Source organism: Epinephelus moara, chromosome 2, assembly GCF_006386435.1.
Source record: "Epinephelus moara isolate mb chromosome 2, YSFRI_EMoa_1.0, whole genome shotgun sequence".
Lineage (NCBI taxonomy): Eukaryota > Metazoa > Chordata > Actinopteri > Perciformes > Serranidae > Epinephelus > Epinephelus moara.
Genome location: NC_065507.1, coordinates 26,789,987 through 26,908,902, shown reverse-complemented (window position 1 = coordinate 26,908,902; position 118,916 = coordinate 26,789,987). Strand labels below are relative to the sequence as shown.

Here is a 118,916-nt window from a genome sequence, read left to right as displayed (position 1 = left end):
GGTCTGCCAAACTACCAAACTGAGCGCGCCTTGGGTTGCGCTGCTCGAAACTAGCTCTGCGCGGGGTTCGCCACCGTGCGCTGCGCTGCGCCGGAAAACTAGAGCCCTTTGACTTATTTCCACCCAGCCGACAGTGGAACTTATATTCATTGTGCCGATAGTGGCTTGGAAAACCGCCCATAACCGTGTCACACAGGGAAGAGGGAAGAAGGAAGGCGGCTGGAGTTCCTCCAACATTTGCGGTTAGATTATCATATTTTTTTATTGACAAAAACATAGGCTGCTTCGGCTGATTTTTTTTATGCGCACATGTGCCCCTAAATATTTTTTACAGTTCGCACACACATATTTTTAGTCGAGTGAAACGCTCGCACTGTCGAGCGCTGGATCTGACAGCCTGAGCACATCGGCACAAAACGCTACGGTGTTTGAGATATTATTTATATCATGAGAAGTCAATACTTTCGGCAGCCTAAATTTTTCATTTAGAAACTATGGCGGGTCAAATTAAACTATGGCGGGCCGCCATAGTTTCGTTAATTAATGGGAAACACTGAAATGTAGTTTCCTTGTCCGTCCAGAAGTGAATCTTCTGCTTCTCGTCGCCATGGTGTTTGTTTTTCCGGGATTACTGCACTGCTGCTACGTCATCTCCTTCTTCCGGGTGAAAGCCCGCGAAAGAAATAGTGGTGTATGTGTAGAACGCCAAGTCTGACTCCAGTCGTACTAAGTGGATACATGCAGCAATAGTTTAGCAATTATCTAGGTGTGTTAGTTGAGCTATGGATAGTCCAATTTCAGTCGGACTAAGCTGTTTACATGCATTTAAAAGTCCGGTTTCAGTTGGACTAAGCCAATAATTCGATTTTCTCAAGCTGCATGTAAACGTACTTAGTACAGTCAAACAGTCAAAACATGGCTAGTATCGCTATAGGAATTTTTCATATCATATTAAAAAGTATGCCAGTATTATCGTGAACAGTATGATATGGAACACCCCTAATGAATTGTTGTCGAAAAAATATCAAAGGACAAACATCCATTTTCCACCAAAATTAGTGCACATATGCAGGTTTTAAATGCAGAAAAGCCCATTAAAAATAAGCGATAGATGCCCTTTCCATTACCAGAGCTGGCAATGCAGTGGACAAGTACGCCTTTCTGTTTCTTATTTTCTCTGGTCTGTCACATTCAACAACATGGATGATGCAGAACACAGGTTAACAAAGTGTAGAGAGCAGCATGAAGGTCAATGAAAATGTTACGGTGGTTATTCATTTTTTTTAACCTCTTTCTGTCTCTTTCTATTGCTATATTTCTTATTCAGTCTCTTTCTCAAGCTTGATATCGACATAATTTCGAATGATGTTCGAGTGCATTTTGGACCGAGATGCACTGTATTTTGTGGTGAGTGTCATTGCGTCATGCAGAAAAAAGGGCTAAAATTAGTGCTTCCACCCGGGGGTTCGGTTTCCATCACTACCAATTGTAGCTGGAGCGGATAAATACTTGTGACTACTGCAGGGTCATTTGTCTGGGGAGTGAATGCCGACCGTAACCTTTCCCATTAAATACAAATGCCAGATGTTAGTGGGTGTTTGTGGGTGTTATGTCCAATGGGAAAGAGGCTATACATGCATACAGACAGAGACTACTTCCATTTTGGTAAGATGAGGCCAGTATATAAACGCAGCCGAGGTGCCAACGCAAAAGAGGCCGTGTAGCAAAAAAGTTGAATAGCCTCAGCATTTGTCACAACGCAACACAACATCCGCTGCATTAGCCAATCAAATGTGTGCATGCAAACTTTCCTGGCTGTGTACTTGTAACATGAACATCATACATGTACTGTTTACCTCGCAATTGTCGCAATGGAAGGTTAAATAGTTGCTGCTGTGATAAATACCCAGAGTTGTGAAAAATTGTCTGAAATTATAAACAGCTGTGCAACATTTTGGCATTGGATAAGCCTTTCAACGCATTCATCTTTTACTCAAACTGGACTTCCTGGATCGTGGCCATTATGTCACTACTTGTAGCAATATGCCCCCCACAACGCTGCCCATGCAATTTTTAAACGCTTTTTTCGTCCCCCTATCTCTAAATGAGGTGGTTTAGATCCGCCTAAACTTTTGGCGTCTTTACAGAGTGCTTGATCATGGTGTGTTTCTTGCCTCGTAGGACTTCATTGGAGTGATGCTGCGATGTTCCTAGATCTCAGCAATAAATTCAGTGAGCACAATGTTCTCATAACCGATAGAAAAGATCATGACAAGTTAATTCCTGACCTTGGAAACGCTTGCTAGCTTGAAAGCTCTGGAAAAAGTTTGTAAGTGGACTTTGAGTGTTGATAATAGATACAGTGTGAAGGCCACAACTATGATAATAAAGCCCACTTTGTAATAAACTGGAATTTTCCTTTAACTCAGAGAAAACCGTGCCTGCGCGCTCCAGGTTTAGGAACCAGAATGAACTGAGACATGTGATGAATATCACGCTGTTCCTTTTATTTTCACCTACTGTTCAAGCAGCATAAAGCGGATGATGTCTTTCATTACACCTGGTGAATATGATCTCTCAGGAAGCACCTCTAGTTCATGAATGTTGATGATTTACAGCACCTGAGAGAAGAAATGCTAATTTGTTTAATGTCAAGACGTAATTTGTGGCAAGTTGCTTGATTCATATCAAACATCTGGAAGGCACTATGATTTCTTATGTGCTGATGATAATAAGGTGATTTTCACACAGTGGAAAAGGATGTGTGTGTGTGTGTGTGTGTGTGTGTGTGTGTGTGTGTGTGTGTGTGTGTGTGTGTGTGTGTGAGCGTGTGTGTGCCTGCCTGGCTGGTTTTGCTCCTGCTGACAGAGTAATGGATCTGTTCATTGTTGCATGTGGACTGTGTGTGATGTATGAGATTCATTTGAAATTCTCTGTCTTAAATGAGGCACTCACATGTCTCCATATGGGAGAATATGGAGTCGAAGGCGAGTGTATTATAGGAAAATGAACAGAAGTCGCTCATTTTTGCGGTCATCATCGCTGTGAAATGGTCTTGATCGTGGTCTTTTGTCTCATATTTTGCTTTTAAATGTGAAACCCATATCATGCACAATAAATGTCTCGAAAACACAAATGGTTGCTACACTGGTCTAATACTTACGGTTTGATGTGGAAGATTTAAAAAGGGGGTAAATGTAGTGAAAATATCAATTTAATAGGGTTGGAAATCACCAGAGGCTGCACCGTACGATATTATCACTTTCACACAATACAACGTTATTGCGTTTTTTAACATTTTGCGATACGCTGAGTATTGTGATAACATATTATATAACATAGATTGCGATATTTTGTGATTTATTAACTTCTTTTAATCGCAAATTATGTCCCTAATGGAAAACTTTGTCAACATCTGCTTTATGTAATAAGATAAAAAGCAAAATGTATTTAGTAGACTAATAAAGCAATTGATTTTATTATTCTAGTAGGCTACCAAAAGTTGAACTTGTATTTGCAGTAATAATAATTTATAATTAAAAAAAAAATGGTACTCAGCCTCTGTGTAATATTGCGATACTGCTATATACATTTTTTCAACAATTTAATCATATCTGAAAAAATAGTTTAATGGAATGTTTGTCAAATAGAAATGTGTATTTATGTATTATTATGTCTAATTATTTGTATTTGATATAGACATGAAAAATAAATCAATAAATTAAATAATTTGACATACATCCGTTATGCAATTCACTTTATTGCCAAGTTGATTTGGAGTATAGTAACAAACAAAACAAACATGACATTTTTCACATTGGCTTTTAAAAAAAATAAAAGCCTTATCAACATGATTGTATCAAGACACCATAATTAAATGAAATTATTATAAAAACCCACAATTGAAATTTACACAAATTAACTATAAAACATTTTGACATGCAATAAATACATTCATTTCACTAAAGCAAAGTAAGATCAATACTGACATTAAAATGCAGAAAATGCAAAAAAAAAAAGAAAAAAAAAAGAAAGAAATACTGTTTGGTTTTATGTATTGCTTTTGATTGTTTTTGTAACCACAAAACAAAGCACTGGGTTTTATTGATGGACGTCTGCTTCATGCCTGCTGAAATAAGATCCCGTCTTCCACTGAAAAATCTCATTTCCATTGTAAATTTGTGATGTATGTATTCTGTCATGTTTTTTTTTTTTCATCTATCCGCAGCTACTACTGTCTGCGTGGCAGTCTGCTGAACTTTCTTATCCGTGAACCACAACCACTCGGGTACAACCACCTCGAAACGTCACAGCAATCTTCATTAGATCTTAATCCATCATTTCTACACATAGCCGTTTTCCAAAACCAGGATAGATGTTTTTGCGTGTGTGCGTCTTTGAGTGCATGTGTGTGTGAGTGAGGACCCTGAGGCTCTGTAACATTTTGGCACAGGTTTTAGTGTGTGTTGGGTGGAATCACCTTTTTTTTTTTAATAATGGCTTTTTCTACAAGAAGCGACACTCCAAACGGAGCAGGGAAACCTAATTAAATCTGACCTAATCTGGAGCAGCGGTCTGCCATCCAGCTGTGTGTGTGTAAGTGTGTGTCCGCATCTGTGTGTGTGTATGTGTGAGATATACAATCGAATCTCCTTGACCAACTTTCGCTCTTCCAAATTCCTGCTTGTTTTGTCCTTGCTCTTTGTTTGTCTTTGCATTTAAACTTCTGGAGCAGAGGTTGTACACTGTAAACGAAAAGATTCAAGCCAAAGTCCACTTAGTCTGTCTTGTATGTGTTCAAGGTAGAGGCAGAAGCAGAGAGCCAAGCTAAACAGATGGAGGACGACACGAGCAGCCAGAACCCCCTTCCCCTATTCAACTACAAAGAGCCTACTGTGGGTCGTGTGCTGATTGGGTGATAATTGTTAGGTCTGGAAAAAGGATGACATCTTAGAGGGCACACTGACATCAAAATTAACATTAAAAAAAAAAAAACCTTGACAATGACCTGCAGCAACCAACAATGAGAAATCAAAAAACGTCATTTCCTCACAAGATAATTTCCTTAAAAAAAAAAAGGGAAATGAAATGAACAAAGTGGGGAAAAAAGGTGAAGAGACTCTCAAAGCAACCAGCTTTTCTTTGTAATTTACTGAAGGTTATGGCTATCAAGCACAAGCTATTTTTCTCTCTGCTTCTTTCCTCCCTTACTGGTTCTCTCCATCTCAGTGCATGACTTGGCTGGTGCAGCCGAGGCCCGGCTCAATTGTGCAATTTCATACATGTTTACTTTACTGGCATCTTTCTGAGCATATTTTCCCCTGAACATTTCCCCTCACATTATTCTGCATTTCCTCTACAACGATATGCTGTCTTTAATCTCCCTTTGTAAGCCGTTTCTTGGCTTGAGGATCAGAATACAATAACGATGTCAGACTTTTTTTATTTGGCCCGTCATCTGCTGTATTTTAACACATGCCACAAAGTTCATTTTGGAAATTGATCAGGGCTTAAAGAAAAAGAAAGTAGCTCTTCACATAAACATTTAGACAACTGTCTTCTTCAGCATGAAAAACAGCTGGAAGTAAGTGGATCACGGGAGAGGAGGGGAGGCAGCGGGCGCTGTGGGTCAGCGGTTTGTGTTGAGTGTAAGGAGAGAGAAGGGACAGAGAGAGGTGAGCAGGGAAGTTGTGCTGCGAGGTAACAAGGAGCAGTGAGCGAGCGTGGCCAAGCTCTGCACTGGAGGGAGGAAGAGGAGGAAAGCGAAGTGCCAGAGGAAAGGCAATTGTGGGACTTCTAGGGGATCATAAGAGTAATAAAAAATCACAATAGAATGATTTTTCCAGAAAAGTGCAGTTCGGGGAAATAAATCTAAAGCAGCTGCTTGTAATAAAGACTCTTGAAAGTGTCAAATCTCTGTCTTGTACTTCACCCTGCGACACTGTGGGAAAGGCGTTCAGACACATAGATGGACAGGTGCACCATGTACACACCTACACACACACACGCATACAAGTTATTGCAGAGTTATCAATGCTTATATTGAAGGCACATTTGTATTGGTTGACTTAAGAGTCAGTTTTAGGTTTCAGCGCCAAAACAAGGCTTGATTATTGATATTATTTGGCTCTAGCTTACATTTAAACACAAGTCCTCATAAAAAGAAATATGTACACAGGACAATAGTGGCATGTCTGCTCTGTGCTCTCAAGATCAGCCACACAGATAATGGCTTTCATAACAAGGCAAAGTCAAAGTTGGTCAGAAGCTTAGCTCGACAGTGCAACCCGTGGAAACTACAAAGATTTGTCGCTGAGTTTTGTTTTGAGCATCTGCGATGTCTGCTAAGTGCTTCAGTCCTTTTGGCACACATCGCGAAATACAATAAATGTCAGACAGCGGTACGATCGCAGATCAGGACTGTGCAGCCTGTCAGAGTCACATAGGTGACCTCGGCCTGCTACCGCTGGTAGAAAGCTTAAAGGCATACTTTGCATTTTTTAACATTAAACCTAAACCCTTTTTTGGTCTCCAAGGGGCCACTGGAACTCATCCAGACAGTTTTTACTTCTATATTGTTAGTGTTATAAAAGTTACGGGCCTGGGATGGTTGCCATAACAACATTAGAAAGGAATGAAGAGGCCTAAAAAATAAAATAAAATCAAATGATCAATCCACATCTCATAGCTGGCGGTGTATCTTACTGCACTTGTTAAAATTTGCATTCAGTCAATTCCATTACATCAATTAGTGTAACTAATAAATTGTTTTAAATGCCCTTCAAAACATCTTCATCTAAACCACTTTGGTGGCAGTGAGAGGTTTTCTGGGTTGGTGTGTCGTATAAATAACATTAACAAAGACATATGGCATGAAACCCCATGGGGCGAGTGGCTACACCAGTAAATTGAAACAAGACTTTTGTAATTTTACTAATTGAATCGACCACAGAGCAATAAAAATACTGCCAGTTTTTTTAATTGTGATTTACATTACAGTTTCTAGGCCCTTCACTTCGATCAGCCCTGCCCTAATTTATTTTAAAAAGTTAAAACTATGACATAATGTGGAAAAAAATATCCCAGTGAATTCCTGTGACCAAAATGATGCCCAAAAATGTATCCACAACATTCTCAAATTGTAACAAAATGTCTGAATGGCTTCCTCGCCACGCAGCCCTTGAAAGCCCATGATATCATATGGCCATGATACTGAGCAGGGGTCTATTCCCAAAGAGCAAAAACGGGAAGGAAAAGAGAAGATACAGTCTACTTGTTTTCTGAATGGAGAGTTTTAGAAGTACGAACAGGCTTTCATACTGAGACAATGGCTTGCATCCACCCTGCTGCGCTCTCCCTGCTCCTCTCCCTCCCCATTCTCCGTCTCTCTATCTGCCCCTGAGCAGAAACACACGGCACATCCTGCTCCACACAACACACCAGCCAAAAGTTCACTTCCTGCTCCTCAGCTCTTCTCCTTCACACCGACCCTATTCCCAGGACATGCATTAACGGCCCTTCATACGCTCAAATGGCAGGGGGACATACAAACAGACAAGCAAGCGCTTCCCCTCTCTATAGAAACGCGGCCCTCCCCCTCTGTCTGTCATACACATTAATGCAATCAAGCAAATTTCAAACAGTGCACAGCCGACAGAAATGTTCAGCCATTATCTTGCTCTTCCCTCCTGCACAGATTTGGAGTGACAGTGGAAACACTTTGTGTTATTTTAATGGTGTAAGGCAGAGAAAAGGAGGATGCAGATTTTTATTTAAGCTAGTGAACGAGAAGGAGTAAAGGGACTAAAATTCCCACGACTGACATCCGCCTGTTCCTACATTTTTAACACGTATGCACATGCCTGTGGACCGCTGCTTGTAATGTTTCATGTAAGCTTACTTTTTCGTAACAGAGTCCCAAAACTTGAAGCATCATCCAAAGCAAGCTGTGTTTGTGTGCATGTACGACCTCAGTCTGACTCTCGTCATTGAAAGTTCACTGACCTCTGGAGAAAAGGGGTCAAACAATATGAGGCAAGTTTTCCTACTTGCCCTGCACAGCCACTGCTCATCTGTTTAGGGAAATACTGTGAATACATCAAGTCTTGTGGAGGCATTTCAAAACGCTGCACTCGTCACCTAGGCCTCTATGTGTGGTTGAAACCAGAGATCTATGCAATGATGCTCGCTAAAGTGTGGTTCAGAAATTCACAAACAGCCAGTTAAGATACTACCAAAATGACTTTGCCTCATGTTACAACAATGGAATTGGTCAGACCTACACAAGCCTCTTTGAGGACAACAATAGAAAATGTATACCGCATAGTAAAAAATAAAAACAAACAAAAAGAAAATGTTAATATCACATGTTATCTCTCCACCATAAAACTGTAACAAGAAATGTATAAACAGAAATAACCACAGGTTTAACACAGGACAACTGCCCTGTTAATAAGAAAATAAAAAAAGTATGTGTAAGTGTATGTGTGTGTGTGTGTGTGAGTGATGTAATCCGAAGGTTTAGTAAAGCTTAGCGTCCCCATGCTGGGTTCAGTCCTGAGGTAAGCACCAGTTTCACGTGCGCTGCTTTCAGTTCAAATCAAAATAAAGAAAAGTTAAGTGACAGAAAACAACATGTTTGATATGATCATATGCTACAGAGAAGAAGCCCTTAAATTATTGTTACATTAAAGAAAAAAAAAAAACAATCCCAAAAGTCAGGCACATTGTCTCTGTTTTTTAAGCCTTTAAGATTCACTACGTCTATCACAGTGTATTTATGGCTTTAGTATTCACATTCACCCACTGAGGTTGGCATTGGCACTATAGTGGTCAGACATGTCTAATCTGAAGGACCAGTAAAAGTGGAAAAGGAAAAAAAAAGAGAGAAGGCCAGCATGTTCTTTGGAATAAACATTTTTTAAGACAAAAATGTGCCGTCAACCCGCAACCTTTAAGTGCTCTTTTGTTTTCAAGCTGGAGGAACTGCTGGTCAGCCAACACAGAAAAATGTCATTCTTTGTTTCCGCCTTTGATACCAGCGGGGAAAGGGAGGCGACGCCGGGAGACATTTGCTAGGCTGATGTTAATAAGTGGATCAGAGGGGTAAGATGGCAGGCATGAAATGGGACATCATGCCGGCGAGCAGTGGGAATTGTCCAGGAGAAAGTGAGATTTCACAGGGATTACTGAGGCACAGCAGCTGGGTTGTGCTGTTCACCCGCTGGCTCCCAGGGAAGACCCACAAACCCCTTCTTGTGTTCATATCACAGACAGATTAGCAGCTCGCTATGTGTGTGTGGAAGGGGGGGGGCTGTGTATATGTGTGTGGTGAGTGGAGTGGAGCACTTTTAAGGCAAAGGGCTGAGACTCTCTTTTGGCCTGTCAACAGTAGCAGGGCTCCCAGACAACAGACTACAGGGGAGGGAGGTCAAATGAAAGGTCGGACAGTGGAGCGTCTACGCGGGGGTCTGACTACTGCGGCTTCACGTTTCATCATTACGCTGCTGTGAATGGAGTAATTTCTCTTGACAGTAAATGACAGATTTCTGTGCCATTAATTGTGACCTGGTCCCTGCCTTTCTGCTCGGCTGCATCCATAATTGTAAATATTACACAATGTCAGAGGCAACGCCCATGCTGCGTCTACACCATGAGCTGAAGCTTATGCTCATCATGAGCAGGGATTAGTGTGTCATCAGTTGGGTATGTGCAATCATGTCCCAGTTCTGAGATCACAGGGCTGTGCTTACTGCATCTCAATAACAACTGAAAGCTAAGGGATGTTAGTCAAAATGCAAAGGAAGTTTTAGCTCAAGAAGGGTTACACACTGAGTGTAAGGCTGATTAGGCTATCATTACTGTCACATAGCATGAGTCTTCATCCACACAAATATGCAGGGGAGTGGGTTACTTTTTAAAAATGTGGAGAAAATAAAACAGAGGAGACTTTACCAAAATGCTGAGGCATTTGCTCTTATTGTTCAGTCATTTCCTTGCAACTTGGGAAGCAGGAACATGACTTGGAGAAGCTGGAGTGTGAGATACATAAATTGTCCAGTACCCCCAAAAAAAGAAGAAGAAAAAAAAATCCTCCCATCACTTTAAAGTCCAGAAGAGTTGGCTTATTCATTTGGTAAAAGTTCCGCTCAGGTCTGGACCGAAACCCTGAATCTTGTCCTTATGTGCTTTTTCATTTTTTTTTGTACACAGATATTTAAAAGTACACAGGTTTAGGGTCAGATTGCAACGTTTCCTTGCAACAGTTTCTCTTTGGATTTCACCATAATACAAAAATAAATAAAACGATTTCATTTTGGTTTTCAATTTGTCACTTTGGCTCAATGGCTGTAATTTTTTTTTGTTTGCATTCACTGTACATAAATACTGTACTTCTTTGAATGAGTGTCTCTTGGTCATGGTATAGCACATTGCTCCTTTATAAAGGAGGACTGTATGATACATTACATGCATAGGAAGGCACTTACAGTCGACACATTTTGGTGTGCATGAGCAGACCAATTCCTCTTGGCCTGTGTCTGAGGTGCAGAGGAGATATTGAGTTGAGGTGAATGGCTTTAGAATACTGCAAGTTGTGTGTGTGCACACAGACCTATTGGTGATTGCCATTTATACAGGTCCTGTGGTCTTAGCTGGGTGAGTAGCGGTCAATGGTACGGCCTTCAGAGAGGGTCTGTTGGGGAGGGGGGAGGGCTTGGCCCAGGACATCCATCTTGTCGTGGGAGAGGCCCAAGTGCTCCGAGGCCAGTTTGGACAGCGGGTAGAGGCTCTCCATGACTTTTGCATCAGCTACCAGTTGCTGCTGGGCTTGGATGAGAAGCTCATTGGCCTTCTCCTGCTTCAGCCCCAGATGCTCTGCTGCATATTTACTCAGAGGATAGATGCCCTCAGCAAAGTCCAGCTTCAGTTTCCCGTCTGTGGTCAGGCCCCCTGCAGTCCCTCCGCTGCTGTGCATCTTCATGTGGCTGATGAGGTTGCGCTGCTGAGCGAACTTTCCTCCGCACACCTGACATTCATAGGGCTTTTCTCCTGAGTGGATGCGCATGTGCTCAGTGAGGCGATACTGACGAGTGAAGCGCATGCCACAGGAGTCGCAGGCAAAAGGTTTGAGGCCCAGGTGGCTACGCATGTGGCGCGTCATGGTGCCCCGCTGTGTGAACTTCTTGCCACAGATGCTGCAGGGGTAAGGTCGGGTCAGCCAGTGGGTCTTTTCATGCTGTCGCAAGGTGGCTGGATCTTTGTAGGACTTCTCGCAGGAGGAACAGCGGTAGGGTCGGATCATTTCCGCAATGCCACCTGAACCCAGCCCCTGGCTGGACTTGGTCTCCAGGTGGGACAGACTGTTCAAACTGTTGCTGCTGTTCAGGCTCCCATAACCATTTGTAGTACTGCTCAGGTTTTTGGTGCTGCTGTTATTGCTGTTTCCCATCTCCCCACCAGAGTTGCCGTACAGCTCTTCTTCTGTGTGTGTCTCCACATGTGCATTGAGCTGCTCTGAGCTCGGGAAGCCTTTGTCACAGGGAATGCAGACATACAGATTGTCCCCGAAGCTCTCTGGCTCATACGGCATATGGAACCTCCCCATTGGTCCAGAAGGGGACGGGCGTCCCTCGCTGCTGCCCGTCTCCTCTGTGCCTGACCCGCTCTTATCGTCTGCTCCTTCACTCTCCTCCCCGGCCTTGTGGTTATGATGCTGCTCACCATTTTCACCCCCTTCCTCCTCATCCTCATCTTCATCTTCATCTTCAGCTGTGTATGACAGTGGCTCATGTTTTACCCAGCGGTAGATGTTGCCCATATCTCTGCCTGCCTCTCCACCTTCCGTGGGGGTGTCAGGGCTGGGGGGGCACGGGTAGCGATCTCTGCCCTGGGAGCCCGAGCGATGAAGGTGGGGGAGGTGTGGGCCAAGGGGCTGGTTGAGATGGGGGAAAGGTGGAGGAGTGAGGGAGCTTGCCTGGTCATTCGTCTCCATTTTGTCTGAGGGGAAGGCCCTTCCATTCGCCCCCTGCATGGGACTGTTGCGTCCACTCAGAGTCCCGTCTCGCTCCTCATCATTGTGATTGTTGGCCAGATGGGACTGAGAGGGTGTGTGCTGAGACTGGGAGTTGGGGCTTTTCTTGGAGAGATCAAGGCCGTAGCTGGGGGAGCAGTTCCTCTCAGAGTGGCCTGGGCGCCCAAGCTGGGCAGGCAGAGCTGACTGCAGGGACGGGAACACCTGAGAGCCCTGGGTGGAGGTGGGAGCATACAGCTCTCCAGCATGGATGGCTAGTCGATGGGGAACTAGCTCATCTAGTGGTGATGCCCGGGGTGCATGGCTATTCAAAATTCCTCCTGGAGGACAGGACTGAATGACAGGAGTAGAAATCCTATACCTGCCACCACTCCCTAAACCCATACTGTTGGGCCCCATCTTTGGGTACGGCAGAAATGCAGGACCTGGGCGGGGAGGGTACTTGCCATTTCTTTTCAGCTTCTTTTTGCACAAAGCAACTAAGTCAAGTAGCTGAAGGTAGCTGGCTGCTGCCAAGACAGCCCCTAGATTGGGTTCAGTGGGAGAAGTGGGGTCCCCCTCACTAAGGCGGCCGGTATAGATGTAGTCCAGAATGACCCTGAAGACCCCTGGACTCACCATCTCGTGGTCGAGGTTGATGAGATTGTCATGGACCACCAACGATTTCAAGTAGAGGCTGCTGGCAGCCAGAATGTTCTTGTGAGCTCTGAAGAGGGCGTTCTGCACCACAATGATAACATCACACAGGAAGCCTTTGGTTCGTTGGCTGTTGAGCTGCAGGAGGAGATCCCTAGCATGACTTGGAACTTCCATGGCACCCAGCATCGTCTTCAGTCCGCCACCTGCAACAACAGATATCTGTAAAACATCATGCAGCAGTCAGCACTTTGACACACAGAAAAAACACCATTAATGTGTCATTTTCTGCACCACAAGAATTATTATTGATGCATTTTACAGAGGGAGTCAATGAAAAGTTATGATTTAAACATCAGACTGTATTAAAATATATTTAAGATGTTCAAGTGCCAAAAGGCTTGATTGCCAACATAAGAGTAAATAGTCTTTAAAGGAAATTTTAGGAGTATTACGGACATTTAAGTAAGCGTATGACTATACACAAATTTATGAGTATTGATATAAATTAATTTATTAACATTTTATTTTAAAACACACTAGTTTTAAATTAAATGGCATTTTTTTTGCAAACTCCTTATAAAAGTTACAGTTTACATAATCATGTTTAATTCATAGATTTAACTTGATGGAACAGGCTGAGTGCAGAAGTTATGTGTGGGAAGTGCACATGAAGGCCACTTACTAGAAGTGAACTTTTGCTAAAGGTGAGCGGTTGCAATGGTTTTCTCATTATCAGAAATTCAAGTCTACGCATTCACTTCCTCTGCACTGAGCATAAAGAAAGAAAGAACCAAATTCAGAGAAGAGCAGATATATGTTTTGTAACCACTGGCTTCCTGATAAAGTATTCCAGAAGTGCTGTGCAGACTTTTAAACAAAGCGAGGGATGAATGTTTCACAAGTGTGATAAACAGCAGGTATAAACCTGTGGGGGGACGACGGACACATCCAAAAAAAGATAGGTCTTTCGGCTCCCCTTTCTGCCCAGTCATATAAGGAACACTGAGCGTACATGATGTAAATCAACATAACATGGTTCAATACTTTATGTTGAGATGAGCTCTAGGGATCTAATGCGCGCGCACATACACACACACACACACACACACATGCGTACGTGCTCACACATTCACACACACTCAAATATCAACACTAATTGTTCTATCAAGCCTAAAATAAGCCATATCAGCTGCACGCATGAAACACCATGTATTGTTCAATCAGTGGCATCTGAGGATAGTTTACATATGAGATTAAACGTCTCAAACTGTCCCTAAGGGCTTAGTCTCACTGATGGGAAACAAGCTGCTAAATAAATATCATGTCATCCGTCTGATCATGGTCTTCCTGACACCAGCTCATTCACTTCTTGTTTATTTCATTCACTGTACAAGCTCAGCACGAGAATAGGGAAGTATGAATTTAAGTAAAATAAACCTTGACAAATGAGTTAGAGGAATTCTGAGCAGAAAGTCATGTGACTGTTTTGGTCTCTCGCACTGATAAAACAGTGTACGCCTAAAACCTGAGGTCACTCCGGTGTATTGTTGTAAATGCGTGTTCAGCGTCAGGCCTTTCAACATCAGAAGGAAATGTCACCGCTGATGAAATGAAAAAGCCCAAATAAGTATGACGTCCAGCTGGTGATCACACGGTGAATGGTCATTCGTATGACAGGAAATTATATGTCTTGATAAAAAGAATCTTTATTTATTATCTCAAAAGGTCCTGTCCTCATATCTACACATATGACCTGTAGGCTATTTTTTTCTTATTATCTGGTCATGGGTATCTAAAAAAAACAAAAAGGCTATGAATAAAAGGTGAGTAAGACAGGTTAAGGTGGGTTTACGCTCCATCATGTCCCCAGTTGTCATCTAAAGTGTTTCCACTTCTGGTTTCTGTCTGGCTTTGATTACTCAACGGTCATATTTTACTATAAATTACAACGTCGGTCAGATCAAACGTGTTTAGAAATGAGGGTGATATGAGGAATCGGCCAAGTACTTTCCACAGCGTGCTGAACTTTTGCAGTCTCTGCTGCATTAAGGGGGGGTTTAGTTTACTGTTACTGGTTTGCGGAGCTTGGTGACACGTTGTGTATTCACACACACACAATCGGTGTACATTCTCGTCAGTATGTGGTCTGCAGCGCCGTATTACGTGATACAGTTCAACTGCATCACAAAGCATAGCGGAAAATAAAACCTGCTTTATATCCTGATTTATAGACAGATTTTTTTTACAGAGCGTAGAGGACATTTAAATCCACATTTAACATATTCTTGCAAATTTTTATAAAATCTTTTGTGATAGAAGAAAAAAAAATCTCATGTGCAAAGCAAACCGCACCTGCAATGTGCTGTGCAGTGTGCATTATTTTTGGTCTTGTGGTAACAACAGTCAGGGTGGCTGTGGGTTTCCCATCAAGACAATAACAGCCTCTTTTCTGTCACTGCCATCAGAATGAGCCTTTGAGAGGTTACAACTTGCCTTTTAAAAATATCTGAGCTCACCGTGTGATGTGCTGACAAAAAGTGAGAGATCACAATTAAACGTGTTTTCTAAAACCCTTGATCTGGAGGGCATGTGTAAGCTTACAGCATCCTGTGAGGAAGCCATCTATGATTGCAGTGATATTTGTCAGAGCTCAGAGCAAGCCTGCAACATAAAAAAAAATCTTGTTAACACATCCAAAGCCTGAACTACAGCTATTTTTGTAAGTGTGTTGTGTTAAACAGGCTGAATTAAATCATTTTTCTACGTTGCACATAGAAAGAAGGTTACTTGAGTCCTACTGGGATACACGACTGTTTCCATCTTACAGCATTGTTTTTAATGACCCGTCAACATGCTGAGGAAACTTAGACGATGCTGATGTAGTTTACGGCGATGGCATTCAGTTATTTGTATTAGATTAATATTCATTCTCCCTGTGTTTTGTCTGTTTTGTCACTTTTGTGGTTTGGGGGGTGAAGCGGGAGAGTAAACCTCCTACCTCTCCATGCAGCTTCAGTCACATAAACACTCCAGACATCTGCTTAAAACGTTGTGTTGACATTTTATTTTCTTTCAATTCAATTTGCTGCCCATGCTCACGTCCTCTTGTTTATTTTAGAACCCGTTTGACCATGCTCATATGCAGCCCCATGTTCAATTTACGAGGCAACGCTGCAGCAACAACGTCAGTGTAAATTTGCAAGCAGATATTTTACTGTAGTTTTATATTACTGTAATCCAACTCATTTATTTTTTGTCATTTTTGTGAGTCACCAGAGGCACACACATGTGCATTAAATAACAGGCCGAGCTTCACACACAAGTTGGAAAAACTGAGCTCTCATGATGAGCAAGTTGAGTTATTGTCAGATCAGAAACATGATGAAGAGTCAGGGTCGGTTTCCTGTGTGATTGCTGTAATCGCGCATCTAAAAATCATCTCACATTTATAAAATACTGTCGGAAGCAAAACAGCTTCTTAATGAGTTTATTTAAACAGCAGACCACTAATAATCAAATTAAGTATTAAACGAGGTGCGTTCACAGACATTTAAATCATGCAGGCTTTGCAGCAGATTGAATAATTTACATCTCTTATTTCTAATTTCTTCTCCAAAGCATTGATTATCGACACATTTATGTGGAAATTAAATAAAACCTACTGTGTGCATGGTTTACCGAGGAGCAAGGTTTTAAGCTGTGCCTAACATCTGGGTACTCCACGTCCCGTTTTGCAAGCGATGCATTAAGTTCTCTGCTGACTGTGTGTGTGTCGCCGAGAGGACGCGTCTTCTCGGCGTCTCTAATCTGTTTTACTTTTCACATATTGTACCGTTAAACCGAATCACGAGTGGATCCATCTCTGTGAGCTGCAGCGCCTCATCCTTTAAACCTTTATCTCCGCCGAAAGAGCCTTAAATCACCTCCAGAGGCAGACCTGTTTTCAGCTCATTGTACTTTAAGGTGCATCAGACAGCTGTTTCTTCTTCACAGCTGTCAACAGCACTGAGAAGCTTCTCTTTCATACGTCGTATATAAAATATCAGGTTTTTATAAAGGGAAACCAGAAATGTATGCATTAAAAAAATCCACTCAAAATATCCCCATAATATTCTTTACTGTGTCCGCTTGAACTGAGGAGGAACACTTTCACGCACAGTGAAAGGCCTGTTTTATAATGTCAAATAGAGACCTGTTGCTTCCTTATTAAATTTATTACAGGATTACTGAAGAAGCTGAAGTTCCCTTTTAACAGAGGTCGATGTCCTCTTTAAGTTTTGCATTAAATTTGAGTTCAAAGAAAATATTTTAAAAATATATAAACTGAAAGATCTTTAAAAAGAAATCAAAATTTGAATTTTTAGCAGTGACACAAACTTTTAATCTCGAAACTTTTACATCATTTCGCAGATTTTTCCTGATCCTAAATGATTTTACAAATTATCTGAGTGCTCTGTGTTTAATTAATTATTTGAGAATAATAATACTAATTTCAACCGACTCAAATTAAATGCGTAAAACAGAACAAGCGGACTAGTTTGGTCAAAGTGGAATACAAACAAGGTAAGACGTCGCCTGATATAAAACACTAACATTTCAATAATTCGATTTTAAAAAAGCACATTTCCTCCCTGACAGCATGCACTGCACATTTTACTGAATAATAAAAAAGCCAAATGTCACCCTAACCCCTGTTCTTGTTTGGGTGCCTGTGCGCGTGCAGCAGCACATCAGCTCTTACCTGCATGCCCGATGTCTTCTGCCATCCGATCTAAGTCTCCCTTAATGATCATCTCAGCAGTCTCCAGGAGTCATATCTGACGTTTCAGCTTTGAACTGCCAGCCTCCAAAAAACCATGCCAGTTTTCCGAGCGCGTCTGCCAGCTCTTTTTTTATGATTATTAATTGATATGAATTTCTTGTCGCTCCTTTAGGTCCGTCCTCCCACCCACTTTCCTCCCTCTTTCTCTGTGTGTCTCTGCCCCTCCTCTCCCCTCTTTCTCATCCCCTCCTATAAAAAAATACGTGCTTAGACCAGCATCAGTTTCCTCCTATTTTTTTTCTAGTAATTTCCTTAGCTATTTTTGAGTCGGAGCAATAACGCGCACCGGGATGATAATGGAGCCTCTATGCGCCTTAAGTGTTTTAGCGCCCCGTGTGATGTCAGTCTATAATAAAACTAAAAGGTAAAATCGAGGGCAGGAACTTCAAGTGACCCCGACTTGAACTTCTCAACACATCGTCTTAAAGAGACAGGCAGCCATTGTATACGCACGTATATATGTTGCATATTTATGACCAGGCAGCTCCACTTAAAACTTTGGAGAGATGAAAATAACTGCTTACATCAAGAGCTGTTAAAGCTTCTCATGTCAAGGACCTTCAAGGAATTACTCCCCCCCCATTTAAAATTTGATCTTGTCCCTGAAGCCAACATTAGAACCAAATCAATCTCAAGTCCTGTTTGCTTTTTTGTGTCATTTGGAAAATAAATCCACATCTATTAGTATTCTGTAGTGGTGCAGTTTTAATAAAGTAAAATCAATGAAACTGTTTAAATGAAGGTGTCTCTCAGCCTCCCTCAGACCTCCTCTGAGAAAATTTGGAGGCTTAATGGCCCCCCTGGCTTCACTTAAAGAACACAATTAGCTAAGTGGAAACTAAAAGGAGGTTTAATGAACCACTTTAAAACACATCTCTCTCTCTCTCTCTCTCTCTCTCTCTCTCTCTCTCACTCTCTCACACACACTCTCTCTCTCTCTCAGGTAAAACACCTGCTGTGACTTTAATAAATGGACCTAACCTGTATATTGAAGTGGACAGCACCACTGACAGTCTAATTAGAGGGCTGATAAAGTCCACTGAAAACTGGCAGCACAAGGGCATGAAGACATGTTTCCTTTTTTATGATGGATAATAAAAACACAGCTGTGTGCCATAACATGAAGCCCACTGTGGGCACTGTTTTGTCTTTTTTTTTTTTCTCAAATTAAATATTTCTGTAGTGAACCTGTACAGTCATCTTATCCAGTATCAAAATGAATCATTAAAATATTTTCTTTTACGTGGCTTTAATAAATCACCACTTTACGCCATCTCGTGCTTATAAAATCCTCCCCTGAACACATCTGGCTTCTTGGATGATTTAATTACGCATGCATAAAGATTAACAATAGTAAAAATTAACAGGATATTCTAAGTGTCTCAGATCAGCTTTAGGCCGGACGTGCCCATTATGATCCAGATGCTGAAGCTTTGTCTGCGTCTCAGGCTCCATCAGGACCATCGGCTCAAAACGAAAACCCGCAAAGTTCATTAAAAACTTCGATAAAGTCATCACAGCAGGTCATTAAGGAGCTGCTCATTGTGTCACCGTGTCACACGTCAGCATGGATGCCATCCCTGCCTCTCTGCCGTATCACAGTCTTACCTCGGACTCATGTCTGGTGCTCTGGCCGTATGTCTGCTCTCCTTTTCGGCATTCCCTCATTAGGACCTCCGCAGATTCCTCCGAGTCCGGCTCACTCTCACAAACCCTCTTCCGCGTAATTTTGCAGCCCTCTGTCTCCCGGTTTCCCCCGCTTTCACACTCTTCTATACACTGAATATCTCACGTGTTAACAAGAGTATCTGACACTTCAGACTGTGTCGGGGTCCGGTCGGACCAGACCTGCCGGCGGAGACTTTACGCGCACAGCGACACCCAATGGTGCAGTCGGCGGCAGTGTGTCCCATTGCCGTTATCCAGGAGGACATGCTGTGCAGTGATTTAATGGGAGATTAAAAAGTAGGATAGCTATGACCTGTTTTCTCAGTACTATATAAAAACAAAAAAAAGAAGCGGCCTTTTTGAATCATTGTTGATTACGTGTTTATGCAGGACAGCAGACTCATGTTGATTTAATGTCAGCATGAAAAGGTTGACCAACTTATGGCAAATTAAAATGAGTGCAGGTGAGTTATCCTTTAGTGATGAATACCTTTTATATTTAAAATGGGGGAGGAAGTATTCAGATATTAAATAAAAGTAGCAGCACACTGTAAGATACTCAATTATAAGTAGAAGTCCTGCATTTAAAAAGTACAAAAGCAACAAAATGTGCTTTAAAAGTACCTTTATTGTTGATGCTTTTACTCCTGCCAGTGTTATAATATATCACTTGATCATTATTATCAATGTATTTACATGTAAACTGTGTTTAATGTTGTGGTTTTTAACTACTGCACTGCATAACAGTTCAGTTTATTACAATGCATCTGATCATATGTTTTGCTTTGTGTGTAGAATTGTCATATCAAAGTAACTGTAGCTGTCAGATTAATGTAGTGGAGCACAATAGTTCCCGTAGACCTGCGGCTCGAGAGCCACAAGTGGCTCTTTGGCCCCTCTCCAGTGGCTCCCTGTGGCTTTGACAAAAAACTGTATGGAAATGACTGATTTAAATTTTATAGGTCAATGTTGTAGGCCTAAAAAAATCTGACATTCTCTGATTGTAAAAATGCAAAGCCTCTGTACTATTTTTTAAAAAAAATATTTCAACAACTAAAATATGCATAATACACCTACTGCCTGGCACCTTTTCCTTGAAATTTTGCCGAACCTCGATAGCAGTGACTAGTCTTAAGTCTTCCTAGCTGGTCAGCTATGGATGCCCAATCCAAAAATGTAAAAGTCTTGGAATGTAATAGAGAATTTAGTGATGCATGGACAGATTTGTTTGCTTTCACTGCCAGCTCTGCAAAGTTAAAGTGCCAAATAATCATGAATAGTGCTCTGCAGAGTGGCTACCTTGTGGTAAAACATCAATGAATGCTCATTTAGACGATTAGTACAGGCTAATTTAGACTTAATAGGCTGTTTCATCTTCATTAAACGCCTCAAATATGTTTTACAGCACATAGATTTTTGTTTTTATTATTATTTTTGGTCAAAATTGCCCCTGCCTTTGACACAAGGACATAGTTTCAACACTAGGGGTGACAGATATGAAATGGGGGTTTGGGGGTCCTTCGCAAGCATCAAACACTTCCTACATTTTTGGTGAATTTTTATGCAACAGTTTGTACCTTTTCTGCTTTAATTTTATGGTGTAAACGTCCTCAATTTAGTTAAAATAAAAGGCCTCTTCTACTTTAATGTTGTTGTTATGGGAGATAAATGCAGATGTTCTTAGTATAAAGGGGGGCGTGTCCTCTGCATCCTCTCCAAAATGTACACCAATACTCTGACCTGTAGTGGAGTGGTTGTATGAAGTAGCATAAAATGTTAAATTACATGTACCTCAAGTACAGTCATTGGGCTACAGTGAGAAGGTCTTGCAATGTTGTAGGATCTGTCTCAAAAATAAGTTGCTCTCTAACCATCCCCCAAACGATTATTATTGGATTATTTCAATTTATATGATAAAAGTGATGGAGAACACACGGAGCTGGCTGATATGGAGAAAATCAAATATCATGATATTTTTAACAATATACCTCATATTGTTATTGTGACGATATTGTAGGGCTGACTTTTGGTGCTTTCAGGAAACATTTACGCATTGAGAATTTTGATAAATGATCATCACTAATGTGGATATAATGACTACGTGGGTAGAGGCAAATAATAGAGCAGCTAGAACAGTCTGGTATGTTCAGGAAATGACATCAATTTACTGTAATGCAGCTTCTAAAACCAGGAAAAGACAACACACAATATTATGGCGACATCTAGTCTCATATCATGATATTGATATAATATCGATATACTGACCAGTCCTACTGACACGTGTTTAACCTACTGTATTTAGACTGATTATGTGAGACAGGTCTGACTGTTGTTATCCCTTCAAGCCTTTCAGCAGTCAACCTGAGGTGTTTGAAAAAACATGAAACTACTTATTTTACTAAGGTCGTCAATAGACGGCCCATGTGACCCAGCGAAACACCAACCAGCCTGAGCCCTATTCATGTTTATTTTGATCACAACAGCAGCTGACAATCTCATAAAGCATGCAGGGTCTCTTCCTCTTGAAATTATCCGATGTTCAAGGTGCTGGCGTTTCATTGATGTGATCCGAGCCACCCTGTGAGCCTGTTGGAGTGGAGGAAGGTATTGTCTCTCACTTCCATGTTCCCTTGATGAACTGTTGATAACCTCCCAGACAGAGGTAGGCAGAGCTGTGCAGGAGAATAGAGATGTTCTATCAAGGATGTGACAGCAGGTTTCGATTCATGGTCCAAAATAGTTTATTTCCACTGAAGGAAACACATAGTGATGTCACATGCTGCATGCCAGGTAGGCTTTGTCGTTTACGTAGCTTGGTTTCTCGGTTCTTGAGTTATGCGCCGTTACAAACAATAACAATAAGAACAGTCATTATGGGTGGTGGTGTTGTTGAACAGCCCTGTGTAAACTGCACTTCTGTGCTACTTGTATTTATCTGATTATTGGCTCTAAATATTGATATATTGCACATTTCCTGTTTCAGGATAACTACAACTATTTGAAAATGAAGAAATATTTTATCCGAATAATTTCATCCAAGATATATGATGCAGACATTTCTGTCACAAAAAGCTCAAAAAGCTCATTACAGAACAACAATCCAACTAATCAGTGAAACCTGTGGGTGTGTTTTAAGTGTTATTGGCAGTAACAACGTGTCTACAATAGCCTTGTAATCAGTAAATAACAGGCAAAACGTTAAGTGCAACAACATGCCTTGAATCAGGTTTTACTAAAGTCAAACTGCGTCACGCGGCTCTCTGACTACATGGAGGTCGAGGGTCACAGCACAGATTGTGAATAGTTTACAAGAGCATCATAACCAATAAATAACAAGCTTGCCACATGTTGCTTGGACCTTGGTAACAACACAAAAGGAGGGTTTACAGCCAAGAATGGGAGCTCGTTTTGCTCTTAAGGAGCAGACATATTGATAAACTAGCACATGGCAAGGATAGATAGGCATTGTATAGAAGGAACAGAAGGACAGAGCTGTTCACAAAGTGTTCACAAAATCCATATTTTTCCTCATACCTGTAGTGCTATTTATCAGTCTAGGTTGTTTTGGTGTGAGTTGCCGAGTGTTGGAGATATCGGCCGTAGAGATGTCTGCCCTCTCTCCAATATAAGAGAACAAAATGGCACTCGGCTTGTGGTTGTTAAGGTGCCAAAAACTACTTTAAAAAAACTCAACAGCAATGTCTCTCTAGAAATCGTGATCCTGCGACTCAAGATAATCCACAGACCTTGTTGTGAGCAGTTTCATGAAGGAACTATTGCAATCACCATGCAGAAGGAAGCGTGCATCTACTCATGGACAAGAGACTCGTTCTCGTGACAGTACAAGGTGAGATGCACACTTCCTTCCGCACAGTAATACAGTTGGCGGATGTAGTTTGGTACAAAGAAAATAGTTCCTACACGACGCTGCTCATAAGGTCTGCTGATTATCTTGAGTAACCAGGTCATGATTTCTAGAATTAGACATTGCTGTTGAGTTTTTCAAATGTATTTTTTGGCACTTTGAGCACCACAAGCCAAATGCCATCTAGTTCCATTATGTTCAAGAGAGGGCAGACATCTCTACGGCCAGTATCGCCAAGATTCCGCAACTCATACCAAAACAATCTAGACTAGGATAGCGTAAAAACTTATTTTTGATTTTTGGGGGTGTACTGTCCCCTTAAAGGCAAATAAAGTGGCATGTAAATCGTATTTTAAATTGTATATATTACTATATTTGAGAGAAGGAGAGACTTCAGTTCCTTTGTGTTTCTCTGGGTACAGCTGTTGTCTTCCCAGACAAACTTTATCTCACTAATCAATCAGCCTCCAGAGGCCTGCGCTGGACATTCAACTTCAGCCTGTCAAAACACAATTTAACATACCGTAATCTGCAGCGCAGCAAACCTGAAACGCTGAACTCTTAATGAACTGAAAAAGCCTCCAAATTGCTGGTTGTAAGCAATGATTCAATTAAAGCTGTGAGAGCCGAGCGCCAAGCACAGCCCAGGGAGCCCATCCCAAAGACCGTGCATGTCTGCTTCCCCAAAGACCAATACTCAGTGAAGGAACCAGAGCTGCAGATAAGGCAGGCTGGACAGCTTAAATCCCTTAACAGTCTGCTGTCACCCTCTAAATCACACACCTTTCCCACCATTTCTCCAAGTGTGAGCATTGCAGGTTTTACATGTGATATATATCTTGCGGGGATTTTGTGGGCTGGATATGGAAACACGATGAGGAGGTGAATACTCTGACTGACTGTGACTGACTTTTTCAGACATCTGTGAGCAGATACGCGGCAGGGTCACCGTGTCTCTAAGGCCCACACCACCTCATTCCAATTTAAGTTTTGAGTGACGTATATTGCAATCGCTTTAATATTGCTCCATCTCTGTCTACCAGCACAGAGATAGAGTGAGGCTGGACAATAGACAGGACAGTTCAAAAGTAATCCTAACACCTCGAAACAGACCATCAGTGTAATGCCCCACACTTTTCTCAACCGCTCACACAAGGCCTCCTGCTCTCTCCTCTTCCTTTCACTCTCATCAATCATCTCTCTCCTTTCTTTCTTTCCTTCCAGTGGACATCGCCACACATATCTCCAGATGCTCTCTGTGACCGCCCCACCATACCAGACACACCCCCCTCCAGCTTCGGATTCCCTTCACCACCAAAAATTGAACGGTAGGCTCAACATTTACACACAGACCTCTCTTAATTCATTGTAATGAGCAGTTTTGCGACAGCTTTAGAGCACAGGCGTGCAAGGCATGTCATTTGAATGAGCAGAGCTGTTGTGTGCGTTCGCTCGCTATTCTAGTTCGCCCAACTGCTGGTGACGGACAATTATCATGCCATGATTAGAGCCAGATCAGAATTTTCTTTTCTTTTTTATAGAGAAAAACATGTATGAATGCAAAATAGTTTATGGTTTTGAGAATGCTCATCTCATACCATGTTTTATTCCCCAAATAGTTTGGGTATATATCTTACTCTCATCAGGGTGGTATATGAGGTTGTTTACAGTTCCAGTGTATGCAGGCCAACAGTTAGATGAGAACATCACTACCTCTCTGAGTGGTATCAATCTTCTATCTAGCTCAGCAAAAAAATGTGCAAGCATATTTTTTTAAAATATTGAACTATTCCTTTAAACCAACATTTGGAACTACGGGTAGAGTCTACTGATATGAATGTAAGATAGCTGAAAACAACTGAGGAGTACAGCATTGTAGTTTGAAGTTATGCAACATGTTTAATTTTGATGATATTGAATGCAAAATAGTAGAGGTCACATCAAGTCACTGTTTTGCAAGTAAGTCTTAGGTCTTTGTCCCAAGTCCCAAGTGCTAAAGTTATGAGTCATAAACAAGTCATAATGCCCCCTTCACCAAATGTAATACAATTTTAACAACAGAATAATAATATATTAAATGTATTTGCATTATTAGTTAAAGCAATCTTGTTATAAGAAGTGCAACTGAACATACTGGTTAAAAAAAAATAGTGCCGACATTGCATTTTCATAGCATATAGCACTAACCAGTGGCCCTTCGCAACTGAATGATTTATATATATTTTGTCCCGTCTTTGCTGTATTTAAATCATCTCATACAAAAAATGTCTATCACTGTTTCTTCACAAATTTGTAAGACATTCTTTCTAAGGTTATTCTTCCTTTAAAGTCCTATTGTATGTTGTTGCATTTTCTTTGTCTAGAGTAAATAAAAAGATTCACATTAACGTTAGTTGATTCAGAAAATGAAGGAAAATAAATTGATTTATTGTACACTTTTTAAATATACCATGTAATCTTTGGGCTTGGGGGGAAGCTATCAAGTATTTTAAAGTCAAGTGCAGACATGAGTCATTGGTGTTAAAGTCTAAAGGCCCGAACATACTCCGGCGGAACGTACGCGGAGCGGACTCCTCGGATTTTCCGCTTATAGTACGCCCGAGTATGTTCGGGCCTTAAGTTGCAAGTCTTTTTTTGATTTTGCCATGTCGAGTCTAAAGGCCCGAACATACTCGCACGTACTATAAGCGGAGCGGACTCCGCAAGGAATGTCCGCAGTCATTCGGGCTTCCATAGTCGAGCGCACTTCCGCGTTGTAGTTTCCTGTACAAATGTCCGTGAAACACACTACATTACCCACAATTCTTGCGCGTCGATGTGAAAAATACATGCCGAGCAGTCACTGGTGCGCGGAGCGGAGTCCACGCAGTCGTAAAAATCTGAGCTTTGCGTGCACAGGGCTTGCGGACGTCCACTTTTGGTCCGGGCGGACCTCCGCGGAGTCCGCTCCGCGTACGTTCCGCCTGAGTATGTTCGGGCCTTAGAGTCATCAGATTTGTGACTCATATCTGACTTGAGTCCAAGCCTTGTAGCTTAAGTCCTCGCCTCTGCAAATAGTGTCATATCTAAGACAGAAGTGAAATAAATAGTTTGACCTGTCAGAACAGAGGCATAAGGACTCACTCTTTGGGCTACAGTACATATAAATAAAGAGTGTAAGAAGCTGACAAACAGTCTGTCATGGTCCAATTAGTGGCTGTTTTGGAGCCTTTGATGTGTCACAGAACCTTCTTCAGCTGATGGAGTTTACCCAGTGGTCTATTTTTCTGAGCACTTTAGGGAAAACAAGGAAATTAAGAATGAAGGAAGACTGTGTGATACAACCTAAAGCCTACAACAGCTACTAAATGAACCTTGTTGAATCAACAGTTGTTTCCAAGGTCAAGAATGAACTTGACTAATAGACATATTATCTTACACACATATCATCATGTTTTTTAGTTGATTTAGTTTGCAAGTTGTGTTTCTGGCCCCCTGTTGACTGTGAGTCCAATATTCACTCTTCTTTTAGCTATGGTTTGGTCTCCACCATCACCTCCTGAGGCAAATATCTGTCTCTTTAGCAGCTCAATGCTCCACTATGTCCAGAAGCTAGTCGTCAACTTTGTCTCTCTACTGTTAAGTAGGTGAGTAGGTGGTGTTGTTTTTATTTCTTCTTGTTGTGTCCAAAAGTGATGCTGGTGAGAGCAGTAAGACTGAATCAAAACAGTAAAGTTGCAGCCAGAAAAGCAAAAAAAATGAGCTGAAAAGTACTAAAATGCTTCGTAAAACTGAGGAACTGCAGAGTCGGGTTATAATTCTCTGTCAGTTTATTACTACCAGCAAGCCCTTTCACTTACAAGTAGTTATTATGGTACAGTGCTGATATAAAAATGTTGATTATAAGTTTTTTAGTGGCTTATCACAGCTTAAATACCTGCACTAATATGAACATGAAACATCACTAACATGAAACAACAAAATAACTCTTTACCTTATGAAACATTTTATTGAAATTGAATCACAGAGGGTCAAGCAGCGCACACATCAGCCTTATTTACCAGCATGGCCTTGTTAGCTACGTCCTGCCTACAGTGTGGGTATGACTCTGTTTCAATGTGTGTATCACTGCGTAGGCCAGTCCAACGGGCGTCTGTGCAGCACATGGCTGTCCGATGCATGGTCTCTGCTCCCTGGTCTCTCCTCATTAGCCTCACACAGTGCAGCCATTCCCCATCTCGCCCCCTCACCTCCCTACCCCCCTCCTCTCCCTCTCCACCTTCCCCTCACAGCACACACAAGGGGAAGAGCGAACCTTTTGTTTTCTGTGTCCGACCTGCGCCCCGTTCCAGCCCTCCTCCTTTTCTCTCCTTCTCCTCTCCACTGACTAAATCTCTTTTCCGGCTTGATACTGCTGAAAACCATATGGTGTGTGACATCATCAGGGCAGGAAGCAGGGAGAGGGGAATGGTAGAGCAGGGGAGAGATTGGCTTGCCAGGTCTCTGTGCAGTGATGTCAGCAGAAAAGCACTCTGGGAGGCCCGTTGGGGGGTGAGAGCAGAGCAGGTTGGAAATTTTTATCTACTTTTTTTTAGATTTCACTCCCACCTGGATAATCAGGGGCTAAAGGGGGGCGAGTAGAGAGGCAGCGTACACCTTGAAGGAAACCTTGATGTAATTTGTTAACACGTCAGGTCATGAACTTTCCCTGTTGTGCTGTATTTACATTTGTGTGCAGGTGCTGTTGCAGCACTTTCCTCCAGAAATGTCAGAATTTCAGTAAGTTAAAAATAAGGTTTTGGCCATCTTTAGACGTCTTGGTCTCATCCTGTGATGCTGAAAAACTTCTGCAGATCATCTGTCTACCTCTTCCTCTTAGTCACTGGCAGTCCCAATCTGCTCACCAGGCTTTATGTCTGTCAACCTCCCTCCCTCCCGCTTTTGTTCTCTGGGTGAACTCTGCAGCTTTGTGTGAGATCCTGGTCTCCATACCATCACTGCCGACCCATCCAGCTCTCTATCAGCACACACGGAGATACGCATAAACACTCAGTTAGCCACTCACATAGTCAGCATCTCTCTCTGTCACACACGAAAACACATGCAGCAAAATACCCATCCGCTCTGATTAATGGCAGAGCTGGGGAGGGTGCCAGGCAAGGAGGGAAGGCATTAGAGGAGGAGTGAGGAGAAGAGAGGAGGAAGGAGAGGCTGCTGCAGCTGTGGTTTTGGAGTCGGTCTCTTCACCCCCTTGCTGCCCCCTCTCTCCATCTCCTCTCTGGCTCCTCCAGGGACACACGCCTTGGCCAGGCCCCAGGAACCAGGGAGTCAGGACCAGGCTAAGGGGGAGAAAAAGGGGAACAAGAGAGGGAAGGAAGGATATCACAAAAGAAAGAGAAAAACAGAGCTGACCTAATACAAAAGTATTGTCAGGCAGCACCTACATAAACAGGAGAGTGTATGGGATGTTCCTCAAAGGTTTTTACAGGAAAAATGGTACAAAGCCTGGTATTTCCAAAAGTGCTTGAGCCTGTTTAAGTTGGTTTTATTATGATTTGATACTGGTGCTGTCATTTGGTTTTATGTTGCAACAAAATCAGTACTTTCTTAGTTCCAGACTTAAAGGAGCAGTGTGTAGGATTTTAACTGTATTTTTTGAGATAATACCAATTTACTGAAGTATTTCTATTTTTTATCAGTTAATGTTTAGTCACCTAAATACAATAAGAGAATTGTATCTGACTTTTTATGCAGAGTATCACATGGAACTGACTCGTGACCCACTAACAAACTCACTCCTACAGATTACAGAATCTCCACAAGGGGAGCTGTTTAGTTGTTGTCAGACAAGTACTGCCTCTATGAGTACATGCCGATATGTGCCACCTATGGGACAAGAAACTCATCACAGCAGAGGTTTAGATGTGCACATGTGGATAAAGTCTTTTGTCATCAATCTATTTTGTGCCCCCTTGACTCCTGATTACTCCGTCCTCCAGCCTGAAATCCATAAATCGATCTCAGTGCACCATCTTGAAGGATGTCTCCATTTCTAAAATGTATTTTTAGAAAAGAGGCTTGCAGGAGGAGCTATGAGCGAGAATGTACAGGTGCACCCTTTGCAGAGGCCTTTTTGGCCCTTGTGTCAAAATAAAAGAGGCTTGACACACAGCTGGTGATGCAGCTGTGCCACACATCATACTTGATTGGCATTGCTTTCAAATTATGACTCAGAAGCATGGATGTCTCATTTTATCAAATGTTACCTTGACTCCTTTCTCCTTGTATCTCTTGTTTGCCACCTCCTCTGAGGAGGCAGTAAGTTTGGAGGAGAGAAGGCAAGGAAAGGAATTGAGGATGCAGAAACTGTGAAATGAGAAAAGCCTCATGTCAGTGTTGCTTCCGACAGGTTAGGAGAATAGAAACTGCTGCAATTTTTACACTCTCGTCACCTGTGGGAGAGACTTTTACAATTGTAGGGTTTTTGCGGGGACTTTAGTGGCATCTAGTGGTGGAGATTGCAAATTGCAACCAACTGAAACTTCTCACGGTTAGAATTTCTTCAGTGTTCATTGTTCAGGAGGTTTTTACTGGGAGCTGAATTACCTGCAGAGGTCACTTCCTCTCCAAAACAAACAAAACTGGTGATTAAAACCGGGAAAAACATTGAATAAAGCAGTTACAAATCAGTGTGTCTGTGACACTGTTTGGCACTTCAGAGATGGGCTGCTACCCCAGCACCTGCTAATGTGTGCTCATCTTTGTCCATTGATAACTTAAGATAAAAAACACAGTTTTATGTTAAAAAATCAGTGGTTTTCAGACTCTTTTTGGCTCATTGCAGAGGTGCTTCTTACTGAGGTGGCTGACGTGAAAATTTAAATGACCCTATCTAGAGCCAGTGTTTGGTTTATCTGCTCTGGGCTACTGGAGAAAGATGTAACATGGTGAACTCTGTGGACAAGGGTCACCTCCTTGTGTAGATATAAACCGTAACACTTTCAACTCTGTCAACAATCAAACACTGAACAGTGGACTGCATATTGCTGCTTTGCTGGGCTTCAAATGGGATGGAAAGAGAGGTGAAGAAGGAGGAAATCTGTCAGTTTGCCAAGAGCATTTCTGCTAACTTTATTCGCCAGTCTGCTGTTACTTCTCAATGAAGATGTGGATTGATGAGGATGGAAAGAGAAATGGCAGAATTTGTAGGGTAAGTGGGTGGATGAACCTACGAGAGCAGACACTAGATGAAAACTTTTGCTCTCCACGTGGCTGGCTCGCTTCTCTTTTGTAATCTTGTCAAAAGCACTTGTAATAAATTCAGCATTAATGCGTGCAGAGGTGGAAAATTTCCTTTAAACAGAAAGGATGGTGTGATTTTTCATGCTCGGGGGAGGGCTCATCCTTTTTAAATTTGAGATAAGCTTATCAGCTCTCCACTTCACTCTGACTCTTATGCATTAACCTATGGCTTTATTGGTAGCCTGACTCAACATATGCGGGGTGTTTTGGTATGCCTGTGCGTGCTCGAACCCAAAGTGTGATCTGCTCACCCCCACTGCCCTGCAGTCCTGGGCCCAGTGTGTATTTGAGGCCTATTCTCTGTCTCCTCTCCCCCACTACTCTCAGTGTTTTATGGGCTGTGTGCTGCGGTGCAGTGACCTGCCTCTCACCCCGGTGCCACCCAGCCGGTGCAGGATTCAGGCGCGCATGGCCCCTGCCAAAACCCCATAGCGCCACATCTGCAATCCATAAACGCCAGCCACTCTCGCTCTCCTACTCCCTCGCCCACACCGCCTTCGACTCTCACACTCCTCCATTTCACTCTCTCTCTCTCTCTTTCTCTCTCACCCACTAACTTTTTATTTTAATTTCCAAATTCTATGCATCCCCCTTTTTTTGCATTCCTTTGACTGCTTCCTCCCACCACTTCTGGTTTTATTCATGCTGAACATCAACTGGCTCTTCCCTTATCTCTCACTCCCTCACTGCCCCATCTCTCTCCTTCCGTTTCTTTATCCACATCCAACGGAAAAATCTCTCACCCATTATATCTTCAGTGGGAGCCAACTAAGTGTGGTGGCAGTGAACTGGGAACCACAAGACATTCCTGATCCAAACAGCACTAAGTCACCAGCGTTCATGTCTTCTGACGGTGGCCTGTGCCAAACACACACTTCACTTATGGGCTGGATTCAGCCTTACCACGTCGCAGTTGGTCCCCAAACAGCTAAATGTTTATCTGTTTCAAATTGATAGTGTCAGGGAAAAATGTAGTGTGCGCATCTAACCCAGGACCATTTTTGTACATGTGTTACTTTAAGAGCATTCTCCATCAAGGGGGTATTGAATTCCCTCTCCCCTCGCCATGAACTGTTGGCCAGCAGAGCACCCCTCCCCTCAGCCTTAACAAGATGTGTTCAACACATCACTGTTACTGTGCCCTTGCCTTCATACAAAAAAAGCAAGTAAAGTAAGAAATAAATTGAGTGTTACCACAAAACTGTCCAGAGCTTCGAGCATGCCCCCCATGGGCAATAGAGCCATTAGTCTTTCTCGATTGTATTATCTTTTTTCTGCAGCTTTTTGCACACAGTGAACTTTTGTTCCCCTTCGTTTTCTGGGATCATGTTCTCCTCTCCATCCCAAAGTCTTCACCTTCTGGTTTCCCAGACATATTGGCATGCCTCTGCGGTGCAGTCCCAACACAGCCCAAGGATGAATCATGTTGCTGCAAGCATGCAAGAGCTTAGTTTTATGATAAATGCTGCAATTCATAAATCGGTGTTTTCCTAAGCAAGAGAGCACGGGGCAGGGAAGGACACAAAGCATTTCAGCTTCAGTTTGAAAACAACAGGTCACGATCCCAGTCTGTGTATGTGTGTGTTGACGAGGGCAGAAGAGGAGGCTTCAGGTCAGGGCCAGACCACCATGGAGAGAGAGAGAGAGAGAGAGAGCAGGGTGTGTAATGCTGTTTGTGAGCAAAGTACTATAAATACTTTTAGATTTTCATACAAGTTTAAGCACACTTGTAAATTCTATCAATGAATCACACAAGTAGTTTTTAAAGCTGCTGTCCCGCACTCACACTGATGTAATGTTTGTGTTGCCATGTAGTTGAAAAAGTTCATTAAAAGTCTTGTATTTAGTGCTTGATGTTGTTTTACACGGCATTAAATTCATTCCAAGACTGGTGATTGATTATATCTTGGTAGCCTGTTTTTTGTAAAGTCCACTGAGGCATGTTTGAGATAAAACATTGTTTAAATAAATGAACCTGACAGCTGCTATTTGTCAAAATCTCTAAGGCCACAAGTCATTCATAGATATTACTGACATGGATTTTTGCTTAAAAGTGCAACTTGGGAGTTCGTTTTTTCCACAATGACAGTTCCTCAGATGTCACAAACATTATCTATATAATGATTTTGTCCCACTTAGTGCATTACAGTGTGGCTGCAGGCATACAGCCACATCTGCATGACTTCAAAGGGTTGCCAGTGTAATGGGCTGGATACATGACTAATGTAAAAACTATTAGTGACCTGCCAGTTGCTGCGGTAACGGCCCTCATTTAATCATAATAAAGTACTCAACACACACACACACAGCTATTTGTTCAGTGGCAGTTACTCATTTTTGACCCATTTTGAACTAAGTTGCTTCTCAAAGTAGTGAAGAAGCCTCGTGAATACTTATTCATCGCTGCCATCTAGTGGCCAAAACGAGACGCAGCAGCTGGTTCAAGGCTTGATAGCAAAATGGAACAAGATGGTTAACAATAAACAACAATTACAAGGGAGATGCTTTGAATCAAAATAATTATATTTAATACATTTTTTGAAATGTGATGTGATCACACTGAAGTAGAGTATTTCTGTTATTACATGTCCTGCATCCTTATTGTGTTGTTCCTCCACTACTCCATGTCTGAGTCATGCATCTCCATGGTGATCTCTCTCTTGACCCAGGGTAAAGACGAGGGCACATAGGGGTCATATGTCCAGCGAGGATACACTCTCTTGTACAAATTCATCAGGACAGTGTCTTGTGAACGCAGCTGATTATCAAATACACACTTCATGTGACCGTGTGTTCCTGAAAAAATGAAACACAGCAGTCAGAATTTTACAGATAACAGATATTGCTTAAAGAGGCTGTCGACACTGAGATTTGTTTTTTAATTTTCTCACCTAAAGCCTCCTTGATGTGGCCTCTCCGACCCCACTTTGTTCGCAGCTCCACTGGCTTGAACCACATGATGTCATCTGTCACAGAACGAAACCAAAGAAGAGGCTTAAAATCACAGAGACATCAAACATTTTTCTGTAGTGACAGTAATAAAAATATGTCGACATCCTCTTACCCCTGTTGAAGAACATGTAACGGACAACCGCAGAGCGCCGGTTAATTTTGAATGGGTGTCCGCTCAGTACAATCCTCTTCAGCATGATGCGCTGAGGGTCACAGCTGAGCAGACTGCCTGTAGCAACCAGGTCCTGGATTCCTAGAGAGACACAATAACAAGAACACAATGCAGCACAGAATTAGCTTAAGTGGATTATCGAATAAAACAGACAAACACAAACAGATGGTCAAAAGTTTAAAATCAAGGCAGCCAGACCACAAATGAAATCTACTTATTTTCAAGTATACACAGAACTTTTCCTCTCACCGTCATTCCTTTGTTTGAAGAGCAGGACTCCCGCAGGGGGGAAGGTAATGGGAGCGTACACCGACACCACGGTGGGGGCATCTGGCCTCAGGAAGCGCTCCATCTTATGCTTGTCAGCTAGAGAAGAGCAGAGCAGGGTCCAGCACTCAATAATTCTTTCACTACTGTATTTCCAGCAGCTAAATCACTTTCGGACCACCTACGTCTACAGTCATTCAGCCAATATATTTTTGAATAGAAGTAGCAGCAAATATGTTTCGCTATCGAACGATGACTGATTGGCTTTGCATCAGGACGCTGGTCTATAACCAGAAAATCAAGCAAGACACTGGACCTACTGTCTGCTTAGTGACTGTACGCTGCTTTGGATAAGGGCATCACTAAACTCATAGAATACCAAATCATGTTCATCAGCTTTTTGGGGATTTGATGTTCCGTCAAAGTTGCAATCATTGCAATTAAATGTTAGACTTTGTTACTGGTTGTTTATTAAGAAGAGATTAAGTTTAAAACAGGAGGATGCTTGACTGCTTAAATAACAAGTGCTCTACCTGAAGTGTGCTGAGAGAAGATCGGAGATGCTCTGAATCTCCGAAATCCGCAGTGGAACACCAGCTCCTCTTTGGACTTGATGGGCTCTGTATTGCTGGGGTGTCTCCTCACCAAGAGGTGCATCACTGACATCTGCGCACAGAGGGAAAAAACGATGAGGTCAGAGAAGTCAATAACAATAATAGCGCACTGTCAGTGTGACTCTGTGTCAAACTGACGGTTATACATTCAGACAGAAAAGCTTTCGGGTGTCAAAAACACTGCTCTTACCTTCTGTTCATGGGGCATAAGAGACACCATAATCAGAGGTCTGCCCGACTGGACACTCTCCATCACGGAGAAAGGCACATCGATTATGTGCAGCGTAACGTACCAGCCCACCTGAAACAGGAAGGGCAGCAGAGTCAGTGAAGCCACAAATCTAACAACTAACAAAAGTGCACAGACAAATGAAGACGGACACTCTTTTTTTTGTCTCTTTCTTTACCATGGCTCCCTCTTCCTCTGCTGCAGCCTCTGCCAGTATGCGGCGGCGAGTGCGTTCAAAGCTCTGGAACTGGAAAATGCGTGAGTAGTTGAGGGGCAAGTTCTCCATGGGGTCCCAGGGCGAGGAGCGGAAACTCTTCAGGCCTCTGTAGCGCTGGAACCTGAACACACAGGACAGCAACAGAATGTGGCAATGATCAGACTGTATAAAGAAATTTTGTCTCAAATTCACAACACCTGCATATTCACTCAACACGACAGACCCAGAACTGACCTGATTCTAGCTGCCGTGTCGAGGGGTGTGTCCACTTCATCAGGAAACATCTCATTGGCCCGAGCCTCACGGTAGCGTTTAAGGCCTTCTTCTTCTGCAGCCTCATCAATGTGCTCATCGTAGCGTTGATCTGCTCCAGTTCGTTCTGTGGAGCACACCTCTTCTTCTTCTTCCTCCTCTTCTTCTGAGGCACAGCCTGAACCCGGCTCCTGAGCAGACAGCATACAGTACAATTACTCTAATTACCTGCAATATCTTCCCTGTCCCCCCACGTTACTATAACATTTTTTCCTTCCTGATAACAATTCCGATACCTGATCTTACGTACTGGCCAATACAGAGAACCAGATACCATTGCGTCAACAAATAAAGAAAAAATAACGGAAGTTAACAACTAACCCTGAATGGATGGGAAATGATTGCTATCATTGTTGTATGGCATGGCTCAAGTTAAACCCTTTGTTTAATGACTGCCAGTCTTAAAAAAACAGCCACAATTTAGTAGCAAGCAACACTAGTGCCAACACTGGAAACTAAAGTCTTGCATACTGTACATGTTGCTTTTTACAGCTGGGACTTTCCAGTGTAAGATATTGCCAAATTACTGACAATTTTTCTCTCTAAGGTTCTGTTAGAACAGCAAAAAACAAATATTTGATTTCTGGGAAAAGTGCTGTTTTATTTGGGTGTAAAATACTTAAAAGGTTATTATTAAATGACATAGCAACGGATCGGTGTCTTGACTCACAGGCTCACCAATACCCAATCCAGCATTTATGGCAGTACCGGAGGCAATTCCAGTACTGGTGTCAGTGTTGGAACAACAGATGTGACCATTACCAAAGTTAAAAAGTTGCTAGGTCAAAATTATTCAATTAGTGACATTGTGAGATACATTGTAGTTCCTGATTTAACCCTTTGAAACCTGAGCTAATTGGCTTGATGTCTTTTAAAAACATGGGAAGAAAGCAATGAGCAATTTAAGAGGAAACGACCCAAAATAAAAGCAAGAAACAAAAAAAATAAAGTTAAAAACAAAACAAGGAAAGAGTGCTTAAAAATATAATAATTCTGTCACACAAATTTAAATGTAATAATAACAATAATTATAAACACAATTTTCCCCTAAATTTTTTTTTGTCCTTATTTATTTTTTATAATTTTCTAAATGTATTTTTTTTGGTAATTTGTGGGACATTTCTTACCAAGTTCCATGTTTCTGAAAGAAATCCCAACAGTGTGCTCAGGGTTTTAAAAAGTTATTTACAACACTTGCAAAAGGCCTCTATAAGCAGCACAAGAAAAGTGATGTCGCTCCAGGTTACAAGGGGTTAAAACAACACCCTTTGAGTCAGCCCCCTGACTACATGCTATCAATTAAAATTGCCAGAAAAGGGTGTTTTAGATCAGATAGCATGGTCACAGCCTCTCGTATCAAAGAGGAGGCAGCCATCTCAGAGTTGTTTTATGTATCACAAAATCTGGAAAATATAAAAGCATTTGAATCACCAGAGAGATTTCATTTTTGTAAACCATTTGAACTGACCCTTTACTTTACCAACACAGCTGGTGGCTTGCCACGTTCAAACTATGAGCTGTGACCTCACAGACTGCAGTGTTCAATCTTTTTGAGCATACAATATCAAATGACAAACAGGTTTGTCTTGCTGTTCTGTTTAAGTATCATGTTGTTTCACAAAGCTACTTTCATACACACCTTTTTCTAATTCATCAGTGCAGCTTTCTGCCTCCCCTTTTTCCAAACTGCAGCCTCATTTTTAACAAACAATGACCAGACACACATGTTGGGAACACGAGTGCAGTCAAAGAGATTCTAAGTATAGAAACTGTATCGGAGCCAAACATAAACAAGACCACGCCAGCCACAATAACAACAGTCTGTATGTGTGAATGTGATAAGGAGCTGCCAGAATTCAAACTATGGGGAACTCCTGGTTTGCATATATTCAAATGCTGTGCTGTTCCCAGTGCGTCTACAAATGACTGTCTACAGTGTTTCCAGACATTCACTCTTACACTATCTAGAAATTGAACTTCCTTAGGCAATATATTTGTATGAGGAAATGATTCATCAAAGAGGACACGCTTAAGAGTGCTCCCTCAGCTGGCAGATGACATGCAGAGCCAGACACATGAGGGGGAAGCACTCAGCATGGGGCTGATTCACAACCTTTCCAACATCCCCGCTGCAATAATAATAATAATCATTATCATTTGAAGTACCCTTTTCCCTATTGTTACCGTCTCCGAAATACGTATTCCTGTGCGTTCACCTTGACATCAAACACATGCTAATAACAATCACAAATCGTAATGAACCCATTGCATAAGGAGAGTTTCCCCAACCTCTTTTCAAGCAGAGCTGGAAATAAATAAATGGTCGACCTCTCCCTCCGTCCAGACAGGAAGTTCTGTTCACAGGACAGGAAGACAGGAGGCTTCTCTCGGGACTCTTGCTCCAAACACTATTGTTGTGGTGAGCAGCCTGGCACTACAGGCCAGAGACAGACACTGAGAAAACAAACAGTGCCTCCCCGCTACAAGGTGCACTGACCGTGGGTCACGTATGCACTGCTCCCGCCCCGGAAGCGCTGACACACCGCAGATTACTGTCCTCATCATCCTCCGTAACACTGACTGTCTGACTGCAGGCACATTGTTGCTATGGCAACAAGAAACAGCTGAACAAACCAATGCCGGCCTTGTACCAAATTACTTTTCAAGCGATTTCAGTGTTGCAGACAAATTTCCAGTGTCGGAATGAAATCATGAGAGTTTTACCTCAGTTTGTGTGTAGGATCTCGATTGTTTGGTGTAAGGTGGTCATAAAACTCAGTCTGTTGTTTTCTCATTTTGACGTTTAGACGAAATCAAACTTTTAATATTATCAGAAGTCTTGGCTCATGCAAACACAGAAGAAAAGCTGCGCTCTCTCCAGCACCAGACGAGAAGCAGCAAACTGGGAGACAGTTAACATGGAGGGGACTCAGGCGAGTTCTCTTGCACTGTGGAAACGGAGGAGAAACTGATGGAGTCATGGTGTGAGCAAGAGTCAGTGTTTAATTCTGCGTATGTCTGATCCACCAACTAGAACTTATTTAAGTGAGAAATCTTAATTTTTGAAATAGTTCGCCTTTCATTCCCTGTACCTCTTCCTATTAAAATAGTGCAGCTAACTAGTGGTTGGAATCTCCAGGCACCTCATGATTCGATTATGATTCAGAAGGCAACGGTTCGATAATAAAACAATTATCGATGCATCAAAATGTTTGCTTTCAACACATGGTTTATGTCTCTCTTTCTTTTAAAATATAGCAGACTGTATTTTTGGTGATCCATAATTAAATAAACAGATTATTTTTACTTGGATACAGTGATTGTCCAGGTCCCTTTCCCCTTCAACCTGCCTCCATACCCTCACTTTTGTACCTTGGGGTGCGATTGTATCCATTTGCAGATGCTCAAGCTTGTCCATTATGGGATATACATATATATGGGATATACACAGGCCTGCATAGGTAATATTTCCCCTGAAAGAGCATGCAGTTCACTGTCTATTCAATAACATATGGTCCGCATCCTTTTTATTTTAGAAAGTTAGTTGCACTGATGAATGAATTAATTAGTTTAAAAGCACCTTATAGTCTACTGTGTGTGTGTATGAAAATAACATGAGGGGGAGGTGGAGTGCTCCATTGCAGCCGCTGTGTTGTTATTTACGTTATGCCAGCAGAGGAGCAGCCTCTCTCTCCGTTAGCGCCGGTGAAAGCCAAGACACTGGGCAGGCCAGGCACAGGGGTTTTTAAGGTAAAACAGACTGAGCAGAGAGTGTTTTATTTGGTTAATGCTGCAGCGTGTGATGGTCAGCCGGTTTACAGGCTGATCGCTGCTCCTCTCGTTTTAGTGTTCGTCTCTGGGTGATGGTGTTGGTAAGTATTCACAATATACTTCATGTTCGCCTTGCAAATGTGATTATTTAGACATTAAATTAAAACAAGCTTGCAACTGCTGTCTTTTGTGAAGATGAATAAGCACGAGTTAACTTTAGTCTGTCCGTGCTACACTGACATGTTATAAACAAACATTTACATAATCGATTATTGACATTTGTGAATCGATGCATTTGTGGATTTGACCTTATTTTTGACTTTAAATGTATTGACAAAGCAATAAACATAAATTTTAAGGTAGTTGATGCCCTGAATTGAACACAAAAATTTCATCTTGCTTTGTTCAAGCGTATGTGAGCTCAGGAGTCTTTCCCTTGACCCTCTATGCAAACATGCTGCCTCTTGAATTATTCTACCTATTGAGATATATGACGATGACAAGCATTAAGTTTCCTTTTGTCGTGAGTGTACCTGTGAAGGGCCCCGTGGCTTAGAGGTTAAGATAGCAAGCATTGACTTCACATCCACAGTTCAAGTGTGACCATGAACCTTTGTCACACCTCTGCCTTTCATATCCACTCGTCTCTCTCCACTCTGGTTATAAAGCCTTCAAATGATCAAAAGCACTTTAAATATGTACCTGAGAGTTATTGTCCTCATCCTCTCCATCCATGGCCTCGTCCAACATGTCGTCATCATCGTCATCCTCATCGCTGCTTTCTTCATCCATCTCTCCGTTCTCCTCCTCGTATTCGTCGACGATCCACGAGGCCTGGTAGTCGGATGTTCCTTTGGGGACTTTCATCACACGTTTGTTCTTCCTGGCCTCTAAACAACAGAGAGAAATGTCACAGGGACATTTAGAGTCCTGTCTTACTGTGGCAGGTTTAATGTTTACAGACAATTTTAAAATAGATCTAGATTTTAATCAAGAAAAGCATGTCATGCTCTGATAGAAATGAAGCCTCAACCCCTACACCGACTAATATTTTATCCTCATCTTACTAAATATTATTATGTGTACATTCTGTTTCTGCACCTTCAGCTTCCTGCAGCTCGCTTTCTGTTGGCCATGTCTGCTCTCCATCCATGGGGTCCACCTCGGCCTCTGCCTGCAGGCTCTCCCTGCGGGACGGGTCTGCTTTCATGAGGATCCGCACTGGAGCCTCCTCTTCACCTCCATCCTGCAGGAGACACAGATGACCGAGGTACATGGGAAATGTTAAAGGTAAAGGGCGGCTCCATTGTTTATTTATTTTGTAGGTCTTTATATCAGTATCAGGGCCAATTATACAGCAGTAATAAATGCAACAAAGTCAAATGTACATTTGTAATATTAAGTATTATAATTACACAAAATTTGGTTCAGTTGTAATTACCCGACATGCTTGGCCTCCATAGTCAATATGTGGAACATTTGATACTCCGTCTGTACCCATACGTTCACCTTTGGGGGTACCCCGCCCATAAAGGGATGTCTCCTGCCTTTCCTCACCTCTTTTGCTACTCCACTTGCTCTTGTAGTAACTTCCTTGTTTTAGCGCAGTTAAGCTATGTTAATTAGTTCATTTTTCAGCCTACACATATTGTATAATATACTAATATTCCTGTATCGCTTAATTTGTGTAGGGGCTCAAGTTATATGGTCGTAATTGACGGAGGATTTGTTTTTACATCTTGCTGTCAGTTGTCAGGACTAAATAGAGATCGCCTCCAAAGATATCCGTGGTCTGGGCCTCTTCATATCAACACAACACAGACAACACTAGAGGCCACTGGTTACAATTCACTCTGCAGCTTTCCAGTAGCGTCCCTGATGTATTCCAACCTGAAAATTCAAACTTTGGTTGAAATACGTCTGTTTTAGCCTCAAAATGATATTTCCCCAAGCTCTTCTAAAAAAAATTCCCATGTGACGTGATGCAGATTTCTGCACGATGTTGTTGCTACATACAAACCCACATACTGCTGTAGACGCTAAATGAGTTTGGTACTGAAAGTCACACAATAACAAACTGACTAAACAACTGAGGTAGTGAATAAACCAGCAACTTCCATGTGCTGTGAGGTAAAACGACAGTTTCTGTCAATGGATTCTGGTGTCTTTGAAGCATAGATAACAGCTTCAGTTCCCTATCCAAAAGAGCTGCCTGATGCCAAGGTTAAGCAGTACAATAATCTAAATATAGCGTACACTTAAACTGATGTTGATTTTTTTTCAGGTGGTCCTTTTTTTAAAAAGCTAGAATGTTTTGCTGCCTCCCGTCAGCCCCTCTTTTCATTCATTAAACAACAATATGAAAATCTGACACTTGAATTTGCTCAAGTACCTTGCTTGCTTGGGTTATTTATTATAATAAATATCACGACAGCTTTAAATGTTGTCGAAGTTAATGCCGCATAGTAAATAGTGCACTCTATTATGAAACAGAAGCATGACGTTGTCAAAAATACTGGCTGACACGATTATTTACTGAGATGTTTCAAGTCTCTTCACCTACCTGCATGTCAACATCACCCTTGCCAGGCTTCGCTGGTCTGGCTGTTGTTAAGTTGAGGGGAAGAGGGTCTGATGGAGCATCAATCTGACTGATCTGAAAGTCTCCATGTCCACTGATGTGCACCAGTCTGTCAACTTGCAGAGGACGGCCACGCACGTATCCGGAGACACACAGGGTGCCCAGACCAGTTGGTCCACCACCTGTCCCCTCAGCAGGGCTGTTAGGTGTAAAAGTGACATGCTGAGCCAAAAGATGGGAACGTCTGGAGCGGAAGCCGAGCTTTCTCTGTCTCTGAGTGCCCAGGTGTCTGAGAAGAAGAGTGGCATCCTGCTCTGAATCCAGAGGGAAGAGACGGGTGTCGGGGAAACGGATCTCTGTGATCTTTGACAGAGCTCTCCGGGACTCGACCCTCTTCTTCACAGGAAGATCGGACACACCCTGACACACCAGCGCTGCGTGGGGTGAAGTTAGGGACAGAGAGATAAGCGCTTAGAAAATGTACACCATAAACATCTGAAATTAAGCATACAGTTTTTTGCAACAAGTCCGTCCCAGTGTCAAGGGAGGAGTCTAAAAGCTCTAGCAGTGTGTTCAGGTTTAAACCCACCATGGCTGGGGAGGCCCTGGGCAAAGAGGCAGGACAGACAGTAGTCTCCATAGCTGTCCCAACCCTCAGTGGAGTCCAGCACAAACACAAGGCTATCTGCAATCTTTGCCACATCCAACAGGGAGTGCATGTCAGCTGTCCAAAGAAACCATCAGAGATGCTTCAGATTGGGGCAACACAATGCCCAAATACAGACAAAATAGTACAATGCAACAATTAACTTCAAATTAACTTCATACAGTTGAGTTTTTTGCAGCAACTGTTCCATATCACTCAGTGCTTACCCGTACTATGACTTAGAAAGGTGAACCTTTGTTTAAAACGAGGCAGAATCAGCCCAAAACTGTCACTGATGCCACTGATGCACTGCTCCTGATGTACAACACCCCCAGCATCCTCCCCACGCAGCAGTTTGGTAATGGCACCAGCGTCCACTCCAGCATGGAGGGACACCACGGCAACCAAATGAGGAGGACCGTCCCTCGTGCCGAGACGTCGCTTTTCTGTCAGGACCTGAAGAGAAGAAACATTTCAACTCTGCACAAATACAAAGAATACTAATCCATGTGTGATTTTTTTAAATTTTTTTTTTAAGTTACCATGTCTTTCTTATTCCTGCGTAGCTGGCTGGCTTTGTGCCGTCTGTCCATCCTCTTCTGCTCTTTCCTCTGTTTTTTGGTGAGGGCTGTCACTGACACTCTCCCTGAGGAACAAGTCAACACAAGATCATGCAATATATATGTAGGTGCAAACTTTCAAAGGCTGATTTGGATGCTTTTGTGTGCATATCTCATCGTATTTGCACTTTATGAAAAACAAAGCCCCAAAGGATGTCTCAGCTTTTCACAGTAAAAACAAAACACAACCTTGCTGCTTAAAAAGAACTTCCTGCCTCTTGTTATCCCGCATCATGCACCACCCCGCAGTAACTTGTTACTGCATGCAAGTAAACAGAGGTTTTGGTTTGCATGCATTCTGCTTGTGTCAATCACTCACTATTACAAACAGTAAAAGTTTATTATAACTCCACATTTTCACTGTAGTCGGGTTTGAACTCGTCCTTTAGGTAAAACATGGGCTATAACTATTAGCTGTCAATAAATCTGCAGTTAATATGTAGTCGTTGTGTGAACAGGATATTCACATAGCTTTCTGAAGGCTATTGAGGTTATGATTGATGTCTACAATATCTGTGCTGCCAGAGAACAATATATTTAAAACACCTGTCAAGGTCAGCACAATCCAACACAGCAGCCGCACAGCAGGGACTGCCTTGACTTTGTGAGGCTTATCATGTTATTTTTTTTTCTTAAATTCTTACTTAAGTGTTGATCTGATGGAACATTTTGCCATGCTTTGTTTCATCTTTGCAACTATAACATTGACATTAACACAACTACACCACAATTTACTGTCTCAAAAATTAGCACAAAGTTTGACAAACACCTCTCTCAACTTAACTGAGCCTGCGAAGGGATAGTTCATATTTAGGTGACAAACAAGTCTATTATAAATACTGGAGATTTAGACACATTAACATTGGATCAGATTCTGTGGATGGGATATGAAGTTGAACCAGCAGTTTGTCTGACAATTTAAAATGTTTCTATGTCCAGTGTGTAACTCAATCAGAATCACCTTGAGTGTACGCATACTGGGGCTGCAGCTAAAATTTTTGTCAGTGTTGATTAATGTGTTGATTAATGTGTTGATTATTTTCTCAATTAATCATTTGATTGGTTAATAAAATGTCAGAAAATGATGAAAAATGTGGATCAGTGTTTCCCAAAGCCCAAGATGATGTCCTCAAATGTCTTGTTTTGTCCACAATCCAATTAAATTTAGTTTACTCTCACAACAGAGTAAAGAAACCAGGGGACATTCAAATTAAGAAACTGGAATCAGATTTTTTTTTTTACTTTTTTCTTCAAAAAATTACTCAAAGCAATGAATCAATTTCAGAATTAGATGTTGATTAATTTAATAGCTGACAACTTATCAATTAAACTAGCTAAATAGCTGCAGCTCTAACACATACAAGGAAGTTTACTCTGCTATTTTGCATTGCTGCCATGTACCCACACAGAAATAGACATAACAGCTAGGAACCATGACAACAAGGTAGACAAACAAGGTTAAGAACAGACAGGACTATTATGTACACAATTATGTGGAAAGAATAGATGCATGTAAATAACAAACCCCTCCATGCCAAAAATAGTTGACTATTCCTAACTTTGCATTAGCTTCTCAATTTAATATCTGTGTGTTGTTGTATGATGGGCTCCTGTACACTTTAATGGTAGTTCATTTACTGAATGGCATTGTATTTATAGTCTAAGCTGTAGTGCAATTTTAATTTAATTATGTGGTGATAAAATGAATGCATGTAATGTTGTGATGTATTAAAAACTCAAACATTTGAGAATAACAAAAAGAAAGACAACAAAGTCGCCCAGGTTGTATGACAACTCCTCTACTCCTGGGATATCTGGGAGCTCTGATTGGCTCCACCATGCTTTAAATGGTCATAAGTCAACTGGACAAAGATGTAGTCCAGACCATCAGGTTAGTTACAAACACAAAGCGAGACGGGGAGCAGGGTCGGGTGTTATCAAGCAGCTTCTTACAAAGAAATGTATAGAGTTCATTTATATGTACCACATTTTCTCCTGAACTGATATTAGCCTCAAATTCACTAGAAATCTCAACACGTGTGTTTGCAGAGCCGTGACCGCAGCCACGAGCTAACAGCAGCTGTTACGTCAACACTTTCAGACCGAACACAGCTTACCTTTGTTTTCTCTCTCAATTTCACCTTTCGTCCGGTGCTTGCCATGTTTGTGTCCTTTATTTTTCTGTTTATAAACGCCGGGTCTGTGGCCCTGTTGTTTTTCCCCTAACGCAGCCATTTTCACCATGTGGGAAAGGCAGGCAGTTTACTTCCGTATTCGCGTTGGCGTCATGACAGGGGCGTGTCTTCAGGGTTTCCGGGGAGGTTTCTCTTCAAAATAAAAGCTTAGCCATGATCATGTGAACATTGTATTTGTGGGATACATTATTTTCCACATTAATTTGCATGAATGAACCTCCCGAGACCCGAACTTTTTTTGGGGGGGGGTATGCATTTTTAATTTCTCCTAGCTATTTGGGATCAGTAGGACCCCATAAGTATTAAAAAACTAATCACTGTCAATGATAATTGACTGAGTAGGCTTCCTAATTGACAGTGTCTTATCTTGTTACTGTTACTAAAATTAGGCACATTTGTATTCCATATCAAACTACAAACATTAGTTAGAGTTTTGTCCACTTTTGTATTGGGATCAGCTGCAGACTGACTTTTCAGAGATGGCTGCCATCTTGTTTTTACATGGATTAGTGTATGGTGCAAATTGTCTTTTTGCATGTTCACCTACGGAAACCTTCTCAGCACTCCGCAAGGGCCACTAGATAGCACAAAAAAGTGTCCACGAACTATGCCACAGGTCCAAGTTAAGGTGAATGATGTATAAGGTTAGGTAAACCCAAAATGAGATGTCCTCATATGAGGACACAGGGTCTCAGGAGGTTAATACTGAAATTATATTACTGTGTTTACTGCATAAGATTTAAGCACAAGCCAAGGAAAACAAGACCCTAAGATATTCTTTATATGCACTACCTGTAGATTACAGTATCCTACAGAAAGGAAAAAAATAATAAAGTTTTCTTTCTACAGTATATGCAAATATGAATTAATGTGATAACAAATAATAAAGTATGTGATGTGTGAGCTCAAATCCACCTCTGAAAAGCTGCATTTCTCTTTCATCATCCATCCATCCTGAAGTTCAACCTTCTCTTTCTCATCACTACAACAATTCAGCTTCTTTTCCAATTACCCAGTTCAAATTATCCAGGAGGTACAGAGATGGAGGCAAGAGAAGAAAAATGAGGACCCTCCTCAAGGACCTCAGTCAAAACTGAGCATGCAGCTTGTACATCTGCTCATTCAACGAACAGGTTCCTGACAGAGCATCATCTGTAAGTTAGTGGGTCCCTTTGTTTAACACTCATGCAGTGGAACTGAGCTTAAATGCTTTCTCTAACATCACAACATTCACGAACATTGCCATGGCTACTGTCCTCAACTCCAAATATAAAGTGTAACGAATGATCGATTATTGGCTTTATCTCGTTCAGTAACTTTACCAGCATGGCTCTGTGTATCCTCTGTACCCTGTGCTACTGCAGAACACAAAAACATAATTCAACAACAACAACAAAAAACCATCAGCGATTTCAGTGAAAATGCAGAGGTTTTTATATTCAGAAAACACTGTGGCCTTGAGGAGGGCTTTGGAAATAAGAACAGGTGAAAAGAGAAAGAACAAAAAAAAAGAAGATGACGATGTAATTACATTGCTGGTAGATTAGTAATGTGTCCTATGACACACAAAAAAATCTTCTTTTACATGCAGTTTATTTAAAGGTCACCATCAACATCATAATTGTTGTTATTAGATAACTTTATTTAACATTAAAATTAGATTGGCTGCATGTTACAGTGTACAGATTTGTAGGATAAAGTGTCAACTCAGTGGTTTGCAGTATATGCCTTATATGGCCAACCCTATTTTCTTTCTGTTTCAGTTGATCAGGGCTATTATGAGCTCAAAATGGGCACTTAAGCCTACTGTCACCTCGAGGATCTCCTCTTCTCATGTAGAAGCTCCAAGTTGTGCAACACACATGTGGCAGGAAGCACGTCAAAGTATTTCACCCTCCTCCACTCACATCTAAGCAAATCCGAAGGCCCTTTAAGAGCCAACTTTAGTAGAACTTTGCCATTTGTTGGCTTTGGAACAGGCGGGTTATTGTACGAGCTGAGTTACCATGCAGATAGTGACGGTTAAAGGGGGGGGGGGGGTGAACTAGAGGAAGAGGCTGCAGGGGTTTCTTCTTTACACTGTTACATCATGCACACCAAATTCAGAGAATAAATTAGTAAACAAAAGCTGACTATCATGCACTGCCTGAAGAGGAAAAAATGCATACTCCCAGTTTGCTGATGAAGGACTCCATAAGTATGATGTAAGTACCATCTGTGTACACAGTCACACTCGGAAATCCAGTTTTGAGGAAGCCAGGATTTATGTTTTCAATTATCATAAACTTTACAGAAATTAAAAAACAATTCAGTAATAATTTTAATATATCCCTGTCTTAAGATGATCAGCTATGCTTATGGAGCTTGGGATGTCTGCGATGAATCTGGTTTAAATCTTCAGGAAAAGCACAGTAGACGTCCTTGACACGCACTCTGACCTTTCAACAACAAGCCTGCTGCTGAGGATCCCCACAGAAGCTGCTTAGTAGCTAAAAGTAGAATACATGCATTTGTACAGGTTAACTCCTTGGTGTGGACCATGAAAGTATCATCCTCTGAATGTGTGTGTGTGTTTTGAATCGTGTTGTTATTGGCCGTATGCTGAGATAGTGTGAATAAACTGGTATCTTAACTGCCGATATTGGTTCAATCACAAAAGCTTAAAATAGCATATACTTACACAAGCACAGTTAGAGCATACAACATACATGACAGCAGTGTTGAGGAAGCTAATTTGAAAGCATGGCTTTGCAAGTTAAACTACAGCAAAGGACAATGTATATGCTATACAAAAGGAGCCTATACCAAAGTGCCCACTTGTTACACAAACCACAATAAAATAAATAGAAATAAAATAAAATACCCCACTATACACAGTATTGGAGGGTTACTTTTGAAATGTAATCGATTACAGATTAATAGTTACCCTGTTAAAAATGTAATTAGTAATGGTATAATTTTAATTACTTCGTCAAAGTAATTTAAATTATTACATTTGATTACTTTTCTAAAAAAAAAAAAAAAAGAAATAGCAATAAAGCTGAAAAATCCTAAAAACATAAACTGAAACCAGGCAGTGTAAGCCTCACAGCAGTACTTAACAGTAATTGCTGCATTATTGACAAACTTTTATTAGCCTAAAAGTTTGTCAATATAATGAAGACTATATACGGTTATATTCTACATAAAAGCAACATTTTGATCAGTAACAGTAACTTAATTACATTTTTTTTAATTGTTCATGTCATATTTGTAACTAGTTAGGCTACTCCCCGACACTGACTATTAATAGGAAGGTGGAAGGAATGTATGCAGAACTTCTAAGATCTCACAAAAGTATTGCAAAAGATCTCGCAAAACTTCTGTTGGATCTTTGCTTCTTTTTTTTTCTTTTTGCTATTTTTTTCCCCCTACATGTCCTCCTATATATGCCTTATATAGCCAACCTTATCTGCTCTCTGTTTCAGTTCAGTAAGGGCTATTATGGGCTCAAATTGGGCAATTTTAGCGCACTACTGTCACTTCGAGGATCTCCTCTTCTCATGAAGAAGCTCAAAGTTGTGCAACACAGTTGTGGCACCCTCTGAAGAGGAAGTATTACAGCCTCCTCCACTCACATCTACGCAAATCCAAAAGCCCTTTAAGAGCCAACTTGAGTAGAACTTTGTCATCGCCACAAAGTTGTTTGTAGTTTGAGTGGTTAGCTACACAAAAATGTAAAAAAAAAAAAAAATCATTTAACTCCCCAACACTGCATTACAGTACTTGAAAAATTATGTGTTTTAGAAAACCTGTTTAAGAAAATGGAATGAAGTCATGAAGTCCCCAAATTATCATGGAGTTTCAGTCAATGCTTTTTCATATGTTTCTGTGCCTAAGATGGTTTTGATTATTGATCAGTAGGCCTACTAATTTGGTGTGTTTTGAAATTTGGCATAGGCTATATATTCTATGCTTAGTCCCAATTGCTAAATCGCCTGTCCCTCTTTTTTGCCAATACAAGGTAAAAAAAAGAAAAGAAAATTAAAAAATATATTTATAAACCAAAATGTACGGACATTGCTTAAAGACAATTTGCTATTGAATGAGAATGAAACAGCCTGTTAGGCCATGTTTTTCATGACCCCTTGACCTTCTCTCTCGTGCCACCATCCAGCCAAAAATGTCCACTTGTACATAGGAAATAAATAGCCAATACAGTGACGATAATATGAAATAATTCAATTGGCAGAATATCATGAAATATGCTACTTATCATGTCCATGCTCTCAAGAAAGCCAGATGGGGAAAAAATTGGACTGGCTATGAACTTTACTCTTATGTAACCTTCAACAGACTCACCAGGTCTCTAACTATGAATACTATACAATATGATTAAGTATAACCTGACAATTAGAATTAATTCTACTCTTCAGATATGAGCATGTTTTACTGAAACATAACCTAATATATTTTGTATCTCCATAGTGGAGTCATTTAAATCAGAAATAAATATGGGAAAATAAAATGCCATTAATGAATAAAAGGTTTTGTAAGAGTGGAGTATGTATTTACTGCAATATGTATGATAGATTGGATGTTTTTTAATGGTGTCTCCGCCTCTGGATGTTTTTGGGTCAGACAGAGTTTACTGCAACTCCAACAGGCAGGGCGGAACTGCTGTTTGCAATATGTCGAAGGAAGACGGACAGTCGGGCACAGTCACAGCTTAACTACACAGCTAAATGATTAGTTAACATGCCAGTGTGCTAGGTTAAAATATCCAGTTCTTGTAACGACATCGCGGATACCGTCGCGACTTGTTTCTGCGTGTTTTGGAAGTGTTTGAACTTCCCTCACATTCTCGCCACCGTATTTTCACGAAGGGAGGCGGCGGTGGAGCGCTCGGCAGCCATCTTTGGACCTGCCTGGGAGTGGGATTCGACTATTCTGGCACCCCAGTTACTTCGAGGGTGGGGATTTTAACCTACAGTAATTCACAAATCTGCGTGTTTTAACCGACTGACAGCGTCAAGAATCACCAGGATTCAGCGGAGGAAGTCACCGCGCCGGGGATGAAACAGGAAGAAGACTTTTATAATCCCAAACTGTTTTGAATTACACGACATTCTCGACAGTGCTGAAACCTGGCCTGTCAGGAGACGGTGAGTTCAGCTAACTGGCTAAGCTAACTTAGCAAACATCACACAGGTTAGCTTGCTAATTTAGCAATTTCTGGTTAGTGACTCTTAAAGTTAGTTTAATTTTATATCAGTCGCGTAGTTTATCCGCTAGTCCTGTTGTAAATACGTCACGTATGTTGCTTGTATTGTTATGTCATATGACACGTAACTTAGCCTAGCTAACGTTAAGTTTGGTGTGTAGCTAACATCACAGCCAACGTTGGCTAGTTTGGGAGCTCCTGAAACCTCTGATTTGTTTGCGCACACATGATAGTGTTGTTGGGTTTTTACATTTCGGACTCAGTCGGTTTGATTTACTTGTTTGACAGTAGAAACAGCTGTTGGAGATTGACAACTTTAAGAAAATCCCTCTTTAGTGCTTTCTCTAATTCCACTTGTGTTGCAACTCCAGTGAGGCATTACCTAGCCACAGGTAACATAGGATATAACGCAGCAGGTAAGGCTGGGCTGCTCCTTTACCCCAGACACGACAGTGTTGGGCAAACATTGGTCATTTGATGGTGGTTTATTTTTTAGAGCATTAAAGCTACTGTACAAGTGTCAACCTCCCACACAGATTAACTCTTATTAGGCCCATTTGCTGTCTTACTCTATAAATGTACTGTAATATAGGCCTGTACACAATCATACGTCTTTGGTTTTTGTTCCCTTGACATGGGTGGTACAGATAAAAGAAACACTGGTGGTTGACACTGTGTGACTGTGTTTTTGTGCAATGGATTGGGCTGCCAAAAGGAAATGACTTAACTGACCACCATTACTGATAAGTGTAAACTGCGTACTTGCCTCTAAAAGTGAAGGCATTTCGTAAAGATAAATGAACTGTATTGCATGAAAGCTTCATAAACTTCCTTTCTCTGTGTCTAGACTAAAATTGCAATACTTGCCTATAGGCATGTCATTGCTGTTAAGTCAAGAAAGATAATCACTACTCAAAATGCTCACCAGGGCCTCCTCCTACCTCCCTATAGCTCTGCGAACAGGAAATGCTGAGAAATGCAGTGCAGTGAGGGCATACATTGGGAATTCCAGCCCTCCAGCTTTGTTGTCCTGTCCTGCTGCATTCTTGTGCATATGTGTGTGCTAGTTAGAACGTAAGGATGTTTTATGGAGGTATCAGTTATCATCACTCACTTTTGTGCTCACGTGTCCCCTGTTGAAAATGCCATCATGAGATATGACAACAAAGCTCATTCATGAGCAACAATGTAGTAAAGAACAATGGCAATAAAGAGGCACAGTCTCACATGGTAATGAGGCTTTATTTCAGGGCCGTGGCTGCATCTGTGTGGAATAGTGAGTTGTTCAGTGTTGTTGTGAGACAAAAGATGTCTGCTTGAACTGGGGGCTGTTTCTCCCAGGCTTGGAAAGAAGTCTTGTGACTCTAGCGTCAGCTCTGCATCTGTTTGCAGCTGATCATCTGAGCCGCATGGACTCAGTAAACTTTCCTCAGTGATCTTTTACAGTCTACATCTGTATTACAGCAGTGTAGCTGTGTAACAAACAATGTAATAGGCTGAAAATCGTTAAAAGTTTAGGTCTGGCAGTGGAGTTGTCGACCTGGGCTATATTCTGTCAGTTTCTTTAATAGTAAAACGTTAAAAGAGCCTTTGAGATAGCCTAAGGCCAGTTCACACACTGTTCTGTGGATATTTTCAGTATTTTCACTGTCAGACGAAAATGTGTTTACAACCTTACCCTGTCCAGTAAGGTTGATGGGTATCCTGCATACCCAGGATGTTATGTTTTTGGGAAGGCACACTACTTTTTCAGTTTTTTAACAGAGCAGGCACCACAAACAAATTATTTATCTGGTTGTATTGTCATGTTACAGCTGTGGATATCTCAAAACTATGACAAATTAAACCAGAACCAAACACATGGCTAAAAAACAACTATAAATAATTGGGAGTAGGTGTTTTGTGATTTTTGGTGTACTGATCCTTTAATCACTTGTGGGAAGGTTATGTGGATAATGTTTGGTATGTTTGAGAACGTGTGTTTACCGAGTACTTACAGGTTTAACAAGTAGTCCTATCACTGGAATGCTTTGTTTCAGTTCAGGCATCTGTCTTGCAGTGAAGCAGCGCGTTGTTAGTTTGGTTTCTTTGTTCGAGCTAGAAATTGACAGCTGCGAGACGGTTCTTTGTGTCCTCCTCACATCTGTCTGTCTGCATGCCCGTCAGTGAAGGTGTGAGGGGAGTTTGTCAGGACACAGCCCACTGATTTCCTTACCATGGTTTCTGTTACTATGGAAACAGGAGACTTATCTCTTGCTACCTCAGGATTTCCGACTGGCCATTCTCCACATTTGCACCTGACATCATGGTTCAGTTCATGTTTTGCCTAGCCTTCCTCAATCTGGTTAATAGGCTCTGCTACACACATATGTACAACAAGAGAGCTGTGTGAATATAGCATAATATCACCAGTGTGAAGGAACTTAATATCAATGTAGAGAATTGTTTATATTTCCTCAAAACATCCACATTAACTTGTACTACTCTGCTACTGTTGTGTTTTTTTCCAGTCTTCTAATTCTTGTCTTTCCTTGTTCTTTTAGTTCTGAACACATATGAGACCACTGTCCTGCAGATGAGCCATCGGTGGGGGCTTTCAAGTCGCTGTCGCAGACCCAGATAGTTCCTGGCGGCAGCGGCATTGCCCCCCATCTCCCCAGTATGCCCACCAGCAGTCGGGCGGGGAGCCTGAAGGACCCCGAAATTGCTGAGCTCTTCTTCAAGGAAGACCCAGAGAAGCTCTACTCAGATCTTCGTGAGATCGGACATGGCAGCTTTGGTGCTGTATATTTTGTAAGTGTTTTACAATATAAGGTTATGGGCCAGGCTTGAGCAACTGTTCTTTTAACCATAAAGCTCTTTAGATCCTTATAACATTTCAGAATATCTCAGGAGGACACAGTCACACCAATGTGTTATGTACTTGTCATTCAGGCACGGGATGTGCGGACAAATGAGGTGGTGGCCATCAAGAAGATGTCTTACAGTGGAAAGCAGTCCACTGAGGTATGATAGCTTTCACTCACCTATATCAAGTTAACAGGCAGTCGTTACTGCAAGTTTTGTTTTGTTAGTCGTTACTGACGTCTAATTTGTGTGATTTTAACAGAAATGGCAAGACATCATCAAGGAGGTGAAATTCCTGCAGAGGATACAACATCCAAACAGCATAGAGTACAAAGGATGTTACCTGCGAGAGCACACTGCTTGGGTAAGATTGAGCATGATATCTAAAATGTATTAATCACTGATTGATAAACACAAACAAAGCCAGACAACATACTCTATTTCATTACAGCTGGTAATGGAGTACTGTCTGGGCTCTGCTTCAGATTTGTTAGAAGGTGAGTTGAAAACCTTTGCACTCCTGATCATTGCACAAGGCTGCATGGCTACAAGCAGAGAAGATAGTCTCCCCCTTTCAAGTTTATCCTTATCACTTCTCTCTTGATTCACATTGCTGTTGGTGAATGTATCCCTTCCAGTTCACAAGAAACCTCTGCAAGAAGTGGAAATAGCTGCAATTACCCATGGTGCTCTTCAAGGGTTGGCTTACCTTCACTCCCACAACATGATTCACCGGTGAGTGTTTCAAGTGTTTGGGAGCATACTGGGCTGATGCCCTCTGGCGTTTTGTCTTCTGCGCGGAGCTGTAATCATTTGCTCTTATGTGTTTCGACAGAGATATCAAGGCAGGAAACGTCTTGCTGACAGAGCCAGGGCAGGTAAAACTAGCAGATTTTGGTTCCGCCTCCATCGCCTGTCCCGCCAACTCCTTTGTTGGGACTCCATATTGGTACGTAACAAAACATGCATGTTATCTGTTATTGCAGATTTGTCGTTAAATTGCCATTTACGTATATTTATTTTGCTGACTGTGGTTTGTTTTTTTTTAGGATGGCCCCAGAAGTCATTTTAGCCATGGATGAGGGCCAGTATGATGGAAAGGTGGACATTTGGTCTTTGGGAATAACCTGCATTGAATTAGGTACGATCACTGTAGCGTATGGCAAGATACACATCTAAGATTTCATTTGTTGTTGTATGGCTTGCATCCACATCTATCTCATTTTACACTTTTGTAAACATGTCATTGCCAGCATTCGTTTTACTCACTGTTAATAACTGAGTAATGTTGCTCTTTCTTCCGCTCATAATTTAATTATTTTTTTCTGACTCCTTGATGTGACCCGCTACTTGGGCTGCAGCTGAGAGGAAGCCTCCACTGTTCAACATGAATGCAATGAGTGCCTTATACCATATAGCACAGAATGAGAGCCCCACGCTGCAGTCCAGTGAATGGTGAGTTAAGCATTAAATTTCTAAGAGCTGGTTTGGGGCTGGGCAGTGTAATGGTATTATTTTGACATCATGATATGAGACAAGATACTGTCTTAGATTTTGGATATTGTGACATTGTTAGGGCTGTCTTGTCATGGTTTGAAAGGCTGCGTAACAGTAAAGTGATGTTATTTTCTGAATTTACCAGATTGTTGTAGTTGTTTTATTCTTTTCCCTGTAGTCATTATATCCACATTGCTGATGATGATATATCAAAAATCTCACTGTATAAATATTTTGTGAAACCACCAATTATTGACCCTTAAATTTTGTCGCAATATCGATATCGAGGCATTTATTAAAAACAATTGTGATATTTAATTTTATGTATTATTTCTTGAGTCCATAAAATAACTAAAATTACCTCCTTTTTCTATGTTTCAATTCTCAACTTTAGGACGGACTATTTCCGAAACTTTGTAGATTCTTGCCTTCAGAAAATTCCCCAGGATAGGCCAAACTCTGAGGAGCTCTTAAAGGTAAGATTAAAAAAAATGGCTATGACAGATTATGTTTCAGAAATCGGGCTTTTAATACAAGACGTCTTTTCATGTGTTCATCCCCCAGCATGCATTTGTCCAGCGTGAGCGACCAGAATCAGTTCTTATAGACCTGATAAGTCGGACTAAGGATGCAGTGCGAGAGCTTGACAATCTGCAGTATCGCAAGATGAAGAAGATCTTGTTTCAGGAAGCCCACAACGGCCCCACAACAGAGGCACAAGATGAAGAGGAGGTCTGTCATGTTCTCTGTCGTTTACAGCTCAGCTGTGTTGTTTTTTATAGTATTGTGTCATCCTATGTTATAAGAGAGCTGTGTTATAACTGTGTTACTATCTGCTGTGTGTGTGTTACTTTTAGGAGCCAGAACACAGTGTGGGTAGGACGGGTACAGTGAACAGCGTGGGGAGCAACCAATCTATACCCAGTATGTCAATCAGTGCCAGTTCTCAGAGCAGCTCCGTCAACAGTCTAACAGATGCAGGCGATGACAAGAGCGAGGTGGACATGGAGGGAGACCACACAGTCATGTCCAATAGCTCTGTGATACACCTCAAACCAGTAAGATGTTCAGGTTCCAGTCTGACCTGCAGCCTTGTCCTGTTATATTTTGTTGAGACATGAGACATAATTTTCATCTCTGCAGTATGTTGTTCTGCTGTTCACATGTTCTGTGTATTTTTTGCCTGCCCTCCAGGAGGAAGAGACATATAATAAAGAGACAGAGCCTAACACCCGACCAACTGAGCCACAGTCTCCGCCTGCACACACTCCACGGCCAAAACGGAACCGCGAACACTTTGCTACTATACGCACAGCCTCAGTGGTAATAATACAGTCATTATACTTGCAGATCAAATAAGAAAATGGCTAAATGACTCTTTGTATAGCTGCTAGAAATTTCCCACATCTGTGTGTTGTTCAAAGGCAAAAATCTCTTGACATATGTTCTTTTTGATCATTGAAGGCTTTTGCTTTAAGGTCAGAAAGTAGTCATTTTGAGTATTTATGCACTTTAAAAAATAGTTGTCCATTTTTTCCCACAGTGTTGTTAGCGCACGTACATGTAGTACGTGAAAACCATGTTCTTTTCTCCCACAACAGTATTAAGAGAACCTTGTTTTTGCCAGCTCACTCGCCAGATTAAGGAGCACGAGCAGGATTCGGAGTTAAGAGAGCAAATATTAGGCTACAAGCGCATGAGGCGACAGCACCAGAAGCAGCTGATGGCTCTGGAAAACAAGCTGAAGGCTGAGATGGATGAGCACAGACTTCGCCTGGACAAGGAGCTGGAGAACCAGAGGAACAGCTTTGCCCAGGAGATGGAGAAATTGATCAAGAAGCACCAGGGGTCCATGGAGAAAGATGTACGCTTTCAACTCATTAAGTGTTCACTGAAGATTTACAAAGCACTGGCTATCATTTTATGTAAACTGATTATGATGTGCATCTCTCTATCAGGCAAAAACCTTTACCAATGACGAAAAGAAGTTCCAGCAACATATTCAGAGTCAGCAGAAGAAGGAGCTCAGTAGCTTCCTGGAGTCCCAGAAACGGGAATACAAACTTCGGAAGGAACAACTCAAAGAGGTAGGGGGATCCAGGCATTCCTGCTCCATACGTTTATCAGCAAATAGCTGTCTGTCAGTGCTATAAAGTCTGTTCTACTAATGATCTGCAATCTTTCTTCTGTTTAGGAGTTGAATGAAAACCAGTCAACACCCAAGAAAGAAAAGCAGGAGTGGTTGTCCAAGCAGAAGGAGAACTTCCAACACTTCCAAGCAGAGGAAGAGGCCAACTTACAGCGCAGACAGAGGCAGTATCTGGAGCTGGAGTGCCGCAGGTTCAAACGGAGGATCTTGATTGCTCGCCACAATATTGAACAGGACTTAGTGCGTGAGGTCAGTGCTCTGTCTCCTACTTTGTACTGCTGAGTCTCAAATGTTAAATGTTACAAATATTAAAGGTGTGTAGGATTTAGGGATGAAGTTGCAGATGTGAAACTTCTCCTATTTGGCCCAGCATGTAGGAGAAATACTGTGGCCGACACAAAAATGCAAATGGCTATATCTGGAGCCAGTGTTTAGTTTTTTAAGGTAACAACATCACAATTCCTAGTTTCAGGTCATTATACACTATAAGCCATTTCTGCCAATATTTCCACCTAAAACCTACACACTTGACCTTTAATTAATCGATTAACAACCTGAAATTGAGCTATCTTTGATTCGTGACAGTCTCATCTCTTTTGTCGTTTGTCCCTCCATGTGCACGTAATTAGGAGCTAAACAAGCGTCAGACCCAGAAGGACTTGGAACATGCCATGCTTCTCCGGCACCATGAGTCCATGCAAGAACTGGAGTTCCGCCAGCTCAACACCATCCAAAAGACGAGGGCTGAGCTCATCCGCCTGCAGCACCAGACGGAGCTCACCAATCAGCAGGAGTACAACAAGAGGAGGGAGAGGGAACTTCGACGCAAACACGTTATGGAAGTTCGCCAGCAGCCCAAGAGCCTCAAGGTGAGAACTCGGCCTGTGAGCGTGCATGTCCGTTGAATATTCAGCGGATACTTCTTATTTTACTGATAATGAATGGATGCTCTTGGCACTTGTATGATAGGCCATTTGACAGGTGGACGTGTTTTTCTTTTTGAATAAGCCGAGATGTGAGTGTGAAATACATTATTTTCTAATTATAATTTTCCCTGTAACATAGTCCAAAGAGCTACAGATCAAGAAGCAGTTCCAGGACACATGTAAGATCCAGACAAGGCAGTACAAAGCTTTGAGGAACCATCTGTTGGAGACCACACCAAAGTCAGAGCACAAGGCTGTCCTTAAACGGCTGAAGCAGGAGCAGCACCGCAAACTTGCCATCTTGGCAGAGCAGTATGACCACTCCATCAATGAGATGCTTTCCACACAGGCGGTGAGTCTGGGAATTCCAGGAATGCAGAATCCTTAAGTTGAGAAATAAAACCATAAAGGTGCCACCCAATTTACATTTTACCACATTTAAAGGATGTGTCCAAGTCAGTTATGGTTGTTTATGTCTTTTTTTTACTTGCTGGATCCTGATCTTCTCTCTGTTCCTGTAGCTCCGTCTGGATGAGACTCAGGAGGCTCAGTGCCAAGGCCTACGAATGCAGCTACAGCAGGAGCTGGAGCTTCTCAACGCCTACCAGAGCAAGATCAAGATGCAGACAGATGCCCAGCACGACCGTGAGAGGAAGGACCTGGAGCAGAGGGTTTCACTCCGAAGGGCCCTGCTGGAACAGAAGGTTCTCCTCCTATAAATCATTCTTTTGTGGAGATTTACATCAGTCTGGCTTTATGATTATTGGCAAGATTTGAGATTTGGCAGTACTTCCATCCTAAAAGCCCAGTGCACTCACACAGGTTGTCAGTTACTCTAATTTATTAGACTTGCTCTGGTTAAAGGGGGGCAAAACTTTACCAGGATTTATGTGCGGTCAGCGGAGTGTGTATGCACCAGTGCAAATGATATAGATGTATTTTTTTAACCCTAACAGGTGCAACAGCATTAACAGAACAACGTTTAACTCATTCCTGGAGAGGTTTATTAAGGGAAGATAGGTGAAAACCCTGAAACTAAGGCAGCTAAATGGAATTTAGCATTCATTAGTTTTATTATTTACACATTTGTGTTCCCTTAACAGGGTTGACAGATTAACAGTGGGTGTGAAAATGTTTTTTTTAACCTTTTACATTATGGTATTTATTTGCTACATATGCACTGTAGATGGATGCCAGTATAGCGCAGTGCATTTAAATGGATCTGCCAACTATAAAGCACTAAGATTTGTAAAGATTGTCAATTACTAATTCTCTTTTTTTTTTTTTTACTTTGTGCTGTAGATTGAGGAGGAGATGATGTCCTTGCAAAATGAACGCTTGGAGCGAATCCGCAGCCTGCTGGAACGTCAAGCCCGAGAGGTCGAGGCTTTCGACTCAGAGAGCATGCGCCTGGGTTTCAGCAACATGGTGCTATCAAACATCTCCCCAGATGCCCACAACAATAGCTTTCCGGGGGCTCCAGCGAGTTGGAGTCACCATCAGCAGCAGCACCCACCTGGGGGCTCTCAAGGGTCACACTGGGGCAGTGGCGGTTCGAGCGCAGGGTCAAGCCACCACGGCAGCCATCACCACTATCACTCCAGTCCGGGAGGGGCACCTATGCAGCAAGGCTGGGGGCAGGGAGGAGGGGCTCCATCACCGTGGGGCCACCCATCAGCAGGATCCCTGGTCTCCCGCAGCAGCGGAGGTGTACAAAACAGCCCCCAAGCAATGGGAAGGACACCCTCAGGAGGGCGCAGTGAGCAGAGCATGAGCAGGAGTACCAGTGTCACCTCTCAGATATCTAACGGGTCCCACCTTTCCTACACATAGATCCCCTGTCAGCCCTGGAGTCCGAATTTGAGCGTGGAGATGTAGAATTCAACAGCAGAACGGAGCATTGGCTGAGCTCTGCTGCTCTGTTTCCTCTCTGCGACCCCCCCCCCCCCCCCCCCGTCTCTACCGTGTACAGATGTGGATGTGCGATGAAATAAATGTTGCTCAGGTCAAAAGGGCTGGAAGAGACGCAGACCGTCCTCACGGCAGTTTATCGGCACACATACAGATCCTTAAATTTATGTTACATAAGCAATTTGAGTGTCAACACATATTACTCCCATTTGTTTTTATTCACAGCTCTCTCCTGGGGAATTTTTAAGATATATGTTTTTGTGCTATTCACAGCCATTGCTCTCATTTTGCACATGAAACACTGTTAAAAAAGCCTTTGACACGTGTTAGCTATGTCCTTAGAAATGTGGTATCAAACAATCACAGTAAGAGGGGACGCCCTTCTTTCACTCTCCCAATTCATATTCAGTTATACACTGGTCGACTCTGACGGTGGTTAAAAACTCAGCGGACCTAACTAAAGAGGCTTTGCTGATGTGATACCAGCCTGCTGTAATGGTCATTGTGATAAATTTCACGCCTCCTTTTTTATTTAATTGTTTTACTTCACCTGATTTCCCGCTCATCAGCCAAAACTTTACAAATTCAGAGCCAAATAGAATAACGTTCAGGCTTACGCTACAACACTACTACAGTGCCTTTTAACCTTTGATTATGAAAACTGGTCTCAGATGTTTATAGTTTAATATTTTAAATCTCATCATCAGCTTATAATCAGTGCCAGCGTATGTTAAGTTTGATTTTAGCTTCAGAGGTTCCACACACTTCTCTCAGATCAGTATATTCACTGTGTATGCAGTAAAGTGGGTTTAAGTCTTATAAATGGTGAGGAATAGACTTGTGTTTATCAGTAACTATATTTTTAGGTCTATAAGATCTTTAGAGAGGTGGTACTCTAGGGGTGGGGTTGGAAACCCCTGTGTTACAGAGTATGTCATTGTACACATTTACAGGAGGAGCTGCGAGGGGGAAAGGAGACTCATTTGCCTTCAGAAACAATCCTAGTATTTACCTGTTGATTTTTATTAGTGCCTTTTTAAACTGCTGCCTTTTTCAAAGCACTTTATACAGCGGAATATGTGTAAAATTAATATTTGACTTCTTTTTCGCAAAGCACCTGGTGGATGAGTGTTTCGTCGGTACGTATGTAGTTAAGTTGAGGAGCTAACTCGTGCTGTGATTTTAGGAGCAATTTCCCAAGTACAGACAAGACAGAGACGTGCAGTGTGAGTGAAAGCATCCCCCCCTTCCTTCTGTATCTTTTACAGTGTTTTGAAACTGTAGCTGTTGTTGTTATCTCCTCTGTGTGTTTATGCAGAGTTTTGATTGACTACAGGGCGTGAGGATGCTGCAGGCTTTTTAGACATGTTTTCAGTTTCTGTAAAACAACTGAAGAGAGTCCATTATGTGCAGGCAGAAAGCTTTAGGTTATTGTCATGACCATGACAGCAGGCTCGGCACTAAGAAACTACAACACTGTTAAGAAATGTTGGGGCCCAGTTTAGTAACACTAAAAAATTAAAAAGGTGCTAAGTTATAAATGTTACACCATCTCATCAGAACCCCGAAGAAAGGGTGACTGAATCAAGCACATGCTCGCATGATAACAATGTATCATATACATCGAGTCAACGCACACTCTGTGAAAGCAGCCAAATCCAAAATAAATGTGGCAAAAAGCACTTAGGTATTCCTTTAATAGCTCTAGCAGTTCCTCTAATAATATCTGTCTGTGCTCGCTCCCTTCTCTCTGGTTTGTGGTTGAAATATCACTGGAGAAGTCAGTGCCCTTAAACCTTTTAACAGCCTCTCTTCTCAAGTTACATTTCCACACAGAGAGTTTGAAACATTTTGTTGAAAAGGCCATTAAGGATAATGATCCAGAGATATTAAGGATGCACGCTCCTTTTGAATCACAAAGCTGGAGTTAAATGTTCATATGTGTATATTTTATTAAAGAAAAACACTTAAAAACTAAACTCACATTTTAAGGAAATAATTTCTAAAACTAACTTTATTTAACTGACAGACCACACTGATATTAGCAAACCTTTCATCGTCTGGACGTAGCTCAGTGGAGGATATTCTCGGTTTTGTGCACACAGACAGAATGCTTTGTACGCATGTATTTGCCGTCATCTCCTTTTAAATGCCACTTCTTTAGTCAAGCGGTCGTCCCTGAGCATTATCACTGCAGAGTTCGCTCTCCCTCGCCGCACACGTTTGATCATTTGTCCCCGTTCCACTCTGATTCGGAGCCACCTTGTTTCAGATGCTGGCTCTCTCTGAATGTCATACTGTGATATATTCCTATCACATTTGAGGACACAAAAATGCTGGGGTCTTTTTCTTAAATAGGTGGGATGTTAATTTTCCACGTGTATATATCCTATCCTTGAAAGTATGCATTATATCAAGTTACACATGGTTTGGTCCCAAAACTCTTAGTTTTTTAAAATGCCGAATGACTCGTTCCAGCTACTGTAACACAGCAGGTTATATTCATCATTTCTTTTCTGATTTATTGATATTTGGTAGAGAAAAGGGGAATGTATTTATCGGAATCTTACCTTAAGTCAAAAGCCAAGGCCAAGAGTTTGAATGTTGGGCCAATGGAACCTCACATACATGCCAACCTTAAGTTTGTATGCACAACTTTTGTTCACTTTCATGTCAATGTTGTATGTGAGGGAGTCTGGAAATTGTTGTCAATCATTGTCGGTCACGAGACCTCTCCACAAACCTGGATTTTATTTTGTATTTGAATTATTTTTTATTTTTTTTTTTTTACTTTAACGTTGATGTCAAATTTTATCCTACTGACTGAAAGCTTATGGGATACCGAACTAGAATCGGCAACAAAAAAAAAAAAAGGCGATCCTTTCTATGGTCAAACACTGTGCCATACCTGAGTTGCCAATCCCAGATACCACTGCGTTGTCTCATCGTCATGGTTTTACCTATCAGTGGGCTGACGGCATGAAATGTATGAAACACAAAAACAAGTTGGGTGTGGTCTAGTGGCCAAAGTCAAAAAAAAAAAAAGGCTTGAAATGATGTCACGGTGACAGGCAAATTATGAAAAGAGATTGCATTTCTTTGAAGATGTCAGTATTCTTCTTTGGCACATTACCACTACAACTCATAACCTGTATTAAAATGTATAGATGGTGGAACTTGTTATTGAATGTCAGAGAGATTATAAAGATACTACGTAAGAGATGGTAAAGTACTAAAAGTGGATTTTAATTGTGTAAAAAGATTCATAAAACAGAATAAAAATAAGATCAAATTTACTATTTTGTTTGTATTATATTTACCATTGTGTTGGCAGAGGGATATTGAACAGAAAATCAGCTGTAATAAAGTAATTTTAGTATAACTTGCCTCGTGTTTTCATTTACTTTTTTTTTTGTCATATGTGGACTCGTTGCTATAGTATGGCATTGCATGACATATTGTGTCATACAGTATATAATACTGATGCTACTCCCATGGAAATGCAGAGAGGCCAGACTGGACCTTGGTAAAACTGGTGGGTGGCTGACATAGGCATGATCAGTTACTAGCTTACTCTTACATAAAATATAACATAAACTAGATTTACAACATAAAATTGAATTTTAATAGCTTCAAATATGCTTGCAAATATCAGTGAAACAAAAGATATCATTTAAGAATGTTGCTAGAATGGTTACATGTAGCCTATAGCACAATTATCTGTATTCATTTGACATAAATATTAATAGAGAGTAATGTCAGTTTTTTCAATAGATACCCAGGCACTAACATTTAATACCAAAATGTATCACCACAGACCACACATTTTATGGGATCTTAGTGCTTCTTCTATATTTTCTCAAGATTTTTATGATTATAATGTTAATAATAATGTTTATTTCCCCTCAACAACCTCAATATAATGTGACCAAGTGATTCAAATTAAAAACCAAAATGTATCACTAGACTGGACACACAGAACACACCTCTACATATGGGGTCTTGGTGCTTTTTCTATTTTATACCAAATTGGAAAATGCAGGATCTTTTTCCTTAGTAACATTCATGTAATGTGACCTTGTGACTCAAATGTGACACCAAAATGTATTCCTATACAAAAAAACCCAAAACATTTTCTGTAAAAATATTCATATAAAATGGAAAAAGGCCTAAAATCCCGTATGAAGAGGTGTGTCCTGTGTGGTGATACATTTGTTGTAAATACCAGATTGCAGTTAATCTTTTATAGGTTAGGTATATGAATATTATTAACAATTTTCAGATATTTTGTGTCGTGTTATTTTCCCCATTTAAGAGGTTTTTGGTGGGAGCTGAGGTCTGCAGTCTGAGGCAAATTGTGATTTGTGATATTTGGCTTTATAAAGAAAATTTAACTAAATGTTTGATGCCACAAGTTTAACCAAGGAGATTTTTGAATACTGGAGGTGGTGGAGCCATGTACTTGTGGTTAGACACGAGTATGAACACAGCAGAAAGATGATTTGAGTTCATATATTAATCAACAATTTTATGTTCTTCAATTAAAACCCATCACCTACAGTAAATAAACTGGCAATAGGAATGTTATTTCATCTTAAGGTTCATAATTAATCTTGGAAACAGTCCAGTTACAGACTGAGATATTATACCCTCAGAGGGAGCTGCAATAGCTCCATCTGCTGTTGAGGATCACAGATAGGACCCTGGAAAGGGACCTAATGTTAAGATTTATTTGTTTGTTTATTTATTTTTGTCAGAGAGGAATAACATGTAATGTGTGTGTGTGTGTGTGTGTGTGTGTGTGTGTGTGTGTGTGTGTGTGTGTCTAAAGACAGGCAAATACTAGAGAAAGCATACTCCATGGTAGAAATCCTCTCTCAAAGCATTATGTTAATGTCATATCCAGAAAAAAATAAAAGTGAAATTTTAGTTTTAAAATATAAATCTATTTGCAAACCTGTGAGATTATTGGTCTGACAATACTCCTTCTTTATCTCAGTTAGGGTTTGTTTTTGAACAAAACCAGCAGATTGTTTTATTCGTATGTTGTTACTGAGACAAATAATGTCCCTGATGTTTTGTAACAATATTATAAATGCACTTTTTCGTGCAAGGTTTTGCTGAGTGACATTAAAAATCACACATAATACCTCCCATGCCAGGGCAGCAGGGGTCGCCCATAATAAAGATCCTGCTCTTCTGAGCTGTGGCTCTGATACACCACCGGGTCATTATACTGTCCTCCCGGGTAGAAATAAAAATGCCGTACACATTGTGATTAAAGTTAAATTTAGGAGTTGTTTACAGTTTTACCTGGGCCGAGGATTCAGGCTGTCATCTGGCGTATTTTTGTTGATTATTTGTGCAAGCAAATAACTTTGCTTTCAGTTGCGAGCAGTTTGGCACAAACATGGCTCCAACGATACAGACACAGTCTCAACGAGAAGACGGCCACAGGTAAGTTTTTGAAAATAAGGTCTTTATAGTGTGGTTAAACTAGCTGCTGACTACACTGTACAGTTTATGTTAACGTTAATGTTATAGAGTTAATGCCGAAGCGTCTACAAGAGGCTCACTTGTCAGTTGTGTACAACGTTAGCTAACAATGCTAGGTAGTTAGCTAGCTAAACATAAGCAAGTGCCAAGTTAATTTATGCCAACCTGCTTGCTAAGGTATCTTAGCGCACTGAAATTACCACCGTTAGCGTTCATTGACTATGTAAGATAAGATAATTTAGTCTATCCAGCTAGTTGTAGTAACTTTAGCTAAATATAGAGGCTAATAAACTGGCTAACATTGTGGTAATGTTAGCTAACCGTTGTTCAGGATGGCCGAGGTTAGCCTGTAACCAAGTAACGCACTCATTTTTGAGAACTGTGAAAAAAACAAACAAACGTATGTATCTTTTATTTATTCGTTTATTTATTTATCTTTATACCCTTTATTTGTCAATATAAAAGTCTCTTACAGTAGTTTAGCTACTTCCCATAGAATCAAAAGAAAAAAGAAAGTCTTTACTACCACTGTACATCCCTTTATTGGGCCAACCTCCCAGTGATTTATTTATTTTCTTAAATATTATTTTCTGCAGCTAAATTTTGTTCACACAGTCACACAGTCTTGGTAGGCTATTGTATTATAAAACATAATTTTTTTTTTTTTAATCAAATACAGGATTATTTGATTAATTTAGCTGTATAACTGCAGTTTAAATTTGTATATTCAAGAAATAAATACCATTATAATGTTGTCCACTTACATTTTCTGTTAATAATGTAATTTGACTGTTATTTAGAACACAAAGACCACAAATTAGGTGTACCACCAAATTTTGTTGTTGATGAACATTTATTTAATGTGTATATATATATATATATATATATATATATATATATATATAGGCTATACATTTTTTAAATCCATCTGACAGAAGTGACTGCTTTATGACAGAACTGATCTATAATAAAATAGAAAGCAGTACACAAACATTAAAAAAAACCCTGAAAATACACAGAAACACATTTCAAACATTAATTTACTCTTTTCAATGTTTTAGATTTTTATAGAAATCAGCTATGACATAGAAAACATTAAAAAAAATGAAGTTGTGAGACTCTGTGACAAAACTGACCAACAACATTAAAACAATAACTGTGAAAGGCCATATTAGAGAAGCTTAAAGAGAGCAGTGAATACCACAGTTGGACACTATCAGTGGGCTTTCACGTAAACATATCACAGTCTGACAAATGTCTGTTTTCTCTTTCAGTAGGCCGTCCTCTCACAGGACTGTTCCAGAGAGGTAAGTGGATTTAGCACTGTTAAATGTTTACAACCCCAATTCAAAAAAGGTTGGAATGCTGTGTAAAACATAAACAAAAACAGGATGCATTGATTTATAAATCCTTTCAGTATTCTACAGTGTTTCTAGAGCAGCTAGTACTGAACATGCAAACTGAAATGTGTAAGACGCATCCTACATGAAGGAACCTATGTCTCTCAGTGTTCAGATTGGATTTTGGTCCATTCTTCCAACAGACAGTCTTAGGATCTACAGTCAAGCATTTACAAATCATTGCATTCTATTTTTATTGACTTTTTACACAATGCCCCAGCTTTTGGGAATTGGGGTGGTACAGTTCTGTACACTCTGACTGTGCCTCTTTAAAAGTACCACAGAGGTATGCAAAACTGTGAATGTCCTGTACTTTCTTGCCCATTACAGGTCAGGGGTGGTCTGTCGAGTGAAGTACTGCAACAGCCTGCCTGACATCCCTTTTGACCCCAAATTCATCACATATCCATTTGACCAGCACAGGTAAACATCCAGCCTCTCCATCCTTTGAGTACACACCAATGAACATGGGCACAGCTTGACATTTGTTTTTCTGTTGTGGCAGGTTTGTACAGTATAAAGCCACTTCTCTAGAGAAGCAGCACAAGCACGAGCTCCTGACTGAGCCCGACCTCGGGGTCACCATCGATCTCATCAACCCAGACACCTACCGTATTGACCCCAACAGTAAGCATCCAGTTGCAGTTACATGTCACAGTTTTTTCAGTGACTACCCTGCCCTGTTTTAACAAATGTCTTTGTAGACTGAACATATCTTTTATATTGTCAGTACTGTTGGATCCTGCTGATGAAAAACTGTTGGAAGAGGACATCCAGGCTCCATCCAGTTCAAAGAGGTAAGGCTGCGTAAGAGGCAGCTTTATGTTGTTAGGGATTCATGTGAAGAGTTTCTGTTTAAACATTCTCTTTTGCCCTACAAGGTCACAGCAGCACGCCAAAGTGGTCCCGTGGATGAGAAAGACAGAATATATTTCTACAGAGTTCAACAGATATGGTGTTTCCAATGAGAAAGTGGAAGTCAAGTAAGTTTGCCAAATGTGTTCTCTTTGTAGTGACCTAATGGTAGATGATTTTGTGTGTGTATAACCTAGACATGTTCTGTCTTTAGGATCGGTGTATCTGTCAAACAGCAGTTCACAGAAGAAGAAATCTACAAGGACAGAGACAGCCAGATCTCTGCTATTGAGAAAACATTTGAGGATGCACAGAAATCGGTGAGTGAGTGATAACTTGGGTGCCCAAATCTCTGTTGTTTAACACCTTTTTTTTATATTTCATGTAAATTAAGGGAAATCGAAGCAAGACTTAGGGGGATTTATTGGCATCTGATGGTGAGGATTGCAGATTGCAATCAGCTGAAACCTCTCCTGCGTAGAATTCCTTCAGTATTCATTGTTTAGGAGGTTTTTACTGGGAGCCAAATTACCTGCAGAGGTCTCCTCCACTCCAAAACAAATGGGATACACAATTAAAACCAGTAAAATAATGAAATAAAGAAGTTTAATGTATAAGTTCAGTGTATCTCCTATGCTGTACAGCTTGTCACAGACAGGCCACTAGCCCTGCACCTCCTAATGTGTGCTTACCTCTTTACTCTAATAATTTAATGTGCGCTCACCTCATTACTGATCCACACAGTCAGGAGGTTTTTACTGTGACCAGAATTATCCACAGAGGTCTCCTCCTCTCCAAAACAAACAAACCAGGTTATTTAGACTGGTAAAAAGATTGAATGAAGCAGTTTCACATTGAAAAAAATCAGTGTTTTTCCAACACTTTCATTGTGAAGGGGCTGCTAACTGTGGCGTCCGATGTGAAAACGTCAGTGTCTATCTAGAGCCAGTGTTTAGTATGTCCTGTCTGGGCTACTGAGGAAACATGGCTGTGCAACATTGCCATGTCTGTGGATGAGGATCTGCTCCCTTTGTTGATATAAACGGCTCAATCTACGGTAATAAACATACAAGGATTTATTTTCAGGTCATTATACTTCAAAGAAAACATACTTATTAGATGATATTCCATCTGTGCCAGTATATCCCCCTAAATCCTACACACTGCTCCTTTAAAAAGTAAGACAGATGGTAGTTATAATAGTTTTCTTCAGCTGTTGCTGTGGATCAGCTCTGCAGTAGAGGACTGATTGTAATGGTCAGATGCAAATCAGCACATGAACCAAAAATGCAAACTATTTTGGCCCATTGAAAAATGTGCCACAGTTTGTAAACATGTTGTTGTTTCATTCCAGATTTCACAGCACTACAGTAAACCCAGAGTTACTCCTGTGGAGATACTACCTGTGTTCCCAGACTTCAAGGTGAGATAGAATTTCAAATCGTCTCTGTGTGAGAGTTAAAAAACAATCTGCTCCAGTTGCTTTTTTTTGTCAATTTTATCTAACAAATTGGCACTTTACAGATTTATATAATTACGTTTTATACGCTTTTCCTGTTTCCCCAGATGTGGATCAACCCATGTGCTCAGGTCATCTTTGACTCTGACCCTGCACCGAAAGACATGTCAGGACCAGCTGGCGTAGAAATGATGTCTCAGGCCATGATCAGGTATCCACAAAATATCTATGGCGTGGATGTTTGTTAAAATGGTAACATGTTTGCATAAACACTAATTCCTTGTTTCTTCAATACAGAGGTATGATGGATGAGGAAGGAAATCAGTTTGTGGCCTACTTCCTGCCCAATGAAGAAACAATTCGCAAGCGCAAGAGAGACTTCGAGGAGGGAATGGATTACATGCCTGAGGATCTGTATGTAGAGATATTACATTACAAAAATCATGCATTTAAAAAAAAATCACCTTGTTGCTTTGTTTCGCTTGTTTTAAGTTGTCTATCAGGGAGTCATGCTGCGTTTTATTTTCTGTGTTTCAGGTATGATTACAAGATAGCAAGGGAGTACAACTGGAACGTCAAGAACAAAGCCAGCAAGGGTTACGAGGAGAACTACTTCTTCATCTTCAGAGATGGAGATGGTGTTTACTACAACGAGCTGGAGACAAGGTGAGTCACTGATCAGAGAAGAGACTTGTTTGTTGTTGTACCTCGACTTTAGATTATAAAGTTTGGTGTAAATTAGCAATTCACAAAACAAATGGCACCACCTCCATGTGAAATGGTTAGGCTTTGTCCTCTGACAGCATGTCTTCTATCTTGCAGGGTGCGTCTGAGCAAGAGGAGAGCCAAGGCTGGAGCACAGTCCACCACAAACGCTGTGCTGGTGTGTAAGCACAGAGACATGAACGAGAAGGAGCTCGAAGCCCAGGTAAGTGTTCTCGTTACTTTCATCTTGTTCTTAAAGTTAGTTAGACTGAACTTCTCTTTTAGGTGTTTGTACCGCTTATTGGACAGTACTTTTTGTTGGAAGGAGAACCTGGAATTAAGATTAGTGACTGACCTATTATTATTTTGTTATTTAACTAAAAGGTACTATTTATTTTATACCTTATATTTATTTAAAACCACAGAGGTATATGAAATGATATTTATCATAGGTTTTAGATTAAATATTGATGATTGCAATTGAGGGAGGTGATTTGTTAAAACCACAGACATATTTAGATTAACTGCTATGCCGTCAGTGTGTGCCTGTGTTTTGTTATTAACAATATTTTACAACATGGCTCAATTAATCTAAATAAATGACTGGAACTGTTATATTTATATCATCATCTATAAGGTTTAGGGTTTCCACAGTTATGGAAATACTGGAAAAGTCATACATTTCAACAGTCCTGTTTTCCAGGCCTGGAAAAGTTATGGAATTCATAAAATCCTTTAAGGTTTTGGAAACGTTTGTTGTGTGGCATAATGGCAAATAAATCTTTCCTGTAGCTGTTAATGTAATATTGCTCGAATGTTTCATAGATAGATGATAACTGGAGTTTTGTTTGAAAAGAATTTTATTACAATATTCAATCTAATTTAAAAAAAATAAAATAAAAAAAACCCAGGCAAGTGGGCAAGAAAACAATGTTGTGACAGTGTGATTTGACATCTAGGGTCATAAATGCCACAGTTTCCATACCTGTGCACACTAATACTTTGAAGTTGTTCTGCATTTTTGAGATTGAGCAATTGACCTGGGCAGCCTATGGTGTAATTGATAGTCGGAGTGCCACTGTGCTCTAAAAAACCAACAAAATTGTTGGCTGTCATTCCCCTATTCTGCAAGCTCTACTTTCCATGGACTACCTTTAATATTATAAAAATCTGGAGTCAAGTGTACTATACAGTTCTGTTTGCGATTTAAGTTGTGAATGGTCATTGAAAATTTATTATGGGTCCTTGAAGTCATGGAAAAGTTTTGACTTTTTGTCCATAAAAATGTATGTGAACCCTGAACTTGAAGTCTTGGACAGTAGTCGTGTACTGATGACTGATTCCCTTTCATTGCGACTCTCAGGAAGCCCGTAAAGCTCAGCTGGAGAACCATGAGCCAGAGGATGAGGAGGAAGACATGGACATGGATAAGGACGTGCAGGACTCTGGTCAGTTTTCTTTTATTCTCGACCACTGCACCTTTTCATCATTTAATTTTTACTTATGTGGCCACTGGATATACTGTAGTAGTAGTAGTAGCTGTGATGCACTGATTACAGGTCTATATCGGTTTCTATTTGTGACATCTGAATTGCTTTCTTTAGGTGATGACAAAGACAAGGGCAGCGGCAGCGAGGCAGAGAATTCTGGTAGTGAATCTGAGAGGGAAGATGAAGACCGGGAACAAAGAGGAGAGGAGGACGAAGAGGACGAGGACAGACAGAAGCGGAGGAGGAAGGCGAGCGGCAGTGGAAGCGAGAGCGGCGAGGAGAGGACCAGAGAAATGCGAGACGAGGAAGAGATCTTCGGCAGCGACGACGACAGCGACGAGGACGAGAACAACAAGAACTCAGCCAGGAGCAGCGGGGAAGAGGGCAGCGGGAGCGAGGATGAAGGAGGGAACAGAGGAGGCAGCAGGAGTCGCAGCGCCTCTCCGGCGCACAGCGACCGCAGCAGTGACCACTCAGGGACCCGGGCTCAGAGTGGAAGTGGAAGTGAGAGAGGCTCAGACTCCAGTGATGCCAGTGACAGTGAATAAGGCCTGTGGTCCGGACAACATAGTGATGGCCACTTTTCTTACCTGTATGTTCAGCTCCAAACATGGCAGCGTTGCCCTGTCGCTGACTGTAATATCAATATTAGCTCAGTCCTGGGATGTAGTTTCTTATGATCGTAAATATCAAGAAAAATATGTGTGCAGGATGCCGCGGACATTTTTTTTCAGTGCAGTTTTTAATTGTAGATTTAACTCTTGCACCTGTAGCTATTCGTACACCAATTTTCTGTTTCTGTCTGTCAGATATTCAGTACAGGATCATGTGAAACTGTCTTTCTCCCCTCGGCTTTTGATTTGTCATTGTGTTACGGCTTTGAAACTGATATTAAAATGCAGGTGACATTTTGTAACAATCACAGTTGTCAAAGTTATTGTTTTCCCTCTTTGACGGATTTAGGGAAACCTAAGTAATCCCATAAATGTAATCATTTTACAATCAGCCCAAAGAAGTACAGGACTGTTGTCTCTGCTCTATTTAAAAATTTGTGTAGCTGATGCTCAGTCCAGACTTCTGTTGGAAACATGGGATTTTTCATGTCTAAAATGACTGATGTCAGTGCAAAACGGATAAATCAAAACTTCCTTTCATACAGTAAATCTTTTAATAGAAATATCATGCACGACAGTTGTAAACAAAAATCCACAGGCATGTTTCACAAAGAAAAACTGACAGCTTTCGGGACGCATGTTCAGCGAAAAAACGACAGGTGCTGCTTCAGCCATTCTTCTGTCACCTCATCAACACTTCTCGTTTCAAAGACCTCAGAGTAAAGCAGAGAATATGACATTCAAAATGTGAATAATAAACCACATAAAAACAGAAAGAAGTTCAGATATATAACTCATCACTACTCAAGGTAGTCGCCAATAAATGAGATAGAAGAATAAAAAAACAGACGGACCTGCTACACAAGTTTCCAATCAACTTTAATTAATTAGGGTTTGGTTTAAATTCAATAAGTGTTCCACTAGAATTATGATAAAACACACAGGTCATAATTTGGGGATAATTACCTTTGTGAGCCCTACAGTTTTGACCAGTTCATTCTTGCTCCCTGCGTACATCATCTGTTGGTCTGGCTTACATCCTGTTAAAATGAAATTGACTTTGTTTTCACAGGGGTTCTTCAATTTAACCAAACATTCAAATCCAACAAATACCACCTTCATCACTATAATACAATACTAATAGAAAAGATTTCAGAGGAGACATTTGTTAATTCGTTGAGTTATTCTGAGATGCAGAACAATAATTAAATCTAAGGTGAAAGATTACTTTTGATTTAAGATACTGCAGTTTCATACCTGCTGGACTGGAGAATATGAAACAGAGAGGGTACGACACCCTCCCGTCGTCGTGGACGTATTTGTAGCTGTAGACGACGAATGTACGCTACTGTCAAGGAATTTAAAACTTTAAACACTGATGTATTATTTAGGTTTTAAGGGTTTAGCTGTATTCACAAGACAGTAAAAGAAGGATATCTGGGTTGCCGCTCTGGAAGTTCCTCTCTCAAATCATCCGGTGAGATGTCCTAAAAGAAAAGTCGGGTGATTTTTTTTTAACACAGAATGAACCAACACCCATCCCCACCCCCCAAAAAAAACAATCACAAAATTTGACTTGCCTCACATTCCTTGTCAAGGATGACAAGATGTTTCTCCATGTCTATTTTCACTAAGAAATAAAAACAATTGTTAAGGCTTTCGATTCTGATTTACAACCCCAATTCCAAAAACGATGGGACATATAATGTTAGTAAAAACAGAATGCAATGATTTGTAAATCCTTTCTGACCTATATCAGATGGTGTTTACCCTGTGCAAAACATACATAAAAAGAGAATGAAATCATTTGCAAGTCTTTTTGACCTTTATCCAATTGAGTACTGTTTGAGGACAAGATATTTAATGTTTAAACTGAACACGTTTCAAAAAAGTTGGGACAGTGGCATGTTTACCTCTGTTACATCTCTTATTTACTCAGTAAGTGTTTGGGAAGTGAGGACAGTACTTGTTGAAATTTTTAAAGTGAAATTCTTGCCCATTCGTGCTTGACACATGACTTAAGTTGCACAACAGTCCGGGGTCTCCATTGTCGCAGTTTGTCTTTCATAATGCGCTGCACATTTTAAATAGGAGACAGGTCTGGACAGTGGGGAGACCAGTTTAGTACCTGCACTCTTTTACTGTGAAGCCAGGCTGTTAACATGTGCAGAATGGTGCTTGGCACTGTCTTGCTGGGATAAGCAAGGACGTCCCTGAAAAAGACAAAAGACATTGTCTGGATGGCAGCATCTGTTGTTCCAAAACCTGTATGTACCTGTCAGTACTCATGGCACCTTCACAGATGTGCAAGTTACCCATGATGCCATGGGCACTAACACACATGCAGATGCTGACTTTTTAAACTTTGTGCTGGTAACAATGATGGTCCTTTTCCTCTTAAGTACGGAGGACACCACATCCAATTTGAAATGTGGACTCATCAGACCACAGCACACTTTCCCACTTTGCGTCAGTCCATCTCAGATGAGCTTTGGCCCAGAGAAATACACCTTTCACTTTGCATGGAAGAGTCTGAACTTGTCACTGACAATGGTTTTCCAAAGTGTTCCCGAGCCCATGTAGTAATATCCTTTATACCAGTGGTTACCACCTGGTGGGTCGTGGTCCAAAAGTGGGGCGCAGGTCCCTTTTGAATGGACCGCAAGTGACACACATACATGTCAGCTTTGTAAAAAACACACTTTATCTTTAATAGAGTGAATTTCCGACACAGAGTTTTTATTTTGTAGCGCCGTTCCCTGCTGTAGATTGAGTGAAAAGCGGACAGCTACTTGACAGAGACAGCAAACTAGCTCAACAACATGGCCAAACACAAGTATGACGCTGAATGCATTTAACTGCGTGGACTTTGAACTTACGACTAAGGAGAAATCTGGACCCTGTGGCTGGACCAGTTGGAAACCACTGCTTTAAACAGTCATGTTGTTTTTTAATGCAGTGCCACCTTAGGGGCCAAACGTTGCGGCCATTTAATTCTGGTTTTCAGCCTTGCCTTTTACATGCAAAGATTTCTCCAGATTCTCTGAATGTTTTGATGAAAGCCCTGAATTCCCTGCAACTAGTCATTGAGAAATGTTCCTAAGCTGTTGGCCTATTTGCCCGTGCAGTTTTTCATAAAAGTCACCATCGTTGCTTGTGACAACTGAACCTTATGAGGATGCCTCTCTTAAACCCAGTCATGATATTTTCATGTGATACCAATTAACCTGTTTACCTGTGGAATGTTTGAAACTGGTGTTTTCCACAGCGTTCCCAGTCTTTTATTGCCCCTGTCCCAACTTTTTTGGAACATGTTGCACACATCAAATTCAGAATAAGTGTATATTTACAAAAAACAATACAGTTCAGTGTTGCATTAAATATATTGTCGTCATACTGCATTCAAATGGATTGAAGTTAAAAAAAGATTTGCACATTCTCTTTTTTTACCTCTTACACAGCATCCCATCTATTTTGGAACTGGGGTTATATTGTTTGTGTGGACATATGCAAGTAACTATGACATTAATAATGAGTGTGTGATACCTACTCAGTATGGCAGCATTGGTGGTCTCTTTTCGAAACCTAAACTTTTCCAGTTTAGTTTTCAGACTTTCATCCACCTCACACACAACCAGAGTGCTTGTCTGCAAAATGGCACAAAAAAATCACTCAAAACCAAGAAACATGATAACAGCTCCTGGGCTTGTGATAAAGTTATGTGGATTGGTCTACAGGCCACAAATAGAAACAAAGAAAGGGGATAAGAGACATCTGTTCAGATGCTGAGGTCTCTATCCACCTTCCGTGGATACATTAAACATTCATAACTATTCTGACATATTGAGGGCAGGAAAGGTTTTTGCTGCAACATGCAAGAATGCAGTTTCCTGTGTGAAACAGCGCGGGCGATGGTCGGTTTGTGTCGCAATGGCATAGTGAAGAAAAACAAATACACACATAGCCTACATATGAATGACGCTTTATCACATCCAGTAAAATTCAACAAAACAAGCAAAACATTTCGAGCAATTGCATCAGTTTCACCTACCATCCTTAAAAAGTGCTCCTTTTCTGCCTGCCTGTCTTCCTGGTGACGCTTCCTTGTTGAAACAAACTTGCGACAGACTGACAGCTTCTCTCCGACTGTCAAGAGCCTCCTCAAGATGACAGGGGAAATGCAGGCACGTTGGTGGCGCAAGCACCAGTGCTGCTTCCTGTTTTCAACTACACAACGTGACAGCAGTGTGCAGGCTCAGCCCAGTGTTGTATACAAGACCCTGAATGCATCAAGGGAAGAAATGCATGATAAACGTATGAATGTTAGTGACAGTGGAGATAGTGTTTAATAAATTAATAATATTTAAAGTGTAGGAGGCTCAGTTTTACCATATGTTGTTTAACACAGACAGTGATGTGGTTTCATTGGTGCCCTTTGGGTTACTTTCACTTCCTATTAAGATACAGGCATGAACATAAAATAGAAACTTGTAGAGCTCGAAAGTTTCCTCAAATCCTTCAAACTAATACACTGTACAGTAAGTTTACATTTTTCATGTGAGAAAAAGTATCTTAATATATGGAGTAAATCATAGGCATCAAAAGTGAAATGTCTCTATCTCCTGTCAGATTATAACACTACTATTACTGCTCTCTGCTGGTGGAAAATGTAGGCATGCTGCAGCTCTGGCCCCACCCTAATAAGTGGTGTCGCAAGTGTTGGGAAGTAACTAGTTATTTGTCATAGTAATTACTAAAAAAAATTGTAATCAATTACAGTCACTATGAAAAAAAATATATAATTAAATTACAGTTACTAATCAAAATGCTGATGATTACAAATGTTTTTTCTTTTCTTTTGGTGTAGCCATTTTTTAGCTTTATTGCCCAGTTTAAAATATTTGTTAGAAAAGTATTAATAATAACATTTACAATAATAATAATCTCTATTTATATGGCACCTTCATACAAGAAGTGCAGTGCTTGAGGTGCTTTTCAATAAGGGCAGTATAAACACTGAGTGCTTCACATTATATAGACATAATGGACATAAAACAGACAAGGCAATTTAATATAAAAGGAAATCTAAAACAGTTTAAAACATGGATTAACTGATTCATAAAACCATAGAGTTGTAAAACTATAAATCATAAGTGTAAAAAGAAAGAGTTTCAGACCTGCATCAGGAACGGCAGAGCTAGTTAAAGGCTAAAGTAAACAGGTTCTTTTTTAGCTTTCTTTTAAAAATATTTAGTGAGCTATATGTAGTGATAGCTGATATATGTAGTGTTCCATAGCTTTGGGGTGTAATTGACAAAGGCTTCATCCCTCATCTTCTCCTGGCTGTTACTGGAAACCTCCAGTAAACCAGCAGCAGCAGATGATTGTAGTGTTCTTGGAGGCAAATAGTTAACAAGTAATCAATAGAATTCCCATTACATTACTTTGATGAAGTAATCAGAATAGTAACATTACTTGTTACATTTTAACAGGGCTACTTGCAATCTGTAACCATTGCATTTCAAAAGTAACCTTCCCAACACTGGATGTCACTGCAGGTCCTTCTCCATTTACCTCTGTGCGTGCTGTGGCGTCTTCTGCCATTAACAGCTGAAAGCAAACAGCTGCTGTGACAGCTGATTATGGCCAGAAGACATTATGCTCTCAGCCCACTCAGACTAATGCAACAGCAGTTTTCTCTTCCGTCTTTTGGTGTTGATTTACCCTCAACAGCATCCACTTTATGGAGGTCCTTATCTTTATTCTATTTTCTAAAATTCTCTCATCTGTTTATAATTTCCAACTATGGTTGTGTCTGAAATGACTTCTTTGTTTCCCAAGTCAGTATTCCCTACATAAAAAACACAGGATTGTTTGCCCTGGTGCTGAAACAGTCAATTAATGAGTTACTACATCAACAGAAAAATGAACTGGCACAGATGTTAAGCCAAAATAAAAAACATAAATCCCTCCCCTATGCTTAGAAAATATGTGATGTGCCTCCCCTATTTTACAGCACCCCCTCCCCTCTTATAAGTAACAAACAGTCCCTAAGACATTTAGGCCGTGTGTGTGTTTTCATGTGTATGTCTTGGTGTTAAACATTTCATATCAGTTTTTGTCTGTGGTGAGTGACCTCACTTTTTGTTACTTCTTTTCATGACAGAATGATCTGTTGATTATTTTTTCCAAAATGTTGAAAAATCTCCACTGAATGTTCCCAAAGCCCAAGAGGATGTATTGTAATTGGCTGTGTGTAACAGGCCTAAACCTAAAGATAATTAATTTACAATGATACAAAGCAGAAAATTATCACTTTTATAAAGTGGCAAAACCTCACTTTTGAGAAGCTAGAGAAAAAAAACGACACTGAACTGCCAATTCTGTTACTGTTACTCTGTTCCCTTACTACAATTACTGGACAACCACTTGAGCTGCAGCCACCTCACTTGATAACATTAAGAGAGAAACATACAACTTTAAATAGTTGTATTTTGTATTTATTTGAAATACCATCTGAGCCCCAAAACCTCCCAGCAGACCAGAGGCATGTTTGCCTTTAAAAAAAAATCACCAATATTATGCTATTTATCATAGTAAGAAACTGTAAAAATAGAAATTATCGTCAGATTTCCACATTTCCAACAGTCCTCATACACATTATGTGCAACAAATTCTTCCATCGGGATACATACAGGATAACTCCAGGATTTTCAAATCTAATTTTAAACTTTCGATCATCAAAGGGTAAGTTTTAAAAAACAGCTGCTGTGCCAGGTTACTGATATTATTCTGGCATTTGCTGCTATACTGTTACAGGTTTATTTGGGAGAACTGTAATTATATGCACATGTTGCTAATGCTGGCTTTGTATGCGCTGTGATGTGTGTATGGAAGCTATTTGTGTGTAGGCTTATTAAGTTTTGTTGGATTTGTGTGGCGGTCATGCACCCATATTCTGCTGAAGTGCACAACAGCTTACGTGGTGATGCAATTTGTAAGGAGGATTTGGATTTTGTTTATGATTTCAGCTTGTTTTTTTTTGTTTTGGGTTTTTTTTTTTTAGGGATAACTCACTCCTGTGCTGGTTGCTTGTTGCATTGGCTCCAATACCTACTGTACATTTGGTGTGAATATTAAAAAATATGGTTATTTATGGTGAAGGGAGGGTCATGCATTTCCCCCCAGTCACTCAGGGAGGCTCAGGGAAAAATATTTGTAGCTTCAGGGAGGGTTATGATAAATTAAAAAAAATTAAGTCACATCCCAGCCACCAACCTCCTCTGATAAGTAACACACACACACACAGTCCCTTAGGTTGTCAGGTCTGGATTTATTTTGTTCTTTTCATACAACCATGACCATAGCGCCAACTTCTGCTTCAAGAAAAACATAAGACATGTTTACTTCACTTCAGTTCGTCCATGAATGGGGGTTACAGCTCGGGGTTCAAGCCTTACATGTTTACATGTCAGGGTGGGAGCCTTTTTATTTACCAGACAGTGGGCGGGACAAAACATTACGTACCGTCCAGACGTGTGACGTCGCACTCACGTCTTGCGTCAACTCAAAATCGAAGTAGATTTCTCCAGGCGTACACTCTTTATTTTCTGCATTGCAATAAACATTTTGTACACACATTATTTACCATGGCCTGTTTGAAACCACGGGAGCTTGCCACCGTAACGGAATATCCTTAAGGAATACCTCGTATGGGATCGAAATCTACGCTTCTTTCAGCTAAGCTAACGTTATTGCATCTATTAGCAAAACTTGCTAGCTAAGAAGCTAGCGCTAGCACTTAGCTCTCCCTATCCTACCGTCGAGCTAGCTATGCATTAGCACTTTAGCCTGGCTCGCTAACCAGTGACAACTGACAAAGGTAAACAACAAACCTTTTGAGTCTGTTTCTTGTTCATCACAACTCGCATAACTTTGCTTAGTCAACTAGCTACAACCTGCTGTCGATAAAAACTGCGTTTTAACGTCCCTGTTTGCACCGCTAACACTGAAGTACGAAACGGAGAAAATGGTTAGCAACACTGTTAACGAAAAAAACAACAATACAAATCTTGAATCCCTTATTAGTGACTAGGCCGACCAAACTAGTGTTGGGGAAAACGAAGCTTTCTGAAGCACTGAATCACTATGAGGCAATTGTGTGTTAAAAATGGTTCACTGTTTCGTAGCATTTGATACAGTCAAAAATGGCGACACCTGCTGGACAAGCCCTTTGTATTGCATCTGAATATCGGTGGATTAAATCCGAGACCATGATGAAACAGTTAGATAGCGATCTTATGCTTTCATTATTGTGACTTTGTTAAGTTAAAACTTGCTCTACATAACGAGTCACTGTAAGCAGAATCTATAGCTGAACACTAAGGCGTACTTTAAGAGGCCTGGTTTGGGGTGGTCACGTGACTTTTGGCGTGGTAAAATGAGGCATCGAAACATCTTGGTGTGATACTTCTGCTATTAAAAGTCTATACTGTGTTGAGCAGTCTGCTTCGGGGGTAACATCACTGGGCCTGGCTAACTCTGGCTAACTGCTAACTAATGCTAGGCTGCCTGATGTAATGTTAGCTTGTTTCAACTTAGTAAACCTAATTCAGGGGTGACCATAACAACAGTCTGCTGACCTGAGCCCATAGTCAGACACTCAGGTTTGTTGTATAATCAAAATAATATCTGACAATGTTACAGGTGCTACCGTTTAGTGTTGGGAATCAGTAGCTTTGGCAGCATGTTAGCATACCCTTACTGGTTTGTGACTATGTTTGTGTTCTACTTTTTGAGTTATAACTAGCTGTTGTAAATACATGGCATTAATAGCAGCCCTTAGTCTTTGGATAGCAGCCTATTTTAGTGTGTTGTGGTGAGCATTACTCTCAGCTTTAATGACCTGGACTGTTATCTTTAGGATAAGGTGTTTGGCACACCTTTTGTGAATGACTTGTGCCTTAATCATTATGGTATGAGGAGAGTGTGTATGAAGTGATAAAGTTATAAATAAAAGCTTACCTCAAATAATATTCTTACAGTCACAGTTCAAACTGAGATGTTTCTTGGTATTTCTCATACTTACAGAGTTCATTTTGTATGGAAAAGTTTAAAAGTTCAATTTGATGTCATATATCATTTCACCATTTTTTTTTGCCTATTATAAAAGTTTGAAGTTGTATGTCTGTCCTATATTGGCTGTGTGTGACATAATCTCTTATTTATATACTATCTTACGTATTTTCACTGTGTAATCAGTTTGTCACTCACTGAAGCTGATGATTCATCTCCATCATTTATGAAAATTCTGACCCTATTTGCAAATTTGGGGCAGAGAAATGTATGTCCCCATGCAAGTCTGTCTAAAACACCGGAAGAGATTTTCCAGTACTAATTCTGTGGTATGAATAGATCGACTTAATCTTGGTTATGATTTTAAAATTGAAGTAGACATTGGTTGAATTGTCATCTAAGTTTTCTCTCTTTGTCTGTTTGTTGATTTAATAGAGTGCAGATGATGTGATCCTGACCATGCCAGAGTGAAAAACCAAGCTTTTCCTGTTTGTGTCATTGCAAACTACAGTTGACACACACTTTCAGCCTCACATAAAAATACATCTTCCCAACAGTCCACACGACATCGGTGTCTGCAGTTGTGTCTGCACCTGAACCATGTGAGGGCCCCTCGGTCCAGTCTGAGGGGATCCCAGGACTGTTGCAAATACAACCCCGCTGTGCGGGGTGTGACTGATACTGTCTGTGTCTGCGAGAGCAGTCTTTTCAGTACCCCTCTCCCCATCCACACATTCCTGTTCTCCTTACTGAGGAGACACGCCATGATGTTCCGAGATCAGGTAGGTATCCTCACAGATTGGTTCAAGGGCTGGAATGAGTGTGAACAGACGGTGGCACTGTTGTCCCTCCTGAAGAGGGTGTCCCGCACCCAGGCTCGCTTCTTACACATCTGCCTTGAACACTGGCTGGCAGACTGCACAGAGATCCACATCCTAGAAGCTGAGGCCAACAATGCAGGTAGCTGAGAGATTTTTGTTGTATGAGAGTGTTTTGTTATATCTTAACAATGATATATGATTATGGGGCACTATTTGTTCTATCTTCTCCTAAAATAGAAGAAGACCTTAATTCATACAGTAATAAAAGATTAATGGCTGGTGAAATTCTCTGTTTGCCCTTTATCATTAGCAATTGTCAGCCAGTGGCATCAGGAGCCAAAGGAGAAGGTTGTGTCCTTGCTGCTGTCCCACCTGCCTCTGCTGCAGCCACGCAACAGCGAGGCCAAATGTGAGTACATGAAGCTGCTGCAGAAGGTGTTGAGTCACACTATTGAGAGTAGCCTGTTTGTAGAAGAAAGCAGGCAGCTGCTGTCCTACGCGCTCATCCACCCTGCCACCACACTGGATGACCGCACCTCTCTGGCCATGTGGCTCAACCACCTGGAGGAGCACCTATCCAGTGGCTACGCACCCCGGGCCCCTTCTAGCCCCTACCACCCACGTCAGGGCTCAGATGAATGGCCCAGCTCTGCTGAGGCTCTGGACCCTGGCCTCGTCTGGCACGACAAGTCCCCCTCATCTAGCACGTCTCCAGCAGGCCAGAACGGACACATGCCTTTCCCAGGCGGGATGTCGTCTCCCATCAACAGCAATAACACAGGTATTGTTTCTCATTCTCCTCGTTTTATGAAATGGGTGAAAACATGAGGAAATAGGTTTTAAGGGGGATATGAGACCACTATGAGACCACTATAGACATCTACCATATTGTGAAAACAGTGTGCATTTCTCATAGGTCTTAGTGTTAACATGTATTAATTTTCTTCTGAAGGAGTTTCCAAAAATTACTGTTGTTCCTAAAATTGATTGTTTCCCTTGCCAGGTCTGGGTGGGCAGATGCAGCCTAGCCCTCTGAAGAAGTCCATGTCCGTTATTCCCTCCAGTCCTCAGGCTTGTGGCTCTGAGTGGGTTAGCCAGGATGACGCAGGGGGTCGACAGAACTTCATTCTCACAGACCACGCACCCCTTTCACCCCAGAGCAGCGTCGCCTCCTCGGGCAGCGAGCAGACAGAAGAACAGGGCTCCGCTCGCAACACCTTCCAGGAGGATGGCAGTGGCATGAAAGGTCAGAGTTCATAACTGAACTGAGCCGAGGGCGCTCACAGCATTTTGCTCTGGTAACAGCCGCACACAGCCAACAGCTGTGGTGATATAAGCCGAAATGTAACATCCTTTTTTTTTTTGTCCCTTGGTGTGTATTTGTTCTAGATGTTCCCGCATGGTTGAAGAGTCTCCGCCTTCATAAATATGCATCACTTTTTTCCCAGATGACCTATGAGGAGATGATGATTCTCACAGAGCACCACCTGGAGTCGCAGGTTTTTAAGCCTCCCTTTTACATACTCTGGGGCTGGGCTTTGATTACTCCACCCTCCTTATCAATTTGTGAACATTACTGTCCTCGAACCTGATGATACATCAACTCTCAATGAGGCATGAAATTAAGTGATGCACCCTACAGTTATATTGAGCCAGTCAAACATACAAATGGTGTGATTTTGCCTCTGCCCCTTGGCTTTAATGAAACAAATGGTGATTAGGTTTGTTATTTAGTAACTGTATAAATTGCACAGTGTTGCCACAAGAAATGACTCGCCTGCTTCTCACAGTGTCTTGTTACATTCTCTCTCCCCTTTTTAGAATGTCACTAAAGGAGCACGACATAAGATCGCCTTAAGTATCCAGAAACTGCGAGAGAGGCAGAGTGTGCTCAAGTCTTTAGAAAAGGTAATTCAGATGAGATGGTGTTGGTCTTCCCGTGCTAAAAAAAATTATAACAGTGTTCTTCCTTGATGAATTTTCACTTGTGTTAATCAAAAATGCACTTGAGTATGCACTCGATGGTCATGTGACATGGAGAAATTTACATTCTGCACAGAGGCAGACACAGAGCAGGACTCAATGAAATCTGTACAAAGCCTATCTCTGAGTTGTTTATACAACATGTGACACTAATATCATCTCATGGCAGGATATTTTGGAAGGGGGAAACCTGCGTAACGCACTCCAAGAGCTGCAACAGATCATCATCACACCCATCAAGGCCTACAGCCCACCCAGTGCGTCACAGACTGCCCTGGACGCGGCCACCACCCCGGACACAGCCACCTCCACTTCAGACGCCACAAAAACAGGAGCAGATAAAGAGCCGGCCTCAGAGGGCTTCCAGTCCCACAACCCACCTCCCTGTGATGGAGACTCCTCAGCCACACCCATCTCAGACGGCGACATTGCGGGACAGTTCACTCGTGTTATGGGTAAAGGTAAGAGTAAGATGTTTTTTCCCAGATTGAAAGTGATAATACGTGCACACAGTTCCCTCAGATCCCTCTAAATGTGCTTAATGGATATAAAATAAGCCCAGGCTTCTTTTTGTTTCAGTGTGCACCCAGCTGCTAGTGTCAAGGCCAGATGAGGAGAATATCAGCTGTTACCTTCAGCTCATTGAGAAGTGTCTGACACACGAGGTGAGGACATGAGGTCATTTGGGCATTGTTGTAAATGCACCCACTGGTAGTCTAACAGCACTATAAATAGTGCCTTAGAAATATTAAATTATTAAAAATAGTGTTAATAGTGTTTTTTCTCCTGAAAGGAAGAAAAAAAAACTTTTCCTTTGAAAATAACAAATTCCAGAAGCATCTGCTGAAGCTCTGTTAGTGCTCTTTGAAATTCTGATGCCTTTTTTTCTTTTGCTGTCTTTTTCTCTGTGGCAGGCTTTCACAGAAACTCACAAGAAAAGGCTGGTCTCCTGGAAGCAGCAGGTCCTCAAACTGCTCCGCCTGTTCCCTCGGAAAGCTATGCTGGACATGCCTGTGTACCGACAGAAAGGGTGAGACTCCGCTGGCCTTCTTTACCTTTGATCTCCCTCTTCAGCGGGGGAGATGTCAGACAGGCTGAATGTTACATTCTCCCTGCACTCACCCCTACTGTCTAACTTTTACTTTGATTCTCTTTCACTCTCTTCTTCCCCGTTCAAAAAGCACCATTTCATATGAAGGAGCCTTAACAGTTCTCTTAGCTCTCATTGATTTCTGATGTTTGTTCTTTTTTGTTTGTTTTTTTAACCCAGCTGGACCTATGGGTCCAACTCCCTCCCCACAGCAGGCTCTGTGAGTGGAGTTGTAGGGCGGCGGGGACAAAGGCAGTTCCAGATGACTCCTCGTGGACTCCCAGCCGGGCGCATCGGTCTTCTGAGTCCTGGCGGGATTGGGGGAGCATCTCCACGCCACACACTCACTAATCCTGCGCTGGCAGGCCAGGGTAGACAAGTCAGTATTCCTGTCAATGGATGAGCATTTCAACAACAGTATGTGACACATGAAACTGTGAACAAAACGGATCATACTATTATTATTAAGTTGAAGGAAAACCTTTACTACACAGCTTTAAGTAGTAACATGACTTTGAATTTTGTGACCAAGTAGTATTTTCTGCAAGTTGTGTTGCCCTGAGTTTTTCTCCAATATGTCCCTTAAGGGTATCTGCAATAACTATGATATTTAAAAATGAAATATTGATATTGTGTTAATAATACACACGAAAATAAGTAATCCAATGCCTCTTAAATCATTTTCGTTTCTTTCCGTTCTCGCTTTGTCTACCTTCCCCAAAGCAATGTGGTTGCCTTTTCTCTATTAAGTGTAATTGCTCTTTTTGAATGATTTTGTACACTTAAAGTTACAGACACTCTCTCCACCACCTCCCTACACTTGTATTTTGAGTGTTATTCATTTGCCAGAAAAAGAGACAAAGCAAACAGATAGCATTATTATTATTTAAAAATTTCTATACACATTGAGATAATATCATCATTGTGAAATCTTTTGTCCACGATAATCGTGTAGTGAAAATCTGATATCATGCCAGCCCTATTGAACATTCACTATGTCTTAAGGTGTTGACCTGCATGGTGTCATGCCCAAGGAGTCATAATAGGCCTTAGTAAACATTTGTTCTGACAGGAAAACAAGTGAAATAACAGGAGATTTTGGCAGTTTAATCAGTATACACGACGACAGCACACGAGGTTAGGGATCACATTTTGGTATGAATTGATTCATTATCATACCTTGAAGAGATCCTGTTTAATGACTTAGCTGAAAGATAAGCAAACCCCCGTCAGCCTCCGAGGATGAGTGGCATCTCCCTAATGAGAACTTGTGTTTTCCTCTATAGAACCTGTGGTTTGCCAACCCTGGGGGCAGTAACAGCATGCCAAGTCAGAGTCGCAGCTCTGTGCAGCGGACCCACTCACTCCCTGTCCACACTTCCCCACAAACCATGCTCATGTTCCAGCAGCAAGGTATTGTATGAGTTAAAGCCTCTTGTTCTCTTTTATAAGTCTATTCCTGTCTTTGTTTACATTTCGATATACTGTATTCTTTGGCAAAACTACATCTGTAAGTCTTGCTGTTCTTAATCTCCTGTTCACATTTTCTCACACTGTTGTGTGCTTCACGTTGTGTATCTAGGACTCCATTCATTTTTAATGTAGAATTATTTTTTTAAGCTAAACTGGAAATGGTTAATGGGACAGAAATTATTTAGAAGTGGCACACTTGACAGATTGTGACTTTTGTGAGCAACTCAAGCTACACAACTTTGATAAAAAAGGTAAAAAAGGCCATTTGGTCAGATGCCAAGCCAGAGAAGTGCTCTCCTGCTGTGCCAAGGGCAAAATAACAAGACAGCAGAGCGGCATGTAGCAATAAACAATCTGTCACCTTGTACAATACACATAACTTTATGGTTGCCTTGTCTTGTGTGCCAGATGCCAGACATGAGCATTGCAAATTCATCTGTAATGGTCCTGTTATTTTTCAACAGAGCCTGCATAGAACATTTCCATCGCAAAGCATTCTGTATGAAAGCCAAAAATTCATAACTTAAACAGATGTATAAACCCAGCAATGCTACAGTTTCCATGTCTGCAGCCAGGGGCTCTCGCTACTTTATACTGTTGTTTTAGTTTTAAATGGGGAAGGCTCTGTTCTAACCACAGGACTGTGTCTGATAGGATGATGTTTTGTTTATAGCACCTTTGTCTGTACACCATGCTTCAGTAACTAGAACTGACGTGCCTAGCACCCACATGACATGCGATGTTCACCTCACATCTAGGTGTTTGTTGTTTTTTAACACTATTTTTTGGCATTTTTGCTTTCACTGGATAAAGCAGTACAGACAGGAAAAACAGGAAACAAGGGGAGAGAGGAGGGTATGTCAACACCCGCCCTTGGCCAGAACTGAGACAGAGATGTGCGCCCCAACCATTTGGCCGTCAGGAAGCACCTTGCTGTTTTGTTTCAATTTAAATAATCCCCAGAAAAACGAAATACTTTGCTGCCTCCCTGGCTTTTAATTTACTCCCTGTAGTGCACATACTCACATCAGTTGTTAAAATTGATTAAGAGGTATTTCATAGTATTGCATTTTTAAAGTTCAATACAAATTATCTTATAAAACCTCACTATAGAAAAAAAGGATTACGGAACTATTTCACAATTTCCAAGTTTACTGTAACAGATACAGCACATACACATAGACAAAAAAATAGGCAAGATTCTAGGAGTTGACTTGATGCTTGGATGATACTCCAGTAACTTCCCTCTTCTCTGTTCTATTAAAAGATGTGTACTTTGTAATAATAATAAAGAGACAAGTATTTCAACAGAGTTTAGTGATGTGTTCCTCTGGCTTCTCCAAATTGATCCTTTCAAAACATGTCTAGGCGTCACTCATCACCGCACAGTCTTGCAGCTGAGTTAAAGATCAGTCAAGGGTCAAACTTGACACCCAAATGGCCATCGCTGGCCTGTGTTCTGAGGTCTCACTTTCAAGCTCACTCACACTCCGTCCCTCCTCAGACATGTATTATGTATCCCGTCTGCATCCACTCGAGACAAATGGCAGTTTACTCCTGACATCAGAATACAGCTCAAGTGTGTCTTGAGTGACCGCTTTTGATTACATTTTGGTTTTGTAAGCAAGTGAAATGTTAGCTGCGACTTAAGCCATGTAACTTGGGTACCTCACCTTTATTTGTATCAGACAGCATCATGACTGCAAATTACTTTTTGATCAAACTGATCATCATACTGTTCATCAGTTCATGGCATGTTTCAGCAGTAGTTATGCACTCTTTCTACCCCGAGTTCTTTCCAACGTGCTGTAACATTTACTTGGCACTTAGTTTATTTTAAGGAAATGTGTGAACAGTGCATTAGCACCATAGCACTTTGTCAATGTGAGGAAAATAGAGTGAGTAATGAAACCACTGTGCTGGTATGCTGTACATAGTTTGGTTCTGTGCAGATGATACTAAAGTCATTGTCATTTAATAGAAATAAATATGTTTTATTAAAAATACTTTTGAGAATTACAGTTACCCCCTTGAGTCCTACACACTTAAAGGAGTATTAATTGAATTAAAATTATACATTTTTGTAGTTATGTTAAGGTTATCTGCAACCTCACCACTAGATGCCATTAAATCCTATACACTTGATCTTTAATCATGACAAGGCACAATAGTGTCCTTATAATTGCACCTGTTCTTTTCCTTGGACATTCTTTATTTTGAATGAAAAAAACAACACAGTTGCTTTTTAAATTTAGAGTGTGAAAAAAAATGATTTTATTGAAATTTGACAATAATATGAACCTCACTCTTCCTTTAATCTGAGACTCTTTCCACTCATTCCCACAGAATGCCAAGTTCCAGGTGCTGACCTGGAGATCAACCCCACGCTGGAGTCACTGTGCCTCAGTATGACAGAGCATGCCTTAGGGGGTAAGTGTCCTCAGCAGCTCAGTACTAAATAGGCCACTGGCTGGCAAACCTCACACTAAACTACCAACTAGACAAAAACACCTTCTTACAATTAGGTCATGACAGAAAGGATTTAGTGAACAGTTTGTGTCCATCAGGGATAACAATATTTTTCACACACAACTTCTCCCACGCAATAGAGACAAAAAAAAGTCTGATGACTTTTATCATTCATATTTAATTAGTTATGTTGTGTATTAATTTTTCATAGCATCTGAATTATACAATATCATTAGTCAAGTCACAGTCTGGGTCCTATTGTGGAGAGAGAATGACACATAATCACCTCTGTGCATCATATGGTGTACTTGAATGACAAAATTTGCATGATCGTGTCAAAGAAGATTAAGGGACGGTAGCTCTGTATTATTTTACTCTGTGAATGACGTAGAAAGGTATCCCTGCTGCATGAACACTTCATTGTGAGTTTGATAGGATTGTATCTGTGTGAACAATCTGAAATTCATGTTGACTACGTTTACATGCACAAAATATTCCGTTTTTTGCCCTTATTCCTAAAAGACAATATTCCTACCAGGCTGTTTACATGGTGACAAAGTGACTATTGGACTAATATTCCCATATACATGCAGCCATGCATAGTCAGATTAATGTGCCCATGCATATTGTTTATCATGCCAAAATATGGAAAAGTAGGACAGCTGGAGCTGCTTGTGCCACTTTGCCTCTTTGTGTCAAAACAGAAGTCTTCCCTCTTTTACTTATTCAACAGCCCTTTTTGAAAAGGTCAGTGATGCGACATTAGCAAATATCTGAAAACATATTCATGTCCAAGTCTTTCCTAATGTTTAAAAGCAGGTGTGTTTCTCTTCCCAACCAGAAATGTGGGCTTTTAATTTGAACATACATCTCTACCCCAGCTTTGCAAACTGCTGGTTAGTTTGTTGTGTAGAGGGCATCTATGACAACATACAGAGCAGACAGTAAACAGCAAATGGCAGTAAAATCTTAAATTGAGACACATGTTCCCAATGCGCTGTATACATGTCCAAAGAAAGATCCTAAAACCTGAATAATCTCAGCATATCCCATGTCTTCATCAGAAAATACTGCATTCAGACAATCCAACTGAAATATGTTCACATGAATGGCATCAAATTTAGAATATTGCAATATGTTGATTTATAGTGGAATATTAATGTGCCAGTAAACGTAGTTACTTTGGCTTACTTTCTGGATGTCAAAGATCAAATAGCAGGGACATATACACTGGAATTTATTCACGACTGTTGAAACAAATGAGATGTTATACATTCAGTTTTATACTATTTACAAAGCAGTTCCCCAATGTATAAAAGGAGCTGCTTTTATCTAGAAACAGATCTAATAAATACAAGAAATGCAAACATCAGTGGTTGACATATCATAAAAATGCATGCGATGAATGTAAAAAAAATTCATGGACACATAAAAAGGCATCAATGACTTAATCTGCTCCAGGGAGAAAATGGAGAAAAGGGAGTAGAGCTGTCTGAAAGTTAACTACCCTTATCAGATTAAATGTAAATGGTATGGTATTTTTTATGATTGTAAATGTCTTCAAACATTTATATTTCCAATCTCCTCCTCAGATGGAACAGACCGGACATCGACAATATGAAAAAGAAGAAAGGAAAACTACACGTCAGTTGAGGCCTGCTCAGTTCCTCATCACCCAGCACAAAGATATACGTATGCTTAAGAAAACCAGGCAAAGCAGTCACTACAAAATGACAAAAAAACTGTGTATATGTTCTCTAATATTTTTGTACTTTATTATATACAACTAAGTTTATTAAAAATGGAATACAGATGATTATTATATTGCGGGACAGAGGAAAAAAAAAAGCTAACTGCTCCATGTCACCTGCAGGACTGTGACATGATGTGCAGTGGCTCAGTTTGCCGTGGTCTGAGAGAAAAACGGTGGATTGGTGCTGTCTTAAAGGGGTTCTGCCCTATGAGTTACTCTTCTTTTTCTCCTGCCTTGGAGCAAGGCTTCTTACCAGAACACACTGACAGCCACAGCCCCTGCACCAGTTAATGTGTAGATTCAGAAAATGTCCAGCCAGGATAAGGCACTTTCATTAAATGATCTTTGATATTAGCTACTAAAGTGTAATTGGCCCTAGGATACACTCACTGAGGTTCCACTTATTGACAGGTATTGATACACGGATACCAATACACTTCCTAGCCGGACTAATTGTTATATAACCAGTGCTAGTGACGACTGGTGTTGGTTGAAATTTAAACAGCTTTCCTTGGTTCTTTTTTTTCCTCTCCAGAGGACATGATTTTGAGGCAAAGGCAAGAAAGGGAGGACCAAAAGGATTGAGGAAGAGCTTGAAACTTAACCACAGGCATACCCTTTGGTTGTTTTCCCCGAACACACAGTCAAAGCAGAAGCGACTGTCCTCCTCTAAACGTACAAAGCCAAAGAGAAGAGTTGTGCGATTGTTAATCTGAGAAGGATATTTGTAGTGAAATGCAAGAGAATGGTATGATTTTTTTTTTTTAAAAAGAACAGCAGTCCGAATAATTTATGCCAGCTGCAATTTGTCTCTGTTATTTTATGCCCTACTACATAAATGATGATGAATCTCATTTTGTGCCGAGGAATCCCCACAGGGGTGAATAAGGGCTGGTGAGAGCTGATTTGATATTGAATTGATAAAAGCGAGGAGGGTAGAGTGTTTTCAATTTACACTCTAATGCTGGCTGAGAAAACTAAATGAAACCCATCTCAACCCCCTGGCCTTCTTATGATTGGCTCTGGAAAATGAAGCTTGTTCATGTAATAAATGCTCCAGAGCGCAGCGCCTCACCCTCGCAGTGCCCTCTTCCTCAAACGGCCAATGTGATGATTTGATGAATCATACTTTTTCAAGGTGCTTGACGATGTCCATACTTTCTGTTTGTGTCTCAATGTGTTTTCAGTCTCAGAACCCTAACATTATCATGTGGTATCAGTGTTGAATCAAAAAAACTTGTCTTATACGGCCTCTGTCTTTGAATGTGGCAGAGCGGAGGTGCATGTATGTGTAATATGGTCTTAACTTTTGGATCACTTTTGGTTGCATCATAAGGCAGGGATAAGAATTCACATTTTATTTCAGCAGAGCCATAGGAGGTCTGTCTAGTAAAGATGGTTATTTACAGATATCTTTTTCCAATTGTATTTTTTACTCTCCCTTGATATTGATAACTTATGCTTATTTTCTATAATCGCATGTTTTGCCACACTAATACAGCACTGTTGTAGATAGAGGACATGGTGGTTGATGGTGCCCAGAGTCATCAACAGCTAGAGAGCAGAAATCTTGCAACTAATGTTGTATGTTTATACCGCCTAAATGTCACTGTTTACATCTCTCTGGGATAATGCCCAATTCATGTTATGCGATGTCATGAATACTCCATTGTCTCACTATGTAACACATTAAAGAACTGACGCCTTCTCGCACATGAGCTGGCTGGGTAGAGCCTGAAAACAAAGCCTTCTACCCCTCTAATTCATGGAGTCTCACAAGGTTTTTTTTTTTTTCTTTTCTTTTCAAAGTGATAACTGTATGAGGCATGTAACGCCTGCTTTTCTGGTCATGCAGTGGTGATAGAGAGAAAAGCTTTCCTAGCCTTGTGATTGAAAGGTTAGCTGTCATGTCCTGAAAACTGTTCATGTGGTGCCTGAAATGCACAGCTCCAGCATCTTCAATATGTTGATTTAATGGTCTTGAGTAGTATTCTAGTCATGGATTTCTTCAGAGCAGGCTCTTGGATAGATCTGACTTACTAAAAAGCATCACACTCATGCCCGCAGAGGACTTTCAATGAGTTAACAATGCTGACAACTTTAAGAATCGGCTATCTTATTTTTAACTCTTCAATATACTGTATATCAATTGTGTTATGTTACAAATGGCTCAGATGATCCTTTTCATAGCCTCTGTAGCTTTGGACAGCCTACACGTATTGCTGCAAATAGACACAGAGGTACAGTGCAGCAGATTTCTGCGAGTGTCTGTGCGTGATAAAGACGCAGCAGGGGGTGACAATGCCTATCTGAGCCACAAATTATGTGATTATGAGTAAACAGAACACTAATAACAGGCCAAGGAATATGTTTACTCCATGTTTACATTCCAGTGATGCATGAAAAGAGTTGGGTAAATGCACTTAACAAGTTAAGCCTGGTGTATTTTTCCACATACCAAGCATCCACTAGGAGGTACAGAGCCTGTGTCATATGGAGACGTCTACCAAGTGGTCCCAAGATCATGTTAATGTCCCTGCCAGGCATAATTATTAAATTAATGCAGCCAGCTGTAGGCTACATTGCATATATTTGTCTTGTACAATTTATATTTAATTCTGATGACTCCCCAGACATTTTCTAATATTTTATGAACCTTTTTGCATCCCATGCTTACTCTACTTTTTTACTGTCACTCATATGTGTGAATGGTCTGGAGTGCAGCATCCGTCGGATCATTGACAGTCCAAATAAAGAGGTTCAGTTCTTTTGCAACTTCACTTGTGGTTTGTGTTTGTGTCTGTTTACTTTGTCGCACATCGGACACGCCTTTTAGCAGCTCCTAAAAGTCAGCTGTGAGTTATTTTTATTGCTCTCATTTGTCATGTTACAGCCTTCTCTTTTTATGTCCCGACATTCCTGGAGAAATTACTCCAATTACTTTTTACTTCCGGGTTGCGCGCTATCAGCAGTTCATTTATCAAGCTAATGTGAGCTAGCCGCCTTTTTGTTAACGTCATTAGTTTATTTAAGAAGAAACCGGAGCTCTTTCGTCTGGAAACTTCACAACAACAACTCAGGTATGCTCGCATTTTGTCTCACTATTGAAAAAGCTAGAAATAAGTTGACATAAACACAACTTAACCTTTCCTCCCACAGCAGAGTACGATACCCAAGTTAGCAACTAGCTAGCTGCCCTGCTAACTTAGCCTCCCGAACATAAACAGCTGCTTGCTAACGAGTTTAGCTCGGAAGCTAACGTAAGTGTTATCGCTTGATATCTTTTACTGTAAAGGGTGATTTAAGTCGTGAATATGCCTGAAGAAGTTGACAGTTCGCAAGTATTTAATGTTAGCTAGCGTTAGCTTGAGGGGTAGTGGAAAAAGTTGGGGAATTTCTGTTTGTAATCGACCGTCCACTTTCTCTTGATAGTAGTTGACGTTATTTGTGGGAGGACAGAGCCACATCCCTGATACCGAGCGTTCATGCTCTTTTCATGGCAAAAACAAGATAATGGTTTGACACAAGAGTTGGATTAAAAAAAGAGGGAATTTAAGCTGATCAGCGCTGTAATGTTAGTTTCCTGTCAACTTGATCTTTCTTTTAAATCACAGTCAAAACCGCCTCATAACTTCACTGCCTTCCGGGTAGCCTATGGGTTTGTCACCAGCGTATGTTTAGCCATAATATTATGAATTCAACATAACTTACATGCATGTTAGAAGAAGCTTTAAATTGTAGGAAGAGCATCATAAGTCATGGTGCTTTCATGTAGATGTGGATGGTTTAACTAGTAAACATATCTGTGTACCTGTTTGTCAGTTTCAGGCAGGATATACAAAGTATTAAAGAGTTGAATTGAATTGATTGTGCTGACAGCTAAAATAAGGTAACATGCAGGCAACTTTACAGCACGGACAGCTTCCTCCTAGAGCCAGGGGCCACAGTGGTGGGATTAATCAAAGCTTGGCCTGTGCTGGCTTTAGTGTTTGCTTCCTTTAAGTCCTTTAGTTGCTTCATGTGCTTTGAATTCAATGTATACTGATGAGTGTGAACTCTTCCCATCTTATAGATAGACTCAAAAGTATCCACACATTGAAAACACCTCCTAAATGTAATGCTATGCAATTCAACGACACCAAAAATGGCTTCCGAAATGACCATAAAGTTGAATCAAGTAGAGCTGAAATAATTGGTTATTTAGCTGATAAACAGGAAATTAATCTCCAACTATTTTGATATAAGATTGATCATCTAAGTAATTTTTCATAGCAGAAATGACAAAAATGAACTGGGCACAGCTTTTCAAATGTATCTTCAGAAGTTTTCATAGTCTTCTCTGATTTTTAAATTGGATATGTTAAGGTTTGGATGGCAACGAGGGCTTTGGGGAATTGTGATGGATATTTTTTACTGTTTTCTTGACCTAAAGATTAATGTATTAAGTGGGGAAAATAGTCCACAGATTAAGTGCTGATGACATTAAGTGTCAGCTGCAGCTGTAAAATTAACATCTCTAAAGCGGGTTAAACAAAAAGTGAACATAATGACCTTCACAAAGGCAAAATTTGGAGCAGGGCTGTCAGGTTAGATTGTATCAGTTTTATATAATATGAAAATAAATTATCTTAAAAAGTTGACCGCAGGCTTTAAACTGAACTCTTTTTTTGTTTTGCAGGTCATTTTTACTCCATAAAGCCACAATGCATGGACAATGATAGTGACATCTCAAACAAGGGATGTGGATGGGAAAGTCAACACCAAAAGCTAATTTCAATTACACGTCATCCCTTGACAGCTCCCTGAAGAAGCCTCACTGTTGCTTTTTCACCACATAATCCATCATGTCATTACCAAAGGAGTCAGGGAACCGAGGGAAAGATCGAGAGAGGGGGGCCCGTCCCAAGGTGAGACAGAGCCGCTCAGAGGAGAGGCGAGATGCAGGCAGTGGACGGAAAGGTGGAAAGGGGAAGAAAAAAGGCCTTGCTTCCCACGATCCAGCAGCTGAGAGGCCCGTCAGTGATGGCTTTGAGTATGGTGAGCTGTTGAGTGACCTCGAGACAAGGGACCAATCTTCCTCCTCTCCCCTGAAGGAGACTTGGAGATGGCAAGGCTTGGAAGCCGCTGCCTCATTACTAGGACAAGAGCGAGTAACAGCCAAGCCAGGACTGGGAACAGTTAGCTCTGGTACAGAGTCACCTGCATCCAGTGATGGCGAGGGCAGAGGGTCAAGCAGCAGTCGCACTCTCCGGCAAAAAATCCAAGATGCAATGGGGCAGTGTTTCCCAATAAAGACACACAGTGCAGCGACACCAGCGCCATCTCCACAGGCTCTTTCGTCATCCACTGCTTGTGCCTCCTCGAGGCGCAAGATCCATCTCAGTGAGCTGATGTTGGATGACTGCCCTTTCCCTGTAGGATCAGAACTGGCTCAGAAGTGGTATCTCATTAAGCAACACACGGCCCCCATTACCCAGCCTCCCATTCTTGATTCTGCAGTAGTGTGTAGTGCCCCTACTCCAGCAATGGCCACCGTGGTGGAGGACGTTGATGACAGGTTGCGAGAGCGCAGGCGCATCAGCATCGAACAAGGTGTTGAGCCACCACCCAATGCAGAGATCCACACGTTCGAGGTGACGGCCCAAATTAACCCTCTCTACAAGCACGGCCCGAAGCTGGCTCATGGTATGAATGAGTTATCCGGGGCTGACAGAGCCTCCGCTCATCAGCAACAGCAGCTTCTCCTCCAAAGACAGCAGCAGCACCAGCTCCTTCTACAGAGCTGTTTGGACACTCTGGATGAAGTGGTGGCCTCAGCATCAACCTCTGTCCACACCAGTGATACCATCCCCGACACTCTAGTTGACCCAGAGGTTACAGCGACCAACGTGCCCTCTAGAGCTGTAGTTCCTCCGACTGAGCATCCCAAATCTCACGACGGCTACCGCATCCACACTCAGATTGATTACATTCACTGTTTAGTTCCAGACCTGCTGCAGATCACCAACCTCCCGTGTTACTGGGGGGTGATGGACCGCTACGAGGCAGAGACGCTGCTAGAGGGAAAGCCCGAAGGCACCTTCCTTCTACGTGACTCCGCCCAGGAGGACTACCTCTTCTCAGTTAGCTTCCGCCGCTACTGCCGCTCGCTACATGCACGCATTGAACAGTGGAACCACAACTTTAGCTTTGACGTGCACGACCCCAGTGTCTTCCATGCGCCCACGGTGACGGGACTGCTGGAGCACTACAAGGACCCCAACTCCTGCATGTTCTTCGAGCCCCTGCTGTCTAACCCCATCCATCGCACACAGCCCTTCTCCCTGCAGCACATCTGCCGAGCAGTCATAAGCAGCTGCACCACCTACGATGGCATTAACATGCTTCCCATTCCAAATGCTTTGAAAAAGCACCTGAAAGAATACCACTATAAGCAGAGAGTACGTGTACGGCGAATGGACACCTGGTGGGAATGAAGGACAACAAAAAATACAGACTAAAATTGACTACTACATACAGTTTTAACACTCACTGAACTGAACAATGAGTCTTGTTCCTCACTCCAACTGGTTGCATTAACCTACACTACAATGTACTTATTTATTTTATTCCTGCTGTACACGTCTTAACACTAAACAACACTGATGAGACATTATGTAATCTCACTGATCTTGCACACTCAAAGTTCTTTATGCTCAAATTAAACAAACTTATTTAGATCTGTGGTGTTCAGAGAACTACCCTCACTCAGCCTCTGTGTTTTCAAGTGTGACTAAATCAGCTTAATTATCTGACGATGGGGGAAAGTGTCCTAGTGTGAATCAAGATGATTATAATAGAGATGTTCATCAGTCACGTGCTGAGAAGGTGGAGTACATACTGACAAGGTTTTTCTCCGTGCTACTGAGGTGTGGGAGTGCAGCACGTATGCAGAATAAATCATTGTTTCCCACATGATCCCACAGTTCATTAAAAGGGGTGAGAGGTAGGCACATATGCTGCTTGTTATTACTGAAAAGTAGAAGCTTGCTCTAAAATAGATAATTGTCACACATTGAAAGTACAATTATGCGCTCACATCAGTTTCCGGTGGTGGTGTTAGATGCAGTGAAACATGCAAATGATGATTTTGCACAACTGGCATTAAATGAATCGTACGCTCAGATTCTGCAGCTGCTTTGTTTTCACGTTACATGATGTCACCCCCTGCAGTTTCTCCTTTGAGGTTAAAACGCATGTAGACAGTGGCAGCGGTCTTCTTACTTTAAAAGTAAAGGATCAAGTGTGGCCTTCATGACCTTCTCAGCAGTAGGTGAAGCAGCTGTATTAGAATACAAATGATAAAGCCCAGACATTTATGGACATTATTTCACTCAAAATCTGACTGTTGCATTGCCCATTTCCAAATGTAGTCATTCAGTCAGTCCAGAGGTTTGGTCAGGTCTTTTTGAATTAGCATTTAATTATTGTGTAAAAACCCAGATCCTTAAAGAAGAAAAAGATTTCCGTTGCTGTATTTCCTGCTGTGCATTTCCTGCTGTGTATTTTAAAGAGGTGGGGAGTCGACACACTAATCTTCCATTCCAGCAGTTCATTGACGAAATTACCACAGTGAATTAGCGCTGATGAATCTTAATTAACAAAGAGAATGATGGGAGAAATTATGTGTTTTGAACATTTTTCCGGATCTTGACATTAAGTCAGTTACAGAGACAAAAAATCTACAAGCTCTGCGTAGAGGGAATCAATCTGAAGCTAAAAACCTAAAGGCACTGAGGAGAGGTGAAGTTCAAAATACAACCTAAGTCAAGATGAAATTCTTACAGTTCAGCAAAATATGAAAAATAAATCAGCTAAAAATATATGTCAGACTCCCATTTCACAGTCTCACCAATAGACTGCAATTTCTTGGGCCATATGTGTCATGTTGAGCAAATACAAAAATAAAATATGCATTTTTTATATTTAAATACTAAAATGTACACCTTTTTAGAACCATGCTATCTGTGGACATTGCCAAAGTCATATCAATCTCTTAAATGGCAGAAATATCTGCATATTTGATCGTACAGATACAACACTATGGGCCTCATTCACTAATATCTGCGCAGAAATGTTCTTACTCTCCGCAAAAAATAAGTACTTGCGCAAAATCACCGTCGGATTCATGACACGTGCGTACCGGCCAATTTTGTTCTCACCACCGTGCGTATGTTAGTAAATCAGAACCATTCTAAATTGACAGGCGCGTGTCCGCGATCTGCAATCAGCATACTACCACGCCCCCATTTCTCCATATAAGGAAACCGCTTGCCTAGAGTTCATTCATGAATGAAGGAAGTGGTTACGCGAGGAGAGAAGTAGTAAATTTCACAGTGTGTTAGAAGTGATGGCGCCGGGTCTTACAGGAATGCCATGGGTCATTGTAAGATTGTGGAGGACACAGCATGCCAGGATGATCTTGCACACCTTCTCAGGGGTATAAAGTAGTTTGCCACCGGCCGTATCTGATCCAAACACATCCAACGGCCCTTAAGCACGCCAAAAGTGCGCTCTGCGGCGCGTGTGTGGGCATGTATGTTATTATAGCGCACCTCTTGAGGGGTTTCAGGGTTTGTGTATGGTGTCATCAGCCATGTTTTAAGGCCATATGCCCGGTCACCCGAACAATATAACATTTTAACATTAACGGAATAGAGACTTACTGAAAATACTAACTTAAAACAATTGAAATAAAAGACTAGAACAAAAGATGCTCACCAACAAGCCATCCACTTCTCACAGCCCCTGCCTCCAAACGCATTCCCACTGTACTGTTTTGCAAAATAAATGAGTCGTGGGTGCCTCCTGGCCAGCAGGCCACAGCCTTAAGGATATGGCAGTCGGCATTACAGATCATCTGCACGCTGATGGAGTGATAGTTTTTCTGTTCATGTTATTGTTAATATTTTAATTGTCACAATGATGAGGGTGAACGTGTGTCAATTTCATGGTAATTTAATCCATTTGGCCAATATATTAGTAAATTAATGATTTTAAAAAATGTTAATTAAATCTCTTTGTCATGAATGTGGTTTTATAGACTCTGCATGTACTTAAAAGGCATGAATGTGGTTTTATAGACTCTGCATGTACTTAAAAGGTATGTTTGCATTTTCTAAGTCAGTTTGGCCTTCCTCATTTGTGCGTACGCATGGTCTGAGGCAGTTCTAAATTTGTTCGCAGAGTAAGAACAAATTCGGGTAAGAAAATATTGATGAATCCCGGATTTGTGCGTCAAACGATCGTACGCACAGTTTAAGCACAGATTTGTGCGTACGCACTGTTTGTGAATGAGGCCCAATGTCACCACAACAACACAAAGAAAGTAAAGGGCATTTCATGCTAGACTGCCTTTCCTTTGCCCTTTTATCTGCGACTTATTCAAAGATTAATTACTAAATTTACCTATGCAGCGGAGTCATTTACTGCTGTGTGTGTGAACAGCATTTTGCATTAATAAAAAACACACAAGAGAGACCACACCGCTAATTGTTGTGTGCACGAAGTAATAATCACAAAAGACAACCATCCCGGTGTTAATGGGGGAAAGCATGGAGAATGGATCCCTGATCATCTTCTGAAGCACTGTGATGCTGTTTTCTCCTTGAGATGGGCGATTTGATATGCAGAATGCAAATCATCCATGACAAGCACTCATCCACTAATGAAGCAGCTATAATTTAAACAGCGCTTCCAAGGCAGCATTAAAGTCTGCATTTGAAATGCAAAGTCAGGACCTTTGACCTTTGTATACCTAATTAAGTCACTTTAAAAACTGAACTATAAAAATCAGATTTTCTGTTTTGAAAGACATTTGACCTGTCGTGCATACACAAGTGAGGTCTGCACTGTGAAGCCTCGACACGAGCTATTTCAGACCCTTGACAGCTCAAGGCTTTTGTCTTTTATTCCCCAGCACAAGGCTCTGCAATCTGGTATGCCTGGCAGATAAGATCCAATAAGTGTGTCTGTGTCTGGACCACATTTTAAGACTTTAAACACTTGATTCTACAAGTCCCATAGTTTCCAATACTTTCCCTAAAAAGGAGCAAACATATTCATCTGGAATTTTTTGTGTGATTTGTCACTTCCACTGAGCAATTTACAGTTATTTGCCCGTGTAGGTTGCAGAGTTTCAGAGCACAGCAGGTCATCTGGACATGCAAAAATGTTATATTTTTCAGGGGGAAGTGTACAATTTGACATGTATGTGTCCAATTATGAATAATTAATGTACATATATTACGTTGTGTATAACTAGCATTCCTCTGCAAATCCTCAGCTGCTTTTAAACTTGATGCAACTACCTAACCTGTCGGATTCTGTGCTTCTGTTTGCCCTATGCCTAGGACTAAAGTACAAATTTCTCTCCAGGAAATATCCTGGGTTGTAATTAGGAAATTACACACTTGTAAGATAAAGCTTTATCAATTTAATATGCAGCCATAATTATGCACATTATATCTACATAACACCACGTACAGATAAATAGTTTTTCCATACAATACAGGGTATCCACTCGTGCTGTATTACGTGACGCACAGCAGGTGGCTGCAAAGAGCTTCAGTGTGTTCTACCCCGGCTGCTCTCAGGCCTGTGTGTTCTCCGTGTGTGGTGCATTGAGATGGTGGGATTGAGTGTGGTTGCTGCAGCTGGCAGCACTGTGGCACTCATCACGCAGGTATTACAGGTCCTGGGGGGGGAAGAAGAGGACTTTTCTTTGCCTGGATCAACGGGCCCAGAGGGACCGCATGCTCAAGCAAAGCAGAAAGCTGATTGGCTACACATACTTAGTGTGTTTGTGCCTGTTTGGGCCTCTTTTTTCCCTTTCCTTCCATTGAGGGAAGAGCTTTTACGCTGAGCCTAATCTCTACAGTCGAGCATCACGGGGGTGGAGAATAAGATTGGAATGTGCAGAACACCTGGGGACAGTTACTTCCCCAAATAATCTGCTGGGCATAATCTAACAATTGCCCTAAAAGGGCTCCGTGTGGCACAGACTTGGCTTATTTGACTGAAAATGTGCACAGCGAGTGACTCTTTTTGTAGGTCTATGCTTTTTGCTGCTGTATCTAGACCTATATAGATTGTGAACTAAACTACCATGAGATGCAGCATGTATCTAGGCCATTAATTCAGAAGAGGGTGCATCAAACTGATTTCAGATTTTTGCAAGATGCATAAGGCTAAACACGATTCTTCTTCTCCACCCAGAGAGCGGGAATACATTTCTGTGACAGAGGAAACACTGCAGCCGAAAGAGAGAAAGAGAGAGGGAGGTATTTTTGGTCAGCAAATGAATCCAGTTAAATTTCAACCTTGAACATGAATAGGAACATTTCTTGCCTATTTTGAGTCACACCTTTTCAAACAGAGCACCTCATGTCAAAACCAAGTAAGTAATTCCAGAGTTATTAAAGTTTCAGTTCTTAAAAGTCTCACAATTCCCCCCCTAGGAGGTACATTGTCACACAGTGACACGCTGACGTTTGATGTTTGTTTCCCTAGAAGCAAGCCTTTGTCAACACAATATTTCCTTTCCTTCCTATTTAAAATCCAAATGCACTCCCGTTCTCTCAGGCATGCGGGAACTCACGTGAGGCCTTTGCAACAGAAAAAACATCAGTATTCTAATTTGGAGCTGCTTGTGTTTGTCCTGCACACTCTCTTGCTGCCTCTGTATGTTGCTCTGCTCTGCTCTGACAGGTTGTTGATAGAATAATGGGGGTGTTGGGCATGCTACAACGTGGATACTACACAGATTGATGGCATTGCAGTGGAAATTACACACAGCAGCCCATATCCTAGGCTTTAACCCATGAAGTCATTAACCAGCAGCCTGGAAATAATAAAGTGATACACCATGGACAGATGAAGATATGTGGTTGTATATGAAGCTCTGCAAATTGACATGTCCGGCAATTTGATGTCAGAATGGAGGTGTGTATCGTAATGTGTTTGCACAAATGGACTGTAATGGAGCTACAGATAACACAGATATAATTATAGATAAGCATTGTTTATGTGAGGAGAACAGTTAATTATAATAACCCTTCACAATGACGACTAAAAAGGCCCATGCATCATTGATAAAAGGCAGGGGAAAATGTGTAATTGCAGAAATGATATATCGAATTGCATAACTCCTGCTCTCTGTGACTAATTATGCTCTCGCACGATAGTTGCAATGACCAGTGTGTTACAACAGAATAGTACAAATGAGAAAGGAATGTGGAGACCTTGCCAGCATTAGCAAGAGTCATTCCTCACAACGGGCACCTTTTAAACCCAGTGATATTTTACTGTTGTCGTTGTCCATTCTTTTAAGATTTTGTCACAGAGTGGATCCATTTCATTTGCAGGGGAACATGTTGGTGGAGCTCAGGCAATGCAGTTATCTGTAATCAAATCACACAAACCAGAACTTGAATCAGCTCTGTGGTCTGCTAGTTGTTTGATGACCTGCCTTTGTACCTTATTAAAGTGATTGCATTTTATTTGGTAACCTTGTTGTGTGTGTGTGTGTGTGTGTCTCATTATTGTAATTACACATGACATGTCAAAATGTCACAGTGGGAAGATGTTTAAAAGTGTTTTATTCACTTCACTCTTCTTTTTCACATTTTTGCTACATCTGCTACATTTTTCCTTATTTAGCATGTCTAACTGTTTTCAGAGCAAAATCATGACATTGTGTGATCTGTACCTGTAACTGCAAAATTGGATTGGTTTGGTTTATAATATGACAATATGTAGGCCTACCTAACATACACACATAACACACACACTACAAGGAACATATAGATACCAAAAATGTACTTCAACACCATTGCAGGTCTTATTCATCCTTGGCACCTTTCTGCACCATGCAGGAGCATGCACTGCATAAATCTATCACACCTTTGTGCAAACAGATGTTGCCAAGAACAAATGAGGATTTGGTGGTGGTTGAATTAGAAAATGGCTCAGCTTTTGTTTGTGCCTCTTGCTTAATTTTACAACTTAGATTTTTACATTAATGACTACAGTTGAATTCCATAGATGTGTAGCAGTTGGCTATGCAATTGTTTTTCTTTGAGATACATGGCCAGTCTTGTAGAGATCTCAGACCTCTAGCTCGCTCAAAGACTTTCCTATTGCTCTGAAATTAAAATAATGTAATTCTTCAATTTCTTGTATGTCCAGTAATGTCAGCTGGAAATAAGGACGTAGGTTTCCTCCAGGTTGGGAGTGGGTTACTCCCCCAAACAAAGGAGTTCAAGTATCTCAGGGTCTTGTTCATGAGTGAGGGTAGAATGGAGCATGAGATGGATTGGCGGTTTGGCGCAGCGTCTGCAGTGATGTGGGCGCTGTGCCGGACCGCTGTGGTGAAGAGAGGGCTGAGCTGGTCCATCTACCTCCCAACCCTCACCTATGGTCATGAGCTCTGGGTAATGACCGTAAGAATGAGGTCGCGGATACAATTGGCCAGAATGAGTGGCCTCAGATGGGTGGCTGGGCTCAGCCTTAGAGATAGGGTAAGGAGCTCGGACATCTGGAGGGAGCTCAGAGTAGAGCTGCTGCGCCTTCGCGTCGAAAGGGGTCAGTTGAGGTGGTTTGGGCATCTGTTCAGGATGCCTCCTGGGCGCCTCCCGCTGGAGGTGTTCCGGGCACGTCCCACTGGTAGGAGGCCACGGGGCAGACCCAGAACACACTGGAGGGATTACATATCTTGTCTGGTCTGGGAACGCCTTGGGATGTCCCAGAAGGAGCTGGAAAGCGTCGCTGGGGAGAGGGACGTCTAGAATGCTTTGCTCGGCCTGCTGCCCCCCCGACTTGATTTCAGATAAGCGGTTGAAAATAGATGGATGGATGGACATATGATAGGAGGGGTTGAAAGTTTTGAGCATTAAACATTTAATTTCCTGCACCTATTTGTGCATGTTCTGCATCAATGTATGGTCTAAATGTGTTTAATTTTGTCCAAATAAACATCCTCTGCTACTTCCATATTTTTACCAGGCGGAACAAATGCACATGATGTAAGTACTGAGGGGCATGTGTCCCCTGCACGTCCCCCTGAAATCTACACCTATGGCCACCTTGCACATTTTGTAAAGCAAAAAATATTTTAAGACATTATTTTACATGAAGTACTACAAGGAATAGATATGACAAAATTGATTCAGTTAGGTATAACAATAAAAAATGCTGCTTAGGTGATGCAGGAAGGTGAGCAGTCATCTCATAACTGGACTTCCTGCTGCCATCTTTGTTTGGAGAAACAGTAAATAAATGCTTTTACACATCCCAGGGGATATTGTTGCACCAACTCTATGGGGGCTTCTAGAAACGTCTTCCTAAAAAGCGGTAGGTGTTTTAAGTGTTGTCTTAAGGTTTTGAAATTTCGGGTTGTGCTTACCTGCATGTCTTGAGCTAATTACGCATGCAAGTATCACGTGCGACCTTAAAAGCGGTATTTAACGTCAGCTGCGTGAGCAAGAGGAGTTTAAATCGCAGCTACCGACTAAATATTACAACTTTTATTTTGTTAAGAGGACACCGGAAGCAAGGAGAGACACAACGGGACACCTGTTGTTAGTGAGGAGCAGCAGACCAGCTCCATGGGACAGAGCAGCAAAGAGACTTTCCTCTGGTTTTACTGCAAAGTCTGTCCTCCCCTGAGAATAATGGACTGGATTGTTAGATAAACGCCACACTTTTATAGACATGCACTATGGAGAAGGCAATACTAATGCCTCTCAGAGAGGAAAAACAATCAGCACAAACAGAGGTGCTTGCAAAGCTGCACAGCACACAGGATGGACAATTTATATAATGGGACACTGAGGAAGATGTGCTACTGCATATGATGAGGTGAAGCACTTAGACCCTGCAGAATTCACAGGACAAAGTGAGTAATTATTTAAAACATACCTTGCATCACTGCTCTGTGTGCTGATTGTATTCTGTTTATTAGGTATTCAGCGTGTATGTGTGTGAGGCTTGTGCAGCAGCTTGCTTTGGTTTGTTGATCAACATCATAGTTGTGGTTATTGATTGCAGAGCGAGGTCACATCTTGGGTTTAGTTCAGTTTGTCTGGGTTATGGATTTTTGTTTGTACTCTTGGTTGTCGTTAGTATACATCTGCCTTATACTAAAGATGTGTGTGCTGTTGGCTGTTGTTTAGACTGGTATAAAATATGATCGCATGTGTAAAATTAAGCTCCCTCGCTATATACAGAGCTGCACCACCATCCAAATATGCACACTGGTAGTGCAAAAAGAAAACCACACCTCTTTTGTGCCGTTAATGGAAGCTATGGTGACAAACAGCAGACATGACAGGTAAATGTCAGCGGTGCTTTTAAATGTAGATTGCCTGTGTCAACTGTCTGCTTCCTCAGTGCCTGTGGTTGCTTTAGGCAAAGTTTTTACCTCAAAGTAGGCCCCATTCTGTTAGGCGTGAGACATGAGTGACACATGTTGGGGAGTGAGCTTGCAGGAGACTGCAGGGGAGAAAGAAGTGGGGGTCTTATAATGCATTTCTGCCTCAAAGCAGAAGGCCTGGCTTTAACCATACTGCTAGTAGCTGATACGTCTAGCATGTCAAGTTGTTTTCCTATTAGTGATTGATGTATTTTTGCAACGCACATGTCACTCGGTGGATAGTTTTTTTTACCCCTCTGTGTTCCAGTTAATATATTACCTAAGCTTACTCAATCAAACCTGGAAAAAAGCAGCATAACATCCCAGCCTGCTGAGTAAACTGATTTAGGAGAAAAATTTGCCAACTCAACTACTTTTAGTTTCAGTAAAGTGAAAAAGACTACAGATGCACAGGAAAGATAATGGCTGTGGAAACTCTGTAGATAGACATTAGATGGTTCTGTAATAATACGCACATGGATTTCAAGGCTCAACAACTCTTTGTTTACAGACTACAGTAACACAGCAAAATGGGTCCTCTCCAAATTTGACAACATGGATATGTAGATCAGGGTACTTCCAATTAATTATATTCACTGGGCATAGCAGGTGTGAAATAGTCTCTAATTGTTTCTACAATGGAAACCAGCAGGAATCTGGCACTGGGGTCTCAAATCACTCATTCAGCATGACTGATTTTCTCATTCTTCTAAAGGTGAAGTTTTGCATCGGTGGATATTTATCAAAATGTAGTGTACATGCCACGGACAACAACGATGGGAAATCACTTAGCTGAGTAGTTAGAGCACAAATCTTTAATCTATAGTGGCAGGGTGTCACTCGGATGTCTCAGTCCTCTTATTACAAGAGCAGAAAGAGCCAAGATCCCACCCCACTTCTGTATTAGTTTGTGTTCTACTAGCCTCCATTGCACAAGTTTCTTTAATCCATCTTCCTGAAAAAAGCTAAGATGATTTTGGGGTTTTGAGTCCATAAAGGCCTCTTTCACTGAAGACATTTTTACATGTCACACTTGGAAAAAACAGGTATAAATGATAAAATTAATGATGGCTAAATTCCGTTTAGTGGGATACCTGAAATGGACATGACTTCTTAACAACATATTACGTGGTGGTAGGCATGAAATGTGTTAAAATTAAGTGCTGGCAACATAGTTTTATTGTGAAATGGTCATGGTTTAGTTAGGTTCAGAGAACAAAAAACCCCCACTTGGTTAAGTTTAAGATAAGATCGTGGTTTTGGTTAAAATAACTTTGTACGGGATGTAAGTAACAAACTTGCGTACTTCGTGTTATTACGTTATATTCACATTGTCACGCAACTACACTCACCGGCCACTTTATAAGGTACACCTGTTCAACTGATAGCTTATCACGTGGCAGCAACTCAGTGCATTTAGGCATATGTAGACATGGTCAAGACGAGCTGCTGAAGTTCAAACCGAGCATCAGAATGGGGAAGAAAGGTGATTTAAGTGACTTTGAATGTGGCATGGTTGTTGGTGCCAACCATGGTTTGGTCTGAGTATTTCAGAAACTGCTGATCTACTGGGATTTTCACACAACCATCTCTAGGGTTTTCAGAGGATGGTCCCAAAAAGAGAAAATATCCAGTGAGCGGCAGTTCTCTGGGTGAAAATGCCTTGTTAATGAAATGCCAGAGGTCAGAGGAGAATAGCCAGACTGGTTCAAGATAATAGAAAGGCAACAGTAACTCGAATAACCACTTGTTACAACCAAGGTATGCAGAAAACCATCTCTGAACCAACAACGCCTTAAGGTAGATGGGCTACAGCAGCAGAGGACCACACCAGTGCCACTCCTGTCAGCTAAGAACAGGAAACTGAGCCTACAGATTGCACAGGCTCACCAAAATTGAACAATAGAAGATTGGAGAAACGTTGCCTGGTCTGATGAGTCTTGATTTCTTCTGCAACATTCAGATGGTAGGGTCAGTATTTGGCGTAAACAACATGAAAGCATGGATCCATCCTGCCTTGTATCAACGGTTCAGGCTGGTGGTGGTGGTGTAATGGTGTGGGGGATATTTTCTTGGCACACTTTGGGTCCCTTAGTACCAACTGAGCATGGTTTAAACACCACAGCCTACCTGAGTATTGTTGCTGACCGTGTCCATCCCTTTATGATCACAGTGTACCCATCTTCTGATGGCTACTTCCAGCAGGATAACGCACCATGTCACAAAGCTCAAATCATCTCAAACTGGTTTCTTGAACATGACAATGAATTCACTGTACTCCAATGGCTTCCACAGTCACCAGATCTCAATCCAATAGAGCACCTTTGGGATGTGGTGGAACAGGAAATTTGCTTCATGGATGTGCAGCTGACAAATCTGCAGCAACTGTGTGATACTATCATGTCAATATGGACCAAAATCTCTGAGGAATGTTTCCACCACCTTGTTGAATCTATGCCACGAAGAATTAAGGCAGTTCTGAAGGCAAAATGGGGTCCAACCCAGTACTTGCAAGGTGTACCTAATAAAGTGACTGGTGAGTGTATGTTGACTTTTGATTTCACACGGGACATGTACAGCTGTCTCCTGGATAAAAGTCCATGTTTGCCTGACCCATCCATCTGCCCTGCGCGGACTTACTCGCTCTTTGTACCTTATTTATGTGTCTACCAAGACAAAAGATCCTCAGTGACTTTGCATTTGCATCATTTTTGTGTTGCCAGTACATAATTTTAACCTTTTGTGCCCACTACCGCTTAATGAGCTGTTAAGACTTCGTGTTCATGTCATGTATTTCTATGAGACCAGGCTGGAATGTAACAGAACCATTGTTAATTCTATTAATAGCACCGGTGTTATGACAGGTGACAATATCTGCTTGAAAAAAGCTGACTGTGAGGTGAAAGTCAAGCCATTACTAGCATGGAAAGTTGAAGCACATCATTCAAAGGTGCAGGTGTGTTCAGTTAACCTGGCTGATTAGACCTCCGGTCAGTTGGAAGTGGGGAATGGGTATGATGGGAATTCCATCATGTCACCTAATAATAATGATAATGGTGTAAGTTGTCTCACCCTATCGGGTTCAACAAACTCAATAGAAGAGTGAAGGACATTTCAATCAATCACAGCCTGTACACACCCACACAGTCCTGGGGAGAGGTTTAACTCTGTGTCAGGGTGGATGCTGTAAAATATTATATCTTGGGTAACATTGCAAAGTGCTAACATTTCACAAGCAAGTGCATTTGTTACCTTTTTATCTCAAATAGACAGCTTTGCATGACACATAGGTGCAAAGCAAAGAAAAATGATCACTAAAAGAGAATGAAAAAACAACAACCAGCTTTTCAATAAACTCAACTAAAGACTAATAGACTTAAACCGTCTTAATAGAGTAAATGAAAAACAACATAGTGCCCACACAAAACAAATGACATTGTGGTAATGGTTGTGAGTATGTGTGAGTGGTAGAAACTGGAGAATAGAATAAAAAAAAATTAAGGCCGTTAAAAAAAGGCTTCACACTGAACTGTGAAGATAGACTGTTTCACAAAAGGGAGCTCCGTGGGAGAAAGGTTCAGCATTAGTTTGTCTTAATCTTGGAATTACAAATGCATCAATAATATGGGACCTCAGTGTACATGCAGACTTGTAGGGGTGCATATCATTTACTGTATATATGCCTAGGCAAGGGCATGCTGTGATTTATATGTAAGGGGTATTTGCATTCTGTGCAATATTTAATTGGAAGCTGGTGCAGAGTCCGCGGGTTGCGGTTAATTTAATCAATTTGATCATTTCTAGTCAGAGTCTGTCAGGCATGTTTTAACCAAATTGCATACTTTTGATGATTCACTGACACCAGCGAATATAGTAATAAAATCTAAATTAAGTTTAGAGTTGTTGGATTTTAGAGCAGTTCTCGTGGTTGTTGTAGAGGTGAATTCTTTGCAATTACATTAACATGTGTGGTGAAGGGGGGTCAGGTCAGCATCCAGGCTAGAGCTGGACATAATGGAAAAAATCAGGTATTACAATATTTTTGACCAGCTGCCTCAATATTGATATTGTGATGGTATTTTAGGGTTTTACAGAATATTTACACAAGATTTTGATAAATAATCATTAGTAATGTGGATATATTTCACTAAGTGGATAAAGGCAAACAACAAAACAGCTAGAACAGTCTGGTAAGTTCTAGTCTCTATACAGACTCTACATTCAGTGAATGTAGAGTCTGTGGGCAAACCCCCGAGATCTTGCCTCCGGAAGAAGAGTGGAAGAGCCCTGGTTTCCGGTGCTAGGCTATTTGTAGTCCGCGTGATATTGACCAATCACTTTTGAGCAGGCTGCAGTTGTTGCCAGGTTAAACGGTCCGTGCGGTGAACTAACAAGGCGTAACATAATTGGTGTCACTGCAAACTCTGAATCCATCGCAGTGGTTCAGCATATTTACTTATGTATAAACGGAAGTCGGAAACAGAAATTCTCCTCCTCCACCCAAATCAAACCGGAACGCCAAAAAATCGGGGGTCTGCCCCCAGAGGCTGGATCGCCGTCTGCCAGAAGTCAGACGCCGAATACAGCCAATGGGTTCCAAGAATGGGTACGTTCAGACAATTACATCATTTCACTGCAATGCAACCTTTAAAACCAGGAAAAGACAACTCCTAAGATATTGAAAATCGAAGACAATACCTAGACTAATATCCTGGTATTGATAGAATATCGATAAATGCCCCAATCCAGGATAACATTTGGACAGAGTAAGGACAGAAGTCATGGACCGTATAAAAGAAGTGGACGTAACCACCGTGAAGTCACCCACTGGTTTGTGGAGTTTCGCTTTAAAGCCCAAGTTTTGCATTTTGGCTAACGTTATCTATCTTCGTATCTTAGACAGCATGGTGGTGCAGCGGTTGGCATTGTCACCTCTTAGCAAGAGGACACTTCAAATCCAAGGTGGGGGGTTCGAACCTTAGGGTAGGGGAGCCTTTCTGTGCGGAGTTTGCATGTGCTTCCCGTTGACAGGTTTTCTGCGGGTGCACCGGCTTCCACCAACAGTCCAAAAACATACAGGTTAGGTTAATTGGTGACTCTGAATTGGGCGTAGGTGTGAATGGTTGTCTGTCTTTATCCGTTAGCCCTGCCTAGTCTGGCGACCTGCCCAGGGTGTACCCCGCCTCTCGCCCAATGTCAGCTGGGATAGGCTCCAGGCCCACCGTGACCCCCAACAGGATAAGCGGTTAAAGAAAATAAATGAATGATTTGTTTTGGATGAAATGGCAGAGCTGTGGTGGTGCAGGAGGTGGGGACTTGTCAATCACAATGTAGCCCAAAAACAGGCAAGTCCAAAGTCTGGACTGGGGGCCTATTGTGGCCAGCTGACTTGTTCTTAAACAACCTGCGGCTTGTCTTTGAAAATACACCATATGTGGTCTGGTAATCGAGCAAGATCATTTCTCATTTTTCCGTTCACTGTATGATGGCAGGACTATCATACACTTTGTGGACATGCACCAAGTAGGAACCACACAGGAGCCAATGTGCTTTTTCATTAACAGATGGTAAACAGGCAAGCGATGGAATGCTGAATACTTTTGCATTGAAAAATGAAACTCATGTGTTTGTCAAATCTACGTGGATTATTTTTTTCTTTTTTTAATAACTATATGATACGAGAAGCAGATGGCTCCCACCTATTTTCACATTGTCTAATCTGGCCCCCATTCAGAAACGTTTGGACACCCCTGCTCTAAAGCATACCCTGCCTAATTGTCTATTTTACTCTAAATGGGATCATAATTTACAAAATGAACATCTTGCTGTATTGGAGGAGACTTGAAACTAGCGACTGAGACCATATATACTCATTAGAAAAATGTCTACCGAGGTAATAATTCAAGTGAGAAGTAGGGTCTTTTTTTGTATAGACTTGAAAATGATGTTTGATGTTTAACTAACGGGGTTTGCCCAAGGATTTGGAAAGAGGCTAAGATAATTCCAACACCAAAGGACAATAAATCTAACTTCACAGGTGCAAACAGCCGTCCAATAAGCACTCTCTTGGATGATCAGTTATCTATCTGAGAGATCGCAGAGAGTCTTTTTTAATGGTAGCCTTTCTGACTGTAAGCAGATCAGCTGTGGAGTTCCACAAGGGAGCTGCCTTGGCCCTTTACTTTATTCTATTTACACAAATGATCTACCTTTCGCAATACAAAATTCCACTGTGGTTATTAGGGGTGTAACAATACATCGATCCACATCGATACATCGATTCATTGATTAACGATGTGATTATATCGATGCAAAATGAAAACATCGATCCATATCGTCATCTTAAAGATACACATTTATTTTGAAATTCACATAGCATGTCTGTGTCACCATTTCTGGGCAAGCGCGCCTCCGCTCAAACAACAAACAGAGCTCAGAAATAAAATGGTCAAATCATATTCTAGTTGTTTTTGTGAGTTGATGTAAATGATTGTGTTAGATGGGCATATGATATCGCGTCATATCGATCACAGGCTCCTGAATCGAATCGAATCAAAATCGTATCGTGACAGACTTTGTGATATCGGCAAACATCGTATCGTCATCCAAACAAATCGATATAATATCATATCGTGATGAAGCTGGTGATTTACACCCCTAGTGGTTATGTACGCGGATGACACAACACCGTACAGCACTGCCTCAACTATAAATGAACTAGAAACCATTGTGAATCAGGATCTAGAGAGGGTATCTAGCTGGGTGAAAAATAACAAACTGGTCCTGAATATCTCTAAAACAAAATGCATTATTTTTGGCTCTAGAAGTGTGCTTATTGGTGACCCACGGCTGCATCTATCAATGTCAGGAACAGCAATAGAGCAGGTCAAGAAAACTAAACTACTTGGTGTAATGTTGGATGAACTGTTGTCATGGTCTGATCACACTGATAGTACTGTGTCCAAAATGGGAAGAGGCTTAGCATTGATTAGAAAGTGCTCTCCGTATTTGTCATCCTCTATGATCAGTCGGGTAATACAGTCCTTGGTTTTCTGTCATCTGCAATACTGTTCCGTTATATGGTCTGCAGCAGCTAAGAAAGAAATACATAAATTGCAACTGGTTCAAAACAGAGCGGCTAGACTGGCACTTCACTGCTCAACACGTACAAATATAGCTGATATGCACACCCAACTTTCCTGGCTCACAGTTGAAGTTAAACTCAGCTACAACATCCTGATGTTTTTTAGAAACATCATATTCAATCAGACACCTGAATATTTTTTTAACCAATTACTAAATACTAGAGACAGACATAACCATTACACCAGAAATGCCAGCTCTGGATATCTGATACCTCCAACTCCGAGAACTAATCTACTCAAACACTCAGTTATCTACTGTTCAATAATGTCCTGGAACTTGTTACCTCCTCACATATCTCGATCACAAAATAAATTAACTTTTAAAAAACGACTTAAGTCTCACCTAATGCAGCAGACTATATGACTGGGAATTTATTATTGATATTGAAATTGGTAGAATTATTATTATGATAGTAGTGACTGAAAATATACCACTAATGTATGGTATTATTAGTGCTATTATAGTGTATTCGTATAATTATAGTGTTATTAATATATTATGATATTATGGATACATAATTGGTGTGTGTGTGTGTGTGTGTGTGTGTGTATATTATTGTTGTTGTTATTGTTGTAAGTGTAGTTATGCTAGGAATGTATGACTGTATGTATTTATGTCTTGGATGTTATCATTTATGTTATATTTTATGTACTTTATGGACCCCAGGAAGATTAGTGGTCGCCAAGGCGGCAGCTAATGGGGATCCATACAATAAACAATAAACAATACAATTGGACTTCCCCCTGCTGACAGAAGGGTCGCCCCCTGCTGGCCATTAGAAAGAATGCAGGTATAAGGCACTTTCGCATTGGCTTCATTTTCAGACCAGGAGATAACCCCTTGACAGAAATGTAGCCCTTCAGTTTAAATGCAAAATAATATTAACAGCCAGAATGTAATCGTAACCTGCTTTTAGAATAACCAAGTAGGTAACATTAATCTTTATGTCTGAACGACATAATTGAGGGCAGGAGAGCTGTGACACCCCGGCATCTTTCCCTCATATCTTTTTTTCTAATTCATTGTATGGCTGCACTGAAATTGACAGCTAGTGTTAAGTTTCAGAGCAGGGGTTTAAGTACATTTTTGAATAGCTAAAGAGGCTGTTGGCTTGTAAACAGAGCCAATATTTTACTGCCTCTTTTGCTTCAGTTTTATTGGTATGCTTTGCCTCCAATTGAAAGCAATATGGTTCAGCTAAGACTTAGTGAATGCTGCATAATGGCTTGTTCAAATTCTGTTATAATACTGACCTTTTAAGTAATTAAAGTAGTTACAGTGAATACTAAGCATGTGTCGAAGAGCCAATATTATTTGGTTATTACCAAAATGTAGAACCAGGACTTTCAACACACAAATTGAAAAGATCAATTTCGGAAAAACGCTGAATTGGACTAGTGTTGGTTTTGTTGAGGAAACTGGATTTTTGGCAGGAATAAGATACTCCCAAAAGTAATAAATTGAATGCAATATAAGGAACTGGCCCTATACCCTTGTTATTTAATACATTTTTTCACAACAGATTGTGCTCTGCTTTGCACAAAATTGGTAAAAAGCTAATGATTTGTTTGTGAGGGACTGTGGCCGCAACGCAGCAGTTTGTGGTTGCTTGGCATACAAAACTTTGGAAACTGCACCAGGCAATGCCCAGATGGGTGGAGACCGATAACTGTACAGTGGCTCTGCGGAGTAGGTGTGGCAAAGCAAAGAAAGGCAGATTCGATCACATTATGGTTTGGCTTGGTGGCATGTCTCTGGCACACACAAGTCCGATCCAGCTGCCAATTTATAGCTCCTGTGGTCAGGCAGGACCAGTGGCAGCAAATGTTCCTGGCACAAAGGATGTATTGTGTTTTACCTATTAGATGAACAAAGAAGAGAATTGTGCAATGATGTGGGCTATTATGGGTTTTACTGGGTATGGTGTAGCGTGGCTGGCACAGCTCTGCTTTTCATCTTCACCTGTTCAGAAAATAGATGCAGCAGCAGAGTTATGGGTGCTTTTTTGGTAAGGGCCAAGTAAAAAACAGCCCATTTTACACAGTGATCAATATATTTTATTTGTATACATTATTTCTAGCACCAGGACACACCACAATTGTGCAGTGATGAAGGCTTTTATGAGCCACTTTTTTAGAGTTTGCTCAAGAAATTCTCCCCCCTCTACCAAATGATCATTTATATAACAATTACTCAACCGTGTTACATTGAATTTGGAAAGTAAATGTTTTTCTTGCATGCCTCCGCGATGAATGAAGGATTCGAAAACGGGGAGTTGATGTAAAGTGGGACTCATTTAACAGCAGCAAATCTATATCAAAACATCAATTTACAAACTCTCACACAACTCCTGCAGTGTAATCCAAGTCTCATTTATCCAGTTGTATGCTCAGCACTTCCCAGACATGCATTCTTGCTCAAACCCTTACTATTTAAAACACTTAAGCATAAATAGAGCAGGTGCGTGAGACTGTTTATGTAGCTGCGTTTTGATTAGTATACTATGGCAAAATTGCATGTGTGAGAAGTACTAACGTATGACTGAATAAATGAGAGTTGGAAAATGCTGCGTGAGTTCTGTGAGAGTTTGTAAACAGATGTTTTGACATAGATTTTCTGTCGTTAAACATGGACCCCCATAACTTAAATTCATCAACAATTTTCTGTTTTTGGATTCGTCATTCACCATGGATGAATGCAAAAAAGACAAAACTTTCTTCACAAATTCAGCATAACACAGGGCGACTAATTGATATACAAATGATCATTTGAGGGGATAAAGTATTCCTTGAAAGTGTTATGTTTTAAGACTGGGAAGGTTTTTTTTTTTTTTTTAAACATGTAGAAAATATCAATTCCATCTCATCGTACAGGCCTCCACATCTGTCAGACTTTCATCTGGCTCCTGAATAAACTACAGGCTACCTTATTTAAAGCCTCAGTGTGTAAAAATGGTGAGCGGTCAAATTCTAGATTGCAGCGCTCACTCGTGCTCACTCACTCACCCCTCCCGTCAGGTAGGTGATGGTGGCCTCGTAGGACAAAAAGCCTTGCGCAGACAGCAGAGTTTTTCAAGTTTTTCAGGAGTATCTAGCGACGAGGTGAATATTTATTTAGGAATCTAAACCATGTTACGATATGTTATAGCTTACCAGTGAGATACAGGTTAATGTTAGGAGTGTTTTATTTCTAATTGTTTTGGTAACACGAGCATTAGCACAGTAATGCTAAAATAACACGTTTTATGAGATAGTCACGGCACAGTGCGGCAAATATAGGTTGGTACGATTATAATATATGCGTTTCCAGAGTGTTCTTCCACAGGACACAGGGAGATGAGGAAGAGGAGGAAGACCAGGGAGAGGAAGGCGGCGAGGGGGTAGAAGCGGTGCAGGAACGGGGAGAGGAAGGCGGCGAGGGGGTAGAAGCGGTGCAGGAACGGCCAGGCGAAGAGCTGTGTCTCGGCTACCCAGAGGGAAGAGGAGGAGGAGAGGGTGGCAGCCTTCGCAGCAGCGCAAGAGGAATCAACAGATTAGGCTGTAGACTAGGCTAACCATTTAGCTGTAGCTCTGGGATAACGTTAGCCAAGGCTAGGATAACGTTAACACGTAAATGTAGCCGTCACTCGAACTTAGACGAGAGGGTAAAGTAGTTGCAAACATGAAGCCAAAATGATTTTAAAATATCAGATTGAATTAACTGTCTAGCAGAAAGCAGGCAACCTCCGCATCCCTTGTGAAATCCTTCAGGAGTTTTTTTCCACCTGGAATAAGCAACACTAATATTCACTTGCGTTTTGTCCCGTCCTCGCTTATCTGATCTTTTTCTTTTATTTGGTGGCGTGGTTTCCCTCTTACGGGGCAAAACATATGTGTGGTCCTATATTTAAAGTGCGACAGAATCATAAAAGTACAAAGCAGGTTCACGCAGAAGCGCCCCGGATTGATCTTCAACTTAACCATCTTCAGTGATGGCAAGTTCTTGTTAAACGCGAAAGGCGAAGCGCATATATCCCTTTCGGCCACTGTATTCAAATATGGCGACGCAAGAAGGCAGCCTCCAGCATACCGCGCCCTGCCTGTGTATATATAGAGAAATCATTCTAAGCCTATGAGAAAGCTTCCATTTGTATGTGAATTGCATTACACTTTAGTAAATATATATATTTATGAAAGCAATAGTTGATATTTGCTAATAAACAACCACATAAATTACACATTGTAACTTTAAGCACTACATTTAAATCCTGCATGATCACTGAAAGGATAACATTATGTGCCTGGAAACTGTGGTTCATACTTGCACTTTTACATTTTCAGTGATAAATAGAAAATGTATTTTACCCTGCATGATACATTTGTGTTTTGTTGCATTTGATTTGATGCTTTATTGAACAATAATGAGTCCCACAGTGCACCTGTGCTGTAGCCTGTAGTGTTAGCCATTCTGTGTCTGTTGAACTAAAGGGAATACTTCTATAAAATGTTTGTATTAATAACATATCTCCTGACTAAGAGGTTTCACTGTTCAAAGAGAACTGAGTATTCATTTATGAACAGCAAATTGTCCCTAGAAACATCTTGCAGGAAAAGAAGTCATTCCTTATGTTCAGTAAACACGTGTATTTGACTACAGTATTGCTGAATAAACTACTTCCACAAAATCCTCCCTCAGCCTGCCACTGGCTCGGTTATTAGCCAGAAGTCCTGTTCAGTCGTAGCTCACATTGACCTGACACAATGTAGCTGAAGGGTAGCCAGTGACTGACTGTCCCACGTCGTATCAATGGGGGGATAGTGACAGGCCGTGTCCATTTAATGTCTAACGATATGTCCCTGTGAGACGTACAAGCCAAATATAAGACTAGTTTCATTTTATGAACTTGCTTTGTTCTGTTAAATGTTATAGGCGGCCGTATTGAGTGTAAGACTCAGTAAATTGCCATTATTTTCTGCGTGTTTAATTTCCTTTCTTGTAAAAGCAATACAACTGTGTCCAAGGATTTTTCCTTGCGGCAATCAGCTGTACCCAAATGTAGGACAGCATGCTTAGTAGTGTTTATTTCGGGGTCAAAGAAGTGAGAAATACAGAAAATGCTCTGAAATATAATGAATAATTACAAACTTGAGTTCATTCAAATGCAGTTCTTATGGAAATAAAGTGGGATTACAGGCAGGAAGAATGAACTGTCCCAGTCTTTCTTTTTTGCTTGTTCAGTGGCATCCTGAGAGAAAATGTGCCCACAGACTACTTATGAAAATCCCTATAGAAAGATATGATTTCAGAAACAAGCCAGTCTGAGAAATCCTCTACCTGCTAAGAGCACTGGAAACTCATTTGCATGTTCTACCCATAGTCTGTATTTAAAGATGGACGACACGTCTCCACTTCCTTCCAGTCTTCAAAATTGAAGCCAAAATATCCCTGATACAAGTGCCTCTATGTCTTGGGATTGTGATGTCATTAGCGGCTGGAGTTTGCTCAGTAGTGATAGGGGGATGGAGCCGTGGTATCAAGGTCTCACCCATACACCTGTCCGACTCAATCGTAAGTCCATCATAGCTGTCAGTCATGACATCACAGCCTCTTTTTATATCATCAAATAACTTATTAAAACCAAACTTATCAGAAAAACACTTTAACGTACATCAATGTGATAAGAACTACCTAAAATGACAGAAACCATCTTTGGGGAAAAATACATTTGACATGTACTGTTATGTTTTTTTTTATGGCCCATTCCCTAATATGGAGGAAGCAGGCTTTATGACCTCTGCAGCCAGCCAACAGGGGTTGATTTAGATGGTTTGGCTTCACTTTTGGGGAGCTGTCATGTTGTTCATCTTTATTATACAGTCTATGGTTCTACCCAACCATGGCAAGACGCCATCCTGTAAGAGCTAAATAAATGGCCCTCTTTACACCTCCAATTAGCATGCGGCATTATTTACGGATCACAAGTGGACAGCTCTCTAAGTACAGGTACTAATGCACCCAATGCATCCTCAATGCATTTTGAGATCTGATCACTAAGACCAGAGGTGGCTGGCCAATAGAGGGCGATAGGGCGCCGCCCCTCCTCAAGCCACAAAAGAAAAGAAAGATGATAATAAATGTATGATTATCATCATCATTATTGTCATATATACACACAATATATTAATTATTCTGATAATTTTCACTTGAAACAGCTCGTCCTGCCTCTGAATATCCAATCAGAT

At 41.1% G+C, this 118,916-nt stretch overlaps 7 protein-coding genes across 11 annotated transcripts; 4 read left to right on the top strand and 3 right to left on the bottom strand.

Annotated features, from left to right (window-relative positions):
• Positions 1 to 3,742: 3,742 nt before the first annotated feature.
• hic1 (hypermethylated in cancer 1) lies at positions 3,743 to 19,296 on the bottom strand. 4 transcript variants are annotated; one of them, XM_050063718.1, is made up of 2 exons: positions 19,101 to 19,296; positions 3,743 to 12,889 (listed from the first exon to the last, which is right to left on the bottom strand). In XM_050063718.1, exons 1-2 carry the CDS (start codon positions 19,158 to 19,160, stop codon positions 10,649 to 10,651), a joined length of 2,301 nt encoding a protein of 766 aa, XP_049919675.1. In that variant the 5' UTR covers positions 19,161 to 19,296; the 3' UTR covers positions 3,743 to 10,648. The 4 variants fall into 4 exon arrangements, with proteins under 4 accessions (XP_049919675.1, XP_049919706.1, XP_049919686.1 ...); XM_050063749.1 differs by having other exon boundaries at positions 3,743 to 12,873; positions 19,101 to 19,234; XM_050063729.1 differs by lacking the exon at positions 19,101 to 19,296 and adding an exon at positions 17,412 to 17,580 and having other exon boundaries at positions 3,743 to 12,873.
• Positions 19,297 to 32,808: 13,512 nt separating this feature from the next.
• On the bottom strand, positions 32,809 to 44,964 carry tsr1 (TSR1 ribosome maturation factor). The gene is made up of 15 exons (XM_050063703.1): positions 44,805 to 44,964; positions 42,610 to 42,713; positions 42,295 to 42,523; positions 42,011 to 42,145; positions 41,404 to 41,855; positions 39,942 to 40,086; positions 39,543 to 39,730; positions 34,992 to 35,200; positions 34,719 to 34,878; positions 34,502 to 34,612; positions 34,231 to 34,363; positions 33,680 to 33,796; positions 33,371 to 33,511; positions 33,198 to 33,272; positions 32,809 to 33,102 (listed from the first exon to the last, which is right to left on the bottom strand). The coding sequence occupies exons 1-15, from the start codon at positions 44,929 to 44,931 to the stop codon at positions 32,924 to 32,926; spliced, it is 2,505 nt and encodes an 834-aa protein (XP_049919660.1). The 5' UTR covers positions 44,932 to 44,964; the 3' UTR covers positions 32,809 to 32,923.
• Positions 44,965 to 49,522: 4,558 nt separating this feature from the next.
• taok1a (TAO kinase 1a) lies at positions 49,523 to 62,420 on the top strand. The gene is made up of 20 exons (XM_050063692.1): positions 49,523 to 50,026; positions 52,629 to 52,878; positions 53,020 to 53,091; positions 53,195 to 53,296; positions 53,384 to 53,429; positions 53,571 to 53,667; positions 53,768 to 53,881; positions 53,982 to 54,073; positions 54,294 to 54,387; positions 54,824 to 54,905; positions 54,994 to 55,161; positions 55,287 to 55,487; positions 55,624 to 55,752; positions 56,057 to 56,293; positions 56,388 to 56,516; positions 56,624 to 56,827; positions 57,208 to 57,447; positions 57,644 to 57,856; positions 58,026 to 58,208; positions 58,807 to 62,420. Exons 2-20 carry the CDS (start codon positions 52,747 to 52,749, stop codon positions 59,335 to 59,337), a joined length of 3,066 nt encoding a protein of 1,021 aa, XP_049919649.1. The 5' UTR covers positions 49,523 to 50,026; positions 52,629 to 52,746; the 3' UTR covers positions 59,338 to 62,420.
• Positions 62,421 to 64,624: 2,204 nt separating this feature from the next.
• On the top strand, positions 64,625 to 71,739 carry paf1 (PAF1 homolog, Paf1/RNA polymerase II complex component). 2 transcript variants are annotated; one of them, XM_050063851.1, is made up of 14 exons: positions 64,625 to 64,872; positions 66,189 to 66,218; positions 66,642 to 66,734; positions 66,817 to 66,938; positions 67,042 to 67,108; positions 67,193 to 67,294; positions 67,381 to 67,486; positions 68,521 to 68,589; positions 68,733 to 68,836; positions 68,923 to 69,039; positions 69,163 to 69,291; positions 69,448 to 69,553; positions 70,694 to 70,778; positions 70,935 to 71,739. In XM_050063851.1, the coding sequence occupies exons 1-14, from the start codon at positions 64,826 to 64,828 to the stop codon at positions 71,366 to 71,368; spliced, it is 1,611 nt and encodes a 536-aa protein (XP_049919808.1). In that variant the 5' UTR covers positions 64,625 to 64,825; the 3' UTR covers positions 71,369 to 71,739. The 2 variants fall into 2 exon arrangements, with proteins under 2 accessions (XP_049919808.1, XP_049919800.1); XM_050063843.1 differs by having other exon boundaries at positions 66,186 to 66,218.
• Positions 71,740 to 71,969: 230 nt separating this feature from the next.
• On the bottom strand, positions 71,970 to 75,645 carry LOC126402181 (glia maturation factor gamma-like). The gene is made up of 7 exons (XM_050063933.1): positions 75,486 to 75,645; positions 74,985 to 75,081; positions 73,015 to 73,064; positions 72,872 to 72,921; positions 72,692 to 72,774; positions 72,401 to 72,474; positions 71,970 to 72,147 (listed from the first exon to the last, which is right to left on the bottom strand). Exons 1-7 carry the CDS (start codon positions 75,486 to 75,488, stop codon positions 72,076 to 72,078), a joined length of 429 nt encoding a protein of 142 aa, XP_049919890.1. The 5' UTR covers positions 75,489 to 75,645; the 3' UTR covers positions 71,970 to 72,075.
• A 3,325-nt stretch (positions 75,646 to 78,970) lies between these two features.
• On the top strand, positions 78,971 to 91,858 carry LOC126402115 (protein Smaug homolog 2). Its single transcript, XM_050063821.1, has 13 exons — positions 78,971 to 79,316; positions 80,945 to 81,469; positions 81,641 to 82,111; positions 82,334 to 82,576; positions 82,720 to 82,829; positions 83,152 to 83,238; positions 83,483 to 83,774; positions 83,893 to 83,978; positions 84,228 to 84,343; positions 84,584 to 84,782; positions 85,690 to 85,816; positions 88,223 to 88,306; positions 89,938 to 91,858. Exons 2-13 carry the CDS (start codon positions 81,274 to 81,276, stop codon positions 89,964 to 89,966), a joined length of 2,040 nt encoding a protein of 679 aa, XP_049919778.1. The 5' UTR covers positions 78,971 to 79,316; positions 80,945 to 81,273; the 3' UTR covers positions 89,967 to 91,858.
• Positions 91,859 to 93,037: 1,179 nt separating this feature from the next.
• On the top strand, positions 93,038 to 99,138 carry socs9 (suppressor of cytokine signaling 9). Its single transcript, XM_050063833.1, has 2 exons — positions 93,038 to 93,178; positions 94,777 to 99,138. The coding sequence occupies exon 2, from the start codon at positions 94,943 to 94,945 to the stop codon at positions 96,572 to 96,574; it is 1,632 nt and encodes a 543-aa protein (XP_049919790.1). The 5' UTR covers positions 93,038 to 93,178; positions 94,777 to 94,942; the 3' UTR covers positions 96,575 to 99,138.
• Positions 99,139 to 118,916: the final 19,778 nt, after the last annotated feature.

What these genes read in the sequence shown, in the direction of transcription:
- hic1 (XM_050063718.1), bottom strand. Translation starts at nt 19,160, where the DNA reads ATGAGGGAATGCCGAAAAGGAGAGCAGACATACGGCCAGAGCACCAGA. An exon ending in GCACCAGACATGAGTCCGAG is followed by an intron (nt 12,890 to 19,100) that starts GTAAGACTGTGA and finishes GATGTTTTACAG; the next exon opens with ATATCTGTTGTTGCAGGTGG.
- tsr1 (XM_050063703.1), bottom strand. Translation starts at nt 44,931, where the DNA reads ATGGTGAAAATGGCTGCGTTAGGGGAAAAACAACAGGGCCACAGACCC. An exon ending in CGAGCTGCAGGAAGCTGAAG is followed by an intron (nt 39,731 to 39,941) that starts GTGCAGAAACAG and finishes TCTGTTGTTTAG; the next exon opens with AGGCCAGGAAGAACAAACGT. An exon ending in CCACATCAAGGAGGCTTTAG is followed by an intron (nt 33,103 to 33,197) that starts GTGAGAAAATTA and finishes TCATTTTTTCAG; the next exon opens with GAACACACGGTCACATGAAG.
- taok1a (XM_050063692.1), top strand. Translation starts at nt 52,747, where the DNA reads ATGCCCACCAGCAGTCGGGCGGGGAGCCTGAAGGACCCCGAAATTGCT. An exon ending in TGCGAGAGCACACTGCTTGG is followed by an intron (nt 53,297 to 53,383) that starts GTAAGATTGAGC and finishes ATTTCATTACAG; the next exon opens with CTGGTAATGGAGTACTGTCT. An exon ending in AGCAGCCCAAGAGCCTCAAG is followed by an intron (nt 57,448 to 57,643) that starts GTGAGAACTCGG and finishes CCTGTAACATAG; the next exon opens with TCCAAAGAGCTACAGATCAA.
- paf1 (XM_050063843.1), top strand. Translation starts at nt 64,826, where the DNA reads ATGGCTCCAACGATACAGACACAGTCTCAACGAGAAGACGGCCACAG. An exon ending in AATGAGAAAGTGGAAGTCAA is followed by an intron (nt 67,295 to 67,380) that starts GTAAGTTTGCCA and finishes TTCTGTCTTTAG; the next exon opens with GATCGGTGTATCTGTCAAAC. An exon ending in TAAGGACGTGCAGGACTCTG is followed by an intron (nt 70,779 to 70,934) that starts GTCAGTTTTCTT and finishes TGCTTTCTTTAG; the next exon opens with GTGATGACAAAGACAAGGGC.
- LOC126402181 (XM_050063933.1), bottom strand. An exon ending in TCCTTGACAAGGAATGTGAG is followed by an intron (nt 72,922 to 73,014) that starts GCAAGTCAAATT and finishes CTTTTCTTTTAG; the next exon opens with GACATCTCACCGGATGATTT. An exon ending in CTTCCAGAGCGGCAACCCAG is followed by an intron (nt 72,775 to 72,871) that starts ATATCCTTCTTT and finishes ACAGTAGCGTAC; the next exon opens with ATTCGTCGTCTACAGCTACA.
- LOC126402115 (XM_050063821.1), top strand. Translation starts at nt 81,274, where the DNA reads ATGATGTTCCGAGATCAGGTAGGTATCCTCACAGATTGGTTCAAGGGC. An exon ending in CATCAACAGCAATAACACAG is followed by an intron (nt 82,112 to 82,333) that starts GTATTGTTTCTC and finishes TTCCCTTGCCAG; the next exon opens with GTCTGGGTGGGCAGATGCAG. An exon ending in AGCACCACCTGGAGTCGCAG is followed by an intron (nt 82,830 to 83,151) that starts GTTTTTAAGCCT and finishes TCCCCTTTTTAG; the next exon opens with AATGTCACTAAAGGAGCACG.
- socs9 (XM_050063833.1), top strand. Translation starts at nt 94,943, where the DNA reads ATGTCATTACCAAAGGAGTCAGGGAACCGAGGGAAAGATCGAGAGAGG.